This window comes from Megalops cyprinoides, chromosome 8, assembly GCF_013368585.1.
Source record: "Megalops cyprinoides isolate fMegCyp1 chromosome 8, fMegCyp1.pri, whole genome shotgun sequence".
Lineage (NCBI taxonomy): Eukaryota > Metazoa > Chordata > Actinopteri > Elopiformes > Megalopidae > Megalops > Megalops cyprinoides.
In genome coordinates, this window is record NC_050590.1 from 10,241,066 (window position 1) to 10,346,287 (window position 105,222).

Genomic DNA, 105,222 nt, shown 5'->3' on the forward strand with positions numbered 1-105,222 from the left:
GCCCACACTTTGACAGACGTTTTGATAGATCTGTGCTTTAATGTGTAAATACACTGCAGACACATGCGCACACACTCTGCCAGTCATGCTCACGGGGTTGAGACATTTTTACAAACGTACATACATACATTCATACGCACATCCAGACATATGAACATAGACAAATACATGTATTTAGCCATGTATCTACGATGTATACTTCAATCGAAAGTTGATCGATTTCCAAATTGTGTTCATAGCTGTAGTTTTCCTGAACTTATAAGGAATGCAGCGCATCTCTAACAGTCTTCTTTTATCAAAATGAAAACAAAACAATTAAATCAAATAAAAGCACTCTGTTTGGGGGGGGGTGGGTGACAAAGAAATTACACAGGAAAGTGTAACTAATAGGTATTGTTATAAAAAAAAAAACGTCTTTACAAACCAAATTCAACAATATCATCTGTCACACTTTCATGAGGTACTGATATATAGAAAAAAATTAATCACTGGGGGAAGCCAAGAGACCACAACAGAAAGAAATGCTTCACTGGGAAAGAATAACAACAACAACAATAGCAACAAACAGCAACATCATAATCAACATCATTATCCGCTTGAGGTAGAACATATTACTTCAGTGTTTGGAAGTGCTTTATGTTGGGTTTTTCTATTTGAATTTCTCTTCAATTAGCAGGAGAGTGAAGGTATGTAACATCTGAGGTAGTGCGGAATCTGTTTTTGTTTTTCCAACCAATCGCTCAACCTGTAAAGTAACTGAGGACAGAAGGGAAGACATAGATCCAGAATGCTTCCCGAAACACATTCATTCCGGCTGAGGTAGGTCTATGTTGTGTATCCTAGGGTTCACATAGCCAGGTCTAACCAGCCAGCATGAGGGCCAAGAACCAAACAAAACTACTGATAGCACTAAAAAAGTCCTGAGACAGAATATGCTGTATCACATCCCTGGAAGAAGGCCTTTTTTTTGTTTTTCATGGCTGGGTTTGTGGAATCATCAGTTGACTGGGAGTAGGCAGAAGGAGTTGATTTGTCTTGAAGAGTCAAAACAGAATCCATTGCAAAAGAAGGACCAATACAAAACACAGGAGCGGTACGTTAAAAAAAAAAAAAGTCCTGTTTTTTTTCTTCAGAAGTAAAGACATGCCAGGCCCTTACTTTTTGTGCTGCCGGCAGCCGGTCTAACAAAACAAAATAAGGAAGGATAAAAATCGCTTCCCCCATGTGTCAAAACTGAACATAGCTGTCCATAATAAAACCACCAAAATCCCAGGGCTGGGGTGTTTCCTTCAATGAGGCAGATTTTTCTCCAAGGGAATTTAGTTTACCCATAATAAATCGTTACACAAAAGAATCTTAAATGAAAGGAAATACTTAAATTGACCTGAGAATGAGAAGAGTCAGAGCAAAGACACCGCAGACACTGTGGGTGTGAGAGTGCCGCTGATTTGCTGATCACCCTTCGCCTTGCTGCGCGTTCTGACCCCTGCCCTCTGCTGGCGGCTCCTGGAATCGCGTCTCCCCTTCCCATACCAGGCTGAAATCGTCCAAGGGTACTGTGGATATCTGCGTCTCGTCCAGCAGGCAGGAGGCTACACCCTCCACCTGTAAGCGCAAACATCCATGGGCCATTAGCACAACATACAAGTTAAAGTCATGGTTTATGTGTTGCAAACACTCTTTTTGTGCACCATTTGAATGTTAATGGAGGTACAAAAAAATTGAATTAGGATTTTTAAGTGACTGATTAATTGATTGGTTGATTGAAGGTCCTCTGTTGATGTCTACTCAATATTTAGCCACATATTTGACTCACCATGTGTCCCATGTGTTGTCTTTCTCCATTTGAGGGTCCTGGGAAGAGTCTTTCCAGCTCCTTCATTTCTCCTCTGGTCTTCCCCGCAATGCCTCCGTTGCCCTCACCACTGGTCCGGGTAACTCCATTCAGATGCAGTGCTCCCTGGGAAGGGGCAGCAGCAGATGGGTCCTGGGGAGCACTGCGTCCTACTGGCGGGGTGGCCAGGTGGTCCTGCACTGTCTTACACACCATCAACCTGCAGAGGCATACAGACAACATTAATGCTGTGCCCTCCACTACCCCTGACACCCCCTTTGGAAGAGCAAATCTAGCACTTCTGTGCCCCCCCTCCGTTGCCCATCTCAGATGAAGCACGTACCTTCCTCTGTAGCCGAACATGAGGAACAGCACACAGAAGATGATGCAGGTGACGCCAATGTGGATTCCAATAATGATGCCGGCGGTGGAGGTCTTGTTCTGTTCATCTTTCACACAGTCACAAGGAGTGTTAAGCACTGCAGAAATAAAGCAATCACTAAAGACAGTGTTGGTAACCCATGCCACGGGCCTATGTGAACATATACAGTACAAATATTCATCCAAGGGCAGTGTCAATCTCCTCATCTTGTCCATTGGCCAGGAGGCCACACCCTTAACTGAATGAAGACCTATCATAGAGGCTATCTATAGCCAATTTATTCACAAGTCTGATGAAATGCATGGCCCTATGCAGGCATACATGATTTCCTCAGGCTCTGATTAAGCTGACAGTGTTAAGTGTGAGGGACAGGATGCATGGTGGTGGGAAGTCACCTGATTTCTCCAAAGCCTCCTTCAGTGAGACAAAGCGCATGGTGGCATTTCCATCACCATGTTGGTTGAAAGCCAGCACCTTCACCTCATACACCAGCACTGGATCTGGAGGAAGGGAAACAGGACCACAGGGTCATGCAGGGACAGAGAGGGACACTGCACCACAGCACATTTATACTTTAACCTGAATGTCTGTGCTGAGCATCAGAGTTGGGATTCAGTCAATTCAGTGAATTTTGGGAAATAATTGAAATTCAGTTCATTTCCTGAATTGAAAGTAAACTGATCCCAACTGATCCCAGAATCACACTAAACAAAGTAAGACCCTAGAGACAGGCAAAATGTCCAGTAGAGTTGACATACAGTAAATGACCTCCTGGTGGTTCTGAACTTTTTTGGCCCATGCACCCTCCCTATTTTTGCATTGATGGTTAAGCCTCTTACTGCATCCATGCCTCCCCAAAATAAACACACAGATCACAAATAATGATTTATAATTTGCAATTATGTGTGGATACCAAGGTATCACATAATCATGATTAAAGGGATTACCTACGCATTTTCATACGAAGGGTTAAATAAATGTACAAATAAAAAAAATATCACCAGTTACACATGGGGTTGCACATTCAGTAAAAAAAAAAAAAAAAAAAAACACTTTTTCCCTGCTCATTGCTCACCCAGCTGTGTGATGTTGAACTGGGTGACGTTGCGGGTGAGAGTGATGGGTCCTGTGAATGGGGCAGAGTGAGCCTTGCGATAGTAGAGCTTGAAGCCCTCGTGCTGGCCCATCTTTGCAGAGGGTTCCCACATGGCCTGCACTGTTGTGGAGTTCACCACCTTGGTGAAGAGGGTTGGGGGCGCAGGCACTAGAACACGAGGCCCAGTGTAAGGAACCCACATCGTCATGGAAAACACTAAAATCAAAGGCTTCAGCCACAGTATACAATACAGCTGCTCTTCACTTCTACAAAACGAAACCTCAGGGCACACTAAAGCTTCCTCCAGGTTCTTAACAGACACTTTACAATGAACAACCCACCAAGACAGGAAGAGATTTTTTTTATAATAATATAAATAATATTTTTTATAATAATTCTAACATGACATTATACTGTTAGCTACATATATGCTGATTTAATCTGTAGTACAGATCTAAGACAGGGCATCAACTGCCTCACTAAGAGAACACTCACCCTCCCCTGGTGTGCTCTCCACTGCTGTGTCTGAGGCCTTGCTTGCCCCCCGTGAGGTGTAGGCCTTCACATAGAAGGTGTAGCTGGTGGAGGGCTCCAGGTCACTCACCACCTGCTGCAGAGTGTCCTTGCTAACGGCTTCCTGGTACTCCATCTCTATGGGGTCTGTGGAGGAGAGAGGGAAAGGGGGAGGGGTTAGAGGCATGGGGTGGGAGGGGATCAATGTAATGGTGAAAAAAGGATAAAATAATAAGTGTAATTACTCACTACACAACTTATCTATTCAGTCATTGGTGCTGCAGTCATTATTTTCCCATTGCTGTCTTGTTGAAGGTTTAATAAATGGTCACGAAATGTGAAGGTATTTATGAATGAGTTCGGCAATGAAAGTCATTGAATTGAATCGAGAGACAGGGGCTGCACTGGCAGAACTTGTTAAAATTAGGCCTGGGAAAAAGAAATTGGGGGAAGAGGGAAAGGAAAGGAAGGGGAAAGAAGGACAAGGTGAAGAGAGATTAAGGGATAAGGAGTAAAAGAGAGAGCGAGCGAGTGAGGAAAAAGAGTGAGGGACATGGAGAGAGAGAGCGAGCGAAAGAGATGGAGACAGACGCTGTGTTATGGCCCTTAACTCAGACCCACTCACCCATTACTGCTATCTACCTCTGGCCCTGCGCCAATCTCGGCTTCCTGTCTATGGCTGGTAATTAAAGTGTTTCCTATTGTATGGCCCCCAGGGCCTTTAATTATCCATCTGATAGCACTACCGTGCAAAGAGGAGCAGCTGTGCCCAGGCAATGAGCGCAGTTACAGCAACGGAGAGTTGCATCAGTGAATAGCCTGCCCCACCATTGCTGTTTTCAGACAAAACCGTAAATAAACATTAAGAAACATGCCATCATCAAAATTAATGCTGATTCAATTATCAATTAAAAGGCCCTTTAGAGCTTCCAGACAGGGGATGGATACGACACACAACCAGCCCTTTAAAAGGCAGGGTTTGCCCCTCCCTCCTCAAGCTGTCAATCAGCGAGCTGTCTGTGACGGACAGCTCACGCTGTCTCAGTGTTCTATTAAGGCCACCATGGGAGTCGGTCTCCAGCAGTAGAAAACACTCCCTTATAGCACCATGAATCTTGATTCTCATGCATTCTGCAGATCTCTGAGGCCTAACTGCATATGTGTAGAAATCATTTTTTTTAATAATTCATTTGAATAGCAGCCACTTTTACCCAGGGAGTTTTACATGATATCTTTTTATACAGCTGAGGCTAATTCAGGTAACACATCTCTCTCAAGGGTGCAACACCTGGTATTAGGACCTGCAATTTTCATGTAAAAGGACACCAATCAAACAGAAGATTAAAATGAAGTGAGACACATGTAAATCACAGTCACTTAATGTCTTACTTAAAATCTTATTTCGATTCTGCACTAAGGACTCCGGAACAAACTCCAGAGGAAACCTTTTCTCCATGCGACATTTCTTGCTGCCTGGAAAAGAGTCCTGTTTATATGTCCTGCATCGCAATGCTTAGCTCTGTGCTTCCACGGGTCACTGGTGGTCTGACCTGCAGTCTTGCGGATGTGAAGCACGTATCCAATGATGTCTTGGGTGTTCTGGGCTGGCTCCTTCCATGACACCTGGATGGCTGTGGGGGACAGGGGGTCGGCGGAGACAGAGCCGGGGGCACCCGGGAGGCCGTCGGCCCACAACACCGTCAGCCGCGCACTGGCCTGGGTGGAGCCCGCGCTGTTCTCCGCGATGCACTGATAGATGGCCTCGTCCTCAGGGCTGATCCCGTAGATAGTCAACGTGCTGGAGGAGGGGGAAAGAGGGGGGAAAGAGAGGGAAGGGGAGGATATAAAGGAAAGATGTGGATTTGAAACAACCAGAATCTGAGAGTCATCATGGACCATAAACACACACACACACACACACACACACACACACACACACACACACACACACACATACACACACATACACACACACACACACACACACACACACACACATCAGCAGGACCAGCTCCTGCTAATCTGACTGGGCAGGGCAGTGGGCATAATGGTATGGCCAAGATGCTGTCAGTCAGAATATGGGCTGTAGGTTGAAATCCTTTGTGGGATCAGATAAAGGTTTGGTGGAACAGGTCCTGCACCTGTATGCATTAGTGAGTACTTGCTGGATGGGTTGAGGCACTCAGGGTGCAGAAATAGCTCAGAATGCAGACATATATCCCCTCTGCATAAAAAGAGTTTCTGAAGGTCTTCTCCACTGCCAATATCTTTATTCCCAAGAGTAAAAGCAATCCATCTGTCAGCACGCACCTTGCTCCACCTGCTGTATCTCTCTCTCTCTCTCTCTCTCTCTCTCTCTCTTTCTACATGAATTGTTGCCAGAAGACTACGAGATTTTTGTAAGAGCTGAATATACAACACAACAGCTTGTTATCCTTAATCCTTGCGTTATAACTAAATGAAACATTTAACACCTGCAAAGATAAGAATATGGCAATCATCCCCACAGCTTATTCTCATGTTAAATGCAGATGGGATGCCTAATTTATGAGCATTTTGTTGTGGCATTTTTTTTCACACCTCAAATTACAAGAGGAAAAAAAAACATTAAATGCATAATTTACAGAGAATCCCAGAGTAGAGAGAAAAACTGTATAAAGAATTTTTTTTTGACATGTGGGTATCACACTTCAGAGCCATGCTAATGTGCATTGAGAATGGCCAGTTCCATGTTCTATGGGAAGGTGTGAATGATCAAAACACGTGAGGAGAAAGAAATTATCTTTTTTTTTTTAATTTTTGTCTTCCACGGCCTCTTTCGGGCTTCTGTGGCATTTTGCAAACAGGGCCCAAAGACAAAGTTAAATATGCTTTCCATTCCACCCCATTCAGTGCTGTGGGCCTCAGTAAAGATGAGCTCAGTCAGCCTGCGCCTATTCAAACACAGTCCTGCAGCTGTCCATCTCAGTGACTACAATAAGGAGAGATTGCTCACAAGACAGGCCGTTCCTCCCCGGGGTGCAGGCACTGAGGGGGGTTAGGGGTCGAGGGAGAGCTGACGCTTGAGTGGACGGGTGCTGATGTGCCCCCCCCCCCCCCCCCCCCCGGAATCTCAAATCTCCATTTACTCCAAAGCCAAATGTGTCCGTCAGTCAGGGAAAAGCATTTCAACAAGAGGAATGCTTTGTTATCCCAATGAAAATGCCTATGAGATTCTCCTGAGAAATAGACAGTAAAACACGTCTTTCACCCCGACCGACAAATGCAGTCTAATCCAATGTAGTAAGCTAGATACTTCACCATGTGTTTTGAGGTCACTGCAATTGACAAAAAAATGCTGTGTATGCTATTTTTAAAAAATCAAACAATTCAATTTGTTAATTGTTGTTAAGGACACAGCAGCACGGGGTCAGCTTCTCTTAGCCTCAGAGTTACAGTACAACGCAGAAACTCATTGCCTCTGAAATATGGGTTGTTACCTGCTCTTTGCACTTTACAAGAGTACAACTAAAATGCTACAAGGTCTTTATATGGGTGATCGAAGGACCGGCTAAACTGAATTACTAGTACGGCAATTCTATAGAATTTCGTCAGGCAATTATAGGCATGTCACACAGAGGTACATTATGTGACAAAAGGGAACAATGAAGATTGAGGTTCTAATTATTGCTCAGAAGGTGCCATTGCCATGAATTGTTGTGAGGGAAGAAGCCTTACTTGTTAAAAATTTGACCATCTAAAAAATGAATATCTAAAAAATAGATAAAGGTCGGTTTTAATAGCAGCCTGGTGCTGAATGGGTCATTGATCACGTTTCACAGGGAACAGCTCTGAGCTGCAGAAAGCCATTGTCAGGGCAGGTATTGAATGCAGTGTCTGTCTGGCAGAATCAATCTCCCTGGCTTTTCTTGTTAATTAAGAGGATGAAAAAGGCTTCCTATTTCATTCTCCTGAGCCCTGCACCTTCCTTTGGCCAATCTTGCCTTTGACCTTTGAGGTGCCTGTAGCTCCCCCCAAACGTCCTCCCCCACCCTGTTCATGGCAGGCTTTCGTGTGAGGGATGGATGAAATGTTTTTAGCCCGGCAACCTGACGAGGGATGGATGAAATGTTTTTAGCCCGGCAACCTGACCAAACCCAAACGGCCCCTGCAGGGAGAGCTCTGTGAGAGCTCACTTTGAGTGGGATCTTTGCAAGATCTTTCACAAGACATTTCAGACATTTCTAGACATTCACCCCAGCCGCAAACCTCTTTCTGCTTCATGTCTCTTCATCCCAAACACCCAAACCCACCCCATCCCACATACACACAGATATACACACGCACAGTTGTGAGCACACACACACACACACTCGCACGTACACACACACACTTGCACACACACACTTGCACACACACACATACACACGCCTCCCCTCGGAAGCCTGCTGTTGACTCGTTGCTTGTGAAATTCCACACCCGCTGGCGACATTCCTGGTAAGCCCCCCCTCCAAGCCTCTCCCTGCCCGTGCTGGTGTGTCTTAGCTCGGTACTGCTTTACAACCTGACCTCTGTGTGCTACCAGTGAAAAGCTGTAACTACAGCCCATGTGCCAGCCAGGCAGCAGGAAGTCCAGCACTGAGGAGACGTGCTTTAGTCTTTAAGGAAGAAAGGGTCAAGGGACTGTATGCTGCATACTGTGCCAATGAGCACAGTATCTGACCCACAGTCAACAAAAAGGACTGGGATAGCTGTGATGGCCGAGTTAAGAGCGTCAGTGACATGTATAACCAGTGACACAACAGTTCACATAGCGCATATTGAGTCATGTTCAGTACTCTTACAATCTGAACAACCAAACAAAGTTAATGAATGGCTCTGATACGTTTTCGCTGACCAACCGTCTTCCCTTGAGAATCACCAGCACAAGCGAGTCCCCAGCACTTGGACATGACCTTGGCTTTGACCTGATGCTGGTGCTGTTTCTCACACTTGTGGAGAGGAATGCTTTCGTCAACACCTTCTTTCTTTCTTTTCACTCTTCAAGCACCGGATAATTGCCTCAGATAATCAAAATATACTTTAGCTGGAAATCAGTGCGTCAGTGTGGGGCGGCAATCATGGGGGGGACACTGAGCCCCCCCCCCCCACACACAAACAAAAGAAAGACAGAGAAAGAATCCAGAATCGTTTTTCAGAGGAAAAACAAAAGGTGTGCGCTAAGACCATCTGCCTGGCCTTGCTCTAAGTGTGTGTGTGTGTGTGTGTGTGTGTGTGTGTAGAGGCGGGGGGGGGGGGGGGGGGGCAATGGGCCCAGAGCAACATTTACTCATCAGTTCAAGGCCACTTCACAGATTGATGGACCCAAAGGGGAGGGGGGGGTGTCTACTCGGTGACAGGGGCAACGTTTGCAAAGTTGCCAGTCGGAGCCTTTTCAGCCCCCTATAGGAGGCAGGGGAGTCCAGTTTGGTTCCCACCAAGGCGACAGGCAAAGGAAATAAAGAGAGGGGGCTGCTAAGGGGAAATTTGAGGGGGCTTGGATCGGGGGGGGGCGAGTTAGTGTCTTTGAAGAGGGGCAGACTAGAGGAGCTGTCTCACGACTCAGTGGAAGGCAACAGAGATGACTGATTGCGTATAGGGTCAGAGGTCACAGCCAGAGCCCAGGTCCCGGCTTTGAGTTACGGAAAAAAAGTGTGTGTGTGTGTGAACATGTGTGTGTGTGTGGGGGGGTCCACTAAAAGGGTCAAAACGCTGCACTGAAAGTGAGAGAAAAGGGAAAAAGGCACGCTCTCTGAATGTATTCAACTACACAGAAGAGACCGGCAAAACAGATGGAGGAGGGAATCTCCCATATTCACTGCTCCTTTCATTTTGTTTCTCTCTCGCTAACATGTCAATCAGCACTAAATGGAGTCCTATCTTATGTGCAGTGTTCAGGAGCATCATGCCTGATTATAGCAGTCTGGTACTCACAAAAAAGGTAATTTACAAAAATCTCACTCCCAAAAACAAGCTGCAAGCTCCATCCCTAAAATGAAAGATTACCTCATTCAGTCCAGTGCTTCTGTGGACACTATTACAAAATACTTGCAGAAATGCAAATAGGCATTCTGATTATGTGATTTTCATTTTTCATGTAGGTCCCGAGTTAACTGTGTTGCATACGCATGTGTGCACGTGTTCATATCTGTACGGGAGTTTTGGTAGTGTGTTTGTGCACATGTCCATGAGCGTGCGCATTTGTGCGTATGTGTGAAAAGCTCCATCGATTCCCCTAGCCACCTTGTCCCTCCCTTGAAGGTCATAAGAAGGGAATGCAGTAGAGATAGAGGTGCTGTATCTGCAGATCTTTATTGACTGACAGACCAGCTACAGTACTGTCCCACTCCTTTCTCCCTCAAAGACATACATCTATACACATGCACACATGCGTGCGCGCACACACACACACACACACACACACACACATTCACATAGCCCCATCTGAGGGGGTATAGAGGTGAGGGTGAGTGTCAGCTGGACCAGATTTCCCCTCCTCCCACAGACTCCCATAGTCCCCTGAGATCCCCGACACATGCTGTAGTTCAAACACAGACAAGCATCCTTGCACACCAGTGCAGACTTCGCACACAGCAGATGCTGACGCAACTCAACCGTGCAGCATTTAGGCTAGATTACCCCTTCAGAACTACTCCTCTGAGGTCAGAGACAGAAACAGCGTGATTAGATGGAATACACACCTGTAAGCAGTCCTGAAATACACCCTACTATAACTCTAGACTAGCACTGTGTTTCATGCTCTCTCTCTCTCTCTCACACACACACACACACACACACACATACACACACACACACATCACAGCCCACATGTGGTCTGGGGAGGGCTGAGTTTGGAATTCCTTGGTGAAACCACTGGAGATCCCCAGAGACAAACAATCTACCCCATAATGCAATGAGTTAAATTACACACCCCACCTCTTACACCACTCCCACGTCCAGTGCTGCCCACAAGCGGCTGCGTAAATTCCTATTAAGCAAATGGCTCACCCCATCGCTTGTTTCCCTCAGCCTGGTTTAAGAGCCAATTAGTTAAGAGTGCAGCTGGAGACCCGGCGCTCCCAGCTGACCAACTGCATTACACAAAGCGTGATCCATGCACGTGAGGTTAAACGGTCACGGTGACATCAGCTTACGGTCTGTGCCCCCTCATCTTCTCTGCCCTAATGTCTCACCACCCCTCTCTAATGTCATGGTCAACATTCATCTAAAACCTGGACAAATGCCCTATTTAAGGGCGACTGCCAGATACATAAATAGACAGCAGGGGCTCTGTAAAAGATGTTAGAACTGCCCCAAGAGCCTCTGCTTCAGAGGAAGTAGATATGGTGCATTAGTTTTCAAACAAATTTTACCACCCATGTAATGGATGCATCTGGAAAAAAAAAATCCTGTAATATTAATTACTGTGCAACTCCTCCTAATCTCCCAAAACCACCCGCTCTTATTCAAAGGCCTGGAATGTTCCCAGGCATGCTAAGCCTCTGTTACTCTCCATGGTTAGAGGGGTGTTTACATCTGCGTGGAGAAATTACATGCCAAACACAGACAACATTACGCAGTATGTTAAGCACTGGATCCTGGCCAGAAACTGCTCCCCAAAGCTCCCAATGTCTACAGTACCTACTTGGCAAGGTATTGCAAACAATATAACAAAACACCAACTGAACCTATATTCTAGCTCCCTATTCTTATTTCAGAATTCTCTGATGAATCCAATCAGAGCTATTGTGAATTTGAGCCCTTATCTAATTTGCAACTACATCACCCTTTCTGACAGTGATGGCAATAACAGACATATTGTGATATTACTGCCACACTGACGCAGACGGAGGACCCATCTCTTCAGACTGCATCTTGGTTCCACCTCAATCCCCACCCCACAACACAAGATACTTGTATTACTTGCTGTTTATTTTATGTGTCGTATTGCTATGAGGTTTGGATTCTGTGATCTAGTGACTGATGTATGGTCGTATACCTGGCTTCCCTTGCCTAGTCAGGTTGCACAAGTTAACTTGTGGCAGGGCTTGAATGGTGTTATGTTCACACTCATTGGTCTGGGGGTGTTTTGTTGGCTGGTCTGACACTGTTGCTCATTCAGCCTGAATGGATGCACTCCTGTTATTTTGTGCTGGAGGTCGCTCTGGATAAGAACATCTGCTAAATGAATGTAAAGTAATGACCCTAACACAGATAATTTTGGAAGTGTTACGGTAACCCTGAGCACGCGGTATGCCAAGCCCTCTCTAACCAAGCCAGAGAGCCCTGGGAATCTTGTTCTGGGCTCACCTGTTGTTGTTCCTGAGCTTGACATGGCCTCCCGGTTCCAGGATCTGGCCGTTCTTCAGCCAGGTGAGCTGGGGCACGGGCTCGCCCTGCGCCAGGCAGGTGAAGACGGCAGTGGTGCCCGCTGGCCGCGCTATAGACTGGGGAGGCTGGACAAACTCTGCTGGAGCTGGAGAGACACCCAGGTGGTTGTTAGGTTTTCTTTCCAGATGCTGTTGATTGGTTAGCCTGTTAGCCAGTGACATTACTGCAGTGTAGGAATAATGTTACAATTTCAGGGCATGATCTTTTTTTGTTATTTAATTAAAATAATCTCAAGTGCATATGAATATTGCCCCATACTTCCACTTCCCACCACAGTCTAAAACAATGAGCGAAAGAAAATGGACACCCAATCGAGATTAATCCAGGCCCATCACATATATTATGCAGGGAATCAGCAGACAAGCAGCAAACAAAACACCAATGAAGAACCAGATGAACTTGAGAACAACTGTGAAAAGCAGGCTTAGACAAGGAAACAGGGGGAGAATGATGCCGAATCAATTCAGCCATGTAAATCAAAACAATAAAATACACGTTTCAAAATAGGCAAGGAAAAAAAAACTCAACAGGGAGAGCTTTCTGGCAGAGAGGAGTTTGCTATTCACCCACCTCTGCCCCATCCCTGTGATTATTTAAGACAATGAAAAAAAAATTAAATCAATTATCATTTTACACAAAACTCCAAAAATGGACCGGACAAAAGTATTGGCACCCTCAGCCTAATACTTGGTAGCACAACCTTTGGACAAAATAACTGCGAACAACCGCTTCCGGTATCCATCAATGAGTTTCTTACAATGCTCTGCTGGAATTTTAGACCATTCTTCTTTGGCAAACTGCTCCAGCTCCCTGAGATTTGAAGGGTGCCTTCTCCAAACTGCCATTTTCAGATCTCTCCACAAGTGTTCTATGGGATTCAGGTCTGGACTCATTGCTGGCCACTTTAGAAGTCTCCAGTGCTTTCCCTCAAACCATTTTCTAGTGCTTTTTGAAGTGTGCTTTGGGTCATTGTCCTGCTGGAAGACCCATGACCTCTGAGGGAGACCCAGCTTTCTCACACTGGGCCCTACATTACGCTGCAAAATTTGTTGGTAGTCTTCAGACTTCATAATGCCATGCACACGGTCAAGCAGTCCAGTGCCAGAGGCAGCAAAGCAACCCCAAAACATCAGGGAACCTCCGCCATGTTTGACTGTGGGGACCGTGTTCTTTTCTTTGAAGGCCTTGTTTTTTTTCCTGTAAACTCTATGTTGATGCCTTTTCCCAAAAAGCTCTACTTTTGTCTCATCTGACCAGAGAACATTCTTCCAAAATGTTTTTTGGCTTTCTCAGGTAAGTTTTAGCAAACTCCAGCCTGGCTTTTTTATGTCTCTGGGTCAGAAGTGGAGTCTTCCTGGGTATCCTACCATAGAGTCCCTTTTCATTCAGACACCGACGGATAGTACGGGTTGACACTGTTGTACCCTCGGACTGCAGGACAGCTTGAACTTGTCTGGATGTTAGTCGAGGTTCTTTATCCACCATCCGCACAATCTTTCGTTGAAATCTCTCGTCAATTTTTCTTTTCCGTCCACATCTAGGGAGGTTAGCCACAGTGCCATGGGCTTTAAACCTATTGATGACACTGCGCACGGTAGACACAGGAACATTCAGGTCTTTGGAGATGGACTTGTAGCCTTGAGATTGCCCATGCTTCCTCACAATTTTGCTTCTCAAGTCCTCAGACAGTTCTTTGGTCTTCTTTCTTTTCTCCATACTCAATGTGGTACACACAAGGACACAGGACAGAGGTTGAGTCAACTTTAATCCATTTTAACTGGCTGCAAGTGTGATTTAGTGATTGCCACCACCTGTTATGTGTCACAGGTAAGTAACAGGGGCTGTTAATTACACAAATTAGAGAAGCATCACATGATTTTTCAAAGGGTGCCAATACTTTTGTCCGGCCCATTTTTGGAGTTTTGTGTAAATTGATACTTGATTTGACTTTTTTTTCTTTCTCTTTTGTGTTTTTTTATTGCAAGCAAAATAAATGAAGATATTACTACCAAAACATTTGTAATTGCAATCATTTTCTGGGAGAAATTGAGCATTATCTGACAGAATTGCAGGGGTGCCAATACTTTTGGCCAGCACTGTATCTTCCTTTCCACCATGAATCATGCCATTGTTTGAACCATGCATGGTCACCGGCGATTGTTACAGAGCTGTCTTGAGGGAAGAATGCAGGTAATCCAATACTCTATTAACCATTAATTACACAGCATTCCTCTTGGGCGGAGATTTATGAGCACCGTTAAGACTATGTGTGGTGGGTTTTGCTGTTACTGTTGTTATAATTATATTCATATTATTATTTGCATTAGTATTGCTGTTAATGGGATGATAATTTCATTTTTTTGTAATTGGCTTATGGCAAATTGGCTGCCACCAGCATATTAAAATGTGTAACTGAGACAAGCTCCAGTCCCACAAGACAGCTTAAAGTGATGTCTCATTAAGTTGCTGTGAAGTCACTCTCCTCTTCCCTCACTCCTTAGATTTTATTACAGTGCCCTTATATTACCACATAGCTAGGCTGTTTGCATGCCAGGCACTGCTGTCTATCTCCTCTCCAGTTGTAATTCATCTTTGCCTATGCTCACATCTTCAGTCCCATATTTATTGTCACATAATTATCTTTGCCGCCATATGTGTGTATGGGTCCTCTACTTCACCATAAATCACTCCTATGGATGATCACATGGTTATGGGGCATAGGTAAGAATGATAGGAATAAGGCCTTGTGCACTTTTTTGTCTTCTTTCCACAGTGCAGATACTGGGTAAAGGGGAAGCAGAGCAGGTCAGGGAGAGTACTGATGTGAGACTGCTGGCCTAATCAGCTCTCACTCACTTTTTTACCTCTCTCTCCTCTCTCCCCCTCCCTCTCACATTCTCCTGCTCCCTCGCACCTTTACTCTCTCCCCCTCTCTCTTCTTTGTCTCCTTCTCTTTCTCCCTCCCTCCTTTTCTTTCTCTCAACCCCTCCTTCACCCCACCCTACCCCCCCCACCCCATGTGGCATAAATGAAGTATGCTGCAGTGAGACCGGGGCTGCTGCATTCTCTATTTGGCTGCAGCATCAATTCTCAATGCGGGACACAGTGTGTGGTTAATAAGCAGAAGCCAACAATGCTCTGCTGCAACCAATGTCCCCTGGTGGATCATCATCATGCTGTTAGTATCTCTGCGGATGTTTAACTTCCTATTTAGCTTAATTAAGATTCACCCGATTCCCAAAGGAACTCTTATTTGAATTCAGCTTAGTGCTTCGTTGTTCTACCATACACTCCTCATTCACCATATGTTTTGCTTTCTATCAGTTCATTTGTTCCTACCTTTCCCCTATAGTATGTACTGTATGTGTCTACCATCATCATCTTCCCACCTATCTCACCTTCCCACCCTGTTCCCTACGACTCCCCCTCACCTTGCACCACCAGTCGCCCCTGCGCAGTTCTGCGCACACGGGTCCCTGGCTTGTTGGCCGCACAGACGTAGACCCCCGAGTGCTGCACCCCGACGTCCGATATCATCAGGTTCCCCGTCCCCAGCACCTGGATTCCTTCCACACCGATCGGACGCCCATCTGATAGCAGAGAGAGAGAGAGAGAGACAGAGAGTGTGTTGAAAAAAAGAATACATGCCATAGCAATGCACAAAACATTTGGCATGTTATTCTGCATGTCAAGCTCAACAACTCTAAAACACAATAATCTGCACAAGAGAACAATCAGGTAAATGTATGAATGTAAAAAATGCAATTAATGGTCATAAGTGACCATTTAGTCATACCAGTTAAAGTATACAGTATGTAGCCTCTAGCCTATTACATTTACATTTACTCATTTAGCAGACGCTTTTATCCAAAACGACTTACAATACGAGGAATACATACACATTACATTCAATTACGAGGAATACATTTTATTATTATTACATTATATTATTGTTCAGTAATTGTTATACAGTATAGGATTACAGTATATGATATAGATCATATCACAGGAGAAAAACTCTGTATGATATGTACAGAAGACATACACGCAGGCATTATCATGTATGTAAACGCAACTCCTCAGAAACTCTCCAGCACTGACAGAGGCTATACTGTAATGCAGAGGTTAATAAGAACAAAGGTGACAAATAAGCTGAGAACACAGTGGCTGCATATCGGAGAAGGGCAAGGCCACGTGAGGCCAGCCGCCAAAGACGTGCAGCCAGCGACATACATTTCTGTTGCCATGGTTTCAACAAGAGTCCGTGTGAGTGACAATGTGTAATGGGGCTGAAGTGTGAGACCGGGTGTGTGTGTGTGTGTGTGAGTGAGTGTGTCCGTATGAGTGTGTCCGAGCGCCTCCTCCCCTCCTCTCCTTCCGCTCTGTGACAGGGACAGAGTGCTGGAGGGACATCTCCAGTGGCTCACCCTCTCTCTCCGCCCTCCCTCCCTCGGCCCGACAAAGCCCCACTCTGTGATTCTACCCCTGCAGCCTTTTCCGATGCATGCTTCAGTTATGAGCGGCCAATCCCTTACACGTCAATTACTCATTCACAACGCTGCTTCTCTGTCTTGTAAATGCGCATGGGTGGCCGATTCGGAGATTTTAAAGATCCCGACAAGACAGCGACAGCGTTGCCTCCCCTCGCGTCGCAGCGTTCTGTCGTTTAGCCGACATCTGCCGTCCACGGGGCTTTGGCTTAGAGGTGTTAAAGAGCAGCGAGGGGAAAAAAAAAAAGACGGGGAGCCTAAAACATTTCGGGTTCGGCAAGCAGCCACGGCGCTGCTATCTCCAGGTCCAGGCGGGGGAGATGGGCCATATGGCCAGCCCTGTATTACACAATAACGGTGCACACTGTGCACCTGAGCATTAAACTGACGTGAAATCGAATGGCACACGGACACACATTTCCCTATTTTGGTACTGAAGGGATAATATTGGAATTTTGAAAATGAAATTGAAAAAGACGCTAAAGATTTCCACTTCCAAAATGCTTCAAATAAACAAATAAGTAAACACAAATTTATCATGAAAATGTATTTAAAACCTGCGAGCTGCATTTAAGAAACAGAAAATCAAGTAACTCTATAAATGTTTGCATTCCCTTCAAGAATCATTTTAATGTCATGTTGCGGTTTGCGCATTCTTGTAATCCATAAATTTATGCATGATTCTTTTTTAATCCCAACTCTTTTTATTTATTTACAGAACTCTTATAATGAGTACAGTGTGTTCAAAGTAAAAAATGGATTTTAAATTCCCCAATGCTTTACAATGTTTTTCCAGTTTCGAGTTGTCAGTTGAACAATGATGAATATTCATGTAAAGTGGGCATGCAAGGATAACATAAACTATGATATCTGACTCAAACTTTTTTAGGAAAAGATTGCACAAAAGCAAACATATATTGGAGCTGACTGGTTTAAAGTATTCCTTTAACAAAATCAGAAAAATCAGAAAATGTCCACAATATACTGTATACTGACCAGATTGTGACCACACAAACTCGAGAGAAAATGAAAATCAGACAATATATTTTGCTTTAGTGCTGCATTAAGAAAACACTGGCTGGCTGATTGTCATCTTCTGTGACATTTTAGTGCCACCTGCCAGTAAAAAATATTTCCTAGTATCCATTACTCTCCCGCTGGGTAATTGGCATTCTTGCCAACCATTTTTATCATAAGCATGGCTTAATTAAAAGTGTTATTTCTGTTGATTGTGTATCATACAGGGATGCCTCCCTCAGTCGTGGCTGACTGGTGCATATCTTCAGTTCACTTCCATGCTCGCTGTCCACCAACAATGACATTAGCAGGGCTGTAACTGATTACTAGCTTGTAATTATTGTGGTTGTACTGGTGAAATAAATATCTACTTTTGTTCAGATTTGTTAATTGCCATTTTTATTTAAAAAATATATATATTTATTTATTATTATTTTATTAAAAAAAAAATAAGCCATAGATGTTGCTGCATAATTTCATAAATGCAAAATTAGCATTTTTACATGGGAGAAATCCCAACCAAAAAATCCAAATCATGGTGATGCTGACTAACAAAATATTAAAATGACAGCCATCAGAGAGAAATCTGTGAAAGTGCATCCACTCTCTGATAACAGCAAACTACGGACGACACAACCACAGAGGAATGGGAAGATTTTTGAGTTTAACTTTTACGACTTTATTTCTCTATTATGACAGAAGAGGGGCCATAGAGGGGCCATTCAGTTCAGTAAGGTTTTAAACATTCACAGTAAGATCCCACCAATTCCTCAGTACTCTCTATACTACTGTGAACCAATTAAGTCACTAGGGACCGGCTGAATGAAAGACCAGCAATGGCAAAGGGATGACCTCCCGTTAGCAGTTTTTGTCTGACTTTGGCTGTAAAAGACAGAATTTTCACACAGTCCCCTCTGAACGGGAACCTGACCTCCTTACAGCCCTACATAACTGGATTATAGACAGAGACAGAGAAGGCAGAGAACACACAAAAAAATGTTTGCACTACAAAATAAAAAAGACAAAACAAACTGTGGCATTAAAGACCGCCTTAATGAGAATCAATTCGATTCATTACGGCTCCCCCCCCCCCACAACACACACAATCTAATGCGATGAGATCCCATCATGTTAGCATTTAATTCCAGCCAAACTGTGCAAGGCAGTATCCAGAATCTGATTAAAAGAGATTGAGCTGATTGGGGGCAGGGGAGGTTTCGGATTAGATTGGATGACAGCTTTCAAAAACATTACATCGTAAAGCTGGGAGCAGCAGAGGTCAGCGGCAGCTGAGGTGTTGTGCTAAGGGGGATGAATCCCCAACACCTTGAAGCGATTACGCTGGACCCTCAAGTGTTTTGTGCATCACTTACAACAGGTCCATCTCCATTTGGAGAACAAAAAAAAATCAATCTTTCGCAAAACAAGAATACTGTTTCAAGATGCACACTTAATAGTTAGACTATACGTATACCTGAACCAAGGTGTAGATCTACAACCTAACACACAGGCGTATATATGTATATACATGTGCACACACACACAGACACAGACACAGACACACACACACACACACATACACAGACACACACACACACACACACACACATACACACACACACACACACACACACATATATACACAGTGACACAAACATGCAGGCTCTGCACAGTGGCACTTCATCACTTCTGTCATTCCAGCTTGGGAGCCGGAACGTTAAACTATTTTTTCTTCCATTAATTTGCTCTAAGGTCAGCAAGATAAATGTCTTAAAGAGGCTTTCAACAGTCCTCTAATCTGGAACCATCTGAAAACTGATGGGCTTTAAATGTAATAAGGAGCTAACAAAATCCTTTCAACAACACCAAGTCTGATTGTTCTGTAGGCAATCAGGGCATTTATTATTTTTAAAGAGTGGAGCATACAAATTACAAATTAATAATAGAATCACTGCTAAAAACAACACACTGTGTATGCATGAGGTGCAAGTATAATCCATGCCTGATATTAATAATATATGAATTAACACCACATTTGCCTTGAATCATGACATAGTGAGTATGTGTAGTGGAAGCATTCATTTGTGAATCTGCAAATTATTCCACACTAGATATGAATATGTGTTCAGAAATCAACAAAAATTCTATTCTATGGTCAACACAAAATTGCTTTAATGAGCTCTGTCTGACAAACATTATTTCATATGCGTTATTTCATTACAATGTGCATGAAGCAGAGAAGCATTACTGAAACGAGACTACTTATACTATATTCCATATAAAAATAATAAAAAAAAACATCTACAGTTCAATTCCACAATTCAATTCTTGTATATTTGAAAAGCACAGAGCATCTCAAAATAAACAAACACACACAAAAATATAACATGCTTAAATTTACATCCAATTTATATCAGCTTTGACAAATTAAATCATGTATTTTTCACAAACTCTGAAAAACCTTTGGAAATGCCACATTTTCCCAGCACCTTTGTAAGGACCTTTTGTGATCTGAGAGGGTGAAGAGGGTGAAGGTCTTCTCAGATTGCATCCTAAAATTTGATCACCACAATCATCTTCATGATCATCTTGATGATCATGATCACCATCATCACAACATGCATTTGACTCATAGGTAGACCTGGCTTCATTATATTATAAGGTATCAGAATGCTCTTCCCCAATCCATTTATTCTCTTGGGTTCCAACAGGCCTTTTAAACCTTGAGGTGGACTACAAAAAATGAGGTCCCTGTATCTGTAGAGAGCTTCTGCTCTCGATCATTGATTTGAAATACAATTTTAAAAAAGCATCCTTACCTAGTCTGCTCCAAGACACAATTGGGCGTGGGTATCCAGTGGCAACGCACTCCAAAATGGCAGTCTGGTGGACGGTGAGTGTGAGGTTTTCAGGACCCACCAGTATTACCGGCTCCTTGTAAACAGAAGACTGAGAGCCTGAGAGTGTGAAAGAGAGAAAAAAGAGAGAGAGATGGCTAAATGGATTATTATCACACATTTATATTGCACCAAAAAAAAAAAAAAACGAACTCAAAAACATTACCCAGAGAACGCTGGCAGAAAAGTGAGCCGACCTGAGACAGTGAGACGGGCACCGGCACTATGTTTGACTCCAGCGCTGTTGTGGGCCACGCAGCGAAACACACCACTGTCCTCGGAGCGCAGACCTGTGATCTGAAGCACACCTGTGGGCAGGAGGGTGTACCTGTGGGGAGAAAGAATCCACTGCCCATCACAAACATCCATCACAGCATGTAAATATATTGTGTTAGAACAAATATGGGAACATGTGAGAGAGTGAGGGCTGAGCTGGACAACAGACGATTCCTGCATGAGAGAGTGAGGGTTAGACTAGATTAAAGATAATCCCTGTATGACAGAGTGAGTGTTGGGCTACAGTACAGATAATCCTGAATGACAGAGTAAGGGCTGAATGAAAGTACACACAATCCCTGTATGAAAGAGTGAGGGCTGGGCTACAGTACAAATAATCCCTGTATGACAGAGTAAGAGTTGATCTGTATTATAGACAATCCCTGAATGACAGAGTGTGTCAGGGCTCCGCCCCCCTAAGACGCTGTGTTTTTGTTTTTTCCCTGTCCATGTGCTTTTTGTTTTTCCTTGTGTTCCAGCCCCTGCCCCGCTCCCAGCCTGGTCCCCGCCCACCTGATTTCCTCATCACCGTCACCTGCCTGCCTGCTCACCTGTATCCCATCTCCTCATTACCCCAGCTATTTATATCCCTGCTTGTATCTGTCTCGTTGCTAGTTCATTTCAGTGTTTGTTACCTGTCTCGTCCCTGCATTAGTTTCCCTGATCGCTTGCCACATTGCCATTCCTGCCTGTTTCCCGACTTCGATTTCTGCCTGCCGCTTCGGATCTGATTGACACCACTCACCTGCCTGGTTCCTGACCCTGCCTGCCCCGACTCCCAATTCTGGATTTGCCCCCGGACTGCTTCTCCATGTTTCGAACCCTGCCTGTCTCTGAATTACGAACCGCCTGCCGATTCAAATAAACGCCTGGAACCGGAATACCCTGTGGTCCGCGTTTGTTTCCCTACCACCGTTTTGACAAAGTGGGGTTTGGGCTAGAGTACTGATAACCCCTGCGTGACAGAGTGAGGTTTGAGTTCTATTACAGATCACCCCTGTGTGGACGGGTGAGTCTGAGATGGATTACAGAGATTACAGGTCTGAAACTGCAGTACAGAGCTCCTGAGCGCAGTACCTCTCATCCTCTGTGTCCACCTCCCTGCCATCTTTCTCCCAGCTGATGATGGGCTCCGGCACACCATGGATCTGGCACTGGAAGCGGCACACCCCCGCCTCCTCCGCCCTCACAGACTGGGGCTGAACATGGAACTCCGCCATTGCTGAGAGAACAGGAGAGACAGAGACAGCATGTTACACGTCTGTTCTACATGCTACCGTTTATAGCTTTAACTACATCTGTTGCAATCCACGATGTCGTTGATGTGACTTTGCATCTCAAAGGCAGAGAGAAACAGAGGGATAAGATAAATGGTGGAGAAAGAGTCATTGAATATGTATATCTGTTGTCATTTTTTATAATGTAATACTTAATGATCATTTTGATCACCACCACCATCATCTTCATCATCATCATCATCATCATCATCATCATCAGAAACAGAATACTATTAGGATCAGAATGGTAGTATTACAATAATCATTGTGTATTTAATAATAATAATCATATATTTAACAATAATCATCTTGATCACCATCATCATCACCATCATCATCATCAGGAACAAAGTATTGTTAGGAACAGAGTAGTGATTCCCTGTGTGTAACACTTCTACAGCAATTACAAAAATAAATCCTTCCAGATAATGAGTCTCTGTTTAGGCTTTGCAAAACTGCTGAGAAAATGGAACATTCGAATAACAGAGTAAACACCATCTCCGGGAGCAGCTTTGTGATTAAACATTTATCCACGTCAGCCATAACTGTGAGGGAAACCAGCGTCTCATTACTGCTCCTCCTTGATATCTGTGCTAGTCTGAGCTTGACCTGTTATAAAGAGGAGGACACACACACATGTATGCATGCACATAAAGACACACACATGGATATAAATGCAGAGAAATGTAAATACTATACAAACACCCCCCCCCCCCCCCCCCCCCCGACACACACACACACACACACACATTTAATTGGCAGAAATGAATTATTAGGATATCCTAACATCACATGTTCCCTTGTGTTTCTCAGCAAATATATGGCACATGTTTAAGCATCTTTCCTAGGTGTAGTTTTAGCAGCACACACGGCACTGTTTCTTACAGACTGAAAGACTTGCAATAATCACCAAGACAGAAGAACTGTCTGACTTTTCTCTTAGGTCAAACTGCCATCTGAAGTCCATACACAACAAGCCTGTGTACAAGGGCATAATTACCAAAATTAAAATTTATAATTGGCATTCAAGTTCAGCAAATACATCTACCAAAGAATCACTGAAATCAATGCTTATTCCAAGTCAAAAGAACAGCGGAACCCAATTACCCGTGCTTCCGTTTCGCTTTCATTCACAGCGACTATGTCAGGTCTGTTCCTAAGTAACCAATCCTAAGTAAGTCCATAAAATGCATCAGCCTCATTATCATCACAGGTGAACCATCTGATGTGTGATCAGGTGAACCACGTGACAAATGTCTGATATGACCTCACATATCAATTTCGATTCTTAGTATAGCCATCTGTGCAGTTTCATTTGAAAGCAGGTCAACAACACAAGGGTATAATGCTTCATATGCGAGGCAACCATTCCCCCCCCCACATGCGCAATGAGACCGTGGAAGCTCCAGGGGGATGCATTAAGCAGTGCAGCTCATGGTTAGCCAGATACCAAAGTGCTTAGTTATAGTTTGTCAGGAGTAAGTGTGCCTTGACTGTGAAAGAAAGAATCTCTTCACTTAATGTGGTGTTACAGAACATAGGAAGGGAAAGTGAATGATCTGTTAAATCAAGGCGAGCAACTTTCCCCTGGAGCCACAGACCAGTCTGGTGTCGTAGCTGATCTCTCTGTTTCAGTTCTTGGACTTTTAATCAGCGGTTCTTGTGATAGTCCATCATTCTGACAAACCGTTTCTCCCACTGAGACATGCAGATCAGTAGCAATAGCACCAGAAACTTCCACTGGTGCTGTGGAGTCGGGCTGTCCTTAGATATAAATCACTGCACACATTGTTTAGGTCTGGCAAATCTGACAAAACTCATACACACACACACCACACATGCACACAAGCACGCGCACACACACACACACACACACACACACACACTCCTCATGCTGTGGGTGAGTAGTGAGGGAGACATAAAACACAAACAATGATCTAATATAAGGCCTGTCTTTTTTTCCTCACAGATTTCCCAACATCTTCAAGATAAGTGCACTTCTTTAAATGTCAGCCATAATTAACTTGGTTTTATCTGAACACACTCTGCATAACAAGAAGACAAAACCTTCTCCTTCTTATTCACCTTTATTCTTTTCCAACTGACACACTCATTTCAGCAGAACCGGCACGACAATTACACCCAGCAAGAGCACTTCTTGGATGTATCCCGAGCTGTTGAATTTACTGATTTTCTTCAGCTGAATCTCAAAAGAAACACAGCTCAAAGACAGGTCCTAGAGAGGGACTGAAGGATATGGCATTGATCCATCCTGCTGGAAGGCTGCAATGGAGGAACAAATAGAGTGCTGAAACATGCCAGCCATTGCTGTGTATCAATATTGTTTGAGCCCAAGTTGTTTAGATTTAATGAGAATTGTATGGCTCCCTGTCATGACTGGATTCAAAGATAGGCCATAAATGGGGAGAGACTAGCGCTCTGATTAAAAATTAAACAGCCTGATTTAAAATTCTCCCTACTGGACAAAAGTGGACCTCGAGGGCTGCAGCCATTACAACAGAAAGAAAGGGAAAAGGGCATATGAAGACTGTTGGACATTCCGCAGCCCAGTCTGCTTCTCCGCAAAATGGGAGAAGCAGACTGGGCTGTCACGTCACTGTTATTTCTTATCTGGATCTTTGCTATAGAGCTTAGTGTTACTGTTTCAGTGATGGAGCCTGGTGAGTCTGCAGGAGGCTCTGGACCTATCATCCTCTGTCACTTCTGGATCTCCTCATGTATCTGCTGCATACAATCAGCAAAAGTAATTATTACCAAGTGTCAGTCTCATCCGTGTTTGCTGCTACACACAATTAGCTGTGCCTTCGCTCGTGATTGCTCGCCTCATATGAGGGAGATGATACAGCTGCCTAGTATTGGAAGAAACGGGTAAGTGTACGGGAGGAGAGGCAGGAGATTATCACACCGTACTGGTATGATTACACAAACTGACCCTTTCTCTCCCTCTCTCCCGAACCCCCGACAAACTACCGTGCCTACCTGTCAAACCCTTTCATAAACCAGTAGGAAATGTGGCAAGGGGGTGGATTAGGTCACTGGATAACCCAGCAGGTCTGCTCTGCACACCGTGAGGCTTGACCAAACGCGGCCGAGGCACTACGGACCCTGACTGAGGGGATGGTGACTCCTACCAAACCGCTACTCATCTAGCATCCGTCCCACTCAAAATCAGTATGAATCCATCTCGCTCCCTCCAGCACTCACCCCACCCCTTTCCTCTCCATGTTCCACTAACATGTCTGCTAAGATGAGGCCCCCGCTATTAGCCTCGATACATTACACACAGATTGTGCAAATTGACTCACATCACACATCTCAAGGACTGGGTGCAGAGTTCCACAGACACTCAACAAAAGAAGCACACACACATGCATGCATACATGCACAAACAAACACACACACACAGATACACACACACACACACACACACACACACAATCACATACACACAGTCACATGCATGCATACACAAACCTTCAAACTCACATGCACGCATGTGCATGCAAACACACACACGCATGCATGTGCACACACACACACACACACACACACACACACACACACACACACAGTCAGATGCATGCATGCATACAAATACACACTCTGCCATTTGCTGACAATCAGATTAATGCACCAGTAGTGGTGCTCTCTTAGGAAATCCCTGTGTGCAGAGTTTTAAATTTCTTTATATCACTCCTCACAGATTTTCCCTCTGCAAATAGCTCAGAGACACTCACTTATTACAAATTGTCTGTTCCCTGGATGGCCCTGTACTGTAATATAAGCGGATCTAATAACAGGACAGAGAGGGGTAAGGGACATGGAGATCTATAAAGCAATGTAGCTTACATGCAGCTGCTTTCACGACCTTAAGTTAAAGAGGACAGAGTACCAAGAACACTCTGTTGATACAATGATCATGGTAAAGTACAGATCAGGTAATGATAGTGGGTGCATTACTTTCCCAGACATTTCTACTGCACAGAGATACTTGTTAACATGGGATCTCATGTGATACAGCCTGAAACTCTAACTTTTCATGTTATCTGAGCTTTTATTTGTTCCAATTGCCATCACTATGCCCAGGTCTATCCACAAAGACCATCTATGTTTAACTCAAAGCCAGCAAATTTGCTGCATGTCTAATGTATTCTGCTGTTTACATTAAAATAACTGATGCATGAAAACAGAGTAGAGCTTAATATGATTTAAAATCGCGTACGCTGCAGAGCAAATTCGGGTGACAAGTATATGGACAGCAAAATAACAATTTTCACACATGTGAGCAGGTACTTCAAGGGTAAGCTCATACCGGTGATATATGTTTCCTCCATCGGGGATGAGGGCCGTTACACAGTCTTCAGTGGCTCTGATTCATTGAGATGACAGAGCTAACGATGCCAGCGCCCAGGCATGCTGAAACCCCCTATGGTGTTATAGGGCTCCATTGAGTTGCCTATGCATTTTTCTTTATTATAGTTCACCTCCCCTACCCGCTCCCAAAATGACCCCCTGCCTCTAAGCCCCCATGCCCCATTGAACCACCCCCCCCCCCCCAAGACTTTGGACATCATTTTGCACACAGTGCTTTCCATCAGAGGAGACATCCTCCACTCACTGTAAGCTTGCATAATGGAAATGATGCCCATAAATAATGCATGCATGATGCTACTTCAACCAACCCCACAACAGGCTTTAAATAGGTGCACTGAAAAGCTGTTTTCAGTAGAGGGGCATCATTGATGGCTTTTCAGTGCAGATCTGTGGTTTTACTCCATCCTCCTCTGAGTGGGGGGGGGGGGGTATTTTGTATTTAGCTGATTCAGAAGCCCAACTCAACCGATATCTTCACTCTTTGCATTTACCCATGAAGAGGCTGAAAGAACAGGACATACAGGTAAACGCATCCCTTCCCTCACCAATTAGGTATTCTGCAGACACCACTCTGAGGCCCATGTGCTCCTGACACACATGAAAAGTGTCCAGCCCTCGTCAGGTAATGTAAAACCTGCAGAGGTCCTCACAGCTCAGGTCACAAGGACACAGAGCTGTGTAAAAAAAAAATAAATAAATGAACAACAACCAAACAAAAAAAACAACTTTAAATAAGGACTCTGACCTTGGAGATTCACAGCTGTTCCCTCACAAGAGACACCGCGATTTCTGTAAAGGAACTGCCTTCACTGCGGCCACTTTTGCACCTGACCCTGAATCTGTTTTATTATCCAACAGCTCAGTAAAAGAATGAATAAGGCATAGTAACAGGCACCTCAGTTCAACACCATGGTTATTGGCAACAAAAGCTATTTGCTTTCTGCATGGGGTACTGGTGTCTGAAAGCTTTTCCTTTGATGCTGGAGCATTTTGGGGGGGAATGAGAACACCAGACACTACACCTCTTATTTGGAGTCTGGTCTCATTGTTTAATCTCCACAGAGCGACAGCGGGGATATAAGATGGACACAGACAACAAAAAGTTCAGGGATGCAGCAGGGCATGGAATCCCTGGCTAATTAAGTCGTTATTGTTGCTAAGTTTCTTTAGAAAGGAACGGAGGAGAATATGAAAAGCCTCTTATGTGATTTATATTGTAAACAGCAGACCTGGCAGTGGCATGTCTACACTAGCGCAAGAAAAAAAAAAAAGAGATAGCGTAGGTAATTAGTGAATAAATATAAAAGCTTTTTTTGATGAAGTGGAACTGGAGTGGTTGGTGGGAATCCCTGTCACTCATTAAACCATCTTCCTGTTGTGGTAAAGTTGCACCCAACCCTGTCACCCCCTAGCCCTTTCACCCCAGAACAAAGAGACAGGGGTGTCTGTGCCATTACTCCTTCCCAGGGTCCAGAGGTAACACCTTGCACTCACTCAATAAAAAGCTCTCTCATGGACATTGCAGCACCCAGCTTAATTACAAATAAAATGAGCACTGAAAAGCACTGGGGAGATTATTTAAATGACTGCCGAGGAAGGACAGGGGAAGAGGCAGCAAGAGAGACGAGTAAAAGAGAGTGAGAGAGAGAACGAGGTTGAGGTTCATTTGAAATTAATTAGCAGGGATCTTTTTTGTTGTGGCTGTCATTGTTGATATTTTGATCCCTTTAAAAATGCATCAGTGAGTGTTTGGGAGCAAGGAGGCGCCGGGTAACAAAAGCAAACCTTGGTTCTTTAGAATAATATAATCAGAGAAGGGCTTTTGTTTGTTTTAATGATTGGCTACCAAAGAGATGCACGCTCATTAGAGCGCTTCAAAAAGGGACAGTAATTATTGGAAAACTCCATAGGAATCATAGCAACCGACATCCAAGAGAGCCCGGCCCCTTTCCGAGCTGCCCGAGCTCTTTCTGGAGGCGCGCCTTCCCAGAATGCCGTTCGGCAGGCGAAACTCAACGCTGTCTCAGCAGTCCAAAGCTGTCAGCCAAAAGGCTCCTGGGAACTAAACCACTGACTCCATTCAATTAAAATCTCATTTGTTTTTGCAGCACACAAGCTTTCAGCTCATGGCCCTGGCTTCACCGCACATCAAATAAGGAAATCTTACCACTGTGTCCAAAAGCAGACGGCAAAGAAATCTATCTGTATCTATCTGACTTTGTTAGGGTCCAAACCTATGTCTTACTGTACAAATCTAAAACTGCAAAAAATATGCAGTTCACAGAAAGTAACAGTGTTCGCCCTAAATGATGGGCATAATCAAACAATGGTCACGGTGCTAACTTCACACACATCACCAGTTGCATTTTCTCTCATGTTGTCATTTGCTCTATAAACATGTCTAAATAACATCTTGTGTTAAATAAAGCCATCACAGAGTTCTATGAAAAAAGAGGCACTTTATCACCATCATAAGCAGAAAACACAGAGAGTGGATCTGGTTTATACATGGCAGAAAAACACATATTCCTGCCATTCCTGCTCTGATTAAAAATAAAAGCCCTCAAGACCTTCAAGATACTGGCATTGGGTAATTCCAGTGCTTCATGTCTCCAGCTCAGAGAACGTTATCCTTTTTTCACTTTCCCCTCCCAGCAAGGACCCCCTGCCAAACGACCCCGCTCATTAAAGCCTTTGCTCTGTGATTGGTCTGGGTGCGGCTCCGTGAACCGGATTTGACAACCGACAGTTGCCTCTGCTTGTAATTTCGAATTGCTGTCTCGCTCTCGGAGCAGCCACCGGGGGAGTGGTGAGAGGGAGCTCTCTGGAGTTAATGGACCTTTCCAGCGTTTTCTTTATTTCACAGTGTTTAATGCAGAGAGCCACCGGAACGTGGCAGGAGCGCGAGGAGGTGCACGTAGGTCCGGGAAGGGGGGGTGGGGGGGGGGGGGGGGGGGGGGGGGGGGGGGGGGGGGGGGTGGATCATTAGAGCTGCAGAGAGCGCCCTCATTCAGCATGAACACTGACATTCCCCCGAGAGAGGCACAGAAAGGGGGGGGGGGGGGGGGGGGGGGGGGGGGGGCGAGAGAGAGAGAGAGAGAGAGAGAGATAGAAGGAGGGAGGGAGGGGAGGGAGCAAGGAGGGGACTAGGGGATTGAGAGAAGGAAAGAGAGGGAAGCAGATTCCAAAACCAAGGGGTAGAGGGAGAATATGGGAGTTGAGAGAGTAGGAGAGGAAGAGAGGGAGAAAGAAAAGGGGGAGAAAACTAGACAGAAACCGGTAAGTGTGAGAATGGGGGGACAGAGAGGAAGACTAGGGGAACAGGTGCGGTCTCGACGCATGCAGCACTCTTTTAAAACTGAACAAATAACTACTGTCTTTAACTTGACAGCACTAATAACTCACTAAAATGTGCAATGTTATCTTTTGGAAATACTGCAATACAGGTGAAATGCAAACATATTGTAACCCATTTAAACCAGCGTCTTCAGTACAAAACTCTCACACAAACTATGTCTCATTGTCAGCTTGCCCCTTTCACCATTCCAAACAAAACCATTAACTCACACTTTATTTTCACTCAAGACACAAACCAGTCAACTTGAACAAGAAATTACCACAACAGTCTCTCCTTGGTCTGCAGAATTCACATATTTAGTGCATACACTCACATTACATTACATTACATTACGTCATTTAGCAGATGCTCTTACCCAGAGCGACCTCCAAATGAGTGCATCACAATGCTAAGAGTAGTTATCGAGAAGTATTACAAGAGGTCAGTAAGGTCAAAGTTAAGTGCTAAACTAGTGTAGAGTGCTTTTATAGAAAATAGGGATATAGGATAGATAGAGATAGACAGAAAGGAAAGTAGACTAGAGATACAGCTTGAAAAGGTGAGTTTTCAGCTTTCTCTTGAAGTCACCCACTCGCATAGAAAATCATGTGCAAATGTATGTCTGTCAGCACTCTGAACTGTGTGTGCATAATGCTCCAAACCTCTAACAAAGCCTTGCACTGATGTCCATCTCCTTTAATGCAATCAGAGCATAATTATTGTCATTATTACTGTTATTATGCATTTTTTTTCTCTTCTTCACTCCAATATACCTCAATGGGTGTAATTTATTCACACTAGAGAGTGGCTTATCTAATGTACCCTAAAATAGATTTCCCAATCAGTCTCTATCTCATCTTAGGCCCAGAAAATAATGCAAAGAACCGATTGTTGGTGGAAAAAACACAGAGGCTGATATAACCCAGTTGCCCCAGGCCATATATCTAATTATTTTACCAATAGCGTTCGATACAACTGGCCGCTTCAGAATCTCAATTATTCGTTTTCTTCCCGCTTCCTGTCAGAAAGTGACGTCAGGTCCACACAAATAGGCAGTAAATCTCATTCACCTCTCCAGTGAGGAAAGCTTCAACAAAGCATAACCTTTTTTTAAAAACAGTGCCATTTTCTTTCTTATTCTTCTGTGGGGTTTGAAATATAGGAAACAGTAAAAGACATCTGGGGTGCAATACCATTTAAGTTCAGATGGAAGCAGTTTTCTCCTTTGTGGGTCGCTCCAGAAATTAAACGTGTGAATCGTGCACGCAATGAAAGGGCTGTTTTGAATAACAAAGTCGACGGACATTTGGCCTCACAAATCTCCCGAGGCAAAAAAGAAACCATTTCTTCCAGGCCATTAGAATGCAACTGCTCAAATCCATTCTTATGCACGCAGCATAAATCTTTATTTGTTCTGCATTTGCTGTTTGAAGTTCATTGTCTCGAAATCTTGAGAAACATGATCAGCCAAAATTATGGCTGTCAAAACAGAAAAAATCTAATATCTTACACCAAGAAAACCATACAAGTTTTCCACTTATCACTTCGGAGTAGTGGTGAACTTGACCATGGTTTAAGATCAAGATCAATCAAAATACTGAGACTGCTATAGTGAAACTAGATACAGATTTGTGAGAGAGGGGGGGGGGGGCAGATAATGAGAGTGGGTGCAAAAGAGAAAGTTTGAGGGAAAAAGAGAGGAAGAAAGAGAACGTTAGACAGAGAGAGAGAATGAACATGAATGGGTGCTGACGGATGGCCACACATCTGGCAGTCCCATGTCCACTCTCAAAAGAATGTGGGTGGGATGGCTCCTGTATACTCCAGTGCACTTAAAGGCACAACACATATTTGCACCATGGACATGGTAGCTACATCACCCTGATGACGCACTTACACACGTGCACACACACACACAGACACACAGAAACACAGACACACACACACGTGCACACAACCACACACACACACACAGACACACAGAGACACACAGACACACATACACACACACACACAATGGCACCCCAGCCCAGGGACCAGACAGAGAGTTTTGTGTATACCCCAAATGAGTGATGGCTGGGCCACCATGAGCAAAGGCCATGTGTCACTGTCACAGTTAGCGTGGAGGCTGTACCCTTTCCTGCTCACAATCACATACATGCTATATATATACTGGGCCATTACCATTCCCTGTCCCATCTGTTCATGGGCTTCACCTGGTATTAAAGGAGCCTCTACTTTGAACTGGACCACCAGCAACAACCAGTGCTACTGCACTTGGTGGACAATGCAACACTGAAATTTTGTTGTGCCAACTCAGACGCTAATGCCCAATCTGATGTATTTTGAGGCGTAAAGAGGAAAAATAAATGGATGTATTTACAGGTGATGGATGGAGACATATCATGCTGGGCTTTGCTCTCTCCTGCTATCTCCAGTTCCCTGCTACACAGAGCGATGTAATTTATTTTCTCTCTGGCGCTGATTAAACCTTTCATCCATATTAATGGCTTCCTTCTGACATTTTAGAAACTGAAAGCGTGAAACAGACAGACACACCAAGTGAGTGAGTGAGTGAGTGAGTGAGTTAATCAGGGAATGAATGCATGGGGGGAGGTGTTGGGGCAGCTGCTTTCATTTGCTTCGGGTTCTGAGACTGTCATCGTGCTCATCCACACTCATCCACCCATCATTTCACTTTGCAAAGTAAGCCCTCCTAAGTCCTTCTATGCCTGTCCAGCCCACCAAGCTTCACAGGCCTCCTCCCTTGCAGCATGTAACGACATGCCTACAACTCTCCACACCCAACACCATATCCCTCTGATGTAACGGGCATTAGCTGGCACTCTGGCTCAGTGGTATTGTGCACTGCCAGCTATGCCAGTCTGCTCCCGCTATCTTTCCACAGCTCTCTGGCTCCCTGTCCTGCCACTACAGCTTGATATGAACCACGTGCCAATGGAACTGCTATTCGCAATGCAATCTGCACGTTGGGAGCGCACAGAGGTGCCACATCATCGTGCCAGCTGGTCGATAGCCATATTTTCACACACTGCCTTGGAGTAAAAGTCACACACTCTTGCATCTTCAATGGGAAAAGATTTCCTTTTAATCCTAATCAATAATGGATTATAAATGATGTCCCTATTTTCTAATAGGTTTCAGGATCTTTTCTTGAAGCAGGTGTGCAAAATACAAAAGAATTACACCTGAAAAGGCAACTAATGACCGTGCAATCCAATATCCATCAGATCCAAGAACGGTATCTGCAAATGTGCTATTAACAAGCTAAATGAGTCCAGCTGGTGTGTAACTGCAGTGTGGAATCATGTGTGCAGCTTTCTAGGATCCTATGTTTTCCTAGAAACAGGGTATGCGCTACCTTTCTCTTCATCTCACATGTACTTGTACAGACACACACACACATACACACACACACACACTCTCTCTCTCTCTCTCATGGCGTGGCCGACGGTGGTAATAGGTTTCTTCTCCCATATTCTCTGCGTAAGCCAACTGGCACCCGCTCAAGGGAATTTTTCAGGCTGAATTGTGGCCATTAATCACAATCTGGGGCAAAACTGTGCCATCACATGTGTGGCAGGCAGGGATGTGCTCACTGGGGACAGAGAGGGATAGAAAAGAAGCAGGGAGAGAGGGTGGAGAGGGGGAGAGAGAAGACAGGAACAGAAAGGCACAGTGCACCACACTGGTAAAACCTCTGTTCCGGCTGCCTTCATTTGCCAGGCAGACAAAAAAAGTCACTAAATTTGGGATTCGGACGTAGGGAATAACAGTAAATGCCCAGATGCTGCACTGCCAGACAGCATACCACAGACATGAGCTTAATTAGTGGAGACCCAATTACACCAGTCACAGGGGGAATGAGACAGACAGAGAGGGTTAAAAGGGCTGTTAATATTTCAGCAAAACCCTTCGTCTTCCAGTAATCCTGAACAAGAACATAGCAAACTTCATATTCCAGGAAAGAACTGGAGCTGAGTGAGAAAATAATATGAAATGCCTAAACTAAGAAAAGACTTGAGGTGGGAATGAATGAAAAAAAATCTGATCCCTCACTAATCCAGATAGTGACTAATTTCACAAAAAAATTAGTCAGTGACATTAGCACAAAGCTATGGACAGAGAACAGCAAATGGTAGAAGCCACTCAGGACCTCTCTGTGTGCATAATTAAGCTGCGTGCAGAGCAGACCGTGGCCTTTCCCACCATCTCTAAGGGGACACAGCCAGCCCGGTGGTGACCAGAGTTCTGCATTAGGTCATGATAGGGCATTTTGCCATTTGGTTGACCATTCTTTTTTTGCCACGCCCACCAGCTACCAGCTGAGTTTGGTCACCAGGGAAATCACTGCCACTACATATCAGCACCTCTGTCCCATCCAACCTAATCCATATGAATTAATGCTAATATACACCACATCTAACCCTGTCCTTCACACTGTCCGTTCAACACACAAACACACTCACACGCACACACACATACATAAATATGTTAGAAACACTCACACAATACACGCACAAGCAGCATGGGGTCCAGGCCCCCAGCCCACTCCCAGCAGGAAACACAAGAATAACCATGAAAGAAAGAGATAGAAAATGAAAAATAAAGGTAAAGACAGACTCCAGTGAGTGTTTATCATGGCGTGGAGCAAAATCAAACCTCTTTCCTTGCATTTTGTGCTATAATAGAATGAAAATTTGTGGATAAAAACACTGAATCTATGGAGTAGCAACAACATTTCTGAGGGACGTCTTTCAAGATTTACAAACCACAGGTCATAATTTTGGAGATCCTGTTTTTTGTGGTGTCAGCCTTAACTGTGCTATGGTTGATCTTTCATGATGTGATCAACACAGGCCCCATCATGAAATATGGTGAATTAGGAGGAACATTTAATCTTAAAATCCCTATTTCAGTTACCATTGTTCTCTTAAGCAATGCATTTTCAAATCAGATTGTTCTTAATCTACTGTGAATGTCACTTGTAATTTGTAATTATAAATGAACCAATGCTGGCAAGAAACCCAGCCAAAGAACAACTGCCAGTCCATCAGAAAAAAAACAACAACATTTAAAAATGGATTCCACTTTAATCTCTTAAAATCACTCTGAACAATTACCTGGATTAATTAGGATTAGCATGCTCTCTTTGTCTAAGTAATGCTCTTATGTTCATTGATGGCCTGGTGTCCTGTTCAGGGGGTGAGTGCCGTGATGCCTCATGTTACATCCAGCCCTGCGGGATATTCCGGTTCTGACCAAAATCCCATCAAATTGGATCCATTTTTTTTTCCACACTTCACACACGTATCAAAAATTCTGTTTTCTTCTTTATTCAAATTACAGAGCCAAATATAAAAATAAGCAAATTCCACATTTACTATTGGCTCCCTGACACGAGAATCTGAATGCAAATTTTCTTTTAGTTTACATCAGTGTTGTTGGCAATCCACTGCGACATGATCCACAAACTAGCCACAAAGTGAGGACAAAAAAAAAAAAAAAAACATCAACTTTGCACTAAGTTTGGCCTTGCTGTCATGTGCAAGGCCAATAAAACCATCTTTAAATAAACCACTTTCAGAATCGACTGGAAAATTACTGGCCATGCAACAGAGAAAGACCACAACAACCCCCTTGAAACAGTGTGCTTATTTTCTGACAACACCTCGGGAAAGTGAGCAGACTATTACATTGCTGTCAATGATGGGTGCTCCTTTTCAGCCCGTGAAAATCTTTCAATAAAATGCTCTGTTTCAAGCCTTACTGACTGTTTCCGTACATAACAATCCCATACAATGCCGAAGGCTCCCCATCTGAGACTGGACATAAATTCTTTATATGATGAGTGAAAGGATGCAGTCTGACCCCTGGCACATAAGTGAAACTGCAGTGGACATTTATAAGCCTTTTCTATCTGTTCCTCCAACCACCCAGCTAGGTATGGATTTTACAGCATCTATAAAACCACCTCTGCAATATTCTCCAGTCCATGTCCGAAAGACTCCCCAGTGCCCCATAACCCTATATTTAACATTAGCACAAACCATGCAGACAGATCTGTGGCCTCAAAACTGCACAACACGAATAGAGCAGAAGGACATGATTGAGGCGGTTGTCCATATTTTGTATAGGTAAGCTCTCATGGCTGCACAGATGGGCTCGGTGGCACACCACTCAGCATCATGGTGTTCTGGAATGCTCTCACTAGCTGGAATGTCACAATCAGTGATGTCCTTGTCAGGAGTGAACAACACAAGGTTTAATGGCATTTTCATTCAGCACTCTTACCTCTCTCTTTATAAGGAGGATATTGAGTGGTTCTCTGAAAAACATTAACCCTGGCTGACTGCACCCAGAATTTATCAACCTTCCCATGCAAGAACCATTTACCTGATGAATGCTTGGTATGTCCAACCAAGCATACCACATACAAACATTTCAATGAAAGTGAACTTACGTTACTGGATTGTCACCTGATCGTATGATACCCGGCTTACCAATTGCAGTGGTCATCACCACTGGAATTTTTCTTTTTTTTATTCATTCATTCATTCATTCCAGCCCTAAAAAAGAGGGAGATAAATAACATCCTGCCACCCCCCCCTTTTTTTCCATACCTGGCCAGTGCCCTCAAATGGCCCCAATAATATGGAGAATAGAAGGGCAGGCGACACACAGGGGGGTGTGCCTCCCCAGAATTCCTTGATTGCATTCCAACCCAGCAACTTCACCTAATTGGTTCCAGTGGAATTTCATTTCCGCCCCAGGCTAACTGCACTTAGCACAAAAAAAAAACCGGAGAGGCTTTTAACCCAGTCTAACTCAGGTGCATTACCCCATGTGACTCAGATGCCAGGCCACACAAAAAATGAATAAACACACTTCCCTCTTGTATAAGTCATCAGTATGCCTGGCAGAACATCAGCATCTAAATGCCACATCTTCTTTTCAAAATAGGGGGAGCAAACACAGAATTGAATAAATGATAAAAATGACTAATGCACAGACAAGTAATGAATACACTTATTCGGTATTCGCCTATCTGCTCTTTGTAGTCTAGGCTGCAGTTTATAATGCTCTGTAAGTCCCCCTGGAAAAGGGCGCATGACAAATAAATCCACAGCAATAAAGGAATAGATCTACTTATCAAAGTGTCAAATCTAATGATACCCTATTAAGTTTCAAGAGTCTCTCTGGTTTTCTGTCTTCAAACATAAGTAAAAAAACACAGCCAAGACACTTAAGATCAACAAACTTATTTGTACATGAAAAGGGTGCTGAGCACGATTTAGCCACTCAGCTGGCAGCTTGGAGAAACATTAAACCGTTGAAACAGATCTCTACTGACAGTGTGACAAATCAATGTTTTTTTTTTTTTTTTTTTTCCTGCATGTGAGCGTGTGTTTGTTCAGCAGTGGTCTTTCATGAATCTGAATGCCCGGCTGCAGCGGCCGTGTTTTGGGAAGGGTCAGGGGTGTCAGAGCAGGGGCGTGGGTTCCTGGGAGGTGTCAACGCCAAGGCTAAGCCAAGGTCACAGCCGTTGTCCCGGAGGCCACAGGAGAGGGGGAGGGGTGAAGGACTGGAAAGGGGGGGTGCATTGGAGGATATCGGGCATGGGGCGGGGCATTCTGCACCAGTGCACTCTTAGAGATTTCAAGCCCCCCCAACCTCCCTAACCATCGTCCCCTGACCTATGGCACCACCATCTGAATAAATACAGAAGGAGAGGGAGAGAGAGTGAGGTGGGAGGTTGGGGGGCAGTGGGGGGGGGGGGGGTGATTGAAAGGCTAAAAAAAAAGACAAAAGGGGGCCTAACACAGCATGTCTGTCAGCCTGGAGAGAATGGAGTCCTGGTCTTCTTGACAAAGACATGCCGTCCAGCATCACAGCCTGCAGAAAAAAGAGCATCTCCCCTTGTTCCCAGCAACTCAAGGCAGACTTCTCCATAATTCAATCACATCTACACTCTGAGGTGCATAGTATAAAAGAAGGGGGCTGGGGGAGATTGGACTGGGTCCTCTGTCAGATTATAGCTGTCTGCTGTCCATCACATTAGCAGGGCTTTGTCCCTGGTTTCACATTGTGGAGGGCAGAGCAAGCAAGTCAGCAGGGCATGTACTTTAAGGCACGCGGATAAGCATCACGCCTCTTCCTGAGCACTGATTCAGGGAAAGGGCTAAATCAGGGCCTAAATATGAGGCCATGGCCCACACTAACAGTGTCCTCTCCCTCAACACTTAGTGCCCATTTATCCTCCTTGTCCAGATATTCTCAGCAGTCAAAAGCAAAAAATAAAAACAACTACCATAGGGGAGGATAAGCTACACAGGCCAGATGAGGGAGTTTTTTTTATTGATGGTTGGTGCAGCCCCATAAAGGTTTGTATGCAGGGCAGCGTTTGGCTGTAAAGGCAGTGTTAAGTGTAGCCAAGTGAAATGCTGGAGCAACAGGGATGGGCATTTTGAAAGAACATCACTGACAAATCCCTTTCAACTGTCTATAAGACTGCATGTATAGGAACATGTACAAGTGCAAACGCAACCTGAGAAACTGTGACAGCTATCAGGATGCGTGCATCTAGACTTGGACAGGGACACCGGTTACAGGCGACACAAACACTTTCATAGACACACAGAGCTCACACAGCTGGGATAGAGAGTGTTGTGAGCAGGAGCCCAGACAGACACTTGCAGACAAAATAGAAACACACACAACAAAAGGCTGTCCCAGACTAAACGTCCTTATGCTTCCACCCCACCTCTGGCCTCCCCTTTGCCCTGTCTCCTTGTGACCTCTGACCTCTTTTATGCAGGAACTCCACAGAGGATCCCAGAATACAAGCAAGAGGTTTTAAGCCCTTTTTGGTCTTTGTCTAACAGAGGCCAGGGTATTCATGATTCTTCTGAGCCATGATAAAATTAATTAACAAAATATATCCCTTCACCCTCAACCAGCCCTTCCACAGCGTGTCAGACCACACTCGGGGTGAAGAATTGTGCTGTGAAAACCTGCCACTGTGTGCAGTGCTAAAGAACATTACATAGGCTAAATATGCTTCATCTCCTCATTGCTTACTGCCCAGGGGAAGAACTGCATGGTCGACATGGGCTACACATGTCTCAAAATTCACATTTTTTAAATGTTCTAATTATACACAGTCTACATAGCACACCAATGAGCTGGCCAAAGAGTTGTTGAGCTCTCTGAGTGAAAGCCCCTTCCAAGTAAAAAAAGGAAGACATCTTATTCAGTATATGTGGCTAGTAAGACAACTAAAATCGCTTGACAACCCATGAAACTGGTTGCTACCTAGATAGCCAAGTAGCTAATGTTAGTTAGACAAGCAAGCAGCTAAACAATCAATGATAAATTAGATTACTGTAAAGTTATTTATAAACTAGTTAAATAAGTACCAACCTAGTGAGCAATGTAATCAGTAAGCTATCTAGAAGAGTAGTTTGGGAAGCATTAAATGATGCTAAATTGGCTTATCATGAAGTTACTCATGCAATTACGTATCATGAAGTTACTTAAGCAAGCAAGCTAACTATCTTAGAGGCAACAGGGATGTACTTGTAGTGATGTTTGTAGCAAGTATGAAGTACACATTAATGCCAACCTAACTTTGCATTGGGTATGTGGTGCCTTTAAAGAGTCTGAAGCTTTGATTTAGCACTAGGTTGCCTATCCCAGGTGATGTCCTTTTCACATTCAGTTGTCCTTTTTGACAAAGGTAAATATTTTGTCCAATCATACAACTCACACAACTATTTCTTATAATGATCACACAGTCCCTCAGTCACAATATCCTATGTGCCAAAATGTAAACTACAGCTTTATGTAGAAACTAATTCAGCATACACACCGAAAGGAAAACTGATATATATACGTATACGTATATATATATATATATATATATATATATATATATATATATATATATAATTCAAAAAGTTGTACAAAAAGTTGCACCCCATCCAACTCTCTTCCTAACCCTCAGGAATAGAAGGTGTTAGCACAGAAGGACGGTGGATGAGATGACAAGAATGACAAGAATAAAGGAGAGTGAGAACAAGAGAGAGAGACAAAGACTGAAAACATCACCCAACACAAACTTATCTCTTAGTTACCCTGCAGCTGTCCCCACTTCATCTCCATTCAAAAAACGCTGGGATACCTATTTGCATCCCTGGCTCGTGGCCACAGCAGAGCCCTTTAAACGTTACTGAGTCACCCGTGTTTTCACAGTGACCTTGTCACAACAGTGCTGTTGTCTCTGGCAGGAGAGTTTTTGCTGGTCTGCTCTCCATGAATGGCACCAAAAAAGAGATGTAGCTGAGTGAGTGTTGTCTAATTGCTCAGCTCTGGAAAAAAAAGACTCTTTCCTTTTGCTGTGGCTGGCCCACTACCAACTGTTCGTTTCACACAAGACAAAAAAAGACTAATTACACACTAAAAATGGTATGATTGTATCTACAGGCATTCGGAGCAAATCCCCACTTATGTTTTCCACTTTTAAAGACACTAAATGAGAATGCTACACATATTGCGCATCAATTTTTGTATATGCTATACAGACAGAGTGGGAGTTTGGATGACTGTTAGAGTGAAGCCGTTATTCATCAAAAAGCACAACAAAATCTAAGAAATTTGAAAACATAAAAATATATTACACTCAACTGACCTTTTCATATCATTTTATAAAGTTTCCATATTTATGTGCAGGTGTTAATAGTTATTTTTAAAGCTACAATTGAGGGTGTTTAGCTACTTTTGACAAGCCCTTTTTACATGGCATTTCTGTCAAACTCATATATTTGGAGGATCAAAATAAACTGAAATTTGGAGAAGCAAAATAAACTTTGAACTGCATTTACTCCTTTGAATCCTTCTCTAGTTTCACTGAAAGCACTTTATTTACTGTTTGACATGATATGGTGGTAACAGCACATTAGAGCTAATCCCTGCCTGTGGACAGGCTGTGCTTGATCCACACTTTGCAGGGACTGCAACCAGTGTATGAGTGTGTGAAAGCCCTGCTTGCCCGGCACAGGTTGCGGATTTACGCCCATTACTGGACAGTACCCGCTCTGCTCAAGTGCTCCAAAAGGGGGATGAAGTTTCACTTTGTCCTTGTGCTACTGAAGGGGGAAAAAAAAGCACATACTCTACGGAGAGATTCAAGGCAACATTCCACACGGTTCCACTTCGGTGCAAGTAGCCTTACAGTTCTGAATAGCACACTCGAGTGGGTAAAGCAGCCACTGGTAATTAATACCAGACAGAAGTTTCCGGGGGAAGACTGGACACACACAGGCTTAGCAATAGTAAGCTGCACAGCACCAACTATGGTGTCATCCTAACACAAAGTGTGCCTGTGGGCTAAGGACCTAAAGCATACCCTTTTCCTCCAGTGCTGTTAAGATGATTCATAAGCCTTACAGGACCTTCTAAAAAGCAGATCTGGCTTCTGCTTTATAACTATATCACATTAATGGCACAGTATACATTTGTTTAATTGTTTAATACATTGTTTAAGTTGTCAGTGCAGTGTTGTGTTTAAAAAACTGAGCTTGTTTGCAAACTGGATCAATTCCCAGGTGGGGAATCTGTGATTACAGTTATTAAAGTTAGTATGCTAACTGCTGTTATAGTGCTCTTCCAAAGCGGGTGATCCTGACTGCCTCAGTGAATACAAGGAATAAGCGGATAAAGTGTCTACCGCTATGCAAATTGACAATATTAATAAAATAGCAGACACAGTTGTGTTCACATATAATACAGTTATTCAGCTACATACACATTGAAGCAATTTTAGTACTTTGGTGAGTACTTTACTGAGTGGTACAATAGCAGTGACTCTTCCAGTATTTGAACATGGAAATCATCTGGTCACAAGGCAAATCACCAAAAAACTATTGCATATACGTGCCCTATTAAGAGCTGATGTGAACTCTTCAGTCCATTGGAAAGGCGGCCAGACTGTGTAATTCCAGAGGCCACATGGTTTGTGATTTATTATGCTTAGAAAAAAGTAGAAATCCATACATATTTAGAGATGTGGACCTCTTGGGCAACCTTCAACCTACAGAAGAGGCTCCCAAATCAATACAAATGACTCCATTGTTTTCAACAGGACTCGTTTTACACAGCAATTGGACCATGGGAGAGGAACCTTCGTTCCAGTAATACGGTGACACGGCTATTTTCCGAGAAAGGCTACCACACAAGTTTCTAGAATTTCCATGATGCCCGGGACACATATGAATAAATGCATTGAATCTATCGACAGATAACATTTGGCTTGTGAATAGAACATACTCTAGCTTTAATCAATGAGGAGAAAAGATAGCAGAGGAAGAGAGATAAAAAAAGATATTACATCACAGGAAATCTGGTGATGTATGATCCAGTCTAAAAATAAAGAAATGAAGAAATGAAAGAAACTAAAAAAAAAAGAGACTTAAAAAGAAAGGCATAACTCCTTCTTACACTAAATGAGTGCTCATCTTCAAGTATGAGGTCAGTGAAGGACAGAATATGTTTATAATATGAAATGAAGAGGTATGACCTTACTTACACAGTAGTAAAGTACAGAGGTAAAGGAAACGAGGACACTTATCTCTTTATTACCGAGAAGGATATTTAAGACAGACTTCTGATAAATTTACGAAGGCCACCTGAAGGCTCACAGTCAGTCAGTCCAAACAATCGCAAGCTTGTGCTGTCCTCCACAGTTCCCTATTGTGGGGCCCAGCCGTGCATTAGAGAACCGTTCAACACTTGCATGATTTGATCACACCTGACAATGCGTGGTGCGCAGAGAGATGAGCGCGCTCGCTGCTAGCGATGATGAAATATCTGCCCTTTGTTCATAAACAAGACACAGCAGAACAGACAACATCATTCTGCAGAACCAAAAGAAAGGAAAGAGGGCAAATGAGAGGGGGGGGGGGGGGGGGGGGGACGGACAAGGAAGTCAGGTGAGAGACAACAGGAAATCAGAGATAATACCTGCTAATACCATAGTCTAGCTCATATTTACAAAAAAGTAGCAGTATTGGTAAATAGTTGTATGCATAGTTGTAGTTGCACAGTCACAATGTCATTCTCTTTATATCAATGTGTCCTTCTTAGAAAAAACCAAAACTAATTTGGAGCCAGTTAATGAGCTGACTGTTAAAAGATGGACCCTTATCTCACAATCCTCACCAAAAAAAACCTCATTAATATAGATACCAAAAGTTTTGCTATGTTTAAAAAAAGGTCACAAAAAAGGAAGATTTGAGACTAACCATTTTATCTTTGTTCCTGCATAATGGCCTTACAGCAAATTTATTTTACTATACGAGAGCTGGAAAGAGTGGAGCTCTTCCCTCTATTGGGAGTGCAAAACCTCTGCTAAGTTGACCTGTTGCCTGTCTTTATGAGTGTAAATCCTAGGGAACTACAAGGGAGGTCTCAGAGTCATGCTGCACAGTCAAAGTAATCCCCAGCTTAGCTGGGAGCAGGGCATCTCAGCTGGTATCCATGGACGACACAAGCCCTCTTTGTGAATGCACAAACGGAGGCTACCTAGAAACAGGATTCTGTAATCAAAGACAAAGTTCTGTTATCCTCCTGGCATAAGGAAAGGACACAAAGAGCTTCTTCCACACTAAATATAGGTTTTTGACAGATTGAGCTGTGGGCTCCAGCATTTTCCCCAGACTAGATATTCACTGGACAAACTTCACTATAGTTCTGGAGTCTTTACAATCTTCTATTGGGCAGCAGCAGCATTCCAAATGTTCCAGTGAAATGTTACTGAGAAATATGATCAGAAAAAAAAAAACAGGAAAACACAGAATATCAAAGAATTTTGGCAGGGCATAAGGTATGCTATATGCACTTATTTTCAGACAATACTTAAAATGGTTAGTTTGCATATGGCTCTGTATTAGGACTTCTCCCTGCTCTTAACCAGGGCTGTCCTTCACTCAGTTCTCCCCTCTCCCGTTTCCTACCCTGAACGTGCTCCCACTCTGCTGTGGATTTCAGTCACCGGGCTCAGTGACATTGGAAAGTGTGAAGTGAAACTTCAAAGCCCCGTAATGGACTGGGGGTTGAGGGGGGAGGTGGAGGTTTTGTGGGCAGACAAAGGAGGTGGACAGGCATGCAATTCAGTGAGGACCCACTCAGGAGGCCAGGGGATGTGAATGCCCCCTGAGCTCTGACTGAGGAACACCCCCACCCCTGCAGCACCGCACCCAGCACAAACCCGCCAACCTCAACAGTCTGGCAGTTCGTTAGGCAATGCATGTCCTCGCGACCACACCCCTCTGCGATCCACAACATTGGCTCCCACAGGCCGGTGAACCTAAACAGATCCATTTCCTCTTTACACACGGTTACACCAATCATTGCTTTTTTTTTTTTACATCAAATCAATCAAAAGAAGTTAAGGTAAAGTGGAAAGTAAGCTGACTCTGCTGACCTTGAGAGGGAAGTGTGACAGCTCTCTCTAGCAATCTTTAACTGAGGCACTACCCCCTTTCACCTTTTTATCCCAGGCAGCTCCCAGGGATTTAAGATTAAACTCTCATCTAATTGCTGGATGAGTTTTAAAATGAGAAGGAAATTTATAAGTCACCAAGTTAATTAAAAACAAAATAATATTATAAAGTGTGTAAAAAAACCGTAGTTAATACACTGTAGCTGTCCCAGATCTCTAAAATTCCCCAAGTCAATGGAAGTCTCATGTGCTGAATACAATCCAGGAAAAAAAAGAAAATAAATACTAAGTTAACAAAGCCTAAACTCTTTCCAATTAATCCTAAGAAAGGGAAAAAAGCTTGTCCTTTGGACTGATCATTAAAGCTATTTTGTACGGGAGGCCATTGTGTTCAGTTGCTTAGTGACGGGTCTACATAGGAATGGGGGGTGGACCGTTGGTAAATGGCCGGCTCGGTCCACTGTATAGCTCCCGTAATTCATTGAGAGGATAAAAAGCTTCCTGAGTCCAAGCTAATGAGGAACTCCGAGGGGGAAAAGGAGGGCGAGCGAAAGAGAGACGGGGCCAAAGCCATCAAAGTGATAACATTTACAAAAATGAGTGTTTCCTGGATGGCCCACTGATTGAGAGAGCCGACAGGGAATCCGCACTACAACAGTTCCCAACCGTGAGCTCACAGACACGGCAGACAAGCAAATAAGAAGTGCAATTTATGGATGAGGGGGACTTTTTTTTTTATCCGAGCGGGGTTGTAAAGAGCCTTCACTAATCGTGGCACCCTTTACATGGTGGCCGGGCTGTCAGCACGTTGCTGTAGGGGGTCTGTAATAGGCACAAATTACCCCAAAGTACAAATTGAGTATGAGCACCGACACTGACAAATACACAAAAAAAGAAACCTTTGATCTTTAAAGGGTTGAAAGAGGATCTATATTTCACCTCACTTAAGGGAATAAAAAGACCCCCCCCCCCCAAATCCTTCCCTCCCCTTTCAAAATGTCCTTCTATTGGCTGGGTGTGAAAGAATGAGAGCCTGTGGTAATTGTTGGAGACACTCTCATATGCTAAATGCTGTGGCCTGAGGTAGGCTGTTAGACCAATCACCCCATGTGTACAGTAGGCATGGTGCACTAACAAAAATACAGCGGATGCTTTGCTTCCATGTGTGGTTTAGTTAAACTGATCGGATCTACAGGAGCACCACGGATAATAGTCATACCATATCTGTTTCGTTTTCTACTTACATGATGAAAAAACAAAGCAACTGAATTGAGGCAATGGCGATGTCTGTTTCTGCTTCTCCAGCACGCAATGTTCTGGCACAGACAGGAGGTAGTCTACTTGTGTGAGTGTGCACATTTGGCAGGTAGGAGTGTCGGTGTGTCTCCTCTGGTTTGCATCAAGACGACAGATGGGTAATGTTGGAAATGCCCACATTACTGAGCTGCTCCCACCCAATATCCCCAGCCTTTCATAAAGTATACCTACTCAGCCAACCCCTTGTGCACAAATTTCCAATAGCTGCTCCCAGAATCTGGAGAGGGGGTCAGGTGAGCAGGTGGACAGGGCCAATTAGTTGTTAAGAACAGAGGAAGGGCAACATATCGCAAATACACTTGGAGACCACTGTCCCCCCAGCATCTGGGAGCAGCATCCCACTTGGAAATCAAACCTGTAACCTTCTTGTTACAAGCCACGTAGTTGGGACATTTAAGAGTATTTTAAAAAGTATACACCTGGTGCCCACAATTACAAACAATTACAACCTAGCGAATGGAACAGGCCATGCCAGACTCAGGGTTTCTCAGTATGGATAACAGTAACATTGGCAGAAAGGGATACATTGGAAGGGAATTACCAGCAGGTTTTCCTACGATTTGAAGGGTGGATTGTTGTCAACCCCAACGCCCCACAGAAACAAATATTACATTTCTCCAACACTGGAGAAATGTAATATCATTACCTTCACCCCCATCAAAGGAGGTGAACAGGGTTAGAGGCCTAGGAAATCACAGTGGTCTTCCAATTTCCAGTTCAAACATACAAAGACAAAGAAGGAGAGGGAGAGAGAAAGAAACACATTCTTCAGTTCCTCTCTATCCCTATAAAAGGAAACTGTTCACTTCTGTCTTATCAAACACATTTCTGTAAACACTTGCCACATACACGGGGACTATGGTTTAAGCATTGTGTGCTGAACAAAAAAAAACAGGCCACCAACCTCACAGCAAATAGTACAGGTCTGACAGCTTATTTCTTGGAGGAGAGGTGACAAAAACATAGCAAAGAGAGCTGGAGCTAAAAAAAGGACCTTGATTGACTGATTTTGCAAAGGAAATACAGCCTTGCTTCATGCATTAACAGCACCCAAGGTGCTTTTACAAGCTCGCCATGATATGTAATGATTTTTTTATATCCGACTCACTCTCAAGCAGCATGTCTTTAAGCACTATTAAAGGGTAATCAACAACAGTCTAATGCTAAGTGGAGCCCACAGCTCCTGTGTTGCACACAAACATCCACGGCTTCTGCTGATACCGGCTAAAAATCGAAAGCGTTGCTGACAAACAATGCTAGGTCACACCTTATTTTCTTATTTGTGCACGCTCACAAGCCTTCCATTATGCATGCATATCACTTTGGTGAGCACAGCATTACTATTTCATAAGGTATACATAAACAACTGCAGTGCTTTCATGTAAAAAAAACGAAATCTTGCAGTTGAGTACATGTGGTATATCACTTATAATCAGCTGCCATGAGACACACTGCTTTCCAAAGTGGTAATTCCATGTGTATGTATGCTTTATGAAGGCATTAGGCAGTTAAAATTAATGGAAAGTATGACCCTGTGTTCACAGAAGAAAGAGGATGCAATCGTGTGCTACTTGGCACAAGCAAGAGCTGTATAATACCTGAGATAAAAGGCACATGGCCGAACATTTGTCTTCCTTTTTTTTTCTTTAAAGAGGTCATTCTTTCATTGGGGCATTCCATCCTGTTGTTTGAAAAAACATATTAAACAGTCATTAAGACAGAGGTCATGCCCTGAAGCAATCTTTCCTGTGACACATCCATTCCCTTGAGCTCAACATCAGCACACAAAACACACACACCTACAAGAGTAAAGACCCCGAACATGTGTCCCTGCCAATCCATTAGAAGACTTGTGGACACGCTCTTGTTGAAAACCTTACCTTGGATAACAGTCACATACTTCATTAGTCTGACCTAAAGAACACTGAGCTGTGAGCTCAATGGTCAGGAGGGCAGAATGTGAATGTGTAATCAGTAATCTAAGCACTAATCAATTAAAGTCACATGCCAGGGGTCATCAGCTAAGCTGTCCTTGGGAGAGAAAAAAAAAAACATTAAATTGGACCCACTATCAATGGCCATCAGGCTGAACAAGACTATGGATTGAGGCTGAGTAAGACTGTGTCTTACCCTTTAGAAATGAGCACAATAGCACAACCAGTGTCATTCTCCTTCTTCAGTAGCAAATCCTGAACAACACATTCCTATTAAGTAATTACTGGCAAAAGAAGACATGTTCAGATGTGGAAGCTTTAAACTGCTCCAGAGGTGTGGAAGAGCCAGGCTTTCATATTGCCTTTCACTGATTTTATTCATTACATTATTGTCATTTAGCAGATGCTCTTATCCAGAGCAACTGCATAAGAGCACACACTAAATGACACAGCTGGATATTTATTGAGAAAACTCTGGGTTAAAAGCTTTGCGCAAGGGTACAACTGTGGTGCCCCAGCGGGGAACTGAACCAACAACCTTTTGGTCTTTTGGTTACAAGTCCTGCTCCTTACCACTATGCTAAACTGCCATCTGTTGTGGCATCTATTGTTTCTCCAAACTATGCCCCCAAGCCCATCTAATGCTCACTCCTGCCCTATCCCCATTTTCCCCGACCTTACCCCCTCAGAGCGCTAAAGCTTGGTAGTACTTGAGATTGCAATTATTCTCTCTACACAGACAGTACCTGCCTACACCACCCTGAATGGACTTTTCTCTGATTGTGTGTGGAGTAAAAGGGGGCACAAAAATAGCAAAGGTGAGATTATGAGGATAAGCCTTGGCAGGTGGCAACACATCCACCTTTATTGGCCTCATACCTCTTCCAGGAATGGCACACGCCAGATCTCTCACCTGATATAAAGTCTGTGCTGCTGTTATGCATTCATGCATGTACCGATTCCCTTACTCCAACCATGCTTTTTTGAGATAATCAGCACTTTGCTTTGGAAATGAAATGCAATTTAAATGTTAATAGAATCAAAGGGGATCTGATACTGCTTGCTGTGGCCTGATGCATAATGCAAACAGTATTAACATTGTTAATAGGATCAGTTTTTTTGATATACTGTATTAGTACTGCTTTAGGTCTGAGTTACTCAGTGAGAGAATTGGTCGCCTTAATCCAAACTCCACTCGGATCAAGCAACACTCCCAATCTCTTCAGAAATATTTCATAGTTCGTGCAGCAGGCACATTAAAGAATCGCCCTGACGTAAAATCTGAAAGGTAAAGCTAAAAAACGTAACTGAAGCATGACCTTTTGAGATACAATCCCTCGAGAGACATTCAAAAGGTTTCTCCTGTCTGCTGGCACTGTTGCGCGGACTGGCCAGTTTCCCATGGGCAATGAGATAGGCTTTGTAGCCATCGCCGCCACACAGAGAAATGCCTTGAGTCCACACCGCAGCCAGCCATCCACTTACATGACAGGTGCCTCCTTGCTCTGCTTCCATTCTACTTCTGCTGTTGTTCTGATTGCACTAAAAATACATACATCCATATGGCCCTAGCAGGACTGTCAGAACAAATGACTTCCATGGTTACACGTACCAAAGAGAGTAATGGAGGTAAACACCATTAAATAAAGACTTAAGTATTGAGCATTAATTTACAGATTTATTAAAATGAGAGATGGCTTAGATCACAAAAAATGAAAATTAGATAAGTGTATCAAGTTTACATTTATTTAAAGGCAGCTTAAATGATTGTATGCAAAGATGAAACCCAAGGAAACTGTTTTGGCTGGATTTGCCTGGACCAATCGATTGTTATGTGTTTCAAAAGTACAACTAAATTGTGGTTCCTTGGGGAATAGTTTGAAATACTGTTTTTTTGATAATGATAATGAATGAGTGTGTGTGTGTGTGTGTGTGTGTGTGTGTGTGTGTGCATGCGTGTGTATATGTGTGTGTGTGTGCAATCTTTCAAGAGCTGGAGATAAACAAAGATAAATGATTTTGTTTCGCAGCGTGATCAATAAACATGTGTCCAGCAATTCAGACAATAGATCTTAAAGTTGAGCCAGACTCTGCTCTGCTGGCTTGAATCATACAAAGCCAGAGAGACAGGGTTATTTTAGCTGTGCATGTTCATCCAATCAGCTCATGAATATTTACACAGCCTCTGTCTGATTGGATCACATCTTGGTCTTCCGCTCAACAGTGCCTCACATAAAGCTGATGCAGTCAGTGCTCCCTTTCACATAGGAATATTGCCACAAATGACTCCCAGCACAGCCTTGGAGCTAGAGTGGGAACACAGGCCACAGGCACCGCCGAAGGCTTTGGGTTGTGTTTGTGATTCTGTGTTGCGTATTTGTGAGACTGCACTGTAGGTTTCCATCAGCAGCCATGAGCTGGGCACACAGCCCTTCACATATAAACAGATAAGACCTGCAAGGCAAAGACCTGGCAAAGGGAGCAGACAGTGTCTAGCATGCTGGTGGTTTTTTTTTTTTTCTTTTCATCACAGTCTTCTGGAGACTGTCAGGATAAATCAATAGACAGATTTGCTGGCTGGGATATGGCTATTTATATGGATAGATGGACAAATATGTTGAGAGAGGCATACAGACATTTCTTGTTTCACAGCATTGATGAAAGGCACAAACTCCTCTTAGCTGACTGGGAAAGCAGGCAGAAGACTGACCGGACTAAAAACCTATTTCCAGCCAGGTTTTCATAGGGCAACTAAAAAATGTGAAAATAGAAAAGGCAGGAAAAAAGTGGAGCAGCTACCTGGAACAGGTGCTGTTATTCATTGATAATAATTATTTAATATGCAGACTGTATAAATTTGTGTTTTGTTTATTACATGTTGCATATTCAGTGTCTAACCTTTCTTGGATATAACAAATGTATAAACACCATTTAATTATTATTCTTGGCTATTCATTTTTTAAATTTGTCAATGCAAGATTGCATTGCAATGCAAAAGTACACAGTCTTATGAAGTGGTGCTTGCTAGAGTGTCAGCACCTCTGATACCGTGATGTGGATTTTAATCTTCATAGTTTGTGCACTTCTCTATTTTAAACATGTAGTAAATGCTGATTACAACTAGTGATACGAGTGCTGAATACACACAACAGTTGGACACAGACATTAGAGTAAGACATGGAATTCCAGTTAGACCCTGGAAAACGTGTGACCCGTGGTGGGATTAATCACCAATTCTGAGCACAAGAGCTGATGCCGGCAAAATGTTCCAGAACCGATCTGCAACAAACAGGAAGTCAATTGGGAGTATTGTGAGTGAAATGAGGTGGAAATATATGATCCCGTCCCTGAGACACTGGAGAGAGGTCCAGCAGCTTTGGAAAAAAAAGTAGGCTGAGGGTACCCAGCAGGTAAAGTTGCAGAGAATTACAGTGTTCAGTTTTTTTTAGTGAAGACCATAGAGTCTCAAAAGGGAATAATGATGGAGGCAAGAGGATGCTTGAGTGAATACAAAGAGAGAGAAAAAGTACAACCAACAAATGAACCTAACATTGATGTTGGTGGCCTCAGCCGCAGAGAAGAGTTGATTCATCCCAAGTGAATTACCTTCCTCGGCATGTCCTCATTCATCCACTCAGATTCCGGCTACAAAGCCTCTTAATCCATCAGAGTCCAGCAGCAGGCTTAACCAAACTCTGGACTGCAGGTCAGAGGTCTAAGGCTTGACTAATCAAGCTCAGAGTATAAAGCAGGAAGTGACTTAAGGCAATCGCAGTCTGGAGCGAAAGGAAATGGGTGGATGGAAGGGTTTGTAAAAGAACTGAGGTGATTAACTACAGCTCCCCAGGTCAGACTATGAATTGCCTGCTGTCATAGAGGAAGACAGATGTTTTTTAGTTTTTTAGTGGAGTCACATTGATGTGGTCTCACCATACCAGTTCAAAACATTGACGTAAGAGTTCATTTTCATTGTGCTTTTCTTCACGTACTTGCTACCCCTGGATAAAGGTATCTCCTAAGTGACCTTATGATGGTGATGATGGCAATAATAATAATAATTAAAAATAAATTATTAGTAGTAGTATTAGTATTGTAGTAGAAGTAATAAATAATAAATAATAGTAGTAGTAGAAGCAGTAGTAGTAGTGGCTGAATTACGTCTCTCTCCAATTATATTATCATAAGTAGATCGTGTCACACATCTAAAACCAAAGAGAAAATATAACAGAGCACAAGAGAGTTCTGAACACAAGTGCTGACAGTGATGGAGGTTCTTACTTGCAGCCTGCACTCGGGCCCTGCGGCTCACCACCAGCCCAAATGAATTCTGAGCAACGCACTCATAGTCTCCCTCATCAGAAGAGCCGTCTGGCTTGGTCCTCTGGAATCGGCCAATTAGCAGCGAGCCATTGGCAAACATGGCATAATCCTGGTCCTCTAACAGAAGCATGCCATTCCTCCTCCACTGGGTGGTGATTGGTGGAATGCCATCCACCTGACAGTGGAGCATGAGGGGCTGCTCCTGCACAGCAATGATGTCACTGGGCTCCAGTGTGAAGGACAGCTCTGCCCCCCTGGTTACACCTGCGCACACACACACACACACACACACACACACACACACAGACAGAGAGACAGAGACAGACAGAGAGACCGGGGGAGGGGAGGACATGAATCAGTGAATCAGTGCATGTCATAAATGAAGAACACAACCAGTAAAATCCTCATTTCTAACCTGTACAACCTACAAAGTCTACCAATACCAATGCCTGAAAAAACACAGAGAACATACTATAGGGAAATACGGTCATTACTCAGTGCTTTCACCCCCTGCTTAGCATACATATTTGCCCAAAATATCTTCTCTCTTATGGCATGACCAAACAAACAAGATATACTTCTGATCTTAATTTTTTTTCTAGATAAATAAAAGATTACGCATAATTTTTCCCTCTGCAGAATAACCCAATGCTTTGCCAAGAGTCTAGAACTAGTTTGAAGACTTAAAATAAACAGATAGACTTCCATGTGGGTTTTATTCAAGTCAACACAAAACAAGGTTGAGAGCATTTCAAACACAGAGTGAAACAGCATCCACATGCCATTTTTTTTTCTCCTGCCTTGTTGCAGTGTTGACCCTATGTTTTAGCGACAACAGAACTATTTTAGCAATGATAAGCTTGAATTTTATTCAAGATATTTGGGATTGCATTAACAACACACTTTTGTTATTATGTGAGTTGCATCTATGGAAGCATACAGAAACATACTCTCTTGCCCACCACATCCTGTTAAAAAACGTTCATTCCACCTAGAAATAAACACAGCACATTATCTATGCACATAAACACTCTCTCGCTCCCTAAAACAAGTACTAGGAAAAAGGTCAGAGTAGAGAGCTGGTGCCTATGTGAATGTCTGTTGCTTTTTGCTTCACCTTGAAAAAACTTGCCTTATGACAGATAAGATGAAATTCAGATGGTTTCTGTGGACTTTCAAAGGGCAGAAAGTCCCTGATAAAAGGGAGAAAAAATAGGGCTTCGGAGATATGGATGTATTCAACACCGCAAAAAGTGAGTGTGAGGCTCACAGTGAAAGACCAGTGTAAATATTTCAGATTGTTCTCACCCCCCCCCCAAACACACATCGAAAAACTCTTACTTTGCAAGGATTATCATCATAGACACAGCTAAGTCTCTGGGATAACACTTATGTTGTCTCTCAGCCTGTCTCCACTGTTATCTGAGAACAAAGTGATTTTTTTTTCTATAGATACTGTAGCCCCTGAATTTTATAGTTAAAAAAATTGACAAGGGAAAAAAGTACCTAATTGATGTGTGGTAAAGAAGCATGTCCAGTGTTCTCTTTGATAAAAGGGGAGGCTTAGAACCCTATCTCTTCCACCCATGGCTCAGGGTGTTGGGTTTCAGCTGGGTATGGACTGAGAGCTGCCTCAAGCCTTGGAATCTGGCTGGAGCAGGACTACAGGAGGGTCAGGAGGGGAGCTGGGGGGTGGGGGTACCACCAGCATCATCACTCACATTCCAGCTGCAAAACATCCCCCTTTATGTGCAGTCAAGGAACATACCTACAACTTTGCTGCTAAAGAGCAAACAACCCTGCTTTCTCCCTGCCATTCTTTCATCATCATCTCTCTTCTTCTCACTCTTTCTTTCCCTCTGGCTTTGTCTCTCCTCTCTCTCTGTCCCCGGTCTGAATCAATAGAGTATTTTACGTGACATGAACAAAAGCCATTGTGGAAATGTGTAGGAGAGAAGTGGCCTGCCAGGGTTGTGTCCGAGCGGTGTGTTGTAACAGGGCTGTAACGATGCTGCCCTTATGAAGGGAAGCGTGCTTCTGTGGCGCTGTCCAGAGCGCTGCAGGCACTTTATGTTCTCCTGCTTTAGTGTTTGACACAGGAGGCCAGTATATAAACAGCACATGATGAGCCCTCGGGCAGAGCAATCAGTCATGCTTTCTGTTTGGGGGGGAAACAAATGAAGCTTGAAAAAAAAAAAACCCACCTACTGTAAATGACATGACACAAGTAAAACACGGGTTACAAAAATGTCACATTTCACCCTCCAGAGGACATGTTGTTTGTTGTGTAAGATTGGTCCACTTAAGAGCATTCAGTGTACAGCTTTTAAAATGGTCAGGGCCACGTTAATCCATTTTGTCAAGTGTACGGAAGACTGAAATGAGCTTGACAAGCACAGTGTCCACCATATGTTGCCAATGTCAAGAGTATACAAGGTTAAAAAGCAAAGTACATGAAAGCTGTCTGGGTGAATGCAGGTGCATTATGTGGTAAATGCAGAAGGCAAAAGCATTTCATAAACTACTGCCATTTCCTCCTATGAATCGACTCACCACAGTAATCTAACTGGATCAGATCTCTGTAGGTTGCAGCTGTGCACAGGAGAGATATTGATCATTGTGCAAACATTTCATTCTCGGAATACAGGGAATGAGTGTCAATATTTTTGCATTCAAGCCCCAGATCTGAGAAGAAACAACAAAGAACTCTGTACCACTGAAACATGAAAAGAAATGTTAGGCCAACCTTCAGCATTATATGACTAAGGCATATGGCATATGCTTCAACTTCCAGTATCTCATGTCAGTCAATGTGTTTTTTTCCTAAAAGACAAAAATCAAGCTCTTTATAGGTTTGCTTTTGTCTGCCTTTGCTGCTTAATGCCATCTTCTGCAACATTCACATATAAAATAAACCGAGGGGAGCAAAGAAGTGCAAAATTATATATCAGCATTCCAGTCACATGTTCAGACTTCAGGTTCAATTGAATCCCATGGAACACTACGGTGCCTACTGCCGTTCGAGCTCTTTACAACAGCCACGCATTAAGTAGGTGACCGCTGACGAGAGATCTGAACCAATCCAGGTGAGGCACAGCCTTTAAAAAGTAATAAAGGCCACACATAATGGTCGTTCTAAAAAAGGGGAAGGGCAGCCAATTCCTCAAGCACTGCGGGGGTTTGGGATTGCCTCAGCAGGAGTACAGGAGCCCGGTGGGATGAAGGAGACCACATCTCTTTATGCGCGGAGTGCTGGGACTTTCTGCTGACATCTGGCCCAGCCTACAATGCTAAGGAAGCAACTTCTGAACCATGAGTTCAGGCACAGTAATGCTGTTAAATATGCACTACCAATAAACTATGTCTCTGCATACAGGTGATATCCATTTGTGATGTTGTCTTACATTTCATAATGTACAGGCACACGTATACTGTGGTTCTATTGTAACGCTAGTGAAGAACTTAAAGGGAAAACCTGCATGTTGTGCTGAATAGTGCCCCCATGAATGTCTATTTTGTAACAGCATTTTACATTTGTAATAACATATTCCATTTTGCTGTGTAGTTTTCTTAGGCACAATATAAATCCAGCTCCTGTAAGATGTGAAATTCACCCCAGGGGCCACACATGAAGCTGTGAGGGGCCTCAGCTTCACCACCCCTGTTGTATGTACTATAAGCTACTGTGGGTTCCTTACAGCGCAGCGAAATCCCAGAGAACGGAACTGGGGGCTTGTATGACAGAAACTGTCAATCACTGCTAACAAACGGGCCAATGAAATAAAAAAAGAGAAAAGGTACTGACTTGCCCTTGAATTTTTACACATACTCTCTCCAGGAAACAGTGCTGATTTTATCATGAGTACAATAAACATTTATAACATCCAAAGAGTCAGTGATCATACATGCATGTTTCAAAATAGGCAACAGACAATCGACAGGAAAATAGCTAGAAAAGACACTTGAAATTGTACTTTCATACAGACATGCTTTAATACTTCGCTGGCTAAACGATCTACTTAAGTTACTTGTCTAAACAAACTTTAAGTCTCTATACATCTGAGAGACACTGGAATACCTCAGAGAAGGTTAATAAAACACTTAAATGTTAAAGACATGGAATTGAATAACCAGTCTTACACATATTATAATCAAATTCAGCAATGCTGCAATCAAGTAAACAATTCTTTGCCATCTCTTGCCCTTTCTTTAGTGAAGATGGATACCAATTTACAGCTACACGTTAAACATAGGCTCGACTACAGCACCTCTTAAATCAATATTTTCAGGAAACATGTTCAGATGAATACCGTGCTGAAGAGCACATTGCAGTAGTTAGTTTTTCGAACAGCTGGTTCAATCAGGCGCGCGCACACACACACACACACAGTTCATTACCACCCTGATGCATACCACGTGGAAATACATACTGTGTAAACACAACAATGAAATAAACTGTAGTTCTTATTTGATATACAGGCAAAATCAGTTAGTCCAGCTGCGCTGACTTGTTTCGATGAAACAAACGGCAAAGTGATTGTACTCTTTTTGAGATTAACCTAACACTCTCTAAAGAAGAAATACCGATTAAGAACAGAATCATAAATCAAACAGATTACGCACTCTGATGTGATGCAATGAATAAACATTTAAGTTCTACAGCTGGGATAATTTGCATACCACAAGAACAGTGTACTGTGGAACTGTATTCTGGCGTGTTGAAAATTGGAACGAGACTAAACACACATGCACGTGCCGCTACACATGGAGGCTGCACGATAAACTACAACTGCACAAGTACCCGAGACCCCCAGATACTGTGTTAACAAGTTTAAACCACATCACAAACATCATACCCACACAAAGCGTTGTAGGAAAAACAGGTCAGCAAGTTCATGTTCATTAACCTGAACTCTCGGGTAAGTCCATTGTTTCTAACTGCATACACATACATTGTCATTCACACACTGATAGAATATAGAACTATACAAACTAAGCATTATCAACTAATAATTTAAAATGAGTAATTATTACAATATAGTAAGAAAAATAAAAGATACACCAATAATAACAAAAAGAAATCACTGTGCAAATGAAAGGCTTTCATGAATACTAGCCACATGCATTCCAGCAAAGCCAAGTTCATGGACAGTGGAGTGGGTCAGCAAGACGCGTGACATCCAAACATGCCCAAAGCACCGGCTACTCAATTCGAGGGCGAAAGACGGCACAGTTCCAAAGAGGTGTTACCAAGTAGCAGAATCAGTATCAGTGATACCAATTAACACTCACCCGCTAGAGCACTCAAGAGTAATCCAAGTAAGCATGAAACCTGGCAGCGCTTTCTGGTAGCCATTTAAGCACTTAAAATAATACGAGGCTTGCAGAAACAAAGCGAGGCAAAAGGTGGCAAACAGTTAGCTAGCGTTTCATGGTCCGAGCTACAACAATTGGTGGCTCGCGGGGGTCGAACATGCTTGCGCCATTTTGCACATCTATCAGGAATCCGTCAGCATCCCGCGTTGTTCCTTTATTTCTCCCTCTCTGTCACTGTCTGTCCTTTCCAATAGCAAACATTCGCTCACGTTGCTGTCTTTTCTCCAACCACACAGTTCGTTCTCTCTCTCTCTCTCTCTCTCTCTCTCTCTCTCTCTCTCTCTCACACACACACACACACACACAAACACACACACACTCTTCCCCACCTCTCTCCTCCCCCTGCCTCTTTCGCTGTCTCTTTTTAAGAGGCTCCACTTGGGGAACAAAAGACCTGACCGCTTTAAAGACTAATGCAGGGTAGCATAGATTTGCCTCTTAGAATCTCCTTTATTGAAGGGTGTGAAAAATAGTAACAATTATCATTTATTTTAATACGGCGGTCATCACAGTCACATTGCCAATATGATACAAGGTAATGCACCCATTACTAATCAATTTTTGCTAATCCTAATAATTTCTAATTACCATTATGAAGAAAACCTGTAACAATGGTTATGGTGAAATTAAACAAAGATGCGTTAATATGACGTTGGAGGTCAAATATGATTCTCATGTTTGTTATCGATCGCGGAAAACGACTACATTTGTAGCGTTATCTCCAGTGAATATAACAGATTTTTAACAGTTTAAACTTCAAACATCTCAGTGATTGCACGAATACCCCATGAATAGGGAAATTAAAGCGAAAAGGTATATATCTCATCAATCTATGTTATTAGTTAAGTTCAGATAGGTAACACATATGGGCTAAACAAAGCACAGAAATATATGAACTTGACGGCAGTAGTACGTCAAAGGCCAATAGGCGGCGACATCTACTGGAAATGTACCGCAAAGTCATCTACTTCAGACCGCACATCATTTGACCAAAGGGAATTACGGTACAGTTGTGGACGGTGCTCTCGGGAGGCAATATTGAATATAGATTTTCAAAGGAAATCAGAAACGACGTGTATACATATCGTTGGACAATATGAACATCTGAAGCGCAGGATTTGTGTGTCCTGCAAAGACGCTCCAGGTGTATAAAAAGTTAACAATAATAATAATAATAATATAGCAAGCTGAGGGCTTGGTATTTGAAGGACAGGATGTTGGAGCTTGGCTAACAAAATGAAAGTGTAAGGCTGAGCAGAGAGAAAAATAATTCATCAAGGATATGAGTGAGAGCTGAGTAGTCAAAAAATGTGCCAGAAGCTTACTGATTTAAGTAGTGTGACAATCTATGCACACAGGTTAATGAGATAGCACATCCGACAAAATAAATGAATAAATTTTTAAAATCAGCTGTTTGATACCAGTAGACATGCACCGCTACCGCATCCAGAAAAACAGGGAATGTGAGCAAAATCCTGACTACAGCAAACTGCTGTGTGTGCAGAAATGTTCCTCAGTATAATCCAGGCGTCAGTAAGAGCAAACAAAGTCCGTTCTTCCAAATGCCTTTTTGGAAGATGTCAGACGATCCTCAATTCCGACCGAATTTTAATGAGGGCTTACTGATGAGAAAAACAGGAAGACACGTTGCATAAGAATAAGTCTTCTTAGGGATGGTGTGGTTGAATTAGGGACAAACCCACCTAATGAATATCTGGAAAGGGATAACTTGCTAGGTGGGAACACACTTCTCCTTGACGGAATCTTTGAATTTTTATGAGTGAGATGCTTTAAGCAGTCTTTATATTGGTACATTTATTTATTTTTTTTAAGTCAGAGGTTGCATCCATTCAACACTTAAAGCATCCTGGTGCGAATAATCAGTTAACAACTGGCTAACAATTGTGCCAGTAATTTATGTTGATGAACAGGACTCTAAAACAGCTACAACTTTTTTGGAAAGTAATCAATGAGTTAAGGATTTGAAACGTGAATATCAGCCAGCTCAATGCCCAAAGTAATGCAGTGCTGTGGCTAGAGAACCAGGAGGTTACAAGTCCCAAACTGGCATTACCATTTCACTAAGGAGAACAGGTGATTACTGTTTCACAAGGAGCCAGTACTGTGTTGCTTCATTAACAAAGATTGACTGTGGATAGAAGTGGTCTTATGTGCACCACCAGAAGTATTGGGTAGGGGAGCGAACAGCTTGCAGGCATTTGGATCTGGTGCTATTCTTCTTTCAGTGTGGCACCTGGAAAAAGGCATATGTGTTTCCTTTGCGTTGCTCTATTAAGTAGCCAACCAGTAGCTAAAAATGCTTTCTAAATAAATGAATGCAATAAATGCATAAAAAATTGCAGTTATTTGTAAGGACCTGGGGAGTTTTTTTTCTACTCTGCCTATTCTTCGATTATGAGAGCATTGATTGCATAATACTTGAGAGCTTTATTGTCATTGTCATACTTCTAAATGGTAATACTTCAATCTGCGATGAATAATGCCTGACAGCACAACAATAATAGATATAGCACTGGATTTAATCCACAATCCACAGCCAGGCTGCTTTTTGACAAATATGTATGCACAAGTTTCATGCGTGACATACCTTTACTGCATATGTATGCCTTTCAAAATATCACAGTTAGCATCATTATGAAGTGCCACTAAACCTAAAACATGTATAGTATATAATAAAGTATATAATTTACTTCATGTTCTCTTAATTAATCATTATCAAAGGAATGCAATGCTCCACCTACTGATGACAACTTTGGAAAGTGGTCAGGGGAGAATACATTAAAATGCCTTGTTTGTCTGGGCTGTCAAGTCTGTCAATCACCAGATTATGTCTGGTTAATTATTAAGAGAACATAGGAAGAAATACTATAATATAAGTAAGCCTTTTGCAATACTCATCACAGGCTTATAAAAATATTGCCAGGAATTGAGTGCTGAAAAAACATAAAGCCTGTCTGCTGGCCACCTTTATTCTAGAAAGTCCTTTACATTAGAGCTGTACTTACAGACTGTGTTTGAGGTAAATGTGTGTGTGTGTGTGTGTGTGTGTGTGTGTAGAAACAGATGCAAAAGGAAATTGGTAAAAAAAAGGAATGAAAATACCCTTCCCAAATTGAGTTTGACACCCTTGTTATGCAAAGAAAGTGCGCTGGTACAAGAACACAGCATGTGTAAGAAGCACACGGGATGGCTTTTCTGTAACTGGTCAAGGTAAAAATCTACAGACAAGATTATTCAGAGGAGCAATCAAAGCCTTCAAGCTGCTCGACATCCTATCCCTGGGGAACACCCATCTCTTTCAGTCCTCTGCCGTCATTCTCAATCGTCCTGCTGTCAGGCGAGAGGCCCCAGGGTCCCTTCCTGCCCACCTCACACTCTATCCCTAAAGGTCAAAATGAAACATGCCTGAGGAAAATGACATTTCTTGCTATGCAGGATAATTACTCTGATCCTATTTCGAGCATGACAACTATTTCCCCATTTTCGCTCCAGCAGATTATTTTTGATTTAACAGTATAATGTTGTTTTGTTACATTCATGCAGCGTTGAGAAAAAATAAAGAAAAAAAAATTAAAGTAGGCAACAATCCATATTTTCTGTGCAGAAAATTTGGCTCTGTAGTAGAATTACCCTTTACTTCAGGATTTGACTGTGGAAACCTGTACCATAAAGTTAAGAGTTACAAAGTAAAATGTCAGATAAATTTTGGAGCTGTGCAGTTTATTATGGATAAATACACATAAACTTACCTACATGTATTTGGATAAACTATGTTGGTGCAAATCCTAATTATAACCCTGTACAATATTTTCTTATAATACATATTTATGAGGTTAAAAACCTTACTTTGTTTTATCTACTCTGGTCAATGTGTTCCACGTGTTAACATGTTCATCATTTTGCTTTTTTACCATCCCACTATTTTCCAGGAGTCTCCCAGGAGTCTTCTCCCAGACTGACTATTAAAGGGTCAGGGAACCATTTCCCAGTTCTTTCTATAGAGGCTAAATGTTCCTCCAAGCCCAGCAATTTATCCCTTGACCGTGACATGCGAAGACAACCTTCTTCATGTCCTTGAGATATTTACATTCACATGGAAATACAGATGAGAACAATTACAGTAGTTCAATCTATAATTGGAAAATGATTGGGTACAAAGCTACCTACTTAAGTCAAAGAGGACCTTGAGGTTCATTTTATTGCCATCTGATGATTTTTTTTAAGGAACAGCTACAGTATTCATAGTCAAAAGTACGGATGTTTTTGCATATCAAGGTAATTGGGCAATGTACTAGAGAAACTGGAACCTTAGTACAGCTAGAGCCTGGAGCTGTACATCAAGAAGTAAAAACAAGAATGTTTCTGTACTCTGTCTCTGAAAATGGTCATACTTAGTTCAAGCCTTGTGAAGAGTTCACAGTATGGAAGTACAGTACACCACAATATTGACAGTGGTCACTGTTAAGGTCCTTCTACTGAAATTTTACCAGTAGTCATAGAGATCAATCAACAAGATAATAGCGTTTTATGACATTACAAACAAATGTGTATAACAAATATATGTATATACATCTATTTTATACAAAATTGTCTTAAAATTTTAAAAAGTCTAATACTACTGATCCAAAATCATGATGTTAATACACACCGTAGAAACTTACAGAAGAAAACTGCTATAAAACCTACTTCATGGGGAGAAAAGTTGGTAAAAGCAAGAAATGAATATTACCCACAGTCCAGAAGAAAAATGTCTGAAAACAAAAGATTCCAAGGTTTCCCACACTCCACATCTGATTCCTGGATACTACAGGAGTCACCAGACAGAGGGCCAAAGCATTACAAAGGATGGCTTATACTGTATTTATTCAAAGCAGAAAAACACAATACTGAGATGGAAACAGCCACCCACATTAAAAGACAGGACTGATTGTACATGTTGTTCCAAGCAGAGGGTAACAAAATGACATGTTTGTGCCCCCTGTATTCTCTACCACAATTACACAGTTAACTCTAAAAGCACAAAAATAACCGAAGCATGGTATAATAAAAGAAAGTAAGAGTCATTTCCACAGATTATGAGCATATACTGTGTTTATACCTGCTCATATTCAGCTTCATCTTTTGTCCAAACCCATAAGAAACAGCCAACAGAAAGACCATATATATGTTATACAGAACAGATATTCTCCACATGTCATGTATGGTACTCCAAATGGTCTCAAATCAGGTTGTAATCAGATTATTACATCATCATTTATTTGGTGTATAACTGTACACAAAGCCTTGTTTGATGCCCTTCTTATCGTTTCCTTTATCAAACCCATTTTTTTGGCCTTTTTGCCCACTGGTAGTAAACTGGTAGTGATGTTATTGTGTGAGCGAGTAACTAAGCCAGAAAGCAACAACATTCTCTCTAGAGAAGCTTGTTGTTAAACACTGTATTTGAATAAAATGTCCTTTTCTGGTCTCCGTGGAAACAAAATAATCCTTGCCCATCTACCTTATGTCCATAGGATTTTCATCCTTTGGAGACATGCCAATTTTCCTCTGTAAACCAAGGATCATGATAGAAATGATCCTTGCAGATCTGCGCCATTAAAACGTGCTATTCATTGATGTAAACAACAGGAGACAGGCAGCTTCGTCCTGCTAGTATAATTTGAAAGGCTGTAAATAAAACTGTGAAAGTAAAGACTTCTGAATAACATACAAGTTCACAATAACAAAACTACCATGTGCAGAAATTAGGTAGCTCTATAGACTTGGCAAACTGATTGGAAACTGCTTAATGGCTTAAAAACACATGACCCTATCTATTAAAATATTAAGTCCTCTCCAAAATTTAAATGTGAATCTTAGTTGTACATTTGTGTACATTTGTGTGTGTGTGTGCATGTGTCTGTGTGTGTGTGTGTGTGCGCGCGTGCACGTGTGTGTGTGCATGTGTTTGTGTGTATGAGTGTGTATGTGTGTGTGTGTGTGTGTGTGTGTGTGTGTGTGTGTGTGTGTGTGTGTGTGTGCGTGTGTTTGTGTGAGTCTGGATACTGAGGCTGAGGGATGGAGCCAATCAGCACTCTCAGAATGAACAAACACAGGTCTGTTTTCCCAGTGCCACAGCAGTATCCACAGAAGAAAACTGGCACTCATTAAGAGGGGCAAGGATATGGCTTCAGGAGAGCTGAACAAACACTGTGGTCACGATTCCTCACCGTCTTCCCACCCATTAAAGAACTGAGCTGACAAATACAATCATGCACTACCTTTTAAGTCAGTTTGCCACTCTAGGACAAAAGAAAAGTGTGTTCTGAATATATATGGATCTATGCTAGCGCTGGCTCCTTGAGGAAAGCACACATTTCAAAAAAGCTTTTCAGTAACATAAACTGATGCATACATGGAGGGCACAGCTCACAGGAATACGCTGTTGAGACACAGTGACATGTACATCTATGTGCTTCAGCTAAACCAGAATGTTTGTAAGTCCTCCCCCCCTCCCCCCGTTGCAGTGGAGTTACTAGTGAGTCACTGCAACAGGGCGGACAAGACTGTAGTTTGCAATGGATTAGAATAAGGGGAAGGCCTTTCCAGGCGGGGGGGGGGGTCAGTGTCTGCTCACAGGCTGGAGAGGCTCGGGAGGAAGAAAACCGTTGGTGAATCCCTCTCCTGGGGGGCTGGGTACATGCTGTGCCCACCTGACAATTCTTACCTGAGATGCCCCTTGCACCTGCTGCCCTTTGTGAAGTATAAGAGAACCTCAAGGGCAGAGATACAGGGGGCTGGGCATGGCAGCCACAGTTTCTGAGAAATAGCCTTCTGATCTGGCTGGAACAGGCTGTGTTTAAGGGGTGTGGTTTCTGGAGGACTGCCTCTGGAGACCCCGACAGCCCGCCCCTTTGGTGTCTGTATCCCCTTACCCCAAATCAGACAAGTCAGAGTGAACGATCATTTCTGTCTCCACTGAACCTGGGTGCTGCATGTTGAGCCTCTCCTCAGGGCTACTCTGCAAGACAGACAGAGTGACAAACACAGACATATAGGTATAGGAATGGATAGAGACATTAAGGCTTTTGCTTTGAGTCAAAAAAATACCTGAAAACGCAAGGACTTTTGGGACTGTTGAAAGACTCAACAAACTAATATCATTCATAGTTTATATCATTTAGCATTCCAATGTAAGTAGCGAAGTGAAAACACACAAAATTCAATTATATTTGTCACCTTCCTTCATCTCCTTTCCATTCAATGACACAACTTATTTGTGTGATGGCATCTCTGTCCCCATGTAATGGCCAAACATTTGATTGGGGACCCCTCTTGCAAGTAGAAAAGTGGTTAAAAGCAGAAATATCCCCCTTCTGAATAATCAGGACATAAAATGAACTTTTAACTTCTAACTGTTTTTCAGATATATAATCTATAATATCTTAACTATGCATAAGCTGGGCATGGGGATAAGCTAAACCATGAGCCAAACCTTCATGACAAAAACAGTTTATGCATTCTGTGGCAAGGGGTGTTAACATGAAACAGTCTGTGCTAAGGGACTGACATTGCTGAGAGAGTGGATCAGAGCATATGCTAGCTGCAGGTTGCGTGAAAAAAAGACATGTCTTCAACCCGTATCGGGTTACAAACCACGTAAGGCAAAATGAAAATCTCTAGAGGCTATGGTCCGCCCACTCCTCTCAACCGTTTCTCCCAGAATTACCCGTGTAGAAAGATGAGATTGACATCTGGGGGTGTGTCAGGGTGAGATTGCATTGTCACATTGTAATCTGCCACTATATAGAGGTATATTACCTGCAGACCTATGTCTATTACAACTTGAAAAAGGGTGTGCATACCTTTATGTCTTTATTGTACACTGTAAATATATACCTGAAGAAGTCTCAATGGCTGGCAGCAGTCTATTGTCTCTTTTTACTTTGTGATTCGATGTGAGGGCAACATTGTGGTTCATGCAGGTCTTAAAGTGTCATTATACATGATGTCTTTGCCTTTCCCATTGCACTAAAATGTGGTCAGGTATTAGTCCCAGTATTGCATTTTTAAATGACCAGTCAGTCTTTTTAATCTTGGTGTGTCAATGAATCTTGGTCACCTTGAACCCCAATGACAGGCTGTTATTACCTGTGTTGGTACCTCTAAGGTGCTTCTGCCACAGGTATGACAGAGCCGTGCAGTGACATCAGTGTTTCCAGTTTGTGATAGTATTTACATTTTGGCCTTGAAGCAAATTGTACTGTGGTACTGTGAGTCCAGCTGTTCCCCTCCAGCTTCTCTCTAGAGGCACATCAGGGAAAAAAGGCCAAATGTCAGAGGTGTGAGGATGGGGCGGTTCTGCTCATACATACCCATTTACTCAACATACTCAGTGAGTGTTAATATTGATTTCCAGAATCTCTCTCTCTCTCTCTCTGTGAAAGCTGCATTTGTTATCCTTTAGGTATATGACAGAAATCTACAAGCATTTTATGTATCTATTCATAGATAATTGCATGCTCTGTGTTTGTGACAAATAGTGGCAGTAACATGGACATCTTCAAAATGTGCACAGCCAACCTTGATGAAATATTCCTCATTGGAATGTTTTTCTTTCATGGAAGAGCAGGTAGTTGAGCTTTTATCATTCATGGCACAGCAGGCCCAAATCTCCTGTTTGCATTCATTTACAATGAGGCATATTTTCACTCCATGCCTCCTTTTCTTACAGCAAGCGAAACAAATCTGATATTTTTCAGGCTGAAAAACACATGTTGCTATTATATAGTTTATATTTTGGTCGTGTTTGACAGGCTTTGCTGGTGGCAGGTTTTTTAGAAAGGTGTTGTGGTGTTTTCAGAAGCTTTGGTGAGGATTGTGGAGTGTTTTATATAATTGCAGGTTTTGGAACCAGTTGAGGTCAAAGGGGGAGCTAGGACTTGAGAAAGCTTTGGAGAGCGTTTCAAGCTCGTTGAGGTATTTTGGTGAAGAGTGGAATGCTTCCCAGTATTCATAGGGTGTCCTGTGCGGAACTGAGGGGGAGGTAGTGCTCACCTGGTCTTTTTGCTGTGGAGGCAGAAGCATGTGAACAATAGGAGGCAAAGGAGCCTCCACACACACCATCACACCCGCCAGCATTGCAGGGGGACGGGGAGGCACGGGCGACTTCACAGTGAACAGAGCTCAGCTCGGCACATTCACTCCAGGACAAGAGTTCTTTATCAGAGGACAGAAGAGAATTACACACATTTCCTGTGTGCATATGGAGGTGGGTGCGTGTGTGTGTGTGTGTGTGTGTGTGTGTGCGTGCGTGGGTATGTGTGTACAAACATGATAGTTAGATATAGAATGGACTCTGTTAGCTACTTTGATATTTGCAGGCATAGCATCTGTTGACCTTGTGAGCCAGTTGACTGGACTCCAGCTTGATTATGTTGAAATACCTGTGTGGCGCGGGGGGGACTGAAGGTGATTTCTTAGCATTAAGTATCAATTGGTGTGTGAGCTACAGAACAAGAGACGGCATGTGCTACAACACTTGATGAAAATGTGTCTCAATCTTAACTGAACTATCAAAGTGTAAGCACACATCAACCTAACTGTGTGCCTCACACTCTACCTTTGGTTCTTTGTCCACAGTTAACTTGGTTTGCAGGTAGTAGGACACTGTGCACTCTCCAAGAATTCAGAGCCAAACATCCTGTTTAACACATCATGCATCTTTACATGGGTAATGAGTCTTCTTGGAAACTGACATTATTAGCCCCTGCATTTACTGTAATCAGAAGATACACAAACACGTTACGATCTCTGGGTACTGGAGATCCAGTCACTTCCCCAGCAAGTGTAAAAGATGAGTTTCTAAAGATACAAGCTGAAAGCACTCTGGACTTGAACATTGGCTAAATACAAATAGAAAAACAAACAACACACAGCACGACCAACTGGTTTACCTCTGCATGGGTGTCTCAAAACAAGCTTAAGGAAAAAAGCTGAAAACTGGGGAAATCACTATGGAACAAACAACTGACCCAAACATGTGCTCATGCACACAGACTCATTTGTTCGGGATTTTACCATATGTCTCCCTTGCGGTGTATACATCCCTAACAGGTGAGAAAGGCCCCGCCTCCGCCTCTCTGCAGGCTCTCATCTTGAAGAAGTAGCATGTAGCGCTCTGGAGCCCCTGTACCTGTGTGGACATGAAGAAACTGATTTAGTTCTGTGCAACACACGTGGCCACAAAGAAATGCACAAATATAGACAAACAGATGCACCATCACCTGACTGAGAGCTCCACACATTGTCTCTCTGGCTTTTGCTGTACACTTTACAGAATCCTGTAGTCGGCGATAATCCCATAGGAGGCTCCAAAGGATGGCACCAGCTGACTAGCACTGAGGTGGGCAGAGAGGATGGTGTAGAGACGGGTTAACTGGGGTGGGAGGAAGATTACTCGGTAATTAGACAACAAGCGCTGAATGAAAACAACGTGTACATTTTGTGTGTGACAGGCACAGCTGTCCTTGTGTCGAGAGGCTTTCTCAAGGGAAAACTTGCTTCAACTGCCTGCAGGAGGTGGGGCCAGACTGTAAGGTGTGTGTTCAGGGAACAGGAGACTGGGGTATACTGAGGTCTCCACACCACCCACTCTGGGAAAACAATCCCCACCCCCAAACCCAGCATCCCCCTCCCCCCGCCATCTCACCCCTAGTCTGATTGATGGCTGAACAGAGTTCTGACTCAACAAAAAAAGCAACTTGATTACAGTCTGTGTAGGGGTTTAATCATTGTGGCAGCAATCTCCCAAAAGCCCAGCCTAACATAACCCCTCGCTGTTACACTGACTCATGTACAAACACACTTGCAGCTGCAGAATCTACTGCTGACCAACAAGACAAGGAAAGCCAGCCCCTCAATATTTAACAGAGATAAGAGAATCAAATTTGCATTTGGACCTACAACTGTAGATGGTCAAGGTACTCAAAATTCAGAGATTCTAGTATTCAAAAACAGTAGAACTCTAACAGTGACGTTCTGAACACTCCAGCAAGGAGGGAAGGGGTGTGGCCATGCATCACGTGACCTGTCACTCACTGTCAGAGAATGTGGTCTCCTCCACCATACCACTGTAGGGGTTGTCCACATGTTGCCCATTCGATAGTGGGTAAAGGGTTTCAGCACTCTCAACAGGATCTCCTGAGCAGAACTTCACACACAATGGAGATTGGAGGGAGAACGGCAGGTGTTACATCCTGAAAACAAACTTATTCCCAAATATGCGTCAATCATAATTTTACAGCTGCACACACCAAACATCAACAATCATTATAATGTGAATTATGATGTAAGTCATACCCAGTCATACCCTCATAACCAGAGGGTGTGTATGTGTATCTGTACCTCCACAAGGAGCAGTGATGCTTGAGGCTGACCTGGCCTAGTAGGAGGTGAGGGTGCCATTTTTGAGTCCAGCAGGGTGGCAGCACCCCTAGGAGACAACACACAGAGAGCTGCTGGAGAGCGGCTTCTCCCACTGCAGCCAGATGGAGGTGACGCTGTTGGCTGAGGCCTGGATGCTGCTTGCGGGTGAAGGAGGCAAGTCACCCCACAAAAGCCGCGAAAGCACACCCAAATGATGGTCATCTTCTCCTGCTACTCTCCTCCTCTCCTGTGCCTCTGAGAGGCTTCACAAATGGAGCAGACGGAAAACTTTGACCTCAAACTAGGACTGGTGCTCTGTCTGTCCTGCCCGTCCATACCGCTGCATAACCATCACTCTGCTAGTATTAGGCCCTCACCTTCACCTCAGACAGATAGGTAGGGACTGACAGACACAGACAGACAAACAGAGGGGCTGACAGTATTACACAGAGACAAGGCTGTATCACCATGTGAGGAACAACTGACATGGGTTGGACATGCTTGATGAGGGATTCACACACGAATCACACACAAGAACTAATATGCTAATATGACACTGTTACACTGTAGGTATTATATACAGTAAAAAAACATGCCTAGGACTGTCTATTAAACACATATTCAGGATACCCATAAATCACATGTTTGTGAAGGGTAGTGAAGCCAAAAAAAGATCATGTGTATGACAGCTGTAATTTCAAATGACATTTCACTTAAATTTCACTTCACAGTGATTGAGATATACACACAGCGAATAAATGAATGACTGATCGCCTAGGAAGGGCACTATGTCATCGCCCCCCATCTATCAACATACCTGTCTCTCTAAGAGAATAGTTAAAAAGACAGTGGAATGTTTTGCTTGAAACTTGGTGAAAGAAGTGCATGTGTTGCAAGGAAGAAATGATTTTAGGACACTTACTTTGTCTGTTACAACTTGCACTACACACACTATAAAGTGGCACTCTAGTTGAATGATGACTCTTATGAAGCAGTCTTTCTTATTGCAGATACTGTATCACTTACCAAGACCGGTGATTGCATAATGTCAGTTTCTCTTCTTGAGCTTGTTTAGTTGTGTCCCTGAGCTCCTCTCTCTCATGCTTCTGTGATTAGTCAGCTCCTCAATCTCCACCTCCCGAGAGTACATCTTGTGTCTAGAGATCTGTGTGGGACTGGCAGGTGACAGCCGTATGATGTGGGGGGAGCTCATTGCAGCTCTGACTTTCAGCTCTGTGGGAGGTAAGAAAACTAAGCAAGACAACAAGTATAAGAGTATATGAGAGTATCAAGTATATGAAAGTTCTTAGCAATTATATGAAAATCATTACAGTATATACATAGGCCATAATGCTGATCTGTAGTTACACAAGGAAAGGTCCATAGTCATCCTATACTCCATATTACTGAATGTGTAAAAAAAACTCCTGGGATTATTGTGCCCAACTCACTGTCAAACACCACATAGAATCTTAAACTGGGTACACCAACAGTGGTCCCTTTGGCACTTACGGTGCAAAGAGCCTCACCAGTGGAGTGCTTGATCTAGCCCAGGGTGTGATGTAGACTCCACTCTGATGGAGTCCTGAAGCTACTGTGGGTTATAGCTCCCATGCAGATGCAATGAGGCTGCAGTCCATGCTAAGTAAGCTGGGTGTAATTTCCCAACATTTCCACAGAGGACACATTGTCCCCTGCAAGACACACATATGCATACACACACACACACATGCACACACACACACACACACACACACATTCACACAGGCACATGTCACACGCCCTCACACATACCACTCCACAATTGGCTGAGATATGTGTGCAATGATCAATTTCCCAGGGGACGTGTCAACGGAGACCAGAGCTAATAAAAACTAGACAGCCTTGAGTGGTATTGGAGGAACAAAAACAACCATAATTAGCTTAACATCTGTAGATGATCTACACCTCTGAACGTGACAAGGTTCACGGCAGGTTATTCATCTTTGGAATACAATGCACATAACCTGGGGGGGGGGGGGGGGGGGGGTGTAAATATGCAAATGGTATTGTTACACACACATTATGTGTGACACACAGTCATTGCTCACACACAGAGGCTCGTTTCATTGAACGAGTAAATAAATAACTGAAAGGTGTGGCTGTTCTTCCACTCCACAGGCGGCGCTCATCCTGGTCCACAGTGCAGCACAAACTGCTGCAGCTGATGATGGCTCCATGGATGTGCTGGGAGAAGAGTGGCTGCAACAGCACATGAATGTTTCCTGGGGGGGCACTGAGCTATGAGGGGAGCGCTAGGCACTGAGGGGCAGGCCACAGCCAATCACATGAAAGAGAACGTTGCTGTTAAAATTGACACTGAGGGTTGATACACATCGTGTTTTCCCACCTCAGTGTGAAAAAAACTTGTCCAATATGTTGGCTTGAAATCATAGCTGATTGTTGCAAAACTTGTACATTTTGCTCAAGGCGCACATCCTTCCCTCCCAATTCCCCTCACTACCCTTCAGAATTTCGACTCACCCCAACAGGGGGAGCAGACCACCACACAGAGAGTGTAGGCTGTGTGTGACAGCACTTCTTTGACATAGTATCCCACTGTGTCATTATTGACCACAAACTGGTATTCCATGTTGTTATACCTAGGAGAAAAGAGATGGGAAAGCCCATGTTATCGACTGAACGATCAGACACTTTTTTCCTAAGCATTCCCCTTATTTTCGAAACAGCGCTTGTTATAACTGAATATTTCTTCATATCTGTTTTTCCCTAAATATCCTGGGTTATTGGGTGATATATTTTTATTAATCATCACTTTTCAATTATATAGTTTTTAAAATGCACATATCAAATGCCTGCTTGCATTTTATATTCTGATCATTTAAGCAGTTGGATATTGACAAGGGCAGCTGAGTTTAGGAACCATGCTTGAGGGTGTCCCACCAGAGTCTCAATCACTCAGCCTTATGATTACAAGACCAATTTACAAGATACAACACAACACTACTTATTTTCAGCAAGTAAATAATGTGCATTAGATCTGCTATACAGTAATCCCTGAACATTATTTACAGAAGAGAAGAGAAGGGAAGAAGAGAGAATAGAAGAGAAGAGAAGAGAAGAGAAGAGAAGAGAAGAGAAGAGAAGAAAAGGGAAGAGAGGAGAAGGGAAGCCATTCATGGAAAATGTTCCTGCACCTCCTATAGTATCCTCCTCCCAGTAGGCTACTCAGTCCCTGCCTACTGGTAATGGGCAGAGAAGGCAATGATATGGACACCGTTGAGTGCCGGATGCTGGCAGGTCAGCGGGAGAGAGGTGCTGGAGCTAGACAGGGAGGAGTAGAGGCAGGGGGCCACTGTGCAGACCCTTTTGCACAATGACAGACAGCTTGGCAGTGGCAGAGGCTGAGCCCACACTCATGTTGGAGCTGCACTGGGAGAATCTGGAGTCCTACAGCCCCAGCTGGTTGATGGGACACCAGGGCTCTGGGTCTTCACTCGGCCCTTGGGCAGCATCGGGTTGCTGTTTTGGCTGTGGGTGGTGACAGGTAGGAGGGAAAAAGAAGGGAGAAGGAACTATCAAAGTAGTCTGCCACTTAACTGCCATTAAATACAGTCCCAGACTTGTGGATGGAGCGCAGCGCTGGTTGCTATAATCATAACATCATACAACGGCATCCAAAAAAAACTAGTGGGATACTAAGTGACTTTGCAGGGGCTGGTGGGGCCCTGACTCAGAGGGTTGTTCCCTGGGGCAAACAATTGAGGTATTGGATTAAGCAGATTATGTGTTCTCAAGAAACCAGAAAACAAAAAAAAGGCACAAGCACAGATACGTACACGCACTCACCTGGCACATGAAGATCAGCAGCAGCGGTCACACATTCCTGGGTCTCAGGATTGTTGGCAGGGCAGATGTAGATGGCGGCACGATGATGACGTGTGTCCCGGATCAGCAGGTTCATTTCCATGACAACCATGTCTGTGGCGATGGGCTTTCCATCTGCGCCATGGAAAGGAACACAGCATAAAAGAACAGAAAAACATTAGGGCTATGCACAAACCCACAGGGCACATGGTAAACTCATCCCTCTGCTCTATGTGTTCCCATATGCACTCCCCGAAGGACATGTCCAAATCTGTGAAGCCACAACCTGGTCTTCCTGTGTTGCAAGGCGGCGATCAACACGGGACCGGGAGGGAATGTGGAGCAAGCATCTGCAAGGGCTTCTCACGGCCTCACTAAACCGGGTAAGGCACTCCTCGATTTCTCTCTGATTACTGGGCATATCGTGTCACCGCTGTCTGTCCATGGTACCACAGCTACATCAGCATGTGCCCCACTGCTGCCTCCCTGCAGGGTCACTGAGATCAGACCACAGCCAAATGCAACCAGATGTTTTGCTCTCTCACAAAGGGGTGTTCCTTTTTATTTATCCTTTTCCCCCTTGAGTGTCTACTGAGCTTTTTGTGGCCAGCCTTGGCTTTTGACCCCCAAAGTCATATAAAATGGCAACTGGTGGGGCTTTGAGGGGGAGGGGCCCATAAATATCTCTGTGTTAGAGAGTAGCAGGGCGGGTTTTGCCCATGGGTTTCCAAAACTGACTCTAGGCCTCTCACTGTGCTTTTATTTTATGAATTCAGTGTAATACAAAAGATATCAAGAACAGACCAACAGAAATCCATGCAATAATGGGTTCACAGTAGGCAACTAAAGCTAAATATGAAATGGCTAGGTTGGGCCTTATTTTGAACTGTGAGGACTTGGCTGAATTTCACTAGATATCCACAGCTGATATCCACAGACACTAGATGATTTATTAACCCCACTGCTTGTCTGGATATCTGGACAGTAGTGCTTTTAAATTGTTTAAATTTGTTTAAAATGTTAACATGGAGTCACAGGGCTCTGTCTACATGCCTATCAATCCATTGTTCCATCAATATATCTCCCTGTCAGGTGACAGAATCAACAATAGAATATGCTTTGTAAATTTAGTATGGGGAGAAAAGACTGAATGACTTAAAATGTCATTGGGCAAACATTCAAGTAAAAAAAGAGTGAATATCAAATACAGAGTGCCAAATATGGTATGGATATCCAGCATACACTGACTATCTGCCTGTCTAGATACAGCGGAGTACCTCTGTAAGAGTCCCACATTGGAATGTGACCTTACAGCGCCATCTATTGGCTGCTGCTATGAGGGCAGGAAAAGATCAGTCCAGGTGTGCAATGCCGTTTTCCAGAGCACCTACCTAGCTTAAGGGGTTTAGATGAAGCCCAGTGATGCACCATTTCTTTAGGATTAAACACACAATGCAAGCACCTCGACTGCTGAACATCTTATTAAGTGAGGATTAGTGATCTTGAGTGAGGATATTCTTAAGCAGGGTTAACATTTAAGAGGTATTTAACAGAGATAAAAACAAGAATGATTAAGAAAAAAACTTTGCTGCTGCAATTCCCAGATATGCATGGCACAATTATAGCTGATATTCTCCAGCGTTTCAGCACTCCGATTGGAATCTGTTCCATCTGTACAAATATTGACAGTACATTACAAGATTAAATGAGTGACAGCTGATTGCTAAGAGAAAAGAAAGAGATGAGAAATTGTTTAACACCCTGGAGCCTACACGCTCCCCATTCTTTTCTGGTTCAAATAAGGATATGCACTGAACTAAGCTGTACTAGAAATGGAACATTCGGTAAAATAAGGTAGGGGCAGAAATGTCTGAAGTAAGGTAAAGAGGCTGCCTTCTTGAAGATTGAATTTAGTTGCATCCCATATAGGAGGAGACAGAGACAGTGGCAGTGGCAATGAGGTAAAGAGGGCTCACCTGATCTGTTCCAGGACACAAGCAGCTTAGGCTGTACCTGTGCCACGCACTCTATGAAGGCAGGATGTCCTGATACCACTGTGGTACTCTAAGGGTGGTACCACAATCATCAGCTGGCCCAGCGCAGGGTATGGACTTGCAAACATGCATTGCACCTCACTTTCTCCATTTGACATGTGGCCATACAACATGTTAATGGGCCAGCAGGAGGCAGCAGTGTGCAGTGCTAATTGACCAATTAAAAATGATAAGATGCAAATCACAGTCTTCTGACAGGTGTTTAGCTCACACATTTCTGCTCACAAGTTTACTGACCAACAGTAACAGACAACACGAGGGACCCCCCTGATGAGGGAAAAAATCTTTATTGTCTTTTCAATTTTTGTCTCACTCTCATTCTCCCTCTCCAGTCACTCTCTCTTTGTAAATTTGGATTGTGCATCATTCATATCTGTGTGTTTCAGATACATGAAAGCAAAGCAATCTGGCATCATTAAAAGCTAAAACAAATGAATAAAGATGAATAGAAATGACCATCAATTTCTTAGGCAAGCATAACTGTGCCTTATCTCTCTAAGTCTCTCCTGTGGCCAAGATAGATGTATTCCCTGCTGTGACATTTTCATAACTTACATTATGATAATGATCTATATGAAAGCATAAGCATGCTTCCCAGGAAGTAGTAAGCACATTATAAATTAATAATTGAGATTACATTAAATGGTACTTGATTATGCATGAAGACTGTGGAGTTTAAGTGGGTCATTCTGCCTTCTCTGTGAAGTCTGGATATGCTTGCAATTTGTGTACTTGCATGCTGTGTGTGTCTGCGTGTGTGTGTGTGTGTGTGTGTACTTGGCTTGAGTGCACATTTGCTAGGCTGCATTCATAGATGTAATCAGAATGCATTGTCAGTTAAAGACCATGAACAATTGGACCTGGTTTCAATATTTTTGCCTACAATACATACAGTTGACTCCACACTGACAATCATCATCATCATCCCTTCCGACTCCACCCGTCCGAGGGTTGCCGTCCTGTCTTGGCCCCTGCGTGTGAGTGTACCGACATACAGCTCCACCCCTGTCCTGCCACAGGAGAGAGCGCTGTCAGTTTCTGGGTCCAGATTCTTCCAGCTGGATGTTGAGCAGCAGTACAGGGCCCAAGGGGCCCCAGCTCCAGTCCTCCATATGGCAAGTCAGAGCTTGCCTTCAGACCTGTGTTCTGGCCTCTACTTGCACCTTACCCATTAGCCACATCCAGCGGTATGACGTGATCAGTCTCTTTGTATCTATCACAGTCAACAGCTATGAAATATCAGTAAGGGAAATCAACGCAGCAAAACGTGGCCCTGATGTCTCACATGCAAGTCCTGGGTCTGAGGCTCCAAGATAGCTGAAAATACAGTAACTGTCCGAGCCGTTGATTTAGAGCATGAGAAAACGATTGGTGTTTTCTCTGTTACTGCTGGTCTAAAATTACTTGAATGAGTTGCAGCTGCTTTTGAAATGAGAGACAATAAAAGTAAGGATGATAGATAAGAAACATAAGAAGAGAGCATAGTGGAAACCGACAATCTGAAAAGTAGTAAACTTGTCTGCTAGATGTTTTGTGGGTGACAGGGGATTGATATTTTTCATTCATTTCCAGCATAAATTGCCTCTCTTTCTCTCTTGCTCTCTAGCTCACAAGCCTTTGACACTTAATGCTGAGAAATCCCCTTCACTCCCCCCCCCCCCCCCCCCCCCCCGTGCCACACAGGTATTTCAACATAATCAAGCTGGAACACTGAGTCCAGGCAACAGCCTCACAAGGTCAACAGATGCTATGCCTACAAATATCAAAGTAGCTAACAGAGTCCATTCTATATCCAACTATCATGTTTGTACACACACACCCACGCACACACACACACATACGCACGCGCGCACACACACACATACACACACACACACACACACACACACACACACATGCACACACACAAATACACAAATCTCCTGAGTGGAATGACAGGTCAGCAACAATGTTCACTAGCTCATGCGAATTCCAAAGGGGTATAAATGGACAGAGGCTTTAACTGCATTCTCCACTCAAGCGCTGATAGCAGGCAGTCGCACTGGGATACCATTACTGTGATGTAATGAACCCATAAACAGATGGGGGTTTCAGTCAGATATTGCCTGTTTCCTCTCCCTCTCTCCACACATACCATTAATGAGGAGAACCACTGCAGAGACTCGCCAGGTAGCACCATCTCTGTGGCCACCAATTAGATATAACACTACAGCTGTCAATCACAGTGTTTGTATCGGTCACGCTAGGAGGGAAGTCCATTGCACTTTGCCCACTGTGTCCACTGTTCTAACAGACGCACCTCCACTCCTGTATAGGTGATTATAAGAGCGCTGCCTTTATGACAATGTGATCAGGTCATGGCTCCAGGTTGTCCCTGCGTGCTCTCTCCTCCCCATGAGTCTGCTTTGCAATGCATGCTGGGTACTCAGTCCTGGAAAGAAAATTCCAACATTCTCCTCTCTGACATACCCACAGGTGGAGGTGATGGCCATGCAGCAGTAGGCACGCTCACTGTCTTCTCAAACCTCCGGGATTTGCATTGCCCCATTGGGCAGTGAGATGAATATGCCAAGAGCAGAGACAGATGTGAACGAGCATGAAATAAATCAATTGTTTTGCCTTATTGACAAAGATTTTTTTCAAAACAATGGAATCCACTAAAGTAGTAATAATTAATCAGCTGTGTAACAGTGTCATTACAGTATATTACATGCATTTAGCAGACGCTTTTATCCAGAGCAACTTCCGTCACAACAGAATATAAGTGTATCCATTCAATTTAAACAAGCAACAGTGTCAGACCAGGCTTACAACACTCCCAGATCAGTGATTTTGAGCATAACACTGTTCAAGCCCTACCACAAGTTAACCTGTGTCCTCTGACAAAAGCCAAGTATACTACAACAGGTCCTAGAACACAAATTCATAATAAAACTGGGAGAAGATCTGTGCAGACCAACATTCTTGCCTGCACTCACTCACATTATTAACACATCACTCACCACTGGCACCTTCCCCTCCGCGTTTAAGCAGGCTAGGTAACCCAGGTCTCTGCTTTTCTCTTCCAGAACGATTTGTTGGACTCCAATCAGTCAGATTCCAAACTGGTCACTCCACTGAAATGGCCCTTCTGTCTGTTGTCGACACCCTGTGGGCGGCAAGAGCTGCCTCCATGTTGTCGGCCCTTATCCTACTAGACCTGTCCGCCGCATTTGACACCGTGAACCACCATATCTTCCTGTCTACCCTCGCTGAACTGGGCATCACTGCACATAGTGCACTGCATTTCGCTGGTTCGGGTCCTACCTCACAGACACATAATTTAAGGTATCCTGGAGGGGTGGGGAGTCCAAGTCTCACCGGCCAACCACTGGGGTACCTCAGGGATCAGTGCTTGGCCCCCTCCTCTTCTCTCTATATAAAACTGCTCTGGGTCCGATCATCCAGGCGCATGGCTTTTCCTATGCCGATGACACCCAGCTGTACCTCTCATTCCAACCTGATGACCTCACTGTCTCAGCGCGGATCTCTGCCTGTCTTTCAGATATCTCAGCCTGGATGAAGGAGAACCACCTTCAACTCAACATATCCAAGACTGAGCTCCTAGTAATCCCAGACAGCCTGTCGATCCAGCACGACATCACTTTTCAGCTCGGCTCAATGACACTGACAACAAGGAACCTGGGGGTAGTGATGGATGACCAGCTTAAATTTACTGACCACATTGCCACGATTACCAGATCATGCAGATTTGTGCTGTACAACATCAGGAAAATGAGGCCCTACCTATCTAAGCATGCTACCCAGCACCTTGTCCAGGCAGTAGTCATCTCAAAACTGGACTAGTTCAATGCTCTTTTGGCCAGCCTACCTGCATGCGCCATTAAACCTCTGCATGTTGATACAGAACGCAGCTGCACATCTAGTTTTCATTTAACCAAAAAGGGCTCATGTTACACCTCTCATGGTCTCACTCCACTGGCTCCCTGTAGCTGCCCGCATCATGTTCAAGGCCTTGATGCCCGCATACAGGGTGACCAACAAAACTGCACCTAAGTACCTGAACTCACTGCTGCAACCCTATGTTCCCTCCCGACTGCTACGCTCCGCTAAATCACTATCCAGGACATTCTCCGCCGTTGTCCCCCGGTGGTGGAATGAACTTCCACACCCTCTGCTGAGGTCTGAGTCCCTCTCTGTCTTCAAGAAACATCTGAAGGCACAGCTCTTCCGCTCTAACCTGAGCACCTGAAACACTTCCCCCCATCTCCTACCAAACTACATATGAAAAAAAAATGTAATGGTTTGGTTGTAATAGTTTAACATAATGGTTTGGTTGTAATGGTTTAACGTAATGGTTTGGCTGTAATGGTTTTAACGCACTCGCTAGCTTTACCTGCTAGTGGGTACCTCACCTGGCCAACCTTTGGAACTTTGTCATGCAGTATTTCTAATATTGTTGTCTCTGTATGGTTTTTCGCTTGTGTTGTATTATACCTCACTTGTCAGTCACTTTGGATAAAAGCATCTGCCAAATGAACACATGTAGATGTAATGCAGTCACACATTCATGGCAGCCAGCTGATACCTTAAGTGACAGAGGCCTGTTAACCTCAAGCCAGGGACTAGGTACACAGTCAGCACATATCATGTTATTGTATAAAATGAAAATGGTTCATACCCTACTGATTAGAACTGATCTAAGTGCAGCACTGAGAATTCACACTGAGATGCAATTACAAATTCTAGTCTCTCCATTTCTTTACAGCTTCCTGGCTTCTTTAAATGTCATAACAACGCTGGAGCCCCTTTGCTCGAGACGGGGAGAAACAATAATTCCAGCTCTCTGTACATAGGGCTACCCTACTGACCAAATTAGCTTCAGAGAGGTGTTAAGCTACCTACCCTGCTTAATATGTAATGCTCTGAGAGGTGGGTTTTTGATGAATGAGTCCATGAACATTTCAATTTTTCATGATCATTTGGCTTAAGGCTTTGCTCACCCCATGAGTACTTCAGTGCACATGCAAATCACCTCTTCATCAGTGTAACTGCACACATAAAGGACAGACAGTCACACTGTGTCCCGTATCCAGTGCTGCCATGTTCTGTTCACTGTGCCATCCCTAAATCAATGTACTCCCCACCGATAACAACACTGTGCACTCAATAAACAGCTGCACACATCTCCAACTCATTTTAGAGCTTCAGTCAGGGAAGAACAGAAATGAGGTACAACAGTTTAATCAATTTAGTCAATTTAATCAAAGGGCTAACTTTGCTAATACTAACCACAGGCAAGGTAATTCAGGAAGAAATGACAGGACTATGAGAACTCACATGGAGCATAATATGCCAATCTTACACTAACTATAACACAGGATCCTTTTTAAATAGCTCAAACAGGCCATCCACATGGCAGTAGAAAATTGCTGCACCCCCCACAGATACCACTTAGGTAACTCTGGGTTCTGAAGGAAGCAACACATTTTTGCCTTTGTCACACACGTTTGTTGTTCTGTGAATGTTCAATGCAAATCAAAACATCTGAAGAAGATCTGTTGTTGTATTGTATATGGATCAGTCAGTATATATGGATTAATCAATACTGATATTTTCAAGAATTTCCCCTCTATTGCAAGTACAATCACACTCTCTCTAGGTCCATCAATCCAGATACGGCCTCATACAGGGATTCAATGCAGTTTGTAAAGTAGTGCTAGGATTGGTGTGGAGGTTTGAGCAGTGCTCCCCTCTCTCCCCCTCCATCCACACACCATTAAACGTAGTCTTTTTCATTCACATACTCACCTCTCTCTCTCTCTCTCTTTCTTTCTCTCTCTCTCTCCCATGCTGCTCTGCTATAACATCATTATTTTTTATTTTTATTATGATATTAATATTCCCCAGACCTCTGTGATTTCATCTTACACTCACACTCATTTTTCCCCATTCTCATTCTCACATTCACTGACACCTACGTGGTAAATGTCTGTGTACACATTACAAAACCTAACACATACACGAGGAGTTAGTCTTTTGAGATAGCAGAAGTAGGATCTCTCATACATAGGACGCCACTTGACCTAATGTAGTTCTGTCTTTCGGTATGACAGGTGGTGGTGCAGATCTGGGAGAACGAGATTTCCCTCAGAATGCACATACACCTGCTACGCAGATGACACACAGTTGTTCTTCTCTTTCTCCCCCTCCGACTCTCAGGTCCAGCCACGCATTGCAGCCTGCCTAGCCGACATAGCCTCCTGGATGTCCGCTAACCATCTTAAGCTCAATCTGGAGAAAACTGAGCTTCTCTTTTTTTCCAGCAAAGAGCTCACCAACGATCAATGCTCAGATCACCATTGAGGGTTCTGTGGTGACCCCTTCCAGGTCAGCCAAAAACCTGGGCGTGACCCTGGATGACCAGCTAAACTTCTCAAGCCACATCATGGCGGTCACTCGGTCCTGCAGATTTTCCCTCTACAACATCAGGAGGATCTGCCCTTTCCTTACCCGACAAGCAACCCAGCTCCTATTTCAAGCACAAGTCATCTCCTGCCTTGACTACTGCAACGCCTTACTGGCTGGCTTACGAGCCTGTGCTATCAGGTTGCTCCAGCTGGTTCAGAATGCTGCTGCAGGCCTGGCATTCAACCTCCCAAAACACTCTCATGTCACTCCGTTACTCACTGCACTTCACTGGCACTAGTGCTGGCTTACCAGGCCACAAGAGGCTCTGCCCCATCCTACCTTCAGTCTTTGATCACTCCATACACTCCAACCAGATCTCTCAGGTCAACCTCCTCTGGGCAGCTGGTGGTCCCCTCACTTCGGGAACCTGGCAGCCATTTCACTCGGCCACGTCTTTTTTCTGCCCTCGTTCCGCGGTGGTGGAATGACCACAGGAGCCTGAAAACCCACCTTTTCAGAATCCACCTGTCCCCTATTGTGTAACCTTTCTGTTATGTTATGTTTTTATATTTTATGGTATAAAAAAAAAACCTTCTGTACTAACCTTGTCTCTATGTTGCAGGTTTTGTTTGCAGATTTCTGTTTTATTGTTGCAAGATATACAGGAGCATGGTACTGTAAATATTTAATTTGCATGCCTGTTGCGATCTTTTGCTTATGAGGTAGTTAGCCAAATCTGATTGATGCAATACCTGTAAGTCGCTTTGGTTTAAAAGCATCTGCGAAATACCAAATTGTAAATTGCAAATATAATCTACTACCTAACAATGTCAATAGATACTATTTGTGGTAGAGATGGACTAAAAATAATGCAGAGTATAAAGATAACACTGTCAGACTAACAGACAATGTAAATGTTAAATAAACCAGTCTATTCTGACAAAGCACATAGATATTACCATCACAACAATAACAAAACCTAAATGAAAACTGAGCCATGAAGGATGCAGTAAGATGTCAGCAATGAACACCCTTCTGTGGCTTCATTGTGGAACAGTGAATGAAACAGAAAGAATATGGTCTGTTCTGCTGGGGGAACACTGTGACTTTTTCTCTTTCTGGACATGCACAGGAGCTCGATGTACATTAAAACTGACACACTGCTTTATTCCTAATGCCAAATATAATTCTCAACTGTCTAAATATTTAACTAAAGGGCCTTTTGTATGTGTGCTAAGTTCCTGGAAGCAGAGCATAATATTGTCAGCTCCCTCCTACAGAAAGAGAATCCCTTCCTCCACCTTCATTGAGAGAAGAAGAGAACAAACAGTAGACAAGTATGCACACACTCCCACATTTGCTTTCTCATACTTGGTAGATAATTCTGCTGAATTTCTTTCCCAGTATATTAAAAATCTAACATATCTCAGCTTAAAATAATACATGACAGAGACTGGATTGGACTAGATGGACCAATGATGGGCTTAGGATGGCAAAATGTCCAGTCTAAATCCTTCAGATTGTACATAGTTTCATATATGCCTTGCCTTCAATGGGAAAAATGTACAGAAAAACAACAAACAAATTCAAATAGAAGAATATGAGTAACACCAGTGATTTAGATGGCAAACCCCTGCCACTCTGGGGTTACTGCCAATCTTCATTGCAAATACATAGTAACAACCAGAACTGAGAGAAGAGAGATTTCTAAAGAGAAGATAGTAGGAGTCAAAAGTCAGTAGATTATGGAAAACGATTTACATTCAAGCTGTTTTTTTCTTTATGTTTAAATTTGTCCAAAACATACCCTACAAGACTTCCAGCAGAGCTCTGTATGCTATTGATTGGTCTGTCGTTTGGCAATGATGGGATGCCCACTCATCCAACTGAAATAATTCCATTATATACTGTTCCAATCTTTCAGCGATGTAAGAGGCTTCCTCTTACTGAGTGAGCCCAGGAACAGCAGGTTTTATGATACTGTCCAATGGTCTGTGACAGCCGCTCAGTACAAACTGTAAAAATATCACAGCATAATGTCCCATAGAAATATGAGCTCTATCACATAGTATTTGTGTGAAGTCACACTGTTTTTCCTTTTCATTTTGGAGCTCAGTACATTTTATTTTGAGTAAATGAGAAAAGATTGGTCACTATTCGAAAATAAAAAGCTCAGAGTATCAGTGAGTGGCAGCAGTATTAGTAGCAATAATGGTGTGATCATTAATATATTGTAATCACGTAACTGCTTTAAATCTGTATCATGTAATTATCACATTGTGTATTTTCATGAATGTTTGTGTCACTTTCACACTCTACAGTGAAGCTGAAATTCACATGCAAATTGTGAGACAAAAGACCTGCTGATAATCACCTTCTCAATTATCACCAACATAATCCAGACATGAGGCTCAAATGACACACAATCCAAGGTGTTGAAATTGGAACGTGAGCATCTCTTAGCCCTTAACCAGCATAATTAACAGCCATGAAAGCCACAACCACAGAATGATTACAACAAAGACTCAACAGATCAAATATAGAAGCAAATGGCTCTCTCTTTTATATGGTACATAGTTAATGTCATACAGACTTGAATATACATACAACACTAACATACTCTCTAGAAAAGAGGAAGTCTGCAAAGGTCCCTTACTCACAAAGTCAAATTTATCACACACACACATACACACACACACAGCTCAGCCATACAGCTGGGATGATCTTGCAAGGTTCAATCTCTTCACAAACACTAAGAAGCATTATTGTGCATGCACACACACACACACACATACACACACACAGAACACAAAGATCCACGAACACACATATGCACCAGCATGTCGTCGCCAACACTGAAGCAGTTTTAAATTTGTGGGCCATATATTATGTCCAGATAGTTACAATGTATGTGTCCATATAATTCTGTCATTTAACGAGGAAAGGAACAGTCACTGAGAGTTCCTGAGCTGAGAATCCATCAGCATGGAGCCAGTAGTCAGAGGTCAGAGAACAGGTTAGTCCTTATTATGTCTCCCTTGTTTTTCTCAAACTTTTCAAGTAGCTCCAATGGATGTTTTGGCTCTTTCTGTTTGCTCCTTTTTCCCCGTGAAGACATTGCTAAAAGTGCTGAAGACTAGTGGGAGGCGTGTAGACTAGACCCATGTGGTCATAACCCAGGATGTGTTCAGATTAATAAAATCAAGGAGGCTTATCAGGCACAAACACACAATCTCACACACACATGCACACACACGCACACACACACACACACACACACAAACACAAACACACACACACACACACACACACACACAAACACACACGCACACACACCAGGCAAATGAACTGGCCTGCTGTGCTTCAGGACCTGTTCTGTACATCTTAAAACAAAAATAGCCAGAAAAATAGCTCCCATGGGAACAGAGCCGAGGTGGGTATTTAAGGGTATACAAATAAGATGACAACAGCAGCGGGATATTTACCACACAAAGTTAAGATAATGCTAATGAGAGTTTAGCTAGGAGCACAGTCATTTGTGTAATACAATTAGCATAATTACAGCATTTACACAACAACCCCTCGAAGACAAAAAAGCAATTAACTTTATGAATAATCCATTAAGCGGGACTTGTTCAATAGCATCCTTCGTTGGGGAGGGCTGAGAAATCAATCACCATACCACGAGCTGAAACAGAGCTCAGACAAAACTGTGGCTTACTCCAGCATATACATACAAACAGACAATGGCTGGGCTTGACTATGGACGGAACATAGTTAGTTTTTATACTTTAACACTAGATGATGGTCACACTGGGTAGCAGAGGAGACGTTTGTCCCAAGGATTTTGCCGTTTTCTTCCAGGCACCCACCCACACTGGGCCACATATTTCTAACACTGACAGCGTGAATTTGTGAGACATAAAGGTAATGGCCTTGCTCTAGCTGTAATGATCAAGACAGATCCCTTACAGTGTCTGAAAATATGTGATAGACTGAAGCATGGAGCCAGATTAGATTACTTTTTTTAAATATAAATTTTAATTCATAGTTTAGTAGGACACAGTTTGAGACATGAGAAGTTCCTTTAAGGGGTGAAGTGTTTTAGGTGCTCAGGTGAGAGCAGAAACGTTGTGTCTTCAGGTGTTTCTTGAAGACAGAGAGTGACTTGGCAGAACGTATGAAGTGTGGAAGTTCATTTCACCATCAGGGGACAACGGCGGAGAAAGTTCTGGATAGTGATTTTGCACTGCGATGCGACGGGACCACCAGGCGCCGTTCAGTAGCAGGGTGTAGCCTTCGGGAGGGAACATAGGGTTGCAGCAGTGAGTTCAGGTACTTAGGTGCAGTTGTGTTGGTCGCCCTGTACGCAAGCATCAAGGCCTTGAACATGATGCGGGCAGCTACAGGGAGCCAGTGGAGCGAGGCCAAGAGACCATTTAGATCATCATAAAAACGTTTGTTCAACAGTATGTCCCTTTTTCCCCTAATTCATCAGTGAGGTAAGTAAAGTTGCAATATGTGAGGCAATGAACCTGCCTATCTGTATGAAAGCTAAATATGCATTTGTAATGTAAATAACCCTGTGAATATACTTTGCGAAGTGGATGTGAAGCACTGTGGGTTGAATTGTATGGCTAATGCCTTTTTTGTTTGTTTGTGTGTTTGTCGTTTATTGTTTTCCAAAAGTTACATCAATTTAAGGAAAACATACATTTTGATATCCAATAGCAAGATTGACTGGGCAGTAATAGTTTTCTGTGTGTTTCCTAAATTACCACTTTGAGTCAGCTGGCAGCCATGTATGGTGAATATATTCAATATAAATTTATATTAAGAAGGATGCATAATTTCCTTGATAATGCATTATAAAAAATGATAATATGGTGAAAAATGTCACTGATTGCATTCGTGTGTCAAAGTCTGAAAATAAGATGTTTGCACTTAAAATCAACGAAATGATGCATGAATCATTCTTTATGCTGTTTAAGAAGCTGGTAAAATGTTTTTCTTGACTGATTGGTTACACTGAAAACCTCATTTTTTCCTGACGGCCATTCTACACAATCCCAACTGAAATGGAGATCCAGAGAACTTGACCAGCGCACAAAGACTGGGCAGCCCATATCTCTTTCTCACACACACACACACACACACACACACACACACACACACACACACACACACACACACACACACACACACTACCTGCACTTGCCTGCGAGCTTGCATCTTGACACAGGATATCAGTTAAGACCCTTGACATATGGCACTCTCACCAGCTGACACAGACAAACAGAAGAAATCATCTTCCACTCAAAGCTCCAATATATATTCATGGGTACAGCTGCAATAGTTTAAACTTAAAACCTTAAGGTTTACTAATTAACAATTAGACCACTGAGCTTTATCAGAGATGGAACTACTTTTCATTCTCCCTGTTTTAAGTGGGTGTCTGCCCAACAGCGCTTTATTAGTTTCAGTTACAGTTTAATTAGTACAATTTCACGGACAAGTGTGAATTACACTATGCAAAAGAGTTAAAATACAGTTAAAAAACAAACAAAAAAGTCAATGGAACACAGGAATGATAAAAGAAAACATCAGAACCCAATTCCACATCAGGACCCTTGTCTACTACTAAGAAGCCTAATTAAAGAATACAAAAAGGAGTGCCGGTGTCTGATAGTACTGGCAATAGGGTTTAAATCCATGTTCTGTTTCTTAGTGAACTGAAAGCACTTGTCACCCGGGACAGAAGCTATCAACAGAGGGATGGGATGACTCTAGTTTCAGGACTTCACTTTCTTTCTAGAATTTATGACCTAAGCCCTGTTTAGCAAGAAGTCCAATTATGTATAGCCACTGTAACGTAACATATGCTTGGCTGTTTTATGTGTGTATAACCTCCTAATAGGGCTATAGTGAGTGGGCTGGTGCCTGTATCCTCATAATACCTTAGCTTTGACTGTGACTTTTTATTAAACAGATTTAAAATGTATGCTGCAAGTTATACAGTGTAAGACAGCGTCTTCATTCTGCCTGCCACGCAAAGGGGCGAAGATGTACTAAGTAAGCTCTGATCCTCCATTCATAACCACAGAAAGAAAACACAGATGACCTGAACATCAGGGCACACCATATAGCTTGTGCCTATGAGCAATTTCCTAGAAAACCAATCATCAACATGTTGACTGTTTTGATGCCAAACAGGTTCAAAAGAGTTCCAATTCTGCCATTTGCTTTGGTGTCTGGAACCACATCAAAGGCATTTTGTCAGTCGCATTCACAATGTATGGGGACAGAACTAGAGGCTGTTATTGTTTGTAGTTTCAACATCTTTAGTTACAGCAGAAATAAATACAAGGAATGAAAGGGATTGCTACCGAAAGGGCTTTTTACAAACCACCGCTTACTCACACATCCAGTTTCATTCAAAGTGGCCAATTAGGGCAAAGACGCCAGGCCATGTCTCTCACTGTTATGTGTTCTTGGCAAAAAAACAAAAAACAAAAACAAAAACAAAAAAACAGTGGAGAGTTTATGGTTTCTGGATGATTAAATCCCAATTTAGTCAGGGCTGGTAGTGGGAACTGTCCTCTTTTTTGAAACAGATGATTAATGATGACAGATTGAAAACTCACTCTTGCTAGATTAGTTCTCAGAGCTAATCCCTCCCACTTCATGGGAAGGTATGCAGTTGTCAAATCAGAGGCACTCCTTGTGGGGAAATGGCAATGCTTATTAACAAAAATGTTGAAATGGATTTGCAAGGAAAGAATATTCCTAAAATATTCCTAAAAATCTCAAGGTAAATACACACTCACATATACCACGCATATCTCGGTACACCTTCTTCCGTGATTCTGTGACTGTCCATACTCCATATACAAGGGTATACAGTTTTGTGTGTGTGTGTGTGTGTGTGTGTGTGTGCATGTGTGTGTGAAATTGTGTGTTTGTGCCTGATAAGCCTCCTTGATTTTATTAATCTGAACACATCCTGGGTTATGACCACATGGGTCTAGTCTACACGCCTCCCACTAGTCTTCAGCACTTTTAGCAATGTCTTCACGGGGAAAAAGGAGCAAACAGAAAGAGCCAAAACATCCATTGGAGCTACTTGAAAAGTTTGAGAAAAACAAGGGAGACATAATAAGGACTAACCTGTTCTCTGACCTCTGACTACTGGCTCCATGCTGATGGATTCTCAGCTCAGGAACTCTCAGTGACTGTTCCTTTCCTCGTTAAATGACAGAATTATATGGACACATACATTGTAACTATCTGGATATAATATATGGCTCACAAATTTAAAACTGCTTCAGTGTTGGTGACACCATATTTTAGCTGCAGACAAGAATGGAAATGTAAATACATTCATAATTTGCAGAAATGTAAATTTCATACATGGTGACCGGTATGATAAAGAAAAGATTCTTTGTTTATTAATGAGGAAATCTGTGCCAGGTCTGGGCAGCATCCCTCACTCTCCCATCCCAAACTGTGCTATAGAGTGGGTGGGCAAACAGTGAGCACAAGGGTGGGAGAGAGCATGGGGGTGGGAAGAGTACCTCTTGTAGTTGCTGCAGCCGATACTCCGTGAAAGAAGCACCTCTCATCCTAATAAGCTTAAAAAGAGATTCTAAATCCTGCTAAAATGCCCACAGCAGGGTGAAAGGAGGACTACAGTGTGCTGTGGTGTCATGTTTCCTCGAGAGTCCTGTCAATGGGACTCTTGTCAGTCAGGGGGGAGGGGGAGCCTCCATCAACACCCTCTTATCTAAATTGTGGCTCTCCATTGAATCGGTGTGTCATTAGTCCTGCTGTTAACAAGGACTACAGTGCCCTTGTGCAGACAGTGGCTACTGAATATTCATAGACTGAGTGTGTGTGTGTGTGTATGTGTGTGTGCACGCGCGTGCACATGTGGCATTAAGAGTTTATTATTTGTAGTTACTGTAGTCTTTTAATACAGTTTAGCTGTTGTTCCATCTCTCTGACATGTATATGTGCACTTTGGCAACATATGCCTGTCATGCCAATAAATCAACTGAAACAGTGGTGAATATCAAGAGGTGAGGGAGAGGCATGGGCAGGCTGAACACATAAGGTCTACATGATCAGCTTAAAAATATTAGAATGAAAGAGATAATGTTTTCTGAAGACACCTTTCACCTGCAGCAATAACAAGCTTCAAATTGATGGCAAGATGTCAATAGCTATACACACACACACACACAGGAAGGAAGACTTTTTTCAAAAGATGAGAGACATGTAGCGTCAGGTCAAACCGACCTCGACATTTCCCATGTTATACAACTTTAATAGTTTGGTGAACTTAACATGCCAGTAGACATTTCCACTGATTTATAGAATGGAGTAATATGAGACACATAAATGCAACTAAAATAAATGTTTCCAAACATAACATTGTCAGATGGAAATTATGGCCTTTGTAGAGCCCTGATTTCCTTCTCGACTCCTTTGCAAACTAACTAACTCTGGACACCTCCATCACAAAATGCTTCCATTGAGGTTTGTTTCTCTAATTCAGGACAGTGAAAAAAAACAGTTTGATTAAAGCATTCTGGTTTGAATATTTCCTGAGTGACATTTGAGAGAGGCTGTCATTCTTCCATTCAGCATGATAATTATATCCGCCTCATTTCCCAAGGAGATTCAGTATATTTCACAGCAGCGATGCACAGAGAAGAAAAATTGATTTTTTTCCTTTTAAGAGAGACAGAATGTGAGGAGTCCATTCCTACAGGAGATGGCATGGCCTCCTCTCTGTCATGTGTGAAATGACAGTTGACAGACACCAATTTATTAAAGTATGCTGTGGATTTGACATACTTATTTATTCCTTGCTGAATAGCTTACTACTCAGAAATAATTCCCCTGTCAAACTGCCAATGAAATGGCTCTCCAGCACCTGATGTGTGTCATGTATCTGGTAAATAGAACACAAGAGTGTAAGTTGTTTGACATCTTGTGGCTAGTGTCTAGCACATGTTGTTATAACACACCAGACATGGTTTACAATAGTTTTATCGGTCCCATTTTCCAGACATTTAATTTGTCTCTACTCTGTGTTCATCTGTTTTGAAAGAAAAGGAGCAGCCTGCAAGACGTCACTGTTGGAAGGAGGGTGTCTAGAATTGCACAGGTCAGAGAAATCTCATGGAGGCAGCACTGCGGGCTAGCCTGAATTCTCCGTAAATTTACACAAATGACAGCCTGAAACCAGCTATTTTGAAGACTTGCATACTCCCACTAGCATTGTGCGTGCGCCTCTGAGTGTGTGAGACTGTGCGTTGTAAGAGACGACAGTTGGAAGAATGCCTTGAAGAGCGAACACGCAGTGCCTAAGCATTGAGACATAGTTGTGACCTCTTCTGTGTACATGAAGAGGGTAAAATATTACAGAGCTGCATCCAAGGCTTATTGAGTACAGAGGTCAACTCCATCATCAATCCCTGAGGACATTGTAAGAAAGAGAGTGCAGTGCAGTGAGGCATTCACTGACAGAAATCATGTTTAAAATCAAAAAGAGGTGAGGTCAGTTTGTGTTTGCTGACCTCCACTGAGTACTGTGGTGGGTGTGTGTAAAGCATGATACGGTGACACAGAATAGATGAATGTGTAAGACGTGACATTCTTACCCTGACCCCTTTCTCATTGTGCAATCACCACAGTCTACAGATCTAAATCATGGTCAGATGTTGCAGTTGCTGTTTTTTTTATTTATTCAGTTGAGACAGAAAATACATTCATCCACTTAATATACTGTATGTATTCACTTCATATATTCTAATTTAATATACACATTAAACTTGACTTTATCTGCTTAACTGTCTATTGATATTGACTGACAAATAATCTTCTGCTCTCAAAATATTAGTTAAGCCATAGTTCAAACAGTATGACAGTAATTACTTTATTCATTAATTTATTAAAAGGCTATTTATACCCCCATGTTATTGTATTGCATGCCACATTAAACAAAGGTAATCAAACTATCATGAATGCCACACTTTTAAATTCATTCACAGACCTGGACCTTTTTATACGTTCTTATTTACAAACTCTCATTGCAAACCCTGAAAGTCAATCCTGTTCTGAAATATAACATATACACATATAAATGTATGTAAGTGTGTGTATGTTGTGTTGTTGTAAGTATATGCATTATTCATAACTGTATGTGTGTGTGTATAAATGAATACACCTAAAAATTGGGCAAAGACATTTTTACAGTTATTGTAATGATTCATTGTAACAGTCAGTAGTCCCCTAATGGGGGTGGTTGAAGGAGGGAATGAATGAATAAATAAATAAATAAATAAACAATCCCGCCAGGGATGAAACTGTATTATTAACTGGTAACAAGGATACCTTCAATTAGCGGCACATGTTGACTCTTAATTGCCTAAATATTGTTAACAATGGGTCGATCATAGTAATTCATCAGTTCCCAACAAACCCGTAATAGAGTTTTTAGGATTCATATACTCACCGATTAATGTATTATCAGTAATTAATTTCCATTCAAGTTGTGATATTGAATTTAGCTTCAGGCTGAATCACTCAATTAGTTTACGCTTTCAAATCTGGCTTGAACAGGCCACCATGCAAAGATTTGTAACATCTGTAAATTGCATTTTGCTCAGTATACAGCCCTTTGCCACCAGTTTCCACAGTAATTACAGGATGTGGCTACTCAAGTCAGGCTGGTAATAAACAAGTGTTCATTGCCCTTATATGTGAGGTACAAATAAAGGCTTTATATCTGAGAGTATCTGAATAGAGTCTTTGTGTGGGATGAAAATAGTTTAAAAGTGTGTGTGTGTTTTCCAGAATTTGATTGTTTGTCTTTGCTAATATGCAGCTGGCAGATACTTCTCTTATAAGCAGCTGGGCTTCTGATGAAGGGGCTAACAAGCTTATCTATGTCCAAACACCTGTACTAATTTTCCCCTCTCTGCTCTGAAAATCATGCTGCTAGCCAATTCACTCCAAATGGCTCCACATTCTACTGCGTAACTCCAAAAAAAATGAAGTGATTTCAGAGCAATGAGAAGATAAACCCTCAACTTCTCATGGAGTTTCATGGGACTCCAACACGCATCATAATGCTCAAAGATGGCTCACAGCACCCTCTACTGCAAAAAAAACTAAACTACAACAATTACTATGTTTTGTGGAGATTTCACTATTATTATTGTAACGCTCACACATGAACCAGGATCTCTCTTCAACCGTCCATTTATTTCTAGAAAATGCAGTTACTGGAGGGCTTTAGCTATAGAAAAACAACTGCAAACAAAATGGTGGTTCAGCAGCCTATCAGATAGTGTACTTCTGAGTCTGCAGTTCTATCATTCACCTCAAAAAACCTGAGCCAGACAAAATCGGTTACACAAACAACAGGCACTCATTCAGTTACACGATTCGGTGTGATGCGATGAAATACACACAAAAACGTGTAAAAACAATACTGTGACACAGTTTTTAAAACAATGAGTATCAAAGCTTTTACCACTATCTGTTTGACCCGTTGTGCTTTACTTCAAAAGCAGTATTTTTTTGCTAATATCCATTATGTTTCCACAGAAATGCTCAGTGTTCAAACCTTCTTTTCTGGTTTGTAAATTATATGGAAATATATTATAATAATATAATGATAGATTTCCCATCCCCCATCACACATGAAGTGTGGACTCATTCCTACTGCAGGCCCATTTACTACTGCTGGCATCCTCAGCTATAAGTCAGTCCTTATCTTCGCACAAGCTTTCACTGTAATTATTACCACCACCCATCTTGATCGCTGTTTCCTTAAACACAGCGCTGTGATGCAAATAGGTATGTAAGGGACATACTTACGCCTTTACTCTCCTCACTGTATTTTGTTCTCAGAGACGATGGGCCTCCATACTACATCGCAGAATGTCAGAGGCCTCTGAGAGATTCATTCGCTCAGACCTTTGGTGTATGCTGCTCACTTAAACTGTAATAGGGAAAATTCCCAACTCACTCAGCAAAAGGCTCTTCACCAGATTTACTTCAGGGCATCTTCCAATATGTAAGGGACGACTCAGAATATTGTCATTTTTACCCATTTTCACTGCTTTTACTTTCCCATTTGAACGAACAGCTGTCATTAACTTATTCCTGCCCGACAAATAGAGGAATTATAGTACATTACATGAACTTCATAACCTTTTATTACATCAGCTTTGACTTCACACACTAAATTTTACAAGGCTTAGTGACGTGAATTCAGCCCACAGTTGAAAACCACAGAACTTGACTATCATCACATCTTTTTTTTATTGCCGATTTATTCATTTAAAAATGTAAAAGAAAGGTTTTAATTTTTTTGACAATCAGTAGTTTAAGAGCTAGAGCAAAACAAATTAGGTACAACAGAATTTAATTGGGAAGAAGATATTTCTTTTGTTTCTTTAGCCAAGGAGGAGCACATCATGTTTTAATGGGTCATAAAGTTCAGTGGGAGCGCAACTGGAACAAACTGGTTGTAGGGTTTGGACTGAAACTGAGTGCTGCCTCTACAATATGTTCTACAGTCAGATGACAGAAAGGAGGGTGCAGGGAATCGGTCAAAAAAAAAAAAAAAAAAAAACATCCCCCAAACCCTGCCTAGGGTGCTCCTCCAGCAAAGATGAGCTCCAGGGCAGCCTGTATGTCTCCCCCGGTGGCCTGCAGCGCCCTCAGGATCAGCTCCTCGTCTCGGATCCCCATGTCCCGCAGCTGCTGAAGCTGAGACTGCCACTGGCTCTGACGGACACAGAAAAGAGCAGGCGTTAGGACTCCCACCTCTGGCCCGTTCATCAGAGCAGCTCAACTATCATCCATGGGTAATGTGACAATGATGTTACACCGGAGAGGGTCTAGGCGGTAGAAAAAATACCTCCCTGTGTCATCCATTGCTTATCACAGCCATTCATAAAAATAAATCCTGTGAATATATAGTTCACTGTGAAAGATTAAAACCAAAGAAACATGACAATGGAACCCGCACGGCTGAACGAGCCGAAAACCATCATAACATGAAACCGACAAGTCTCTGGAGGAGTCTCCCGACATAGTTTAGCAACTGAAGAGCTGCTACAGCCACAAGAGCTCTTTCTAGAGTAATGGTGTCCCACTACTGCTGGAAGTCTCACCTGTAGAGAGGACATACTGGACACCTGCAGGGCCTGCTGCAGGGCCTGATTGAAGATGTCATTGGTGATGGGCGTCCCAGCAGGCACAGGGGACACACCTGAGGAGGTTCCCTGTAGAACGTACAGGACACGCCACATGAGGACCTTCGCATGAGGGACATTAGCCTGCTCTCCGTGAGGTTTTCTGCTGCTGTTTTAACATCTTTACAGAGTTACATATTTCCTACTCCAGTGCTGAATATCAGTTAATCACTATAAATCATTTTATATCTATTACCTTATATGTAGTGACCTATATATATTTGACATATAACTTATTCCAGCTCATAAACATTATTTAAACCCAAATCTGTGTTTACTAGCCAACCTGAGCTAATCAGGATCTATGAAATACTTGCATGGAATTCAGTCATGTTTATAGGAAACATGAGACAATGTGATATTGTGGAATTTTACATGAAGTAAAATTGTAACTAGTGCTCCCACTGAATAAAAGAACCAATAAATATCCCTAGCACTATACCTGGTTTCCTGTGGTGGGAGTGACTGCGCTGCTCTCAGGAGTGCTAGCCAGGGCGAGGGCGGTGGCTAGCTCGCTCTGTGTGATTGGCCGAGGGCCCACCGCGCCGCTGTAGCCCAATGTGGCAGGTCGCGCCCCCGATGCACCCCCGGCGCTGGTGGATGGCCCAGCACGATTCCCCTGTTCACAGGAAAAGAAAGGGAGGGGAACAAAATACAAAGTGTGAGAAAGTAGTTTTCATGGTTAGCGTAGGCAATCAGTGGCTGTCAAGGTTAATGTGAAAGACAAACGGATTTCTCTCCATTTAACTAACACTAGATAATATTACATTACATTAAAACAACGCTTTACTGGGTGCAAGATTTAAAATGCAATGGGTATTGTTATATGAAAATATAAAACACCTTGCTTGGAGTTTAACTTTCAAACACTCATGGTCTTTTTTTGAGAAAATGTTACTAATAAAAAAATATCTTAAAACTCCTAAAATTGTTAATATACCTGTGCGCACATACACATTTAGATTCAGAACAACAGTTTACAATGCCTTACCGACTGGAAATCTTCCTCATCGTCTGACATGCCCTCAAAAAGGAATCCTCCTGAAGAGGGGAGGGGAGGCACACTCAGTACAATAGTGACTGTAACCCCGGTAAACACAGAACAGGATTACAGCAGCACTGCTCACCTGGCATATCACTGTAGGAGCTAGAGGAGACATTACGCGAAGAGCTGGCACTCTGCTGGGCGGGCACACTACCAGCCACTGAGTGCAGGACCAGGACAATGGCATTAACTAATGCTGGGTGAGAGCTTATCAACCTGCAGACATGAGAGAAATATGGTTATCCTCAAGGCATTCAGTGAGTAGCACCTACAAATGAAACTGAAGTCTCTGGTGCACAATCAGATAAAACCAATCAGATAAAATATTTTTTTACAGCAGAGCTGCACACATATTCATCTTTGACATTCATGAATATAGACAAATTTACAAATACAAATAAATTACTATACAAATTAACTGAGAAACTCACATATCTAACATGTTGGGGTCTGTAAATTGGATGAAAAGATCTTTGTCCTGGAGTACACCTAAAAAATATAACAACAACACAGATCAAATAAAACACATACTGCAGTCAAACTGATTCACTCTCTATAGGTCTGTAGTAAGGGCCTAAGGAGTATACTGTTTCCCAAAAAAAATCATTCCATAAATAGTTTTTTTAAAAAAAAAACACAATCTGTCCTCATGCCTGATAGTTACAGCAGCAGACTGGCATATACTATTTGTTACAAGTGTGAGTTTGCGGGTATAAAATTAACAGGTGTTCTTTGGTGCCACTGCAATCACTTGCTTCTGTCTTGATACCTTTTTAACTTGTATTCATTATTCCAACTATAATTTCATAATCGTTTCAATGAGAACGCCATTTTGTTGTGCCATTTCAAGATATTTTCCATGGTTACTTTTTTCAACATGTCTGCTAAAAGAACATCTTGGCTAGTCTGGAATACATCCCAAAACAACTTCTAGTGGTATCAGCATTCTGACTACTTGCCTAATGCCACTGGATCAGTGCTTAGTCCTGGTGTGGCCACTATTATCTGGTCTAGAGACTCCTTATTGTTCAGCATCTTGAACACCTGTGGATTGACAGAACAAAGGATGACAAATATTAACAGTGGTCATCACTACATTCCAACATCAGTGTAACACTGCCATCTTTATTTCAAAGGGCTTATGATAAAAAGGTTTATACAACACAGCAGCACAACTTGGCCTCTTCCTCCCAATAATGTACTCAATTATCATCATATACGCCTTGGGCTTTCCCAATTGTGTGTCATGTGATGCACTTGGGGGCTGTGAGAGTCATTAGCATGTTGCCGTAAGGACATTCAGTTCAGCATTATATACTTATATCCATCTATATATAAATGTGGAGAAAACCCAGCAGGACTCTCTGAGAATGTCACATGCTGTAGCAAACACCAATTTTCATATTTCTGAGCATCTATATCTCAGTGTAGATGTTTTAATAATGGTTGAATCACACACTGCATTGAACTATATACTTTGATGCTTTGCTTATTTCTGCTGTAACAAAAATGAACTGGCTGTGAACATTTTTGATGATCTCCATCTTTGTCCTGCATTCTCTATGGCCATAAGAAACACCAAACTGACAACAAGAATCTTTAACGCAGTCAAGCTTAATGGGTTTTGTCCTGACAATTCCTGGTCTTTGGCTGGATTTACCTCCGTGAGTATGTATAAATTATTTTGTAGTGATACTGACCCAACTGTTATCACACAAAGTAATCACTGTGGTGTCAAAAGATGAAAGAAAAAAAAATCTAAATCATTATCTTTTTAAGGTGTGAAGCACACTCAGTTTTACTGTAATGAGCTCTGGCTGTGTAACTGGCCAAGTTAAACTGTTAAGGATAATGTCAAAGTGGACACCTCTTTATATGCATCTCCTTCCATGGCAAAAAAAGATTTATGGCATAGCAGCAGTACACCTAAACCCCAACAAACCCATCCACCCTTTTTGCTTCTGACAAAGACACAATGCAAATACGTCATATTGTGATACTGCTGACTGTGCTTCTCTTTATGCACAACACCTGACTAAATTAAGCAACATGGTTTTATTTGTACAAGTTCAAGCTAACTGGTTATGTAAAGTCTGACACAGAGCAGACCCATGACAGCTTTTCTCCCAACTTACTGAGTCTCTGTAAGCAGTACTGGTGTGGAGAGCGGCCTGCAACACACGGAACTCTCTTGATGCAATGGCCCGATCAACTGGCTCTACAATGAGAGAGAGACACAGTGAGAGAGACACAGAGAGAGAGAGACAGAGAGAGAGAGACAGAGAGATGTTGACAAGTGAGTAACGATCAATGTTACCGAGACCATACATTTTCCTTTAAATACTAAATGCTGTTTGGTTAGGGGGTGGTCTCCAGTAGTGGCTTCTGCACTACAGAAACACATATGTGCAGTGGGATGTGAAAGGAACAGGGACTACCAGCAACCAGCCCACACCCACCTGGCTTGACCTCTGGTTCAGGCCAGGATTTCTTCAGGATGTGCACGGTGGAACCTGGCTGGATCCCATAGGAATCTAGAGTCAAGTCGTCCTTCAGTTTACGACCACAATACACCAGTTCTGAAACATACAAAGAAGGTACAATACCACTGAATGGAAACACAACAAAAAGGTATGGCAATTACTGAAGACATACCTCCACTGAGGTCTGATCAAGCTATCAGTCTAAATTACGATAGCTTCGGCATAAATTTGAAAGAGAGAAGACGTGATGATGTTGCTTGCTGTAGTAACTGAAGCTGCACATATCCATTTACAGTGTTATTACTAGGTACTAACCTATAAGTTCTGGGTCCGGTACTGAATCAGGTAACTGGGCTGCAACTAGCTGTTTCAGGGTAGCAACTGGGTACCCGCCAGGGGCCACGTCCCCAGGCTCTGTCTCGGGGAACTGCAACACCGTCTTCGGCAGGGACGGTTGGTCCATCAGTTTTAATGACAAACGCCACTCCGGGATTGCCATCTCTGGACGAGCAGAAATAAAAGCAAAATGTTAGCCAACAGCTGTCTAGCTAGCTAGTTAGCAAGGTTTCATGGACAAGCAAAGCTGTCTGGTGTCCGCAGCTAGCTGTAATACGTATGGATTCAAACAGACATTAAGATAGTTAGACCAGCTAAACTACAGCTATCTACTTTGTGGTAAATAAATTCTGTCTTATAATTCAGTAACTTTAACACAATATTTCTCATACAAGAACAACACAGCATGCATAACCCAATGAATAAGCCCTTGAAACCAAACTAAACAAACAATAATAATGACGAAAGCTCAGACGCTCACCGTACGGCTGATGGTCACACTGCTTTAGCAACACTGACTGCTCCGTCACTACTTTCCGGAAATAGACCGAGAGAAGTATGGTAGTTGTAGTCTCCATGTTTTTAACAGGACTGCAATACCCATACTGTCTTTGAAGAAGCGGAAATAGTTGATAGGGTCGCACGGGCTGTACAGTAGAAGCAGAAATGTATCGCAGAGGTGGGGGAAGAAGTTGTGCGGTTTATAATTGTACCAACAGCCAAAGGAAACTTAGTATCTGGAGAAGGGAAACATGCGAGTTACATTCGCCTTTGCTGCACAACGCGTGTCCCTGTTTGGAGCCGTTCTCGTTTTATAATTTCCCTCAGGATAAGGAGAAACGGCGTGCATGGTTGAAAGCCGTCGGAAGAAAGTCCGATTTCAACCCAAGCAAAGCATCGGTGGTCTGCTCTACACACTTTCTAGGCGGCACCCCGACCTCTGAGCACCCTATTCCAGTGCTAAACCTGAAGGGACCCCCAGGAAAAGGTGGCATGACAGCTGTGAGCGACAACGGGAATTCCATGCCTAATGATGGTGGTGGTGGTGGCGATGCAAATACAGAAAAAGAAACCTTGCCTAGCAATAAAAGGAAAAGGGCTTATAAAGTAATGCTGGAGGAGGAAACGGTCGTAGGAGAGGCTCTGGAGGGAAGCTCGCAGCCCGAGAAGAAGAAATTGGACATTGAAGGACGCTATCCACAGGGATCATGGGAGCAAGCCACGGTAGAAGCCATCATGAATCTGAGGACATATGACACGACCACCACCACTTCTCAGATTGCTCAGACAATAATTGCCAACCTCAAAGACGAGAACGATTTTCTTCGGGCACAAAACATCAAGTTGCAATGGGAACTGAGGTCAGTACGGGAGAAGCTAGAAGCTGAATTACAAGCGACTAAAGAAGAACTCCGGTCCTTGAAACAGAAGTGTACCTGCATAGAAAAACATGTCAAAAACAATACAAATGGAGACCCTTCCTCAGGTGTGAGCCCGGTGACCCACACAGGGGTTACTGAAACTACAGAGATAGTGGATACGGGCACACTGGCATCAAAGTCAGAAAGCTGTTCTTACTCTTCATGCTTCCCTCCTACGGAACGGCCCGAAGCGCAAAAGCTTCAAGGAGCAGACCGTGCAGCTCAGCTGGAAATACCTGCAGGTGCGAGTGATAACGGAAAAGACGACAGTATAGAAACTGATGAAATGGACTGTTGAATGACGTTACCATTCTGCAAAAGTACCGTCTTTGGTGTCACTGGTGAATGTGGTGGCTTTCGTCGTACAGGCAACTGAAAGTCGTAGTTAATGTGTGACTGCTGAAACATTTTTCATCGAAGTATTTATTTGTGCTGCTTATGCCCCCTATAAACGTAACTTAAAGCTTCAATTTGAACATGTTTTCTATTTATACAGCTGCATATTTGCTGAAGCAATTCATTCAAAGTATTTTCATAAGGGTAGTAAGGCTATAGCTCCGAATATTTTAAGCCTAGCCCCGAATATTTTCGCCCTGAAAAAGGAGGTGTTTATAGCAAAACAACAGACAGACTGCGTAACGGAGCGTAACTTGACTTGCAGCGTCCGAAGATGTGATAATATTTATTTATTATAAAGGTAGATATAACCTCTCTACCGATGCCGATCTCCCTTCAAAAAAAGCCCCAGGCAAACTTGACTTAGTCCCGGATCTTTTCAATAGCTAGAAACGTCCCTGGGTAGTAATACAATAACCCACAACCTTCTTCAGGTTCTGTTTCCTAATGCCTAATTGCCGTAGCCTACATATCCTGTCTTTCCCTCTGTGGGCCTATGTGTGTATGTAAATGTATTTATATCTCTGTGTATTTTCTATATGTGCAAAAGAGGGCATGGTATGATGTGGTGTGGACATAGTCAAAATAAAGGGGAACATCAAACATATTACACATTTTGTCTAATATTCCTGTTTAATTGTGTGTTTGCATATGATGGAGAACTTGTAGAACAATGCCACAATCAATTTGTCACAGGTGTTGTATGCAGCCAGTGAGACTAGCTGTAGCTAGATGTAACTGTCATCTCTCTGTAGCTTTATCAGCTGGCCCATTACACAGTGCCTCTTTGGATTTTAAAGAGTCATTGAAACAAACTTTGTTTATCAGCAGACACAGTGTATCCAATGGTTTCACAAACTACAGCAGGCCAGATAACCTTGCAGTTAAAATTTTCCTGGGTAGCGTGAGGACAAGTGTTCTAGTGTGCACTCGGCTACAGCCAAAATGAATGTAAGTATTTCGAATATTTCACATCAAATCACAGTGCCGACTTAAAAGCACAGCATAGCAGTTGGTCATGAGAGAAAATAGCAAGTAATAGTCTGGGACAGCTGCAGTCATATAGTGAGGCTGGAATCATAATAATATGACTATGAGTATGACTGTAAAATATGTGCTGTTTCCCTGGTCATGATTGCCGCCTTGCCTTAACTGCTCTGAGTGGAGAGAAGTCTCCACTGCATGTGCTGGTGCTCTAATTTGATGGGCTGGTGGCATTAATGCTCATCTCTCTTGGTCATTGTTGAGTGCCACAAGCTTCTGTTACTGAAGGTGTGGTAGTATTTCCCGGTCTGGTCAGGTAACGGCGCTCATGTGCAGAGCTCAGTGTTGGCTCCTGCACTCCCTCTGCTGGCCGTTTTCCGTCAATGCACTGCCATCAGCGTAAAACATTGTCACTGTAACCATGTCATTAAAGACAGTTTGAAGTGGTATCAGTCAATAGGTAATGCTGGCTTTGAAGTGTACGCAGCTCCTCAGAATTGTTTTATGTGAAAGGGAATGATGTCAAACCATTATAATTGTGAATCATGGCCTCATTAATGGCTTGTTGCATAATTCATAATACTTTGTGTATGGATATTGATTTTTAAGTATTGATATATATACCTAGTATTGGTAAATGTGTCCTCTTTGTCAAAGATCTTTTCTTGTAGTTGGGAAGCCCTGCACAATGAAAAGAGGCCGTTTATACAGAGATAGGACACCTCAGGCTTTCTTCAGTTCTGTCATACTGCACAAAGAACTGCAGGAGTGTGACGGAGAACTAATTTTCCGCACAGATGTTCGCATCCGCCACGCTATGACGAAGCGGGAGAAGTGCGGACATTTGCAAATGTTTTTGTGTTCAGCTGAATAACGCATGGACACAACTTGAAATGTATAAAGCTCTTCATTCAACTGTGTTCCATAAATCCTGTCAGTTTACGTATGACGTACTGCAAAAAGAAAAGAGAAATAAATACATTGTATGGCGATGTTTGTTTGTTCGTATATTTTCCCGTTTTAAACTTAGTGAGCGGAATCTGCATTATTTATCGGGTGCCCATGATCAATGGTGTAGCATCTTGTAAGATAAGCGCATAAAAGCTACTAACATATGTATATTATAATTATTCACCATTGATAGGTGAAAATGACTCACTCACGTGTGTGTGGCACCAACGACCAGAAAGCAGCAAGGCAAAAGTGACGTTACCTCCTAACGCAGGACTTTTGTAGGTTTGTGGGAAATGTGGTTTCCTGGTGTTTGGAGCAACACAATTCATTTCATTTGTTGGTTTTCGAATATAATTATTATAAGTTTGAATTATTGTGATTGTTGTTTATGCATGCGCTGTCTTGAGATATGTGAATTGCATTATTTGCCTTTTCATTTTTCTCTAACTGATTTTGGATCTGTTATTTGGGAAATGGTTTAGTGGACAGGGAAGAAAACTGTGTTTAAGCCCTTTAGTGGCTTAAATACAAGGAGAGGCTGAGGAATATTGAAGACACTTGTGGAAGCCAAATGTGATGTGTGAGATTCCCCATGTCAATTTTCACTTGTTCACAGTTTCTGTTGTTGGCCTCCTGTTGACTGCTTGCTGTCCTGTTACATGTGGTGTGGGATTGGCCTGCAGGGGAAGCTGTGATACAGCAGCTACTTTTACAATGGGGTAGAACAAAAACAGAACAACATGCTGCCTAAAATAAGGCACAGAGCTGAACCAGAAGAAGCGGGTGTGTCTGCATTCTCCACATCACCAGCAGGGGGTGTTGTTCAGGTAGAAGGCACAGATGGGGCCATAATGCAGCTGACCCAGATGTTCCAGGCCTTTTTGTAGCAACAGGGTGCCCACAATGAGCAGAGGGACAAAGAGGCTGCACTCCAGGAGAGGAGATGGATGGCAATTCAACACCGGTTCCAGCAGCCTCGGCAGCACATCGACGAGCACATCCAGGAGCTTGAGGAAGAGGAGGAAGATGGGAGTTACTTGCAGAGGAGGCAGCTATTGTCCCCTCTGGAATCTGCAAGGGAGTGACCTGGGATGTTTGGAGAACCCATGCTGTAAAAGCTAGAAGACAAATGTGGCATTGAAAACTTTTGAGTCACCTCTTGTAAGAAATTACAGCATTCTGCCCCAGAATGTGTATTCCACTAGATATGATGTAATTTGAATAGCTGCGTCATCCCAAAAGGCTTGATTATCGCAGAGACACTGACAGGATGGTGCACACCTCTGCACTGACACCCTAACAAATGGGTCAAGCACAATGGCAATCAATTACAGAATTCTGATGCCATTATCATACAGGCGACAGGTCTGATTCATTTACATCAAGAGTGTAGCCTAAACTGTCTAAAGTGGAATGGGTTTGAATGTTCACTCCAACACCGCTGAACCCGAAGTGACTGCTTTTTGCATGCATCGTTACTGCTTTTTATTGAATTAAAGAAGGACTTTTACATCAACACGCATTCTTCTTCTCCATCCTCTTTCTTCCTTATACTCTGAATGACATACAGGTGGTCAGACTGTGTGACTGAAGAGTGGTTAGTACCGCTGTTAACGGGGTCTTATGCTGCAATGGACTATCAGACTATTATGAGGTGAAAGCAGCTAACCTTGCCAAAGTACGAGATCAACACAGAGTACAGACTGCAGTTCAGATCCACGGATGTCCTGTCTGGAGAGACACTGAAAGGGGTCTAGGTGAGAATGAAGCTGCAGTTTGAAAAGGGGATCCAGCCAGACAAACATTCCAAGGAGGACACTGGGGGAGCTCACCATTCTGGAGCAGTACCTGCAGTGTGGATCTGCCAGAACAACCCAAAGAGTGCATGGGGGCAGCACACCTGGCCCGGGTTTTCGCGGCTGCAGGACAGGGTCCACTTTGCCTGGAGGAGCACCAATGGGGGTAATCCTGTTTGGGAAAAAAGGGAGTGGTCTAAGCCACTAGTGAGCACACACGAGAGAATACACACACTCGGCCAAGATTAAATCCAAGCCAGCTGTATGCCATAACTGCGGTCAGGAGGGACACAATATAATTGTCCCATTAGGAAAACCAAACCTGCTAATGTCAGCTGTGTTCCCCTGAATTGTCAGATGGGGAGGGAAATAGTGCAGAGCAGTTGGTTCCTGTTGTGGTAACAGGTCAGTGTTTGGAGGCTTTAGTTGACACAGGACAGTCATAGACCCTGATAAGACAAGACAAAGTTCTACAAGATTGGTGGAACATGAAGTCAGCATATGCTGTATGAGAAGGCGCACCCCACTACAGATGCGTATGTTGTGCAAGGGCAGGCTTTCTTTCTGAGGGTAGGCATTTATAAAAGATCTGCCATATTCTGTTGTTTTGAGTCAGCATGTACCCATTCTAAAAGATCTGTTGAGTACAGTGAGGCCTAGTGAGGTTGCTGCGAGTAATCTGGCAATCACGAGATCCAAAGCAAAGTGCAGTAGCCCAGAGGCTAAAGTGTTCACAGAGATGCCATTTAATCAGGCTCCATCTCTCCCAAAGACTAGGAAGGAGAAGAGCCAGGAGAAGCTCAAAGGCACCATCAGAGCAATGAGGCAGGCCTTCCAGGGAGTACTCACAGTAGGCCCGGTTGCCTTGCACCGTGCCCGAGCACGATTGTCCCCCCCTCCCCACTCCCCCACTGGCCTACGCTCACATTGCGCTTAACGTTCCGGCCCCGAGCACGCTTATGTCACCATGATGCAACATTTTGTGTTGAAGAAAAGCGCTCTCGCACAGCACAATGGAGTTTATGATTGTACTTTGGTACGGATCACCTAGTGTGAGTCCACCCTAGATGCGCAGTGAAAATTGCAGATCTGCAAAGAGAGGATGTTTCCCTAAAGTCCATGTTTGGAGATTTTCCTGAGTCAGCCAGTGACAGTCTGTCTCAGATGAATGCATGAAAACTTGAAAAAACTTTCTGACATTTCCATTGGTCTTACACCTAGTTTCAAACAGTAGTATTCTAGACTATGTCAACTGCAACAGCTTATAACATGTCAGACTTTACAGAATCCAAGCAATACAAATGGGGCAGATTTCTAACAGTTGTGTATGCCAATTGTATGTAAAATTTTCATGGATAAAAGACTGAATAATTGCTACTG

At 42.9% G+C, this 105,222-nt stretch overlaps 2 protein-coding genes across 2 annotated transcripts; both read right to left on the minus strand.

Annotated features, from left to right (window-relative positions):
- Positions 1 to 1,369: 1,369 nt before the first annotated feature.
- On the minus strand, positions 1,370 to 57,371 carry LOC118782358 (immunoglobulin superfamily DCC subclass member 3-like). The gene is made up of 14 exons (XM_036535675.1): positions 57,308 to 57,371; positions 51,974 to 52,279; positions 21,992 to 22,136; positions 20,836 to 20,966; positions 20,561 to 20,698; positions 15,666 to 15,824; positions 12,154 to 12,319; positions 5,376 to 5,623; positions 3,808 to 3,972; positions 3,292 to 3,480; positions 2,612 to 2,716; positions 2,178 to 2,313; positions 1,817 to 2,054; positions 1,370 to 1,605 (listed from the first exon to the last, which is right to left on the minus strand). The coding sequence occupies exons 1-14, from the start codon at positions 57,369 to 57,371 to the stop codon at positions 1,456 to 1,458; spliced, it is 2,340 nt and encodes a 779-aa protein (XP_036391568.1). The 3' UTR covers positions 1,370 to 1,455.
- Positions 57,372 to 93,158: 35,787 nt separating this feature from the next.
- On the minus strand, positions 93,159 to 98,823 carry ubl7a (ubiquitin-like 7a (bone marrow stromal cell-derived)). The gene is made up of 11 exons (XM_036535361.1): positions 98,773 to 98,823; positions 98,271 to 98,456; positions 97,932 to 98,051; positions 97,608 to 97,690; positions 96,432 to 96,516; positions 95,904 to 95,961; positions 95,555 to 95,688; positions 95,419 to 95,468; positions 94,870 to 95,046; positions 94,347 to 94,457; positions 93,159 to 93,957 (listed from the first exon to the last, which is right to left on the minus strand). Exons 2-11 carry the CDS (start codon positions 98,452 to 98,454, stop codon positions 93,820 to 93,822), a joined length of 1,140 nt encoding a protein of 379 aa, XP_036391254.1. The 5' UTR covers positions 98,455 to 98,456; positions 98,773 to 98,823; the 3' UTR covers positions 93,159 to 93,819.
- Between the last annotated feature and the right edge of the window lie 6,399 nt (positions 98,824 to 105,222).

Excerpts from the sequence above, each read along its gene's own strand:
- LOC118782358 (XM_036535675.1), bottom strand. The coding sequence starts at position 57,371 with ATGGCTACCAGAAAGCGCTGCCAGGTTTCATGCTTACTTGGATTACTC. Across the intron at positions 20,967-21,991 it reads GTGGACACAGAGGATGAGAG|GTACACCCTCCTGCCCACAG; the intron begins GTACTGCGCTCA and ends TTCTCCCCACAG. Across the intron at positions 3,481-3,807 it reads GGAGAGCACACCAGGGGAGG|TGCCTGCGCCCCCAACCCTC; the intron begins GTGAGTGTTCTC and ends CTCGTGTTCTAG.
- ubl7a (XM_036535361.1), bottom strand. The coding sequence starts at position 98,454 with ATGGCAATCCCGGAGTGGCGTTTGTCATTAAAACTGATGGACCAACCG. Across the intron at positions 97,691-97,931 it reads TGAACCAGAGGTCAAGCCAG|AGCCAGTTGATCGGGCCATT; the intron begins GTGGGTGTGGGC and ends CTCTCATTGTAG. Across the intron at positions 95,047-95,418 it reads ATGAGGAAGATTTCCAGTCG|GGGAATCGTGCTGGGCCATC; the intron begins GTAAGGCATTGT and ends TCCTGTGAACAG.